Here is a 144179-nt window from a genome sequence, read left to right on the forward strand (position 1 = left end):
ATAGAGCATATATTGACAAGTCTCGCATGGCTCAGTGGTTTCGTCCTGGATTAGTGAATACATACATTCAGTGTTTTGGGTTCAAATCCAACTGGTGGTCTTTTTTTTTTTAATTAAACTTTTTCGTTTTAAATGTTTGTTATTATAACATGATGTTGAATTATAATATACCGGTATATTTTAATTTGTTGTTATTGGTTTCTAGATCTGCTGTATGAACACTATAAAAAAATTCTTTTCTTATTAGTAGTTTTTTAGGATATACACAATATAACTTCATTAAAATATGTTTGCATTAACATTTCCAACCAGTTATCGGTTTACCTCTCATTGCCAATTTTTGAAAGCTTTGTGAGTTTTTTGATAACCGGAATAGCCATGTACTTCGACTCTCAACATAATATATTTTTGTTGAAACCTGTACATAGCCTTTCGAGGTTATAGACATTTAAATCCCAATTGATTCGTGTCGAGGATTCCTGCAAACTTACAATCTTGTGCGCTCACTTTCTTTACTGTCTGCATATTTAGACATGTCATATTAGGACTTTTTATTCAACTTTGATTAAAACATCGTCAAATTATTTGAAGAGTACATTTATTGTTTTCAGAGTTTATCATATATGTTGAATTTTTTTTTTCATTTTTTGAACACTTAAATTATGGCATATTACTTTTTTTAATATTCATTCTTTTTAAGTGAACTTTTGATATTGTTCATTGCCACATTGTATATAATCAGAGGATATTTATCAAGAACCCACGATTTTAATTTCTACAAACCTACCCTCGATATTTAAGGCTAATTCATGTTTGCGTGTTATTTTTTTCAAAAGCTACTCTTTGTTGCCATAACGGACTTTTTTCAAGTAGATCTCAAGTACTACGTATTTTGTTTGATGCATCTCATATTCATTGCAACAACGTGTCTAAGAAAATTGACTTTCTAAACTATACCACTTATTCATAAAAAGACCTCACTATGTAAATGCAGGCTTTAGGAACATTTTTGATAATGTCTTCCTTATGAAAATCATTCATGATATCATTTTTATATAAAAATCGACGTCATCAAATAAATGTCAGTTTAAATTGGGATAGAATAGCGTTTTTGATTTGTTTTTGATATAGACTTAGGACGGGGGGGGGATGGGGGGGGGGGGGGAGGGGGTCCTGTAAATGTATGAAATTCTGACACCTATATATAATGATATATAGATTGTGATACTTTTTTATAACAAATACGACACCTGATACTGTATGATCTTTTAATTAAAAAAATATTCCGAATTAAATAATTATGATAAGATAAAGAATGCCACGTTGTGTTGCTATAAGAAGGTTTGCGATTGATAAAGTTCGAAGTATTACTTATATTTATAATTAAAATAACTAGCTATACATGTAATATGTACCAAAATCAAGCATACCATTTCAGTTATAACCTGACTCAACAAAAGCATAACGCAAATCTAGCATTGCATGAATATAAACAACGATGGGTAATGGAACCAATTTCTTCGATTCATTACACTTATTACAACGTTTTCCATCTAATAAATGTTTCGTTTTTTATTACCAATAATGTTGTAGTTTACATGTTTGTCATACAATTATCGTAATATATCGAAAAATAATGAAACTTTATTCATTGTGTTCTGGACAAATGGTAGCTCGCATTCGCCTGTTTATTGTGGTTTGGTTTTGCTTCTTGGGGAAAGGAGAGCAACTAGATTTTTCATAATAACTGAAAACTAACTTTCTAAAATAATTATCCTTCCATGACCCCTTTAAAGTTGTTCATTTTCATATCTGCAAAAATACCCCAATCAATCTGATAAGTGATCAAGGTCATTTATATTTTCGATTAGCACTTTTCATACGGCGAGTTCTTTACAATAGCACAAAGCGCAGAGAGATTTGACAACCACTTATAGAAGATTATGTTCCGTGAATTCAGAATTAAATTGTATTATATAAATGAAAGAAAAAGATCTACGTAACAAATTGCCGCATATGCATGTTCTACGCAAAATCAAAGTTATGATTCAAGAGGAGTACTATATTTGGAATTTCTTGTGGAAAGCACACAAGTATATTTGGTACATAAAGCCTTTTATTTTGTGATGCAATATTAGCCACGTGTAATAGATGTAGACGATTATCTAAAGAATTTGTTTAAAATGCCGACATTTTGAAATGTTTTCTAAACGTTAATCGACAGGTAAAACTTTCTTGTTCAATATGTGTAATGATATCGTATTATGTATATCAAGGCTAATTATCGTCGCTGCTCAGGCGCGTGAATAATTTCGAATGACATCTTTAAATTTTGATGCCACCAAGAATAAAATAACAATTGATATTTATTTGATAATCTAAAGTTAATATTATTTTCTATTTATTCTACAAAATGCTAGGAAGCCAGTCAATTGCAATTGTTTGTTGAAGACTTACAATTGTTATGTGAAATATTCAATAAAATTTAAATAATCAAAATTGTGAAAGGTTTTATAATATTTGAGTTCTTTATAAATGAGGTAAGTAGTATTACATAAGTGTTCCATACTTGTAATATTCAATGATATTTTCATTATCGTTATATGTGAATTTTGTTTGTAATGTTAAAATGAAAAACGTATAAATGTATTTTGATATTTTTTTACGTTTCCCAAGCATCACATACAATTAATATCAATAGATACATCACACTGTAGTTTTCACCGTTGTGATGTTTGGGGAATTGCTCGGCTGATTTGTGGCTATGTGAGATACTCACGTTCACAATACTAGAAGAATTATAAATCAAACTATGTAAAAGTTAATCAAAAGACGTTCGTTATGATGCGCCGCAAATTGGAAAGTAATTTCAAATCAAAAATATAATTTATAGTTCAGTTTCAATTGATAGATTTAAATTTTTAATGTAACATTATTATATACACTGTATATATTATCGGTATATTTTAGCTCTAATAAATACTATTTTCAAATTATAATAGTTTCATCTAATCTCCTTCAGTCTCCATGATCCTTATGTTACCCTGTGTACATGTACATTCAATTTGGTACCTAAAGTTTGTAAAAAAAAAAAATAGTAGGGTTAAAAAGAAGGGAAAAAGAAACACCAGTCAATCTTCGTGTCGCAGACCAAGAAAATGTGTGAAGCCTTCAAGTGAATTTTTGTGGTCTTCGAACGCGTGTTGTTTTAAAGCAAATGTAGCTGAACTAAATCTAGACCGCTTCAAATATACTTTAATTGATAATTGATTTATTTTTCTAAACAGATAATATTTTACAACTGAGAAGCCAATAAAAAGGTCACACTTTTCTGTAATCTGAAGGCTATGTGTAAAGGAACATCAATAATATATTTATTCATTCACATCTAAATTTTAAATCATTCAATGTGTTATCATTGAGTTTCAGTGCACGAATATCAGAGACGACACTTTCATATTGCATTTCGTAATAAGTTTAAAGCATATTTCTATAGCCAAATGTTATCCATGAAACTTTTATCTCGACAGAAAAACTAGTATATACTTTTGTTCGACAACAGTTAATAATATAATTTACAATTCGGATACAAACCAAATTACTTACTCCGAATCATAAATATTTCGAATTGTTGGAAATAATGAATATGCCTTATGTAATAAATAAATGTTTCTCTGCTGTTTATTTTTTTGTTTTTGTTTTTGTTTTTTTTTTTGGGGGGTGGGGGTGGATTAATTAATGAAATTATGCACTACTTTAAAAATCTGTGGTTATTTTTGTTCAAAATAACATAATTCGCACAAAGGTCAAAAGTACACATCATCCGTATACAGGTACAGTGGTTTTTAAAATAATATTTTGACAAGGTATTCATTAATTTTCTTTCTGAAATACACTCTAACAACTATATTAGATACAAAAAATCAAAATTATCTTTAAAGCAATCTCAGTAATTGATATGCATATTTAATTACCAATGTTTATATCAAAGCAAATCAAACACACCTATCAATGTATAAAACTGGGGTAGTGTTAATGCTTAATATGTCCGACTTCCTAAAATATATTTACATTGTAGTCGTATACATACATACTAGCCATACTTACAAGACGCATAAGATATATATTAAACATAAGTGCTATCTTCTGAGGGATTACACTTTTATCAAATGAGTTATAAATCAATATAAATCATATAATGTCCAATGAGTTATATTCAATAGCCATCGATTGCTTGGCGTCCGTCTATCTTTTTGCCTATCCTCAAATCGACAAACTGTAAACTTTGTCTACTTTAAACAAACTTGACACAAAGCATTCTAAACATGAGAATAATATATTTTTAAAAGAAGAATGAATCATTTGCAAAAACAACATGATTTAAAAACTTTTCAAATAATGTACATTGGTGTCCGAAATATAATTTTTAAGAACCAAGCACCAAAATCTGCTAATATTATCAAGAAGATTTCTTTGATAAATAAGCAGTTTTTATAGATAATAGATTTTAATATTGTTTATTAGAAGTAGATAGATTAAATTACAATTGTATGTCATCCAAACTAAAAATTATATCGAAAAAAAAATCCAAACTAAAGTTTTGTATTTTCCGTTAGATACGCTTAATGCTAAAAAAATTTTTAGTACAACGTATGGCTAGATGTAAAGATCAATATTATATTTAACATCTTAAACAGAAACAAAACTTCAAAAATTACAACGAAATGACGATTTTTATTCAATTATCAGTATTCCAATGCCATGTATACTATGTGTGTTTACATGTAAAACAAGTGCCCCACAAGCCTTGATTGTCACCGAAGTACCATAGCTTTTCAATCTCGTGGCAAACAATCCATTGTTTAAGGTTTTAAAGTCCAATCTCTCATCGGAAAATCCTCTTTACTGTCATCCTTGCTGTTATTATTTGATGTTAAAAAACATTTATTCATTCAAATTTAAGGAGGGGGTGATGGTCAAAAATCGGAGGAATCTTGGATTAACTATGTATTACTTTAGCTCACAGGGTCAACAATTGTAAACGTTTGGTGAAGAGATATCTGCTGACCTTTAGTGATGATTATTTTATAATATTAACAGTTTCATTTATAATGCACAGAACATGCATACAGCTAATTTCTAAAAGTATACAATGCAAAATAAATAAAAGTAGATTTCCGAAGAAAAAAAAACACATATTTAATTCAGTATTTCCGAGTGAGAATTTACCTTGTGGTTTTAATGATGTTAAATTTGTTTCGGACAAGAAACAACAAATACTCCAAGGAAAAAATACGTTTACCATAGGTCACACCCTCCCCCCTTTTTACAAAAAAACTCAACCCCCGTCACATAGGTAGAGATTTACACAATTTAAGAACATATCATTATAAACATAATAAAAGGGCAATTAGTTTATCTCCAACAACTGTGAAAGTACGAAAAATAAATCTTGTAAATCAACACATTTTTATTAGTGTGGCCACATTAAACCTATCCAAGGGTGCTAACGTCCTGTCCACTAAACAATTAATGTAGATATTTAGTTGAGGGTTTCATGGATGTTATTTAACCTACAATTAGTTTTTCTTCCGCATTTTGGGAGTAGAGGGAATTTTAAAAGATATTGCCTTTTTGCATACAAGGCCCCGCTCATGAGGTCCCAATGGCAAACGTTCTGGTTATAAATTGAACAATTTATATTTCTCTCATTCTAGAGATGCTTCAATCCAAAAATGATAACAATTGTCCTGTAGTTTTTAAGGCCTAAAAATTTAAAATTGTTAACGCACGAAGAATAACATGTACAACCACAAGTAGCAATAGGTTACCTAAGTGACATTAAATGATAAAGGTTTTAATGACCTAGAGCATAATTAAAACTAATCACTAAATAGACACTTTTATGGAAGATTCTGATATTAGCGTTTATTTTGCATATTTTTATCATAGCAATTATAGTCACGTGTAAACTTTAAACGTCAATCAATTACCCCACGAAGAATTGTTAATAAAATAAATCAAAAACAGACAAATTATGTCATAAATAATGTTGGTTTAACTGGCAAATCGTGGGGGCTGTCCAGAGACAATGTTTTCTGCATACGTCGGCGGGGGCATTGTCTGTGATGCAGGTGGCGGGGGTGGATACGGTTGTTGGTGACTATAGCTATATCCTGGATTTGGTGGCGCACTTGACTGCACTCCCCAGCCTTGTGGATGTTGTGGATGTGTATTATATGCCACTGAAAGTGGTAAAAATAATTGTACAGATAGTTTCAACTGATTTTTGTTTCTTTCATAATTTACACAACTTTATCAAATTAAATTTTGTACCAGGATATACTTGGTTTTTTTTTTTAAATCAAAAATTCAATTAGTCTTCTTTTGTAGAGTATTTGTAGTGGAATGGTGTGTTATTGTTGGATATAGATATAAATAAGTTTATCGAAGGTACTCTTCAAGAAAAAAATTCAAAATGAATGTAATGTAACAAGATAAATTTAAATGAAACTAATGAATCGAAAACGAAAGTTACTTGTTGATGACATTGTTGAAACACCGGCTGGTTGGATTACGGTTCCTGTTGTCTTCTTCTTGCAACAGACAATGCAGACGACAACAATAATGACGCACAAGAAAATAAGTCCAGCTATGCCTCCAACAACTGCACCAATGATTGTTCCAACGGGACTGTAATAGAAATCAGAATTACAGAAAGTAATTATAAATTTGGCATAGCAAAATAAAAATATAAAGCAAGAAATTTTATTCGTTTCTTCTTTTTCGCCTTTTGCATTTAGGCATTTTAACGCTTGTTCTATGTTGTTTAATTTTATTCATCTATTCATTTTTTGTTTTGATATACATTGCAGATTTAAAAACATTTCAAATATACACATGCAGACATTTTCCTACTTGTTTTAAAATTAAAGTTATTTGAATATCGGTCAGACTTGTTTTTCGAAAAAGAGTGCACATAGGTAGAGAAGAGGGTCCGTAAAATAAAATTTGAATTAATTGTAGATTTTTCTGATGTATTTGTTGTGAAGAACGAAACTTAAAAAAGAACTTTGATCGTCAACATGCTTTCCTTACAAATGATATCAGTAAAACTGATAGACTCACATTTCATAGTAATAGCTGTAGTAGTAGTAACAGTAGTACGAAGAAGAATAATGGTAGCAACTACTCCAAACAACACCTTGTAATACAAATAAAAGAAATGTGAAACAACAAGTATTTAATATGAACAAAATGTAACAAATTAAAATATTATGAAAAGGTGTTTGAAAATTCCACTGATTAGGAAATTTGTTCTAACTTACCCGGAAGAATTGTTGCCAATACACAACTTAAGATGAATGGAGATATCGCCATTTTGATCGAGAATGCACGAATGTAATAACGAAGCTTTGGTCTTATCTACCTAGCACTGTACCTTATGGGGTGATAAAATTGCGTTTTCAAATTTAAATCCCGAGTCAAAGCAAATTAAACGATGTATTTGTTCACCAGTAATATCTCAGATAGGATTTACAATAGGACCGTCCTATCAGTTTCAATGAAACGCCTTTCAGTTACTCTAAACAACATTTATCACATTTGTTTATATTGATAAGATTTTTTATTCTGTTTGGCTTTAATCTCTTTAGCAACGATTATAATAGAAAAACATTTGTGTTTTAAATTTGTTTCCTCCGAAAACTATATCTGATATAAAAAAAGTTTGTCAAGTAAAATTTGATTTGATGCTTTCAAAGATGTATCAATAATGATTAATTGAATATTTTAATAGATAAATAATAAATATGCTGCCAAATGTAAATGAGACGACTATAGAAAATGCAACGCATAAAAAATATATTTGAAGATTACGGAATATATTGCACTGATTTCCCTTTATATTATCATTTACATTTGGCAGCATATTTATTATTTATCTAAAAAAAAAAAGAAAGACGTGTTTTATACACAAGATTGTATTTAAAACGTGAAATATACATGTATGGTTCTTATAATGCGAATAACATTGAATAGGAACATAGGAATGGCCAGAATATTGATAAAATTGTAATCACATGTTGTATAATATTGTTTGCATACTACATGTGAAGCACATGTAAATTAAGAGAACTTAATGGTCATGTCCATTTTTAGACTCCGTTGATCTCCTTTAGAAGAACAAATTAAGATAGAAATATAGAAAATATCCAAATTTCACAGATTACCGTAAAAGCCTTATGAAAAGAAAATTTTATCAACGGCATATAGTAAAATATTGATGAATTCTTGATATCTTTAAATTAGAATAGTTATGCTTACTTTATTTTCCCTTGAAGATAACAATAAGGACAAGAGAATCAACTTAAAGAAACCAAATTGAATCAATGTCTGAAAGTCTACAATTGGCACATCGCAACGAAATAATAATGTTGAATCACACTCAAAGCAAGGTTGTTTGACCACTAGGAAAATTTTAAATTCTAACCACTAACCACTAAACACGTTCAACCTTACTTCAAAGAGGAAGTATATGAGATAGATTGTACCAAACAGTACCATCTTCGAAATGCTTCGTTTCAACAAGAAGGCCTGCGATGCAGGTGTTTGATTTCTTTAATGCTGGTGGTCTGATCCTTAAATCAAGAATATCCTTATATTCTCCGCGAACTTTCCGGAAAAAACTCGTCTTCTGCAGCTGGCCCTGGATAATGCTCTATATACGACATCAACATAGGCCTTCCGATTAAGCTATCGGTGCCAAGTTTAATTTGAAGAGGTATGTATACCACTTAGGTTCTACTAAATTAGTACACTTCTTTTTATTAAATTAATTCGTTAGTTGAATTAGTGTTTTCCATGTTGTTATCCATACATGTCCATATATTTCTGTTAAAAAAAAAAACCTTGCATAATTGTCATGATGTAGCTTTTAGCAAGTACCTTCTTCAAGTTTGATTCAATGTATTTGATCAGTTATTCTATCTTTATAGTATATGTTATGTTTTATCTATATCTATATTTAATAGCAACCGAGAAACATGTAACTAGCAGTTCAGATTGTTTTGGATATCTTAATTCGCATATAAGTTATTCATAAACATTTAACTTAAACATATGAAAAAAGCCTATTTAATCTCTAAACTTTTACTTGAACAACATGTACTTATTTAATGTTCATTCCCCCTGCTAGATGTGTCTATAGCTGACGTCTTTGGGAATTGGTAACATCAAAAGATTTATTTTTAATTTTGTATCATATAAAATTTGGTTCAATGCCTAGATATTTCAAATGTCATGTTAATTTTGTCATACCTTTTCGACAGAACAAATGTATCCAGATTTATACCTTTCTTTTCAACAGGAAAAATGTATCTATATTTATTTTCTTTTATTATAAATTAAAACGTACACTGTAAAAGCTATGGTATTGCTTTCTCATTGAAAGCAACCGTAATTATATACATTATACATTATTATTATTCAGCCAACTAGCACTGAAGTCATCTCATGTAGACTATCATGGTTGTTACTTAATTGATATAACATTTCTTTAGTAATTAGATTTTAAAATAGTAAATAAATGCAGGCCTATGTTGGAATCGGTTTTGACTTCTCGTTAACTTTGCAATTTCTAAAGGTTACCGTCCGTGATTTGTTTTGAACTAAGTCAGGGATTTGATATCAAACGGGGAGCTAAAAAGAGACAAATAATTTCAATTTCGTGATTAATTTATACTTTATTATAAGTTTATATCGTTGATTTTTGTTGGATTAATTTTCTTACTACAATACAACTAACTACATTTTCTTTTTGTTTCACTGCTTTGCAAGTTTCAGTACTTGTTCGTTCTGGTTATTTCAGAGGAAGGGACTACTTTACATGCATTTACAGCATGTGCACATATTGTACACATGTGTGTTGTTAGGGTTAAGCTATTTTAATTCCACGAACCGGTTTTCCAATTTTGTAAGCAAAAAAAAAATGAAAATAGAAAGAAAAAAGTCTGATTTAAATAAAGAAAAATTTGAAGTTCAAATGAACATTCAATAAAGCGATTATCGCTTCGTTTTATAAAATTTACATATTGTAATTGTTTTATGCGATTTGAGCCACGAATTAACGTACTTTTTTAAACGTTTAATACCTTGGGTATTGTTTGATATTTCTTATGTAAAAATGGTTATAACTCTTTTATAACTGTTTTCATGGATTAAAATCACTTTGTTTGCCAAAAAACATAAATACTTTAAGCACAGACCACTTAAAAGGCACTGAAGTTCTAAACATTGAGGTTTTGATACGCATACATGTACGCAAATTTAAACAAAATAGTTCCAGTATTGAACGTATTTAATAATCACAAATAGATGTTATGTTAAATGTGCATTGAATTAGAGGATTTTCAAAAAAATAAATCATTAGATTAATGTAAACATTTGATTTTACAGTGTCTTATCCGTTCTTATATAGGCGTTTTACACGATTATCCCCACATTTTCAGTAGGGTTTTTTCCTTATTATTATCTTTTTGTTATCATATTGTACACTCATACAAAAGCATCCAACTTTTGTCGGTTTGTTTAATATATAACATGTAAGTCAGAAGAAAAACAGCCAATTGTTTTATGCTTTAATTATGCATTTTTGGCACCCAGTTTGCGGACTCATTCAATATCCAATTGTCGGGATAAAATAAATGGTATTCGTAATACATAACTGGTCATCACTCAAAGATTTTGTTAAACGTAATTGGTTCGGTTTCCATTTAAAAGCAGAGCACAGACCCAAAGTGGCTCTATAAAATGAAAACCGATTAAGTTCTCAAACAAATAGCACTAAGCGAATGTTTGGAAACGCATGTTTAAACAATTTATTTTCAAATTAATGGGTTTTTTTTTCAAATAAACATATCTTTAGAACCAATTTTCAAAAGATCATCATATATGTTGATAAATATTGATGTTTATATTTGCTGTATCTTTTTCATTCCGATTTAGGAATTTAAAACGCGTTATTTGACTTCTTTTCTTTAAACGTCTCATCAATTTTCAGTCCGTAATGATATTCTGTGCACCTATGCAATACGTACATTTCTGTCGATAGAGAAGGTTTGAAACTCCGAAGCTTCCTGGCACTTCGTCCTTTGTTCACCCACTACGGCTTTGCTCTGTTTTGCTTTGCTTTTAAAACGGCATACAAACGTTTCATATACTTGTAAAGTATGGTCCCATATAAACGTAAAGAGACTTTCCTATCGGTTGGATGCTATAGATTTAAGATAACTTTTTTGAATTCACTTATTTCAGTGTAAAAATAAAGACTTACTTTTTACAAATGATTTTGCATTCCCTGATGTCATAATTATCCTTCGTTATGCATCAGACAAGAGGTCCATGGGCTACATTGTTCATCACATGCAAATGTACCTGATCAACATTGTCGTATGATATTATAAACTAGTTCTTAATATCTTATGTATTATACAATCTATGGCATGTCTAGATTTTATGCAAACATTATTAACATTAACCTCAAAGTCATTAAACTTAATTCCGTTCCTGCTTTATAATTCTAGTTTATTAATGTAAAATAAAACAATCAAACACAAACCAATATATGTAGAAGATCCATTTTCCATATTTACATATAAATTCATTCCAGGTAATAAACAAAAAAACCCTGAATTCTATTTTGAATAATAAAATGGCTTATAGTTCATTTATTGATGAATGTGAAAATGAACTAGCTTATGGTATTTTAACTTACAGTGATTCACTTTCCAGGTATATGATTATAGATTAACTTTTAAAATATATAACATTTCTTTATCATTTATCAAATGAGTTGATTTAAGCTTACCGGACATTTTTTATCACAAGTTGTCCAGCGTCCCTCTTTCTGTTTTTTCTCTAATCTACCATCTTTCAACATTTTATATACTCGAATCATTTTTATAAAACGTTATATATTTCAACCAAACATGAGATGAAGCATTTCAATGTAAATCAGATATTTATTTAAAAAATTATTAGTCAAAACATGTTCAAAAAGAGGATAAGATTTTAATTGACAAGTACTAGGCTTTAAATTGTTAATTAAAAGTAGGAAATTGATGATCAGGGGAAAAACATGCATGTATAATCAAATTTCTCAGAAAAAATGCTATTTAAAGTAAGATTTCTCAAATCTTGTTTTGTACTTTTTCTGTTTGATAAGATTTACACTCCCTTAAAATAGCATAAACAGTTTATGGAAAAAAAAAATATTCCGCAGAGAGACGATTTGTTCTTTAAAACAATTCTGTATTTTTCAGCACGCTGAAGAAATGTGATCATAGCAATGGTCAATTGTACTGGCAATATTAAGCTTCTAAGTTAAACGTCAATAAATCTCATAATATGACGGAAAAAATGAAAATCAAAAGAGACACATAACGTTTTGAAGGATAATGATTTAACTGGCAAATCGTGGAGGTTGTCCAGAAACCACGTTCTCGGCATACGTCGGCGGGGGCATCGGCTGTGACACAGGTGGTGGCGGTGGATAGGGTTGTTGATTACTATAGCTATATCCTGGATTAGGTGGAGCACTTGGCTGCACTCCCCAGCCTTGAGGATACTGAGGATACTGAGGATATGCATTATATGCCACTATAAGGGGAAAAAACCACTATAATAATTCAGACAGTTTATGGAGGCTAGATACTCATCAATATGAAATATACCTAAAATTGTAAGATATAATTGCTTTTGGCTAGAAAGTATCAGTTGAAAAAAAAATCCATACATCTCACTATTCAAATTTTGGTATTTTTCTATATTTCTATATAGAGTTCATTTACTATAGGAGATCAATGCAGTCTAAAAATGACCATAAAGTTCCATCGAACCTTTTTAATAAGACTAATACAATTAATGAACTCCCCACGTTAACCTTCAAAAAATTTGGGATGTGCATTACATGTGTATATGTCACAAAAAAAAGAAAGTCAGCTTCAATTCAAAACATTTTTCTTTCTTTGTGTACTTTACAAAATTGCAAACCTTTTATCAAACTGTATGTTGTACAAGGTTAAATTCGGTATTTTGGAAAATCGAATATTGAATAAGTTGATGTTTGAACCGAGTGTGTTTGAAACAGAACTGGAGTTCATACCACAAATGTGACTTACATTTAGGTAGTCTGTTTGTTGTGAAAGGAAATTGACTTAACGGCTACTCTGTGACAAGATGAATAACAGACAAGCATTAATGAAATTAAAAAAACACATGTAAATAAAAAAAACAGAAGCGAAAGTTACTTGTTGAGCTCATTGTTGAAACTCCGACTGGTTGGATTACGGTTCCTGTTGTCTTCTTCTTGCAACAGACAATGCAGACGACAGCAATAATGACGCACAAGACAATGAGACCAATGATGCCTCCCACCACAGCACCAATGATTGTTCCAATGGGTCTGAAGGAGAATCAGAGTTACATGTACAAATCTAACTTTCCATAGATGTAGATTGTGAAAATTAATCCTATCTTTTCCTTTATGCTTTTAATTACCATGCATGTCTGCTCCAGTAGGCTTTTACAGTTATCAATCTTTATCTATGTACACACTTCAGTTTACTTTCCAATATTGAATGTCACTTCAACATCTGTCCGCCATTTTTTTTATTACCATTATTTTGAACTTGTTCCCTACATACAGTTTATTTCAAAGAGATAAGTATCGCTGTTTGGTAATTATTTTTTTACAGTTCAAACTGCATGTTCGATTTCAGGACTAAACGTAATTAAAAAATAAAAAGACTTGGTTTCTAATGATATCGATAATCGTAACAAAATTGATCAACTTACACTTCATAATAATAGTAGTTACAGCCGTATGAATAATAGTTATAATAGTAGCAATATGATCTGCTCCAAACTGCACCTTCAAACAAGAAGTAAGAGAATTTTAAAGAAAAACGAAGTGAAATAGATTTAAAATCCAATATCAAAGAAACACGATCTAAAGGTGTTAATTACTGTTTATATTCCAACAAATGTGAGGTTTGATTCAACTTACCAGGAATAACGGATGCCAATATACTAGTTAGCATGAAGCTTTCCACTGCCATTTTAACCGAGAATATGCGAGTGCAATAACGAAAATGTCGTCTTATCTACCCGTTACCTTTATTTGGTAGGGCATTCAAAATACGTTTTCAGATTTAAGTATTGATTAAATTTTTCACAAGTTTACATGGGCTTTAATCTTGTCGATAGTAAATACAAAAAGGAAATTTAAGGTAAAACCGTGGAAGTGTTAGGTAAAAATTACATCATTGTTTGTTTGACTGAGAGCACCGAACATAGGATATTCCTCTCTTAGATTATGAAATCGGTTCCTTAAAAGTGAACGTACTCGAAAGGTTGTTATTCCTTGCATGTCATTTATTATAATTATAATATTTGAAAAAAAATGCATTTCCTATGCGATATGTTTCATTTTACATTTGAAAAGATAGTTATGATTTATATGGATGCAACATGTGATTTGTATTCAAGTATTCATATGTTTTTTTTGTTTTCCATGGCGTTTGGTTATCCTTTTATTTGGATGGGGATTGAAATAACTGAATATATAAAGTCTACAGAAACAGCTTAGAAAAATAATCGCTGAAACAATGTCTAAAAATTGACAATAATTCTACATGTACGTCGCCACAAAATAATAACGTTGAATCACATTCCACTGAGACATCTCTAACTAGTCCATGCACTCACAGCTTACTTCAAAGCGTGAGTATAGGAATTAGATTACTAATAATTTAACAGTTCAAACTTTAAAATGTCATTCACACCTTATATATTAAAGAAAGCCATCATTTATTTCCATGAGCATCAAAAGCAAATATATTAACACAATATGTAATTTTTTTCTTGTTAAATTAATGCAATCATCAAAGTCATGTAGACGTTAAAATTAAAGATAAAATATCAGATATATGCAGAAAGTTCCACTTTGGATTTCCCCTGAATGGCCTCTTTTGTTTCACCAAGAAGACCCGCGGTGTAGCTGTGTGATCTCTTAAGTGCCGGAGGTCGGATTCTGGATACAACAAGCTGCTTATATTTCCCACGAACCTTCCGAATAACTCTTCTTCTGCATCCGACTCTGGACAAAGCGGTGTATAAGGCTTCGACAGAAGCATTTCGATTGAGCTTTTGGCGCCAAGTTTGAAGACATTCGTAGATCACCTCGGTTCTACTAAACGGGTGGTTTGATTCGTGAGTTGAAATGATGCTTTCCACGTTGTCATCCAAACCAGATATTTCTATTTAAAACAAGATGCCAATTGGCCTTAACGGTCACCTGAGTAGCATATAACCCATACACAAATTTGTCGAGGAGTCTCATATATACATGCATTTAATTGATTAGGTTTGTTTCATACTGGAGTAGAAAAATTATAAATTTGTAATGACGACCACCTCCTTGCCTGAAATCTTTCAAAAAAGAACTGCGAAACCTAAGATTTTGGCGAAAAACTTAAAGATCTGGTCTACAAAATCATGAATTCAGTCTTTTTTTCAGGTGTGTGGGAGTAAAGAAGATAATTTTTTAACATTATATGCATTAACACCCATACATCCATTTTGGCCCTGCCATAGAGTCAAAACCCATACTCCAGGGGACATGAGAATTCCAGTAGAGGACTTTCTGGTAAACATAATTATAAGTCAGTATTTTATACAGATGTGTGAGAATAGAGAAGAACATTTTTAAACATTATATGCATTAACACTATTTTGCCATATTGCCCCCCTCCCCCATGTCCTGAACCCCTGACCCAGGGGCCATGAATTTCACAATTTTGGTAGAGGGCTTCATGGACATCATAACTATGCAACTAGTTTTTTCATCACATGTGTGGGAGTAGAGAAGAATTTTAGAAAATGTGGCTTTTTTGCATATTTGGCCCAACATGTGACGCCCCGGGGGTGGTAGAACCATGAATTTCACAATTTAGATTCCTCTTACCATAGATATGCCTCACGCCAAAAATGGTAACAATCAGCCTTGTAGTTTTAAAGAAGTTAAAAATGTAAATTGTTAACGCACGACGACGGACCAAAACGGATAGCAATAGGTCACCTGAGTAAAAAAGGTCACCTGCGTGAACTCAGGTGACCTAGAAAACTTCACTTACACAATGACGTTATTGTAGCTTATAGCAATTACTCACATTCAGTTTTGATTTTTTTTTTTTTTTTTTTTTTTTTTTTTGCTGTATAGATAAATATGTAATCCGGATGAATAACAAGGCATAATTAAGATTTTAAAAAAAAGGAAGCAATCTACTTACCAAATAGTACTTTAAAGAATAATATGTACTCTTCAAAAACTGATTGAGTCGCAATGAACAGTAGGAGTGACCTCCATTCATCGTCATGGAGACGTTCTGTAACAAAACAATATGTTAAGTGCCCCTTAAGGTGGAATATGCTACACCATAATTTGATTTTTTTTATCATTCGAGTATCTTTTCTGAAACATGATTCTGTTTTTCAAAGATGGATAATGCTTTTCAAAATGATTTATACGATTTTATAAAATATATTTTTTTTAATTCACTTTTTATTTATTTTTATTTTTATTTGTTTCTGTATTTTTATGAGAAAGTGGAAAAAAATTTGGATTTGATATATGCATGCTTTTAATATCTATAAAATCATGTCCAGTGTTGCCAATAACTTCGAATTTCGAAACGGCTGTAACTTGTCTGTGACATGTATAATTTCTTAAGTCTGTTTAAAGTATGTGGTTTGTTTTATCTAAATGTGTTTTAAGGATGTTGGATCAAATTGATTTTATTTTGTAATAATTCAGTACATTTTTTATGGTTTTACTGTGTTTACAAATGTAAGTTTCTGTTTGTTTGTTGTAACATCTTGGGGAGAAAAGATAATGTGCTTTTTTTACATATTTTTTATTTTATTTTTTTCCCTTTTTTGAGTAGGAGTTTGGAAAGAACAGGTAGAGTGGTGGGTCTTTGGGGTTGATATCGTTTGATTTTTAAGGGCATGCAAAATATCGGGTGGGGGGGGGGGGGTCGCGGGTCAGGTATCAATAACTAAAGGCGTTTTTTTCATGATTTATAAGTACATATAGTGGAACTTGTAGACATGTAAAAGAATTTTAATGTTGAAAAAAAGACCATTATTCTAGCTATAAATGAATACTTACCGAATGTACAACCAATGACACCAAAGTCTCTTTTCCTACAATGCATACAAGAGTTCATTCATAGCAAACCTTTGATATTGTATTGCATAAAGTGTTAAAAATAAGAAGATATCAGAAATATATTTTTCGAATCAAAATGTAAAAATATTTTATACACTGTCTTGAGCATGTGATGTTTTTTAAGATTAAAATATCAATTTAATTTGTGTAGAAAACATTTTAAACTTTGGACAACAACGAAAAATTGTGTAATAAATAGCATCGTTACAAATGGAAAAAAAAGAATTCAAAGCAGCATATTCCTAATCAAAGTCACTGATGTATCACTAAGCCTTTAAATTAGATACACATATATGGTCAGCAATTTTGAAATTTAATTTGTATGTGAACTTGGATTGTCAAGTGAACAAATCCTTATGGCTTCTTAAGCAGAAGAATTGATTAGTACCAACCAAGACCATATCTAAGTGAACATTCCAACTTTATTTCCTGAATTTATGTTTGAGAAAAATAATTCGTTTAGAAATATGATCATTTTGTGAGGTTATGCAATCATAATATTATGAGGTCAGGGAGTAATCATTATGACGTCAATATACTGGTAAAACCTTTTGACCCGTTCAAAAGTTTAGACAAAAATGAACGTGTTTAGCTCTTTTGTAGAATCATTTTTCTACTCAAAAATTACTTTGGTATGGTAATTGGAGACTTTGCGTAGTATATTATCAGGAGCAGAAAACCAACAACAGAGGCCGCCAAGGAAATAATGGGGGCCACCAGTAAAACGTACTTCTCCGGTCCACTATCTACAAAATATATAACAGATTCCAGCGTTATTTTTCCATGAAATGATCATTATATACAGTAAGATGGATGGATGGATGGGTGGATTGATCGTTTAATTGATCAGTCAATCTTCTGTAATCACACACCTTCGGTTTGATCAGAAGCAAAACATCATCTATAATGAATCTATGAATGAAAATGGTTTTATTAGGTATACATCATAATTTAAGGACCCCCATCCACCGCTCAGCATAGCAGCTAAATAGAATCGCAATCATTTCTGATTACCGAACGGCTTAATACTCGTGAATAACTGTATTTCTAGAGAAGAGCTGTTTTAACAAGACCTTGAACTTTCTTTTGGATGTAACTATTTAATTTGGTCAACAAAATAAGCTGTCAAATATTGATCTTCTTTCTTGTTTGCTCAGAGAAGATCATTAATATCCAAAGACGGTCAAATTCGGAGAATTTTTTCCTCCAAGATTTCCTCTGTTGTATGAAATGAACGCTGTTCTAACTGAAATAACCACTCCCGGATGAAGTCGGACAAATGTCATTGCGTTTCATGTAATTAATATTAATTAGTGGACATTTAATCATGATCGAGTAGACACCGTCTTCATCAAACGGAGTTTGTCACGTACAGTCAAAAGTCCAAGATCTTGTTAAAACGGCTCTATTAGACTAATACTCACCTTGTGTGAAGTTGAACAATCTCTTTTCCAGTTGGCAAAATAGAGACGATGTATTCCCGCATTCTGACTCGTTTGACTTTGTAATCTGAAAATCTATATTAAACAAATACCTTCACTGAATGTAATTCATTCACTCAACAAAATAGTTCTTGCATGCGAAAAATCGCTGCATATTCCTTTATCCGCTTAAGACATTTATCTAGATTAATAGCTATAGCCGCCCGTTCCTAGGGTTTTATAAAATTCCTTTACTTTTTTTTAAAATGTACAACGAAGAACAATACTATAACTTGTCACATCAGGCTTAAAATTGAAGTATTTCAGGGAACTTACTAGAATAGGTAAATATATTCGTAATAGAATCAATATGAAGGAGTAATTTTGTCAATTGATGGGACGAAAAATATTTTCATCTCAGCGTTATTCTGTATTTTAAAAGATGCACTAAAATATCCAATCTTGACTTTAGACAGGATGGCGACATACCATTTGGCATATTTTGTCTACGGTCAATTTCATCAGTAGTCATTTTATTATTTTAATCATAACCATGTTCGAGTGTTTATTCAATATATAATGCAAGAATTATTATCCATACCCTTTGAAGACTGAAGCGTGGTTTTATTTTGGAGGCAATGTCCTTCTGAACCATCGACAGACAAATTCTTAAAATAGTACCCATCTTTGCATCTACATTTTGTATTGGCGATCTTCGTACAGGGCGCTGACACAACTTGATATCGGTCTACGCATGTTGTCAAGCAAGCTGCACAATACTGCGCCTGGTTGTCTGTAGTTTGGTAGGTTCCAGTTGGACACTCTGCGCATGTCGCTGACGTCATGTTGGTGACGCAGTCATTGGTTTTGTATGTCCCAGGTCCACACATCATACATAGTAAACCAGTCGTTGACACGTACAAGGACGCCATTATTTGAGCTCAGGACCAATCCCTGGAAACCAAATTCAATACAAACTACATTTTTTCTTTTACCGAGTAGTTACTGATTTTATTTCACTACCTTAGACTCTACATGTTTCATGTCATAATAGTCATGCCAAATTTAGTCGTGCACATGATATAAATTTTCTTTAAATAGCATTTACAATTAAGCCGTATCAACATAATATGATTCCCCTATCTATAATATAATTACTAGATAACATAATATATTATAGTCATGCAGTTATTCATATTTATGCAAATAGAATTTGTTAATAAAAAAATATAGCTTTGTAAAACATTCATCACCAAAATTACCTTTTTTTATGATTATAGCCCAGAATGTTAATGACAAAAAGTACTCTGCTCTTTTTTTCTTTTTTCTTTTTTTTTCTTCTTTTTTTGTGGATAATGGCGTAATGATAATGTCGCAAATTGTCAAGTTATGAAGCTCATGTAGCAATAAATTTGGCTTTTTATGTCTTGCTTTATATACTAAGCAAAGTCTTAAAAGCTTCCCTCCGTAACATAGCATGAATAACCTAATCGAACGTCTATCATAGACTGATAGTGATTCATCTGTCAAATCGGTGGAAGACAAAAGAACGAAGTCTAAGGGCATCTGATTGCGGTAGATTATAATTACGTTATATAATTAATGAAGATAATTATGAAATTCATGGAAAGTCAAATGAATTTAGAAGTTGTTTAAAATACTCGTCAATATCATCTAATGATGTTCATACGTATACACATTATGTAATTTGTGGTATCTCATTGAACATAGATAACTGTCAGGCAAATGATGCGACATTAGTAATTGATTTTATTTTTCAGGTAGATTTAATTTTAAAATATTTAAATTTGAGATTATGAGCAAAATAGAATTTACCGATTTAAACAATAGTAAGTCATGTACGTTTTGCTAATTTTTTTTATAGAAATATGTACATGTATATGCCCTATTAAAGGTACAAGTATATGTAATATACATGTACGTTGAACATTGAACAAGCTTATGATGATTTACTCTTGATAAGTAACCACTTCTAGTTGATGAATTAAGATATCTACATGTATCTAATTGAATATAAAAGACACATACCTCAGCAAGCTTAATTAAGACCTCGCAGAATTTGCAGTTTCAACAGCGTAATGACTGGTGCGGTGAATCGAAAGGACTGGCAAATAAACTCAGATCCAAAGCGACCCAGCATTTACAATCGATTACAGATCACTACGTCGGTGTTTAAATATTGCATAAAGATGAAATATATTCCACAAGACGGTATGTTTTTATTGAGTTTAACAGAATATTTTTTTTTTGTAAGTTGTTTGAAAGTTTGTAATCTCTCTCTCTCTCTCTCTCTCTCTCTCTCTCTCTCTCTCTCTCTCTCTCTCTCTGTGCAGCTCTAAATTGTTCAAGATTCCAATTACAAATAAAGCTCGACGGAAAGGAAAAAGAAGTAACGATGAACCCAATTAACAAAAATAAATATCTATCATTTTGTCACCAACTCACAATTAATACAGGAATCATTTTTAGAGTATTATGAGATGATAAACATGGTCGAGAGTGGTCAAATCAGATAAAGCCCGGATGCATTTATGATATGATCACACCTGAAATTCTTGAGCATTAAATCAAAGGCAGTAGGTAAGATATTACATGGTTTCTATTTGACATAATGTGGTTTATACATCATGTATAAGCCACATTATTTCAAATAGAAACCATGTAACTAATATTAATACCGAGAAGCGATGGCCGACCGTCAACGCGTACGTACATTTGTACGCGCTATTTTATATTACATATTATGTGTTTCAATCTTAGGTAAAACTATTTATAAAAATTAGGGTAATTTATGAAATAACAATGAATTTATCAGTCATTATTAAAAAATTATTTTTAATGAAATATGTATTTCGATTATCATATGGCAAATTATCATTTCATACGGGCTTTTCCGAATTTTTTTTTTTTATGCATATTCCTGTATACATACACTTTTTCTGACAGATGCCGTTGGATACGGTTATTTAAAAAAATGAGAACTTCAACACCCGAATCCCCCCCCCTCCCCCTCCACCAAAAAAAAAAGTTATCGTGCTCCCGTAATTTTTCAGCTACCTTGTAATTTAAGATAATTTCCTGACAGCGTGTTATGACGACATGTACATGTACTTGGAGTGCCTGAAATTTAATTCGTTTGATATTCCTACTTTTGAATTAATCTGTCAGTGTGTCTTAGGAAAACAATTTCGGAAAGTATTGAATTCTTTATTATAAGCAACGTTCCTTAGTTAAGACTTAAAATCGGGTATTTTTAAACGTGTGCGGATAACCGACTCAAAACGACAAGAGTTATCTATATTGTTGAATGCAACGAAGCAGAACGAGTGTACTTTCATTTTACGGTACAGTCATGGCTTGCTCGTCAACTTGTTGCATGGGGTGTCGAAAGGAATTTAAATTGAAGAATTTTGGATTTACAGATGTTCATCCAGCTCGCTTTGTGCTATTTCAGGTAGATATTGATTTTTTTTCTCTCAAATTCATGCACACGGAAATGATTTAACCTTCGAAATTTCACGTGATTAGGCTAATTTAAGCTCTTCGTTATAGAAAGAATAAATAAATATGGTAGATGGGAGCGTTTTTATCATTAGATTTCGATACTAAATAAAATTGTCTTATTACAATACGTAAGTGCAATCATTTTATAGATATCAAGTGTCCTGATATTTGAACCTGGACTGGGTAAGGCCTAGAACTTATAGATTGCGTAACCATAATAGTTTGGTAACTGGGTGCACTACCAACACTCGTTGGGCGGATCTAATATTCACATTGAGTAGTATTCTTGTGATTCGTTGGTCAAATCAAAGTATTTCATCACCAAATAATTACAACTGTTCAAATGTTCAATAACTATAATTGTGACAATTAAAAGTTGAACATATACATGTTTTATAACATGCAACAGATGACTATATAGTTGATAAATCCCAAACCTGTCAAATATCAAATTTTAAAAATATTGAAAGGGTATACTGTATACAGTAATATTTATGGATAAAACATAAAATAGCACTGATTTGGTTGCAATTTATATGTTCAATAGTAAATAAAAAATGCCCTGAGGCCTGTTAAAAAAAATCGTGTGTTTTGGGTAACACTGATGAAAAAATTAGGTAGGTAGGGATTTTTTTTAATTTTATCATATTTTTTTTTTCTGCGTGAATCCTAAGAATGTTTGTTTGTGTTATATTTCAAAACGGATTTTTTGATAGAAATAATATAAAATTCACAATCGGATAAAAACAGACATCTAAAAATGGTAGGATTGGGGCATTTTGTAGGTTAGGTCGGGTTCCCCTAAACACAGAACTTTTTTTTTTTAGGCCTGACCTTATTATGCCCTCATCAGTCAATGTTAAACATAATCTGATACAGGATTGTTATATTATATACACATATACTTGTGGCAATTAAGTAACACATTTTACTTTATTTTAACAATGTATGGCATGACTCTACTCTATGGACCCCTATCCTCCCTCTAATTGTCACAAACCACAGTTTTGAGTCCACATGTTTGATCACATGGGCATCTATGCACTCTGCTCTATATGACATATATAAAAATAATACATATGTCATAGAGAGCAGAGTGGATAAGTTGCCCCTGTGGTTTGATATGAATCAGATGTGGTCACCGACGATCATCAGTCGATCATGGAGAGATTGGATGTGAATGTCTCCCTCTCTACCTCATTTCTCTCTCTCTCTCTCTCTCATTTGCTGAAATCATGAGTCCAGGCATCCCGACGTCTTAAACATTACAAAGAATACTGCCACCTCTCTTATAAAATGCACATCATATAAGTTGTAAGAAAAAGTCAAATTCTAATGCAGCAACTGTTGAAGAGATGACTAAGTACATGTAGCTAGTTCGTTTCTTAATTATAATGTATTGATTGTGCATGTACTGTATATCCGGTAATTTTCGTTTATTTCGCGATGTATTTTAAATCGCAAATTATTGAATACGCAGAAACTATATTCTGTATCATTTTCTATAAGACAGTTTTAAAAATCGCAAAAAAATGACTGCAAATTAAAAATGCTACACATTTTCCCCATTTTCGCGAAAATAACAGGATATACAGTATATAAATATGTACTTGCTCATGTGTGTCACAGTTACATAGATACATAAGGTGCTTAGGTAGCGTAGTGGACAGTGCACTTGCCTCTCACTGCATGGACCCTAGTTTGATCCCCGTGATCGACAGTGGTTGTATGTAATAGGGTATGGCAGTTGCTCGCTTTGACACGTGGGTTTTTCCTGGGCACTCCGGCTTCCTCCCACACCAATGACCCCCTCGGGCTAACATCCGTGCCAATGAAAGATATTGATATAAGTTGTATATCTTGTTTATCAATTGTTTTAAAATGAATAAAGTTCAGGGTTTTTTTGTTTTATCAGTTACATATATACTGTTATAACAGATGTCTATTAAGATAATGTGATTATATTAATTTTGTTATTTTATAGTGGCGCTTACCTCCAATCGTCTATGTCGTCTACAGAATGTTCTTGGCTGTATACGCAGACTTTTGGCTCATCTATACATCAGTAGAGTTTGCTGGATTTGGAACCGCAGATTCTGACATCATCATTGGAAACAACTCAACAGAAAATGGAACCAAAAACGGAACGGACGTCATGGTGATTTACCCATGGTACGCATACCTGACCAACTGGACCTATCTGATGCTGTGCCTGTACCTGACGTGGCACTTCTTCGTGACCGTGGCCTTCTTTCTACAGAATCCCATGCCGTTTAATAACCGCCCGGATCCAGACTGCCATCGAAAAATGTTCTCCGAGATTCGGTCGTCCTCTTTTTACACCGCCACTGAATACAGGGAAGTATCTTCGCTGGATCCTGTTCTCGGTAATGAAGTTTCGGTTCTTCCCTGGTATTTCAAGATGGTTTGGGTTCTGTTCAGCATTGCAAGCGTGGGATCGGTTTTAGTCACGTTGGTCTTTTTTATTTTTCTTTGGCCATTGTTTGACACTTCAAGCATTGGCATGATGAACCTTCAGCTCCATGGAATAAACTCAGTAATTATAGGAATAGAAGTCGTTCTCAGTGCTGTGCCTTGCAGACTCTACCATTTTGTCTATGCTTTACTCTATGGAATCACATATCTTATTTTCTCGGCCATCTTCTATGGAGCTGGAAACACTGAGCCCATCTACCCAGGAGTTCTAGATTGGAGAAGGCCAGGACAGACCACTCTATTTTGCCTGATTTTGGGCTTTATCGGTATGCCCATTCTTCAGTCATTCTTTTTCCTTGTCTACAAGATCAGAATGTTCATCTACAAAAAATTGGTTAATGACATTACTTTGGAGGGAAATGATGATGAACAGAGAAATAAGTTTTCTCAATACACAATGTGACTTAAACAATGATTAAATCAAAGACTGGACTGCTAAAAAAAAGGTCATTTGTACATCATTTTATTGAATTATACATTTCAATGGTATGCCAATAATTCAGATTTACTTGGGGGGGGGTTAAAAAAAAAATGTTATTTTTATTAACCATTAATATTATAAAAATGGAAATCTGTTGGCTATTTCGGTATAACTTGAATTCAGTAATTCTGGAAATGATTTGGAGTCTATAGCCATAAGATTTATTTTATATTGACTGAATTATTTAAAGCAGGGCTGAAATGATAATTTATAGAACAATATTTATTTATGGAATCAGGACCTAAAATAAATAGATTAATTATTTCAATATTTAAATTGAAGAACAGAAGACATATCATTCTTAAAATAATTTTTTTTTCAACTTGTTCAACTATCGTAGTTTTCATTCTATTATTTAAACAAAATGCCAAAATCATATCCATAATTACATTGATTATGCAACCAGTGTATTTCCTATACATCCTATGCAAACTGATTTGAACCTTTTCATAAAATGCAATTTTATAATTGGTTTTGTTGCAAAAGAGAGTGATCTCTAAGTGTTTCATTTTCTTTATGCAATGATCTTAAATAAAATTGTAACAGTGTGAAGGACCTCAAAGTTATTTTTCTCTTCCTTGTTATAAATAAGGGTAATAAAGTTATCATTGATTTCTAAATGACCTCAGTTTTTTATGCATTCACCTAAAGTTTATTTCACCTTTAGAAATATTGTCATTGAGTTTTTTCTTTCTTTGCTTGTTTTTTTTTCTACATGAATCTAAGTAGTCTTTTAATATGTTACAGCAACAATGCAGCAATTTGATGTTGAACACTACTAATTACAAAAAATGTCTGTACATAGTGAGCTGTTTCATATTTTGTTTAAAAATCATCCCAGTTTATTAATTCATTACAATACATTTGTAAAATTTGTTCTGCAATGATAATGAGGGCAAGTGGGTTGAAACCAAAAATGGCGTGATTTTTTAGCATGCATTTTTTGTATTTATGATAAATTTTATATATATTATATACTGCAAATCAACTTTTATTTGTGACAACTTTATTTTTGGATTTATTTTGGATAATCTAGTCTGCGATTATAAATGTTTGTGACGTAGCCTTATCCAGACTAGTACTGGTGTTGTTATATATGGCAAGATATATTAGCGCCATTGAGGCTTTTGCAAACCTCTTGAAAATTTCTCGTACGCAAATATAAGTTGGTTTACAGGAATGGTTACAAGTAAATATTTATGCATTTACAGTGTTAGACTTACATCAACACATGCATGTGTATATATAATATGTACTTAACCTCAGCATTTGTTCTGGCAGTAACATGATGTATTGTTATTGTTTATAACCTTATTGCATGTAGTTGTTAATATCAAGCTAGTCAGGGATGAATGTTTTAGTCATGTTCAATAGTCATGGTTATATATTTGATGTGTGCATATCTGATTAATATATACTGTGAAATCATAATTGTTCGTTGGGGGGGGGGGGGGGGGAGGGGGCAATGTTTGTTGCTTTTGTAGGTTTGTCAGTAACTCTTGCCAACAAATTCACATCCCCATGAAAAAACATGTATCTTTAAACAAGCATATTTTTGATATTTATTAATTACTTATTAATTTATTACTGATTACACTACAAACAAAATTACTTCCCGTGAACTAGGGAAATTTTTGCCCCCTCGAACATTGACCCCTATGAATGAAAATGATTCTATAGTATTCACATTGTGTTTTTTGTTGTTGTTTCTTTTTTGTATTTTTTTTTCATTGTACATTTGATAAATTTTAAGCATAATGACTTTCATTTTAATGAAAGATCTTGTAATAAACGTTATAGGAATAGCAAAGGTATTTTTGGTGCAGGTATATTATTATATGGCAGAAATATAAACTATTTAATGTAGTGTTGTTTCATGGTTTCCAAAATTGAGGGGAGGAGGATTTTTTTATAGTTGTGTGAAGTTTATTAATTTTTTCCTTTTTAATTAGACACATATTTAGCATTTGGTAACTCATGTGTGATTTACATTGATTCTCTCCATTTGAGGGAACTTGTACCCAAAACCAATGTTTGCGAAAATTTAGCTTATGCAGTAATCAATTTAGAGGCAAATGACTATGTTTGAAATTATATATTAAGTTGATCATTTTGTCATTCCATGGCTTATTCACTGTAAGATCATTTAAAGATAGTAAAAATGTCATTGCATGTTTTTAGATATATTTATAGATATTTGTTACAATATAATGAATGATATATATTACATGGTTTAGTATTATCTATATAATTATGTGCCTTCTTTTATACAAAGGGGGTTGAACTAGGTACAATTTAATGGGGTTTTTTTTATCTTTTTGAAATAGAATTTACATTATACATACTATCAACTTTGTTAAAAAAATATGTAGTTTTCACAAAATATCTACAATATACTATTTCTCTCAGGTTTGTTTTTCCCTGAAGCAAGTTTCATATAAATTATTCATGTTATTTTATCCATTTTTATATATTTTCTACTTAAAAAGTAAATTTGTAGGTACATGTTTTTGAATAGAATTTTAAAATATTCTAGTTGTATATTAGGTCATATCATCATTGTTTTGTTTGAGATTTTGTTTAGTTTACAAAAATAATCATAGCCGGAATTGTTATAAAAATAAAAATAAAATGACTAACATGTACCTGTACATAAGTATGTACATGTAAATTGTTTATAGAGCTGCATGTTTACCAGTAATTAGTAAGAAATAAAGTAGAAAATCTGTACCACCTCCTGAAGTACCTGTAAATGTTAAATAAAGAGACAAAATTACAAATTAAAGTGTTTTTTATCTAATGGTTTTGAATGAATTATCTTTCTTTGAATAATATTTTATTTTATGTAAAAAAAAAATACATGAAATTTTAACTGTCGGTGAATATAAACAGCGTTTTGTGATTTATAACGATAAAATTATAATTCGACATTAAGTAATACAAGAACATGTGTAAATTGATCATCAGACATGTACTTACAAAACAAATTGAGAAAAATAATTAAGCAAACATTTTCGTTAATGACTTTCTCGGAAAACGGTATCGCGGCTTATTTATATTTTACCCGAAGTTATTATGACGTCATAGTTACATGACGTCATAGTGAATGTTGCCTGTATATATATACCGACGTCACAATAGATTGTCTCAAATTGTGAATGACGATTAGAGAATCAGTAGCTAGTCTATCAGTCTGATTAAAAATGACTCGATTCCATTTCTCGAACCGCTTGACCAAGAAGCTGAAAAAGCCATCGTCAAAGAAGGGTAGTAAAGTCCCTAGTAATGTACCATCAACTTCTGCTGAGGCTGGTGGAACAGAAGAAGTGATGTCTAATATGGTTCTGAAGACGGTTGATTCGGACACCAAGAAGTCGTGCAGCAGTAGTAGCAGCTGTAGCAGCTTTGACGTGGCAAGTGATATCACACAGGGCAGTGTGGAAAGGATATTTCAGGTAAAATCATTCAATATTCTTTACATTATACATTACATTTATACAGAAAAAAACAGCATCCCATGAAAAATCGCATGCTCCTTCACAACGAATTCAAACGGTCCCCCAGTTCAGTATAACAATGCGTGCATTTATTTCATTATTTTCAGGAAGTGGATGGCCATCTTAGCGTCAGAGACACCCAGCAATACCAAGATGCCGTGGAGGCGTTCAGCGAAACGGAGCTGAACAAGAAGCTAGCCGAGGAGCTGGACTACCTACAGGAGCTGTTGGAGGACGAGAAAAAGGGCGAGATCCATACGGACACCAAGTGGGTGGACCCAGAGGCGGAGATCCCGTGGGAGCAGACCCACAGGCGCGTGCTCACCATGACCGTGGACACCCGTGAGTTGATACGTACATGTAACCTATTATATATTTAAGTTAATACTTTTCTTTATGAAACCAATTATGTGTTGAATATACATTTAAGTAAATGAGTCATCAAATTCTAACACTGTGCGATAAAAAAATTACATAAAGTTTTGATGAAATACACAGTCATTATTATTTTGTGTGGAATATTCATTGACCTAAAATGTATAGTAAAATACGGTTCTAAGAAATATGATTATAACGAAACTACGCGTGCAGAGAAATCAGATTCGAATATCATTACAATTTTTCTTCATAATGAGATAAACGTATCGCATTAAACGATTTACGTTTACAAAAAAATCCAAATCGCTTGTTTCTGGCGCTACCCTACAAAACGGTTAAATATATTTTCTTTAAAAATCATTTCTAATACTTTAAATTAATTTGTTATGTTTTTTTCCTCGTGTGCTAAGCTTATTGGTACATGTATTTTGGATTCATTTGATTTGCAGACAAACACAAACATGGTCAAAATGGTCACTTGCACCATCATCACAACCACGACCCCGTCCCCACAAACACCCAGGTCCCCGAGACCATGGCCACCAAACTCCCCAACCGCAAAGTCCCGCTCCACAAAGAATTCGCCTGTACTAACCTGGCTTGTACCGATCCGCACTGTTCTGACGTCATGTGTGGCGTCAAAGGATTGGATGTTGCAGACAAGCATAAGCATCATGTACCTGAACCTATCCCCGTCAACAACCAGGTGCCTAATAGCATGGCTACCAGGCTCCCCAACCGCAAAGTCCCTCTTCATAAAGAGTTCGCCTGTACTAACCTGGCGTGTGCTGATCCGCACTGCTCTGATGTCATGTGTGGTACCAAAGTGACGGAAATCAAGAGTCACAACTCCGACCCCGATTTGTATTCCTCCAGATATGCTATGGATACAGCTGTTGCCCACAGTAAGGACATGTTATAATTACATGTTCATATTCGCTTTCATATGGCTAATTAAACTATATCGCCATTTTACAAAATGTATATCAAAATAAACGTATATGCATTCACTGCACTATATATGGTAAAATAAAATGTTGTAATACATTCATATTTGATAAAGTAGAAATTATTGGGTATTGTATAATTCAGTAATGTATAATTAATGTTTTGCCTTATCAGTGGAGAAGACAGTGAAAAATGAAGCAGCGATTACCTCGCACGAGCACGAACACTACTATGGCAAACCCGTCCTGTTTGTCATGGACTCCAGGAACAAGTTCCATCCCCTCACTCGCCCACAGGAGGCCCACAAAGTCCTGGACGTCTGCAAAGAGTTTGAGCCCACCAAGTCACAGCAGCACGTGATCGACACGCTGCAAGGCAGCGAGGACGCCAACACCGCCGCCCACGATATCCTGACGGGCACATTCATCCGCAACTGTCAAGAGGAAAACCTGATGACCGATGTCAACATATACATCGGCGGCGAACTGTTCACCGCTCACAGAATTATGCTTGCGCAATATAGTTCGTACTTCCAGGAACTGTTCTGCATTTCGAAGCGGGAAAACAATTTGCCGTTCAACTTAAAGGTGAAAGGAATATCTGCGGATGCGTTTGAGGCGTTCTTGCATCTTGTGTACATCGGAGACTGCAACATAACATCAGATATCGTGATGGATCTGTACATGATCGCAAAACGATTCAGTGTCGATGAACTTCACAACAGATTGAACGATTATCTAAACTCTTTGAGCACCGATAATTGCCTCGATATCATGTTGCGGGGAGAAGCTCCCCCAGGTGAACCATTGTACGAAACGGCCCTTAAATTCTTGATCAGAGATTTCCAGAAAGCCGTGAAGAAAGCAGCGTTCTTGGAGCTCCGTCTTGACGTCTTGATCAAGATTTTATCCTCAGATTTCCTCAAGATTGATAAAGAGACTGAGGTGTTCGATGCCGCCCACGCCTGGATCAAACACGACATACCGAAGCGGGAGCAACACCTGTCACGTGTCATGGAGTGTGTTCGATTTGCTCTGATGGACCACTTGGAGCTCTTCGTCCTCTTCAGTGGAGTTGATCTCATTCAGAAAAATGCCTACTGTCGGGAGATGATGATGAAAGCAAATTGGTATGCCTAAAGATGAATGTTGGCAAAATATTGTTTCTTCTGTACATGTTTCAGGGCTATATTAATATGCGTTAAAGTTTGATTATAATAACTATTGTGTAAATTCTTGGGAATGTTTTTATTTTGTTATCTATTTTTTTTTAGGATTATCACGTCTCGTATGTTGCATTTTGCCGATCCGTTTGATCTTCCCTGCCCAATGAAACGAGACCCAAACCTTCTGAATCAGGTATAATATGATTTGAACATGTCCCCATGTAATAGAGAGAGAGAGGAGAGAGAGCGCAACACTGTTCGATGAGTTTTTTGTGATTTATTGATTATTCAATTTTAATTTAACAACATATTTTTTATTTGATATGTTACAGACACCAGATGAAGGACTAGATGATTCATTAAAAATCCAACCAAAGATTCCAAAAGAGGATAAACTGGTGCCGGGGGACCTGCTGGCGTTTGGAGGATTTTTCTCGGGATCGGACAAAACTAGGGCAGTCGAAGGAGGTATCTTAGTACATTGTTTTACCTTTCTTGTCATGTTTCAAAAAGTGATCTTTTCAATTTCTCTCATATTAAACCGTTTTGATCTATGCACTTTTTATCTATTCTAAAGATATAAACATATCCAATCATAAGATACTCTATATTGTATATATGATATAAACAATTGATATTGTAACAATTCTTTCACATTTACTTAAGGTGTATACCTTTTAAAATCTAAAGTTATTAAAGAACTGTTATGGTCTGTTTAGCGAAAAGCATCATGTGGTATCATGTCGACTCTCGGAACTGGAAAAAACTGACCGAACTTCCGGAAGCCCGCATCCATCACGCCTCGTGTGTCCTAAACGGCAAGATCTATATTACCGGTGAGTCCCTTGTAATTGTTATTTCGTGTATTATTTCTTAATATAAGAAAGATTTCTTTTGATTGGCACAAACACGTGTATGGTCCACAAAAAAGTACCCATTTGTCTAATAGGTAAGTATTGCATGGTCCAATAAGTGGTGTCAATACATGTACTGTTCACGAAATGACTAAACGAGTTTATTTTTGGTATTTTAGGGGGAAGCGACCCCAAATTCCACAAGGAATCCCCGAAAGCACTAGCAAGTTGTTTTTGCTTTGACCCCCATACTATGGAATGGACCAACATTGCCCCAATGAGGACCCCCAGACTGATGCACAGTTTGGTGGCCCTCAGTGGCCGCCTGTACGCCATTGGAGGTCAAGACATCAACGATAGGTAAATATCTATACTTAGCCTAAATCTATCAATTAAAAAAGTAATTATAGCTGTGATTTAGCAAATTGGAATACGGTGGCTCGGTTCTCGGTAAAGTTTTTCCATGAAAGACCAAGAGTAGACAAAGTAGATCCTTTAACTAAAATTGCGACGATTTTGTTTTGCAACATCAGGTTTATAAAAACTAGTACTTCTTTGCTTATTTTGTATACACTTTTTAAAGTAATGTATTGTTATATGATTATTATATATTAATGCCCTCTTCACTGTATTCCAGGCTCCTGAGTCGCGTTGAGTGTTACAACCCGGACACAAACAAGTGGATAGCTGTGGCCTCCATCAATGTCGCCCGCATTGCCTCTGCTGCGGCCGTAATGGACGGAAAGATATATCTGGCTGGTGGATACACGGCCGACATCAAAGTCAAATCAGGCACGCCCATCTCCTCCATTACGGAGTGTTATGACCCAGAGAATCAAAAGTAGGTTCTAATTAATATGCCATTGCTTAAAAGTAACCCTTAAGATTTTGTTTTTTAATTTTTGTTTTTATTGGAATTGTCAATAATATTTATTTATTGATTCAATTTTGGGTGTTCTTTCTTTATTCTGCTGTTGCTGTTTTTATTTCTTCATTTGTTTATTTTGTTTTGTTTTGTTTTGTTTTGATTTTTTTTTTTTTGGTGACTTACTAAAACTTTTCTCAAACATTCAATCGAACATTGTATTTGATAAGCAATTTTGATATTTTCGTTAAACATTACAGGTGGACCCGCCTGGGCGATATTCGCATCCCGCGGTGCCAAGCCTCCCTGGTGGCTGTGGGTGGGGATCTGTATCTGTGTGGTGGTGCCACACGGACCCACGGTACCGACTTCACCACCGCCACAAGCCTCCGGGACATCGATAAGTATAGCAAGGAGTTCGACATGTGGGAGAAGGTGGCAGAGTTAGACACCGAGAGACACGCCTGTGGTGCCGCGGCAGTCGGTAAGATACATACAGTGTATCTGGTCTGTTGACTTAATGTGTTACTGGTCAACTGAGAAAAATTCTAATTTTCTCTACTAAAACTTGAACAATATACAGATGCTGAGATGCATAATATATGATATGGAGCAAAAATAACTTGACCGAATGGGATTTAATAGAATTTGAATGAGAATTTAACTAGCTTAAATCTAAAATACTGGTCCCAGACCATCAATCAGTAGTTAAGGTCGAGTCCGGAAAGACGGTCAGATATATATTAATATATCAGAAGACATGATTCATATTCTAAAGTATACACATTGTAGGGGATGAAGTATCATCATCGTAAAGTTATATGTACATTTGATATATTTACAGGGAATAAGCTGTACATTTGTGGTGGTGCTTGCTCTGCTATGGGATACATGCTCCATTCTATGGAGGTATATGACGCTGCCGCCGGGAAATTCGACAGAACCGCTCCAGACTGTCCCCTCCCTGGCCGGTTCCTGAGTTTAATCGCTGTCCCGCCCTGCGCGGAGAACTAAATTACGGAAACGATTCATTGATCGAAATTATTTTGATATAAAAAGGAATATTTGGTAATCTTAATCTGTAGTTAAATTCTTTGCTAAGGGAGTTAATAATGTTATGGTTGTTAAATGTTTTACCTATATATTTTTCAGTAAACCACTACTGTTAAAAGCAATTATGGTTATACCCTTTTGCCTCTAAAGGAAATAAAATTAATGCAACAAAGAAAACGGCTTTATTCTGTGTTTGATTACTGTTACACAACATTTCTTTTAACCTTGGAGGAAGAAAGGCAAGAATTATTTGAAAGTTAAATTGACTGGACAGCTGGCAAAGGCTTAGTACATGAAATACTATCGCATGTATTCCAAAAGAGAGGGAAAAACCCGTAATTGAATAAAAGGCATGGAAATAGATGTAACGATAACATTATTGGCAAGTAATGTTGTAAATGGCGTGGTTATATTTGGAAGAAATGGAACTTCTGTTTTATTCATTTAATGAGGAAAAAATCCATAGTATTGATGGACTTGAAGTTCAAAAACTGTGAACTTGTTTTAACATTGTTCTGTTTTCAATGATTGTTTTACATATACCATCAAAAGCAATAATGCTATTAACTTTAATTTTAAGCATCCAAAACCGTAGCATTTAAAACACCTTATATACGTAACAAAGCCAAAGGAGATATAATGCGGAGAAAAAATATTGACAGAACTTTAAACTGACTTAGATCTATTTAAGAATTAAACATATGTGTGGCGATAAAAAGATTTCCAAATATATTGAAGGAATTCATTTGGTTAATGGTCTTGGCGATTATTTACAATACACAGGCATATGTTGTATTTACACAGTAGCCCTTTGAGAAAAGTCCCACAATAAAACGATGAAATCCTTTCACTTTTTTCTCCCCTATTCAAATATCTCGTTACTGGCTTTTCATATGTATGTAATTCAATTATCAGAGAATGGGCTGGCATAATGGATGATCGAAGTCCTGTATAATTGCAATGTCAAAAGGACACCGTGTGCGTAAAATTTAAATGTTCTCTAAAAATGAGTTTGGTTTAAAATGTTAAAGGCTGTTTTCGAAAGTGGTGAAGTAACGGTATTGAATTATCTTGAGTGCAGTCCGTCTTTTTTTCTGTCCCGGAACAAACCGCGATGGGATTACATATGAAAAAGAGGAGTTTTTGTTGCATTCAGCATTGTTGCTTAGTCACACAGCACAGGCGTTAAAAGGTATTTTACCCAGCAGAAGGGGAAAAAAGCGAAAGTGACAGGAATCCGACTTCATTCGCGTGGAATGAACAAAAAAATTAAGAGCGCGGACTTGAGTGCTTTACGTATAGTATATATTGTTTTCAATATTTGTGCTTCGTAAAGATCTTTCTTTATTGGCGTGCATATTTCATGAAAAACGTTCTACTTCGAACTTAAAAGTGGAAAATATTATTCAAAATTGAAGCAATTCCAAACTATACACAACTCATGAAAGAATGGCCCACTCAAGTTAAAGTAAATTAGGGCACGTTTTGTACATTGTATCCGATTCGGAGACGAAATGGTAATTAAATGCCAATTAATCGCCACCAAATATTAAGCGCATATGTGTTAATAACTACGGGTTGGACAAGAGTGTTTGCACAAACAAGACAAGAGATTACAATCTTGATTTTAATAAGATTGCAGACAAGTGCAATAGCGACGAAGCAGGATTAAAAGCCCGGCGTTTTTACAGAACTGCGCGGGGATTTAACTTGAGAAGATTCCTACGGTACTTATTTACCTTTGGTCGTCTCTATATCGACAATAGATACATTATACAGCGTTAAAAGACATACTTCGGGATTGCGAATTGACACGGCAATACTCAAAGATCTTCAAACGATTGCAGTATATTTTGGATTCAAGATAAGAAGGGTTGTATCATAGGCACTTGACTTTTCGGGATTTGATTTGACACTATATCTGCCGATATCATCTTAATTTTGATTGATATCGATAAACCGGGCTGAATTGTCCATCGGAATTTCCTGTGGTGTCTAAATTCGCAGTTGCTGGTGCAAAATGTAAGTTTTTGCATCGTTCCTCTTTGAGACCTCCCCTTATCAGGTCAGCCCAGATCGAAGTTATCTAATTACGGCCTGCGCAATGAGTCGAGACCTTTTTCTTCCCCACAATTTGTTTTACAACAGAAAACCAAGCCTGGCCCAGGCTTATTATACTGGGATTCGCAGCGCATTAAGGGACGACAATGAGGACGAACTCTCCGAAGATGGAGGAGACTACAAGATTCTGGGAGTGAAACAGGAACTGAAGCCAGCTAAACCGGAAGAGGTTAAGGAAGATATATCCTGTAAAGAAGAAGAGACGAATGCTGGAATGATACGGGAGTCCGCGACACGAAGCGGTCGTGGTTTTAGTCGGAGGTTAGATGTGGCGTCTCGGGTACAGAGTAGGGAGTCTCTGTATGCCCCATCTGTGTCCTCCCCGCGCCCGGACCAACAGTTTGATCCGCGCAGATCGCGAAGCCAGCCGACGCATTCAGCTACACAATGGCCAGTGACATTGGAACTCTCAGGTAAAAAAATTCACGATCAGAATGGGAGACATTCTTTGTCTGCTGCTCAAGACAACGAAACAAAGTCTGGCGAACGAGAGACAACGACAACTGATATTACCGAGATTGCTGGGAATGTGGAAAATGTGGACAAGACGGTCAGTGATTCACAGAAAGGAATCTTATCACATTTACCCCCTCTATCGCAATCCCTTGTCAGACAATCTGCCACGCCGTCCGCAAATGCGAAGAAAATGTCGTTTTCGCCTACATTCTACGCGGATTATGGACTTCGATGTGAGAAAACGGATACGTTTCCAGGATTACTTCATCGTAGAAAACGAGAAAAAAGTAATGTGGAAATCGTTAAACAGATAGAACAAAAAGCCAATCGGCATATTTACGCGTGCCAGGTGTTGAGCAATTCCAAGCGAGGAAGCAAAGCTGCACAGAGCGTCAACACCCTGAAACAGACGGTCGGGCCAAAACGGGCGTCTACGTCACAACTGCCAACAACGTTTGTAAGGCAACATTTACACCACGCTCCAGAGAGACAAGCAACATTTGTTGATGTATCGAAACGAGCACCATTCTCGCTTTTCATTCGAACACGAGAATCTCCCGATTTCTCGCGAGCTCCACGTCACAAAACGGCGCCTCTACCGGAAATCAACGGAAGGACACTTATCTTGGGATTTGACACAAAACATTAAAGAATACTCAAGGGATATTACGGCGAAATAAGTTCATTACCAAGTGCATTACTTATGGGATACTGATATTTCGTGATCACATGGGTGATAAATTTGTGCCAAGACAGCCTCACTGTGCGAATACATTGTGCAGAGCTCTTTACGTATACAAAGTATATTATCTTTATGCGTCCAATATTTTTATGCATATAATTATACCATGTTTGTAAAACTAAACTAAGGACTAGATTTTGTTAAATACGTCCAAGGGGCTTTGTGTTTGCAAATTGAATTTTTCCGTTTTTATTCAGTGGTGCAATGCATATATATGGCTGAGAATAGTGCCCATATGCATGATGTTCGGACAGAAAAGTAAATTACATGTTAAGAAAATGACGCCAAACAGAGATGACCTCCTGCAATGTTGCTTAAAATCAAGGCCTATGTTTACCAGGAATCTACAAAATGTATAATTTAGCCGAGATACGTGTTGATTTGGTTTTCCACCACCATTAACAAAGCTTTGTAAAATGTTTATGAACAGGTAAACCTACAGTGTATATATTAGGCAAAAACGTGCTTGTACAAAATCAGAAATTTAAATTGGTCAGCTGTGTGTTTAAATGATTACCATTCAGAAAACAGAATTAAAACTCTGCGGGTGTTTTAAATGCATTGATTACGATTTATTGAACAACGTGACTGAAAGGAGACAGATATGGTTTAACCCTAAGAACCGAAATTAGACGTATTTGTCTACACGAAACATTACTAAAGATTTATTTCATAATTCCCCTGAGGGGGAGATAAAAATCAATTTGTTCGATTTTTCATTTCAATGGTTCAAAAGCAGATGCATTGACATTTCATATTAAAGTTGTTAAATTTTCAATTTAATATTCTTATCGACTTTTATGTGATCTTTAACCCCTTAAAGTGGCACTTTCATGGTGCCTTTACATTTTCCCAAATCAAACCAAAAAATAAATCAGCCTCGATTAAACACCCTAACATTTCTAAAACTCTCAATAAAATATATTATCGTTCATTTAAAAAGCGTGTATTTTATATTTTTCTAATAAAATCTTGACAACAAGTTATTCAAAGAAAATCACGTTGGAAACAGCTGTAAATAATGATTTTAAGATCTAGAGAATTCAAACATATTTTGTGAGATAAGTACAGGTAATTCGTATACACTGTATATGAATTATAAATATTTAAGTCATAATTTATCAAAAAATCAATTTAAAGAAATATCGTATTCTTCGATCCCTTAAAATTTAGGTGCTTTTTTCCCCTTAAAAATCTGCGTCCCTAACTTGTGACGCTTAGTAAAACAAAGCACCGGCAACCACATAGCGACGAATTTACGAAAAGGTGTAACGATGTACAATGTAGAGGATGCTCAAAGCTGCAGAAAAAGCGTAGTATCAATTTCAGATGCATGAAAAATGTTCAAATCCTGTATCGGTTCGTATTTACATGTATATGCGTAATAGGTAATAGATATTTCCAAAAAAAAAGCTTTTAACAAGTTCATTTCACAAATATGTAAAGGGTCTTCACTTAAAGACCGTCTATGCAGTTTGAAAAAAATGGGTTTTTTTTTTATTCAAAAGAAAAATTATATCGCTTAACGGTGTGTATTTTGAGTGTACAAGATTCTAGTTCGATATGAACACAGGGTGTGTGGCATTATTACCATGCAAGGAAAAAAATTGAACAATTTGAGAAAGGACGATGCATGCAAATTAAGTTTTCAAATAATATCTTGGTCTGATTTAAAGTACTAAGCCTTGAATTGTTAACAAATTATGATAATGTAGCTAGCAATTCTTTTCTCTATTTCCTTCATCAAATGATAGATCCCATATGTACCCTTAAATCAGTGTGCAGTTAAATGTAAGTGTCTTGCACATATCGTTAATTTTTTTTTCAAAGGGTGGGGGTGGGGGGGGGGGGGTCTGGTTGAGGCCTATTTTCTGTAATTTGACCGTGTAAAGAGGCATTACTCTAGCATAACTAAGTTTTGTTTTGGAGGAGGGGGGGGGGGGGGTGGGGGGTATTGTGCAATGTCTATCTTTTGGTTTACACATACATTTGTAGCAACCATCTCTTGAACATTTAGGTGCATCACTATATGTATATATCTAACAAATACAATTTAATATAATTTCTTTATGTATCAGTGACTCTTTGCCACAATAATTTCCCTTTATTGTTAATGATTTTGACAATTTATTACAAATAATGATTTCTTTCCCTTAAAGTAAGCTTTCAAATTATTAAAGTACTGTAATACTCTGCTAATGCATTTAAGCCTATCTTTCATTGTATCTCTATTAATGACATCAATGCAATAATTTAAAGAAGAAGCAAGAATGAGATCTTGAGGCAATTTTTTAATCAACCTACAATGTACATGTACATGTATGTAACCTAGCTATAATATATAAATTCAAAAACAGGTAATCAAAATTTTACATCATTTCAACTTCACAAAAAAGGCTTACATACATTTATAGTTTCAAGCCCGCTGTTTCAAAATCGTCTGTACATTTTCATACATGTTATGTGCAAATTTACAAACTACATGACTGTATATTGTCAAATACTGATACACCAGTAGCATAAAATTCAATCATTTGCATAACATTAGCTGCCATCCATTGATACCTTTTTGAACATGTGCCAACAATGCAATCCGATTGTCTTGTTTAGCAATATTCCTGTGTGTTTTCAGTTGTAATCTCTTCCATCATCATCATCATCATCATCATCATCATCATCATGTGTCATCATCAGTGATGTAAAACATTTCCCATAATTCCCTCTACATCTAGGTGACCTCTGAACCTGTCTCCATGGTGGATGGTCTATCTACGTTACCATGGTTATTGTCTGTGTTTTCGGGTGTATTACTACTCTGCTGAGTCTCCTGAGAGCCTGCTAATACAAGGAAACCCAAGTAAAAAATATAAAGAGTAAATTAATTTTAAAATAAGCAAGAAAAATACAAAAAGGCTTGAGTGTATTTTGTCAAGAGGATCATTTTGCATGCATACCATAATACAAGTAATAATAAAAAATCAAACATATGAATTTTTCTTTTTAAAAATAGATTATAAATATACAGCATTGCTAAAAAATTTGATGATCAACATTTATTTTATTCATAAGTGTTATCAGATGTTATCTGATGTTACAAAGCTTCCCAGCCATAAAATGAAGTACTGTTTGTACATGTTAATGAGCAAAATAAACATGCACATAGAGCAGCATTTTTATGTACTACATCTACCTAATGGGAATTGACTTTTGGATATATAAACCTGTGCATGCAAAATATTTTTCTTTGCTCATTCTTTGTATTTTGGAGAGAGAGAGAGGGGGAGAGAGAAAGGACCAACCTGTTGATGTGTTTGGAATCTCTGATGTATAAGAACTAGTTGTGCTTCCTGTTTCCTTGGTTTCCTTGGGTGATATAAATGCTCGATTCAAATCTAATTTCTTGTCCAAGCATGTAATATACTCGAGTTTGGCACACTCTTTGCCTTTCCTCACGTCAGTTTTAATATCTAGAGGAAAAATAATTTTACATATATTTACATGTATATTCATTTAATTTTAATACAAAAAGTGATTTCAGCGTCTTTATAGAAAGATTAAAATACAATTCTTTAATGACAATTCTTTGAATATTGCAGATGCCTTACTAATGAGAGTTAATTATATGCCTAGGCCATTTAGTATCAAATTGTGAGAGGATAAAATCACAAGCACTGAACTCTTGTCATAATTTTATATAATGTATTATAGCTTTGTTTTACATGTCCTACAGTTGCTAGGTAGTTGTAAATTTATTTTCAAATCAAGAGAGATAACTCTTGAATGACTGTTTAAATTGACCAATACCCAATGGTACAACTGAATCCTCAGACACAGCCTTTTCTTTCTAATCTGTTTTTCTAGTCAATAATACAAAACTTTATTTCTCCAAACTTAGCATATTTCACTTGAAAAGAATTTATTTGGCATCTATTACATAATTCACAAGTACTGATGTAAGTCATTATTTTATCAAACAGTGTATTCGAGATTACAGTATATAATTAGCATACTTGTGAACTTGCTGACAATATTAGCCTACTTTGCAGGTACATGTATTGAATCTGTAACATAATGATCTTTATCATTCTAGTGGTCTTTATAATTAGGTGAACACATTGATTATGGGCGATACCATTGAAAAAAATGCAGACAGTTTACAGCTTTTGCTATTTCCTCCCCAGTAGCAAATCTATCTGATGTACATTGTAGATAATGTAGGGTGCGTGTGTCGAACCCCCCCCCCCCCCCCCCCCTCCCCCTTGATTCTGGAATTTTCTCTATATAATATACCTATTTCAATTATGTACAGCTCTAAAAACACTGTTTTATATAAATGTTTAGGCAGCCTTTCCCCTCCTTTTCGAAGAAATACTTCAACATCCTTTTCAAAGTGAAAATAATACCTCTATCCACTGGATCCCACACTGCACTTTCATGTAACACAGCTTTAAAATTGTAAATACTAGTAATCCTGACCAATGGATTTTATCATACAGTCTTATAAATCATCTCTGTTCACTTGTAAGTATGAATATTACATAAAACTAGTGCTGTTTTAAAGAATTGTTTGAAATCAAGAGGAAAAAAACATTTACCTTCAGATGATGGGTCTTTCTCCTCCATGATGATGTAGGTTCCTAGAGGTGCCACATATTTCCCTGAGAATGTGTAGCCATCTACTTGCAAGTAAGGGGTTTCTGTACCTATTCCCTGAGAAAATTTTAAATAAGTCCACAGTACAGTTAAATCCAAGCAAACCAAACTCTCACATTTCAATGAATCTGGTATACGCTGTTTTCAACAGAAAAATATTAATTTAGTGTAAAATATGAGATATTTATATTAGATATTAGATCTAATGTCAAAGACTGAGTTTGGTGGTGATATCGATGATTGGGTTTCTCAAGATTTGAAATCTATATACATTGCACAATGTATGTAAGCATATATAAGGCTTTGATTTCTTCTACAACAAAAAAATGCAATAGTTAATATACATGTACATGTACATAGTTTTGATCCAAGATGTCACTGAAAAGTCAGAAACATTAATAATAAGATGAGAAACATTAATAACAAGATCTTGATCTTAAACCAATGTAACTCAAGTAGTTGTGTTTTTTACAAACTGTACATTTTGCTGTCAAATATTATGCATACAGTCATTTAGTTTTTCTTTTGAACGAAACTTACTAAAACTTTGCAATTTCCCTCGGCTGTCTGCAGGAAGTCTGGCTCTAAAATGCCATGCAATTCAGCAATCAAAATTTCCTCCTGAAATATACAATATGTTATACATGAAGTACCGCATGCCATGGATTAAGAAAATTTATTGCTTTGGGAAAATACCATATGTACACAATGAACAAGAACTTTAACATTCTTTACAAAGAAATCTTAAAATCATTTTTAGACAAAAATTTGCTCCTGAAATATACATGTTATACATGTACATGTAGTATCACATGCCATGGATTAGAAAAATTTATTACTTGGGGAAAATACCATATGTACACAATGAACAAGAACTTCAACATTCTTTACAAAGAAATCTTAAAATCATTTTCTAGACAAAAAAGATCAATTAAGTGGAGCAATATATATTGACTGATTACTGATGACAAAACGTATGCAGGTACAGCAACAAAAATAAAACAGTTAACAAGTGAACGTTATCTAAACATGTTACAAGCATGGTATATCGACATTGTGTCCAAATATTACATTAAAAATACAAGGCATTGATAAAAGACAACGCACCTCTTCTTCCCATTCTTCCGACGAATCCATGCTGTTGCTCTACTTTCACTTTCCACGGGTTTTTTAAAATCAGTTTCCCGATCCCGATTCTTAAAATAGAGAAAATGAAAAAGTTAATTACAAAGCATTAGCAACCTCTTTTCAACATAACATTTTGTTCTAAGTTTTTTTTTCGGGTTTTATTTTTTTTTTTAATTTTATAAATGTCTATGGTGATACTCTCCCATATCAGATACAGACACATTTTAGTATGGATGTACATGTACATACATAATCTATAGGTTTCTCAAGAACTTTGATTCCACTATAAATGTAAATAAGAAAGTACCCACAATTAACCATACTGATTTTAACTAAAGTATAGTTATAAAAGCTTAAGATCCCATGGATTGACTGTACACGTATGCATACTCTTTTGTTATATCTGTACATGTACATTTAGAATGAAGGAATTAATCAATTATGGTATAAAGACTAAACGACCAGTCAAATGCAGAAATGGTTATTTCATATTGAAAATTCTTTTAAGGGTCACATGTATATCATAATTTTTTAATCAACTTTTTGATATAAAAAGTACTTTACCATTAAAATATCGACAAATATTTGTTTAATTTCGAACGTCAAATCACTGTCTTCCTCTAGAGACCAGTCGAGACTGTACATGTAAAAATGAATAAGCGTTCCTTTTTTACGATTGACGCTGTGCCTCTTGTATAATAGCAATCATGTAGCATATGAAATGCACATGTCCTGGAGTGTAATTTTTTTTCATTTAAAAAATAATACTTATACATGTACATGTATATACATGTAGATTCTAGGTTTTGTGAAAGTCCAAAATACTTTTCTATATAAAAATGTTGTGAATTGATGACCGCTTTATAAACTCAAAGAGCTCTGTTAATTCATTATAATAGTTTAGATTTATGAATCAGTTTGTCCTTTCTGAGTAGTTCCTGGGTACCCTTTTCTCGCTTTTTCTATAATTTATACGACACCTCTGATATTTTATCAACAATTGTTTACATATATATACATGCATGTATTATGTACCTTGTGTACCGTCACATTGATTGTGTGAGTGAAATAAACTGAATGAAATTGATTTTTCATGTTTTTGAATGCAATCAAAATATCTGTGAACACAACAATACACATGTATGTATAATAGTTATACATAATAAGTCATATCGTGCATGCCAACTACATGTAAAGTGTAAAGCATTGTCTCAGTATACTTTGTATCCTCAAAATATGTAAATGAAAATGTATATACATGTATACATGCACGCGACATTCCCTTTTATTATTTCATTTATATATTCAGTTTAATCTGTTAATATAGAACCATTTTAACAAGACCTTGGACTTTCGGTTGGCCGTAGCTATCTATTTCTTGCGTCAAAGCAAGTTGAAAATGACGCGGTTTCAAGCGAAATATGCACCGATTGCGTAGTCTTAGCTCAAAAGCCAGACAAATCTTGTTGCCTTCAAAGAGCAATGGCCGAGTGGCTGACAATTAATGAAATAGACAGGCCTACGTCACATTGCTGTTTGACACATCTACCCAAAGTCCAAGCTCTTGGTATTTAATGGTTCTATATACTGCATACCTATCTTAAAGAATAAGACGTCCTGGAATTATAGAAAGTGCAGCCAAAAAATGCATGTTCAATGAACAATCAATTGAAATCCATGCATTTATGCATTACAAAACGTCTTTCCTATCAATTATCGTTGAATTAGCGTTAAGGTCTTAAGATCAATTTACTTGATTACAATTACAAAAATTGAATTCTCATGCAGCGTCGGGGTGGGATTTAGATTTGAACATCAGATTTAAATGATTAAATTGAACGCTTGAAAAGTGAATAACTGGAAATGACAAAGGATTAAGTTTATTTGTTTGGGATTATATATGTGTGCAATAGTCATGAAAAACGAGATTTAATCGGCTTATAATTGCAAACTCGATTTGACCTTTCAATTTTTCGATTACCAAGTGCATTATGAATGTCTAGACCGAAACAGATTTTCATTTCCTACAAAGATATATATCTTTTAAAATGTCTAATTTGAAATACCGGTATATCGAGCAAAGAAACTGGATAAAATCAAATAACTGACCTTTTATATCATTGATGCTAAGTCGAATGTAAAATTTTGAAACATAATTTAAAAAGAAATAATTATATGTCATTTAGAGGACAATTCCATTCAAAAATTGATTTCATAATGTAGCCACTTATATATTACATATTTAGGGCAACGAGAATCACTTAATCGAAATCTATCAGCGATCGATCAGCGATGTTGGCGTTTAACTCAATAAGTTTTTAAATCAATCAATTATGAAGTCCATTTAGGTCCCACCAAATCCCCACTTTTACGAGGATGCTTAAATACACACAACTTTTGAACTTCCGAAGTGAATTGAATGGAGTGTTTGCATTTCGTACCCTTTTATCGTATATTTCAGCGTGTTAGCACTCTGATTAAATGAAATTGAATATATCGCGATCATGAAAGCGAATGTAAACTCAAGTTGGGGGAAAACTTACTTAAAATACTCCCCAGGTCCTGGTACAAAGAAAAATAAAATATTTGTTTGTGTTTGGCTATATATGCACTTAGAGAGTTTATCAAACAATTCATCTTTGGTTCTATGTAAAGTGAAAAGGAAAAAAAAAACCCTCTCTGGAAAAAAAAAAATCCAGCCAATGCCAATTTGACGAAGTAGATTGAATTTTGAAGTGAATTTTTAAAATCTGAAATTGAAAAACCTGTTTTTTGATTTTTCACCAGTGACATTATTGCGAGCCATAAATTCACCCGAGGCTTTGATCGTTATTGGTCGTTTGACTTTCGTTGGAAACAATTTTACTAGATACAAGCCTTTGCCGTGGCAAACCACATGCACGTTAAAGGCCTTTAATCGCCTTGTATAAACTTTCGCGAGCGCATTAGTTAAAACCAATTTTATATGTTTAAATTCCTCTGTTCTAACGTGGGACTCAAACTGTGATTGAAAATTATTCAATGGATCGTCGAGTGGTGTAACAGTTTCGAATATTTTCATTGTCCTGTTGTTAAAACTCTCGATCCTTTTTCTTTTCAATTTGCGGGTGAAATCTGGCGAAAAAATGTGAATTTCGTTGGACTGTCCCTCAATAATCGCGACCAAGGAGCTTCGCCCGTGATTAAGCGATTAAATACAGGGATTATCATAAAGTCAGGAGTGGGGATTTTAAACACAGATGACAACAGTATTCATGTTTATACCAAGATAGTGAACGAGATTTGGTGGAATTATGACCAAAAATTAATTATTTGAGGGGGAATAAATTCGCTGACGCATTACAGAGGAACGGCAGTTGTTTGTTTCAAAACGGTCAACAATTTTTTGGATGGAATTTAACAACATTCACAAGTTGGCCCTACAGAAACCCTGTCGGACGTTGAAACATCGGTGTAGATCGATTTTTAGGGGATAATTTTTTTTAAATCTAATAAGTGGAATTGAACCCGCATCAGTGAACGATGGGTATGGATAAATTAAAGTGGAACTTCCACAGTCTAGAGCAGCTTCACTATGCCGTAAACTCTACACTCCGATATGCCATGCAAAACGAGAGATGTAAGCGGTGGAGCAAGGTAGGATACAGAATTGTGATACATGTGTATCATGGACATAAATATGTAATACACATGTACATAGATATGTAATTTACTGGGCATAGACATGTAATATATTGAGCATTGATATGTAATACACCGTAATTACATGTAAATATGTGATATATCGAACAAATATGTAATATTTTTAACTTACATGTACAGGTGCAGACATGTATATCATATGCAATATTTTGGACATAAAATTGTATTTATGATATATTGGGCATTTATATTCAATATTTTGGACACAAATATGTAAAATATTGGACAAGGATGTGTTACATTTATCAAATCAAAGCTGAGAAATTGATTTTCACTTCTTGAAGTGCAATTAAATTGAATCGCACCCTATAAATTAAATTATTATATAACTCTTTGTGCTACAGACCCCACCCCACCCGTCTACTCACACCCCCCCCCCCCCCTAATATCTGCTATAAAGGTATTTGACTTCTAATGCTCAACACAGATTGGCTTAATCTTGGACATTAAAGAATTCCAATTTCATTCCTTTCCTTTTTTTATTACCGTCAGAAATGAAATGAAAATCAATTCTAATATTGTCAGCAAGCTTTACCCAACAATCACTTCAAGTTTATTGATAAAAAAATCTTCAGACAGAAATCAGAAAGGTTAAGAATTCTTTATGATAAAAAAAACCCAGATTGATAACGAAAATCCAAATCATGGCAAGCAATGTTTTCTACTTGAAGGTAGCTGTGAAGACCAAAATAATTCCCAATTTCGGTTTTAAACACTAATGTATCAATAGCAAGAAGTGTGTATATTACATAATTATGTAGGCAACTAATAATCTAACAGAAGTTTCTATTGCAGTTGATTTCATTGGTTTAATATTAATCTATTAATATTCTCGTCAAGTTTTTTCATCTTTTTGCTCCCTATGGATACCCCATTCTACATTTTTTTGAGAGCTTTAATACACGGTCGGTTAACATGTCAAAAGCAAGTTTAACATCTTGTTGACAATATTTGACAAGGTTTCATAAACTCAGGAAAACCCACGTTAGAGTGCATGATTTGTGTATTGTGTGTTTAATTACACACTGATTTCTCAACAAGTGCTTCTTTAAGCCAATTATACATAGAGACTTAGCTCTGCTCTTCTTCCATTTCCAAACGTCTCGAAGGTGAAAGTAATATGTCAATATAGACGGGCGATTAACAAAAAATCATTAGTTTACTATTGTGATCGAAATTGAAAGGCGTTTTCTTGTCAGACGTATTCCTTCAGAATATGATGCAAATAACAGTTTTTAATATCATTTTTTAATAATGACATTGATTTAGTTATATCATTCACGGAGAGAGAGAGAGAGAGAGAGAGAGAGAGAGAGAGAGAGAGAGAGAGAGAGAGAGAGAGAGAGAGAGAATCTTCTTTGTCTCATGCACGGCTTTAGTTTTCACATTACTCAGAATGGTGCATGTACATGTATCTATGGGTAAAAAACGTAGAGAAAGAATCTTAGAAAAATCTTGACTATGTACTGAAATCTACATACTTATAATTATAAGCTATTCCAAATAAGCTTAGTTGTTTGGTTAATTCACAGTTTATACTCTGTATCCATTTTCAGAAAAATCTAAGTTTACTCAAAGTTATCTGTCATAACAGATGTATTCCCCAGTTCAGACATTGTTTTCCATGCCCAAATGTTGTTCTATTCCGAACCGATTGACTTTTTAAAAGAAAAATTGATTCTTGGATATATCGCACAGCGAATCCATGTACAGATAATCTCAAAGATTACACAAGAAAGTCCCGTTTAGGGGGCCATATTGCACAAAACCTTTCACTGTTAATTAATCAAAGTTAGCATTATGTCCTGTTGGGAATCAACAAGTACATAATGGACGTCATGCCTTGGTAGCCTCGTATTAAGTAAAATCTCTATAGCGCTCTTAGATAACGAAGCTAAACGGACCAATTTTAGCACATACACGATAAAGATGTCGACTTGCTGATTTAAAACGTCAATTCAGGAAACTTTAAATTAATGATCACGGAAAACCACAGCACTTTAGATTCGTGTCCAAAAGCACATTTTTCTGCCATAAAGAGTAAACCCTGAGAGAGAGAGAGAGAGAGAGAGAGAGAGAGAGAGAGAGAGAGAGAGAGAGAGAGAGAGAGAGAGAGATTTGTGATATACATGCATGTATGTAGTCTAGCGATTTTCCTTTAAATGAGTAACGAAGCTATCGTCGTTTAATAATTATCGGTATAATTTTTAAGTGAATCCGTACAGTAGAATGTTAACTAGCTGTTCTCTGAAAGGACAAAATCATTCTTGTTAAATATTCATATGACCAACTTGTGAACATCGCAATTTTTAAAGTGGTTTAGTTGCTGTTTAAACATCTTTTATAGTCAATGTATATGTGTTAAAAACCACACCCCAAAACAATTTACATTTATGTATACCACGTCAAAAAAGCATTCAATTTGACAAACGAAAGGGTTTTAAAATTCATTTTTGTAAATACATGTATACATGTACTCTTTCAGCTGGGAACCATCGTTGTCAGATCATCCCACACACACTGAAAAAAATCTTCTTCATGATATCTTATTTACATTTCGGACCAACTATTACCGAGAAATAACGTGTACATGAGGATGAGTGAATACATGTGGCACTTGTTATACGTGTATAACATGATGACATAGTGACAATATAAGACGATTTGTGTATTTTCACCGTATCCCCATGTCCTTAACTGTGTGCTAGATTTTTAACTAATAGCATACTTATTCATGTATTTATACATAATATTGTACAGATGTATATCTTTTCTGTATCTTGATACAGATATTACATACATGTATCACTTGTTTTACCAACAACTCCTTGATACAAATACTCAATGACAAAAACCATAAATACATTATCACTATGTATGATGATACACGCACGTGTATTCACTATACGTAATACATGTATAACATGAACTCTGCATCATCAACACGTTATAGACAGCTGTGGATGATCCCCCCCCCCCCCCCCAAAAAAAAAAAATAAATAAAAAAAAATAAAATAAAAATCAACAAACACACACTGAGACGCATACTCGTATAAACCACAGCTAAATCATCTCTATGTACCATGATACGTGTACATGTATTCACTATTATATTTATTTACTTATATAACATGGACTCTGCATCATCAACAGGTGATAGAGACATACAACCTGCTGCTGTGGATGATTGACCTCAAGAACCTGCCCGACGACTACGAACCCCCGTCCATGTATAACATGCTGGTACAAACTCGTTTTACTCATTCATATGTAACTGGGTCTTCATTAATCAAAAGGCTGTACACTTTCAAGTGTACACATATACAAGACAAATACACGTTTTCTTTTTTTAAAAATACTTGCCACTTCATGTACATGTATATATGCATGACTTGTACAAGACAATGAAAGAAAAAAAAATCCATCTCCAAAATCGACAGAACCAAACAAAAAAACAACAACACATTTCTATATTTCGGATATATTTATATATATTTATCAGATTGACTCTGAATTATTTGAAAATGAAGATAATCTGAAAATCGATGAAATGAAAACAGAAATACATGTAAATGTTTAGTAGTTACATTATTTGTAATATAGATTAGTTACACGTGACTCATAACATAGACTTTACATCGTTACTTTGGTAAAAAAAAAAAAAAAAAGGCAACTTAAAATCAAATTTTATATTCATAATCAAACAAGTACAAAATGAAACGGATTTAGGGTAGGTCTACAACTTTAATTCACCTCCTTAGGCCTTGTAGAAAGTATTCAAAAGAGTTACAATGTTATATTTTTTAGCTCTATGAGACGTACTACCACGTGGGAGTCGCATACCAGCACGTGGGTGACCATAGGAAAGCTTCCGAGGCGTATACGAACGCCATCAACACTGTGTCAATTCCCAAGGTAATCCGAACGGCCTGGACCAACCCCCCCCCCCCCCCAAAAAAAAATATACATAAACTATATAATTCTATGTTATTGCTCTTGTTCGCCAAGAAAAACAGTTTTATATTAAATAGAAAAGTAACGACAATTTGTAGAATGTTTATTATAGACTTAAAGTTTATGATTCTTTAATACTCCTGATTACACGTGTATCTATAGGTACATGTACCTTAAAGTAGTTTGAAATTTAAGATATACAAAGACACACGTTAATACGATATACTCTTTCAGAATGGTTGTTTGGCTGGCTGCGTCATCAACTCCTGTCTGATGACGCCACTGTACGCCAGGAGGGCTTTTACTTATATACGACTAGGTAATGCAACTAATTCGTACCACAATCAATATCTTACGTTTCATTGAAATTTTATCTACATATTGTATGATAGAAATCGTAAGTTAACAGTAATGATCATTATTAACTATATATAAATATCATATTGAGAGAAAGTATTTGAACATTGTGTAAATTCAGTCACATATTGTTTTTATAGTCGGTACTCGCTTAAAAATGTTTTTCTTCGGTGTTTCATGATGAATTTAAAATTTGTCACGTTGAACTTAGTTTGCCAAGTTGTGTAAGCTGGTTTGTTTATATTGTTATACTATACACAAGTGACGTAACGTTTTATTTCAATTTTGTTTTTTATTTAACAAAATGATGACTTTCTTACTGACAAAGGGGTTGAAATGTACAGAAATGTGTGTATGTTGTTTTGATATGAATGTAAATATTTGTTTGGATATTTCAATATTGTAGGTGAAATAAAAAGTGCCTTAAAAGACGCCGAAAAAGCAGTCGTTCTAGACAGCAAAAATCCGGTAGGTTCAATCCTTTTCAAATGTTCATGATGTTGCTGAATTTGCATGATAAACAATTCTATGCAATGTTTGATTGATGTTTAAATCATCTAACATGTACAGTGTATATCTATTTCATTCATGCTTAATTGTTACATATAATATGATTCACTGTTATATCGATGCCACTTCCATAATATCAACAATTTGAAATATTTCAGGACGTTTATTGTATTCGCGCACTCACAAAGAGTTCTTCTGATAATGAAGGGGCGGTAAGTGTGTTTTGTGTATAAGATAATTTGAATATATGTAATGTGTGTCTACTTATTGAAAAAATATACATAAATAAGTATTACTTATTGAAGTCAAGTATTTATAACTTAACTTAATTTACATATAAAATTGATTTATTTTCATTTAACACGATTTCTAATTTATTGAAAATGATATATGACGATGTTTTCTCTATCAAAAGGCAATTAAGGATGTTGAGCTTGCACTGAAACTGAAGCAAGGGCACATGTGTTCATTGATGTTACGTTCGGCGCTAACTAAGCCCCTGGTAAGATCAGACTTACTATCTTTATTAGATTAGATTAGATTAATCCATTAACTATAGCAAAAGTGTAGAAAATATATATTTATACGTATACTAATTAGAATATTATAATTCTGTGAAAAAGTAAGTATCTATATTCCTCTTTTTATCAAGGTATAAACAATAATGTTAATTAGTTTCTTAGTTACAGTAATTTCAATGTGTTTTAGAGCAAATCCTATAAGAAATCGGTAATTGTACTTATTCTTTCTTTAGTAACATGTATATTAGATACATGTATACACACCAATGGATTGAATGCACAATTATGATTACCTGTGTATGTTTTATTTTGTTATAGGCACATGCAATATGAAATAGTATTATATCAATATACAAGCTTCTAACATTCTGTGACCATTGCTTTGTTTTCTTTTCAATTTGGATCAAAGGTCAATCAATTTTCGAGTTTGTTTGCTGTTGGCCTGAAGGTATATGGTGTAATACTACAGGTCTACGTTGTATGTCTTGTGTGTGCTGTGTAATACTAATATCAGAAATATTTTGGGCTACGTTGTCTGTATATAAACACCAGAGTATGTTGTGAATCAAATCGTCCTTGCAATATACATGTTCACACTTCATATGTTATATATTCAACCACTCTTATTTTAATATCATGAATATTTATATAATTTTACTTTAGTTATATAATTTTACTTTAATTACATGTACATCCCAAAATCTCAAGTTTATTGCAAAATATATGTCAAAGATAAAATTGTAATTATGGATGAAATGTAAATCAAAATTACGACGACGATGTACATGTACTTATTATACTATTCTTCAATTAATAATACAGAGACCTTTACAGTCACGTTGTGTCATCGATTCCTAAAATGCTTTTATCAACATTGCTAAAGATATCAATTCTAAAATTCAAAGAGAATGCGCATGCTTATCATTGTTAAATGTTGTATTAACTTCCTGTTCAGCACCATCTATACTCTAATAATAAATCAACGTCCAACCCATTTCATTACACTAATAAAGATAACTGATTATAAGCACTTACATATATATTCAATAGTGTTCTGCATTTTAAAGTTCATCTTTGAAGAAAAAAAGATTCTAGAGAGCAGATCAAATTGTTTCAAGCTCAAGACTTGACATAAAAAGAAGAGCTTGGTATAGAGTGACCAGTATTCAGTTAGGGAAGAAAGGAACATGTAGTGTAAAAAGGAGCTTCAGTAAATATGAATTTTTCTTAGGTTAGAGGTTCGCTAAATGTATTCATGTGTTTCATCAATATTTTGCATTGCTACATGTATTCATATCGGATATTAAAAATGTAAATTAATTGCTTTCTGTTGATATTTTGGAAAATTGTTTGATCAATAAATTTTACAAAGTGTTAACATTTAAGTAAAATACACTGTCCATGATAAATGATTTTAAAGTTTATTAATTACCTGGTAACCTATCCTGTAGGATTCTAACAGGAAATGTACAAACAAAACAGGTTTTAATTTAATTTTATATTCGAATGTTAATAAGCTATTATATAGAGAAAAGAATTTTTAAAAATCTACAATGGATTACTAAGCGACAAGTTTAAGATTTTGTTTTTCTCAATTTTGGCATTTTGTATTCAACTTGTTACACTTGTACATTTGACCTTGAAATCGTATTCAAACATGGTCGCAATTTTTTTTTATGCAGGCAGATTCGAATGCTGAGACAGAGAGCTGTGCAACGGTCACTAACTTTCGTCATCCGCGCATAATGGAATTCTATGATAAGTATGCAGTTTAAACAACAATTGTATCGCAACCCCCCCCCCCCCCAAAAAAAAAAGCCCATTTACGACTGTGCTGTCCTACAGTAACTCTAACTTAGGGGTGTTTTTTGTTTTATAAATACATGAAGGCAAGACCAGGTTTAAAATGGTACATCTACATGTATATAATGGTTCATTATATACAGTAGAAAACGCTTATAGCGTACATGCTTATAATGAATTAACGTGTATAGTGTTTTTAATTCTCCCCAGGGTTTTTAAACATATTGCGATATGAACAGATAAAATAAATGAGGTTTTTAACGAATTAAATTATTGCCCGTCTCCTCATTATATGCTTGTTTTACTATATAAGATTAATGATTATTAATAAAGCATTACTTTTAATCTTTTAGATATTTGTTCACCCTATGTGTACCCCACACGATAGTTCAGATAAATCTGACACCAGACAAACCCAACAAAAAACAACAAACAGGTACTGTCAGTTATTTTCATTACGAGAGTTTCTGGTAAAGAGCTTTTACCCTAACTTTTAATTTAAATGCAATTCACTGGCAAATTGCATTTCGTATTTTTATTCATTTTTCCGAGATAATGAAATATTGTATTGTTACATTGCATTAAATGCCCTGCGCGGATCCTTTTTTCCAGTTTTTACTATGTGAAGAAAATAAATTTGAAATTTCCCGGGGGAGGGGATCTCCTCCTCCCCCTAGATCTGCGCATGAAAGTTGTTTCATTCTGAACTTTCAAATTTAAACCTAGCTCTATTCAAACATTTTATTTACAAACTTAGAGGCACAAAAGGAAGGAACACACGGCAATCTGAAACAGAGACCTGCTTCCGCCCCGGACAGTATCTCGGTGGAACCGTTCAAGTGTGGAACCTCCTGTAAAGAATTTGATAAGATGGTTACAAGAAGGCGAAAGGATTATGGAGAGGCAATCCGGAAACATATAAGTCGACCAAAGACCGCAACGTCATTTTTCGGTTAGTATTAAAAAGTATACATACATGTAGGAATCTTATCCCACTTCTCTGCGACTTATGGATACTGAAGCCGAGTTCTTACTGAGTTTTAAGTACTAAATAAATGTAACTTAAATGTTGATATTAAAAAAAATCTTATTTTTAAGAACAATTACAACGTGAAAGGAGAAAGCAAGCAGACGTGCAGGAAATGGAAAGGCGACGGGCTGTTTCTGCAGGCGTGAAACGTCTTAATGAAATGGCACTAGTTTCCGGAACTGCGCACGCAGATTCACACGCAAAATTAAACAATCGAATACAATCGGCGCCCGTAATACGTCATATGAAAACAACATCCACAACGATACACATTTTAAACAACTCTAAACCTCCAAGGCCGGTCAAACCTCAAAGGGAAAGCGAAAATAAAGAGAACATTAGGAGTTCCTCTAATGTCAGTAGTGCAAAAGATTCCGAGTTACGCAGAAACAAGTCGGTGTCAATGAAAGAAAAAGACGAGAGAGTTCAAAGAATTCCCTCATCAACTAAATTTACCTTTCCAACACCTGTTAATTACTCTACACCGGTAAGTCATTGGTTGCCATTTTAAGTACATAATTTTCAAAACACACTTTTAACTAATAAAAAAAAATAGTCTATTTATTTACATCTATATCACCCCTGCGAATGTTATTGTCATTTAAATTTTAAATCACGTGGTTTTATTTGACCCTTTCAGTTTCGCAGTAAAAATCGTGCCTCGTGTTTATAGTCTATTTTAGAGAATCTAGGTACTTGTAGTCAAATATAAATTCTAGAGGTTTATTAATTTTAAACTTTATCTTCAATAATTGCTGGGTAAAATGTGTCCTAGAAATAAATGTGACAATGCAAAAATAGTTTTTTTTCTGCTGTTGCTACAACTAACATGCGTAGTAGACATCCCCCGGCCCCTAAGAATTAATTTTCGATCCGCGCCTGACCTAGTAATAACACTAATAGTGAAACAGACTGTACTATTTTATGCAAAATGTTCATTGAAAATGGCTCGATATACTAAGTTTTTATGCAAAACATTCACCCATTATTTTTTTTAAAAACATGGTATCGCACTCCACAAGCATCAAACACGGCTATAATTTTATTAAGCAACCAAACGTTTATATTATCAACCACTCTACATGTGGTTGAACACGAACTATAACTCTGTTTCGAGTATCGTCGTTTAATTTAAAAAACCGCTAGATGGTAATATAAGACATACATCATGTTTTAACATAAATCAAGGTAGAATATGATATGAAAATCGACCAGTACTTACGTATTTTGAGAATATTATCCGAACACTCATACTTCCGCTCGAAATTTCACAGGAACTGAACAAATCTCGGTGAAGTCTCGTGAACTTTCATTCGAGCACCTCTGGACTTATTACATACTTAGCAACGATAAAGAAAACATTCCGAACACATTCGCAGGGGTGTATATTGAATTTGATTTTAATCAGAACGAATATTTGTGAATACAATGTCAATTCACCTTAGGTCTTTCAACCACTGAACATCAAAGATGCACCTCGAATGTACTACAAGTAAGTCAGTCTGTTAGAGCTTAGACAATATGCCATTTACTCATTTCTAATCAAAATAAGAAACCATTCGAAGGCAAAACGTGTCAGAAATAAACAGTTTGCAAAAGAACTTGGTAATGTATAATTGAGAGTAATTTTTTTTTTTTAATCAATTATGGTTGAAATAAAAGGAGGAAAATCTCACATTGTGATTTTTGTAAGCATTAGCTACAGATAAAAATGCTTATAGCGAACAGGCTTAAAATGGAGTCTTTTTCATTCCCTCTCATCTTATGGCGTATCATATTAACTTTTCGGATATAACCAAATTTCAGTTATAACGAATCAAAAATCGAACGTCCCAGGTCATTCGCTTTAAGCGTGTTAAACTGTACGCTTACCTACATGTATTTTCATTATAGAATTCCGACTTACCATCTATTATTATTTTCCAGACCATGGAAGGGCGACAAACTCCCGGTCGCCGAGGTCAATCGACATGTACTCGCGCCATGTTGGAAGTAAAGCGTGCCACGTTATAGTGTCATGTGTATTACGTATTTTGTTAATTTATTTCTAATTATATGAAGTTGCAAATAAATACACCTAGCTCAGAAACAAAAGAATTTTGTCATTTATGTGCATCCCTCCCTCTCTCTCTCTCTCTCTCTCTCTCTCTCTCTCTCATTTTATATTATAAGCATAACAAAGGTGAGATTGCATATTCTCAAAAATTGACTTATCAAGGATTATTTGACGTAGCTGAAACAGGTGGTTCAAGTAATGGGTAATGGACGTCACAACACGTGTAATTGAACCGCCACCCATTGATTTTTTTTTTTATCATATTTTCTTCTCTTTTATTGAAGGGGGGGGGGGGGGTGATCATTCCTTACAATACGGTATCAATTTTCTTAAACTGAAAGTGTGATTTGCGTATAGAGGCTTATATGCGTATATTCACTTAAAGAACAAAAATCAACAAATTTAATAATATTTTACAGAGCATAATTGCACTTATTCGAGGTCAATTTATGGCCGCCTGCATAAGATAATAAATTATATCATACAGACGTAAAGATAAATTACATGTAGAAAGAAACAAACCAGTTCAATCCGGGTTTAAAAAGGAATACCTTTTTTTTTGGCTGACAATAACGCCGACTTACAAGTATCAATTTTGTTTCCCCAACAAAAAGGAAATTGAGAAGGGTTATTGATTGTACGGGAGGGCGGTTATTCATCGCTGTCATCAAAAGGCTCTATCGGGAACACAGCGGGGGGTGGATCTTTATACAGTCTATTCCCCTCCTCTCCGCAACAAGTGGTTCACAGAATATACCTTTATTAAAACGAGAAGTCTCATCATATGCACAATACTACCTGACCGTACATCGTCTCAAATACTGTTAAATATGCTGAGCATGAACACAGGCGCCATGACGTCATCTGTGTTAATTATCCTCCTGGGATTATCCTGTCAACTGGTGGATGCATCTTTGGAGAGCGAGATGAAGAAAATTCTGCCTATGGTTAGTAAACAACAAAGTTAATCAAGTTGAAAGAATTTAATTAAAACTATGATTATATCACAATTACACTTGTCATACAGTGAAATATGATGCATCAAAAATTTTGCATTTGAGTTAAACTGTAAATGAATTAGCAGGTGTTTTTTTTCGCGGGGTGTTTTTATAGTGAAGGATAAAATATACATATAGACAGTCTGCTATAATTATATTCATATTTACTTGTTGGTATACTTCCAATTTAGACCTTTTTACTTTCACACCATATATAATGAACAAGAGCTTAGTTTAGAGCCAAGCACATAAAATGACGCCTTATATAATCAACATGATATGTTTATGTATAATTTTGTACTTAATCTCCTTTAAGACGAGCTTACTTTTGGCATATAGTTCTAACATCCCAACTTTGTATATTTAGATTACAAGTGATTTGACTTTCAGTCCCAAGTCTCGACAGTTTTAAGGCTTTAAAAAAGGTTTTTTTCATTTCATTTCCTATAGTAAATGTTACAGCGCTTTTGAAGCTGAAGACAACTTAAAACAGACACCCCTATATGTACATGTAAAATTGAAAGAAAATCAGTTTAGATGTACATGTAGATGTTTCCTTTTTTAATCTCAAACTACAGTAATAGCTGTATCAATCATAATATGTTACTAACATGAACGAAAGACTAAAAATATTTACAAAATTTGCATATTTGCAATAAACCATACTAGTAAATGATTAAGGGCTTGGTTATACATGTAAACATACACCATTTTTAATAATTAAAAAAAAAATGATGTCCACTCTTGCCTCCGTGTATACCAGAGACTAACGCCAAAACATAAAGGGAAAGATGTTATTATGATATCGCTGTAATTAAATCTTTTTGTCTAAAAATCTAGCAATACGGCAGGCACGTAGCATCAGGGGGGGGGGGGGGGGGGGGCAGGGTGGCCTGCCCCCCCCCCCCCCACTTTTTCTCGCAGCAACTAATTTTTTAAAATTTACATATAAAAAGTTGAATTATCATGGAGTTGCCCCCCCCCCCCCTTATTTTGGAGGATATAAAAAATTAATATGAAAATAGGGAAATTAGAATTGAAATTGAAGTTATAATTTCCCCTCCCCTCCCCCCCCCCCCCCCCCCGGGAGGGATTTTGAAGGTTTTGGGAAAGGTCTTATTCCTTTTCTTTTTTTTTTGCTTGTCAAGATTTTTTGGAGGAGTCTGCCCCCCCCCCCCCCCCTCCCACTTTCAAAAACGATGCTACGTGCCTGTACGGAAATATTTCCAGAAACTAAATAAATGTTATTGTGAGGTGAGTTTCCTCTATTATATACCTCAGTGATTGTCAATTTCAGCTCGTGCTCCTATATATATACATAAACAGAAATATTATACCATACCTATACCATACCATAGAACCCGTGATATGATAGGAAACACGTATATAAAGGAAACAACTAATATTATATTATCAAATGATACGAAAAAAGCAAAAATCGTAAATAAACATAGTATGTAGCAAACTGTTAAAAAAATTACGAGAGAATATATATACACTGTTGTGTTCTGAATGCAACATAGTCATGTTTAAATGATACGACTCGTTAAAATTTTTACAATCATCGTTCATTCATTCTATTTCATAAAAAGTTTAAAATAACCTTGTATGCCCATTAATGGATTTAATGTTTAACAATAGTAAAGGAATTTTCAGTGACCCATTTATATAACGTACTCATTCCTCTTCTATTCTATACAAATTGAAAAGGAATTAATATCAAAAACGTTAAAAAAAAAAAAGGTTAGCTGTCAAAAGTTTTTCCTTGAAATCTCAATGACGCTGTATCGATTGATTCATCCTTTAGCACTTGAATGTGATATGAAGAAATAACATCCTTAAATGGCGTTTGTCAAAGGCAATTGCCGACTATTAATTTTATTATCTTCCAACACAATTGGTTTTGACAAAGTCAATATACCATATACATATCAACCAAGGACAGCTGTGCAATGCCGTTTTAATGTAAATATCTTAGTGTGGACGTAAAGAAATTCATTAATCACCATTGAATTAGATTGTCAATATCCAACAGAAAAAAAAGTGATGTATGTCCAGAAGTACCTTGTTTATACTCCATTGTTTTTGGATTAGCTCTATTTATACATATGTTGCTGAGATTGAGCGGTTTTGACTTAAGATAAATAAAGGCAATCATTTTTCGTAGCTACGGCGTTATTTGGTAAATAAAAGTTATATATGTTACGTGGGTATCTCGTGATGAACTATGCAATGGTCTGGATTCTTGGCTTTAGATGAGTTAAATTCACAATCCGTGAATATATATTGATGAACAGTCTTACTAATGCCATAGTTTATTGTCTTTTTGAATATTTTTTAATATTAAACCATCGATAGTCTTGAGGTACGGTAAAAAAAAGTTTTAAATATTTCAAATTTCCTTCCTTTCAATTTAATTTTACCCCCCCCCCCCCCCGGCCCTCTGATGCTACGTGCCTGCATGGAGATTCATTGTTTCAAGAAGTGACGGGTTATTATATTATTAGTTTTGATAATTAAAAGGGAGGTAACGCAAAACAGAATCACTATTTAACTTACTAGACGAATATATAACGTCGGTTAACTAAATTCAAAAATCATTACTGTAAATCATAGTGCTTTTTTAAAAAGGAAAAATCTAAACCTTATTTTGATTCTCGCTAATGCGAAGCGATAAAGTTCCAGTACATGGACGAAATGAACTGTTCCTTAAAGCAGCGTCTTCGATTGCAAAGGAATTAGTTGTATCTTCAGAGGCAAGCGTGAAAATCGGATAGTGATCCGATAAGAATTTCTTGCGCTTGCATTGCATTGTTCAACAGTAAATAGTTGAACCTGTTCTGTTTTCAAATATAGGAGTCGGCAAAACTTAGCAAAACCCAAAAATGTTCTGTGAATAATCACTGTTAAATATCAAATGAAAAGAAATAGCCAGCTATAAGTAGCAATATCCAGCCTAAGGTAAACTCAAGACGTGCAAATGAACGAAAATCAACAAAACGCAAATTTTTATGATACAAGCAAGTACACAATAGATCAGGCCATGCAATTTATATCGCCAAGATATGTTCTTCAAGTATCTATATGCCGTTTGCATTGTTTTCAGTGTACAGTCATAGACCGGTACATGGAGAACACACGTTGTTTCGACCCAGAAAACATGGAGGCCAATGAAGACAGGACGATGTTTGAAGAAGTGAGTACAATTAGACCTAATTTTCATAATCTTCCAACGAACAAATATTCTATCGAACTCTCTTCCGCTTTTACCGTGTTATTTAATTGGTTTAACTATTCAATTTATATATCTTTTGACGTCGCAAAATGGCAAACATTTAATTATGTAATTCTGTTCTGTAAAATATAGTTCATCGAACGCTTCTTAAATTTACATTTACTCAATAAATATAAATCAAATTAATATAATAATTTATATAAATCAATATAAATCAAATTCATAATTGTTAAAACCATTTAAACATTGTCAAACAGCAATGTTACGTAGGCCTTCCTATTTCATTGCCACACAGCCAAGGCTTTTCTAAATCAAAAGATTTCTGCTGCTTTTGAGTTTAGACTGTATATATTTCACTGAAAACCAGCGTCATTTTAACTTGTTTTGTTGCAAAAAAGATGCTTACTCCAAGGTCTTGTTAAAATGCTTCTAATTTAGATGCGTTCTTTTTGAATTGATAAGATTTTATGATACCAAATTGGTTTTTGTATAATACTGGTGTGACATCTCAAGTTAAAATTAACAGGAATGAATTGCACAGTTACCCAAATGCGTGTATGCCATAACCGGAGATTTTTATCTATCTATATACATGTATACGTCCTTTACATGAATGTAAAATATATTACATGTAACATTTTACATAGGAGTGTATATGCCCTGTCTATCGATCCTGCTTCGTGAAAATCATCGACCAAATCTCAGATGGCAACAGCATTGTTGACTTTGCGACGGCCGAGAAACGTTACATCTGCAAATCACAGAAGACCTTGGATGTAGAGCAGAAGAAAAAGAACGAAGCTTCTAACCACGCAGCTTCCGGTTAAATCAACAGTCCTCTGACTCTGCAAGTGCTGCAACCACATCATTGTTAAAAATAATTGAGAAATAAATATTCGTTACCTTCTTTTGTCTATTTTTATAGCTAAAAGAGTATAAACTGATTATAAATGAAATTCTATTCGTTTTGTTTTTTATATTATATTTTTATTGCATTTTAATCTCAAGAATAACAACTGATATGTAATAAAAAACTAAAAAAACTCATGATTCGAATTACTTGTGCACGATTATTAGAACACTTCATGAACACTGATAAAGAACAAACAAATTACCCTTAAGTTTTGTGTACAATTAGCAATGAAAATTTAAGAACACTATACGTATATTGGGTATAAAACATCTGCATATAAACAACCTTCTCCTCTCACACGACAGTACATGATTACAACTTCTACAAAGCCCGAGTATTCAACAATATTAAACACTTTATGTGTTCTTCATTTTGCATCATGTGTTTAATGATGATGATCCTCATGGTGGTGATGCATATCATGAAGGTCTTTATGACGACACACGATTACAGGTACGTCAGAGTGGTGTAATACGTAATCACTGACACTTCCCAGAAATGTCCGTCTGAGTTTCCCTGTACCACGTGACCCAGTAATGATGACGTCAGCGTTCACTTCCCGCGCGGCGTTAACTATGCCCTCGCCCGGTCGATTTGCATGGATGCTCTTCACAGAACCATTGATCTGAAATCAGGGATAGTTTAATTGATAATATGCTGAATCGGAGTTCAAACCAAGAATATTATTATATCTAAAACAATTAATATGTATAATAATGCAATGGTTCCAAGAAATGTAATAATTGTTAACTTCATTGAAGCTTATTACATGTAGTTTGACAGTTTGACACGTCAAGGATTACGATGGAAATTAACTTTGAAACGTGTGCAAAACCAACGAAAGCTATGCTAATGTAAACCAAATGGATTTGTCTTCTTAATCGAAAAACTCTTTAAGGATTTAGAATACATTTACTGCTTTCCGCGTGATATAACTAATCAATACGTGTATGAAATTTTAGCCCCACCTACCCTTATAATGCTCTTTCTTAGAAAAAAATATAAAATTGGTTTATCATTTTAAGAAAGAGAAAATACGGTTTTTTGTCATTCGTTGTTTAATTTAATGTCAGGTGCCCAACAGCGTAAATTTCTTACGTAAGATTGTTCGTAATATAACTGCATGTGCATTAATTTTGTTTATAAGAAATAAACAGGCTAGGTAAAAAATTTACCTGCTGATTAATGGAACTTAGACAAAACCGCACATAAACAAAAATCTGTTATGCAACGCGATGACAACGTAGCTGATAGTTTGTTAATATCAAAATACATGTATCAGATTTTGAACCTACATTATGTTCTCGTAGCAGGTCTGCAAAGTGTTCGAGTTTCTCCTTGATGTGCATTGCTTCTGTTTGCATCAGATCATTAATAGTACTTGAGTCAAACGAATACGGGGCTGAAAGTAGTAAAACAAAAAAGTAATTACATTAATGAATTAACCAGAATATTAGGATACTGAAAGAATACTATAGTCTGTCTCAAGTTATTGCTTCCATCACTTTTTGATGATTTTTAATAAAAATACACATACATGTGTAAGAAGTACAAATGAAATCGATGAAATGGAAAATATCCAACATATCTACATTAACACATTATCCTTTTTAACTCATAAAAGTTTACAGAAACGAAAAATAATTTCTTACGGAGATTTATAATGGGAAATGTTTACATCTTTTCTCCATTCGGAAGTACTCGGGACACCTCGCGTAATTTTTCAACGTTATCATCCGGGCTTATGAATGGCTGATGCAATGCAAATTCCCGTAGACTTTCTATTTTGTTATGTTTATTGAAACCTGGAGCGGCAGAGGGGGCGTTTCAAAACAGATAATGTGGACATTTTTCATATTAGTGGATGAACGTAGTTTGAGCACAAAGGTATTTATTATTATAGAAATATCAAGCGAAAAGTGGTGGAAGCAAAAACTCGGGACAGAGTATAGTAGATTACATTGGACTTGGTGTCTAATATTTTGATTTGAACGAACGATGCAGAAAAAAATATGAATAATTTCGTTTGTTTTATTTTCAAGTTAACAAAGGTCGAAAGAGAGAGAGAGAGAGAGAGAGAGAGAGAGAGAGAGAGAGAGAGAGAGAGGGGGGGGGGGGATTGTGGATGCTAAATATGGAGGGTGTGGCCAGTTTACGCACTGTAATACCACTGAGTGGTCTGTAGAACAGTGTGGAACTCCACTGAGTGGATCATGACCACGTGATCTGTTGGAAGATGCATGGATTTGCAGTACCCTGAAAAGAAAAACAATGTATGTGGTGAATAATAAATCATGAGATTCATACTCAGGCGTTCATTTAAATGAGCCCTGATGTACCAAATAGCTTATGATACTTGAAAAGTCGATGCATATATAACCTTTTTTTTGTCTATATAGAAGCATTTGTTTAAATATTTAAAGGATGATAGAATATTATGAAAATTAGTGTTAGTCAACAACTAAATTAGTAATAACCCTCAGAAGATGTAAACAGAGCAATGCTGTCATACAGAGTAATTACGGATTATGTCTGAAAAACAAAACGGAGGCAATAACATCAACAGCATTCCAAAATCGTCAACAAATGAAGGCCATGTCAGCGTTGTGACACGCTGACCATAAATTTTGACCATGTGTGCGTATGAGAGATGTGTTATCTTCCACTCATTTGATGTTACCTGATGTCCGCAAGCAGTGTTTGACTAGCGGCTTAAAGTAACTATCTAAAGATTATAAAGCCCAAATTGTTGCTCTGTTAATTATATATAAATGCACGTCCCCTCGTTCATTGCATATTCAGTACATGTATGAATTCAAAAATGTGTATTGATGGACATATGCGTTACATCTTTGACCCATTCAAGTCAGTTTCCTATTTGCAAGGTGCTTAATATTTTCCTGTTGATGCATGAATTATATCCCAGGACACATGAGGGTGCATAAACCTTAGTGAAGCTCCTTGACAGTGAAATTGAACCCCCCCCCCCCCAATCTTCGCTGGGTTAGGGTTTTTCGATCTTCTCCTCCAGCGTAACGACCTACTCCTCTAACTTTTTTTAAGTAGGAGAGGAGCAGATCAATAACTATCAGCGAACAATGATGCCCCCCCCCCCCATTGAATCATATAATATTGATAGGGTAATATAAACATTCTTAATCTGGCAAGAGAAATAAGAGGCACCATTCATGCATGATTGTAGAATTTTGATACCGGGTTTTTTAAATCAACATGATAGTTGCGATTAATGTCTACGAGCATTACCACCAAATGAAAGACGCAATGGAGAAAGTATGCATAACTCAAATACCACAGAACATGATCAATATCAAATCTTCAACACCCAGATAATGCATCTGTAGGTCACCGGACGTTGATATCTTGTATAGATAAAATTGCCTTCACATATATATGCCCTACTACTTTCACACATAGTACTTACATTCAAAAGCGTATTTAGAATGCTCACTGCCGTCAATAGCTATCAGAACTGTCCTAGTTTTAGCAGGGGTGGCTTCCGACATCTTGCCTCTATCGAAATATGTTTCGTTGTGATACGCTTAGTTTCTGCTGACCTACTTTCAGTGTTTACAAATGCGAGTGACTGACCAGCGCCGTTTAAAGCCAATGACGCGTTTTATCTCGATGTTTACTTGGGCGCTGTACACTCATCACAGTCAGCAGGTGGCAATAATAAAAACAGCGTCAATGAATGTGCATGTTTACACACACGTCGTGCACTTCAGCGCAAAATCTGATATTTACAAAGACAATCATATTTATCATAAGATATACAACAGAGCATTTGTCAATATTTTTTATCTTTTTTTAAAATTATTTTTTGATGATAATGATTTTGGTATATGATATTTTGTGGTTAAATTGTAACCATTTACCACCTTATTAATATTGTATACGTATATTGCAATAAAACTATCGATATAAAGTAAAAGACGGAGCTATATGCATATGGCTTAAAAACAAAAGAAAAGACGAGCGAAAATTATTTATAATAAATTAAAAAATAATAAAAAACTGAGAGGTTTTAAGAAAAAGCTAGGAAGAATACAAACTTTGAAATAAATACCCAGAATTAACTTACCTTCGATCACTAAATTAATAAAAACAAATATTTAACTGGCATGAAATAATTGATTTATATGAAATTATAATATTATGCTGCATGGATTTGATGCTTTCTTTTTTACAGTCCAAAAAAACATCATACAAGAATTCAATTCATATAATTCAACTGTTTCTTAAGATTGATTTATCGCTGAAAAGAGTAGGAATGAAAATGCATTATATATTGAATTGGAATTTCCAATAGGTATTAGCAATATGTGTAGTTACTTTGTGCACACGCAGTCTAATCCAAGATTGTGATGTTTTTAAAAATGTCTACATATGTTTGTTTACTAATTACTTATCAATATTTGTTAAACCTATGAATCGTACGGTTCTTGGTAATAAACATTACGACACAGTAATTAATCTGTTCATTGCCAACGGTGTACAGGAGTCCAATGGCAATTCTGTGAAATATCCATGTATTTTTTAATTGTTCCCGACCAAAGTCATCAAATCATATATACTATTTCAGTGAGAAATTTGAAAAAAACCCCACAAACTGCTTTTAATTTACAAGTACATGTATTTTTGATTTAATGTAGGAATAAAAGACATGTAAAATAAAAAAAAAAAAAGGAAATATTAAAAAAAAAAAGCCACATCAGCGAAATATTCTTTCAGAATTTTCAGCATTTTTTAATCGGCCATATTTGTTTGATTACAAATCAATACAGTCTATTTATAAAATTAGCCTATTGATACACTTGTTACACGTCATGACATTGAATAGAAAACAACATTAATGTACCCCTTCTAACATTGTATTTCTAACATTTCTTGATGATTTTACTAAGTACATTCGATATACATACCTTTACAACCAGTAAGACAACTCTGCTGTACGTATATGTTCGATAACTCAATAGATATTCGGAAATCGTTTATTGGTAGCATTATTGTAATATTAGGAATTATGGAAGAAAAAAAATTGACTTAGCCTGGTATTGTTTATTTGCTAACCATGGCCAATATTCATCATTACATCTGGCTTAGTGGTATCACTAAAATTAACATATCAATATATTATATTACATTATGAATAAAGTTAGGATTCTAACCGCTGTTGCACCGTTCAGAAACCAAATTGCAAAAATCTCACATTTCCATACATTCGCGTTTTATCTCAGCTAGACACATTTGTCATAACTTTTTCGAAATGCCCAAATACTATAAAAAAAAATCATTTTCATTTCGATACATATGAATTCATAGCAATATCTGAGTAATTTGTGGCTTGCTAACGTTCAATTACTGGCCTTTCGGTGATCGAGAATCGAGAATAATCTTTCTGTATTTGCTGTTTTCTTTTCTGGAGGTCGTTGACGGGCAAATGTTACACTCATTTGAATACTAAACAACTACCATCATGAAGACCCCCTGGTTAATTTGAAAATTGACTTGAATCATTAAAAACTGCATGCACATCACGATGATAAAATCCATGATATTACTCTGTACATAACAACAAGTAATGCACACTTTTATCTAGAAGGCAAAAGACAAACCAAATACATGTATTACAATTTAAACACATGTACTGTTTAAAAGTGCTATGTATATCATATCCACAACATTTTATAATTTTGCTTAATTATTCGATTTTTTATTACAAAAAATATAAAGGTCAGAGCTAATAAATTAGTTTAAAATATAGTTTATAAACAATGTGTGATGAATTCAGTGAAAAACACTTAATCTGATAAACTATACCAAATAAACGATTGATGCCCCCGGCCTAATTTTTTGACGATTTTATTTAACATTTCAATGTTAAAGCACTATGCACAAACCTGGGATTGCCAATAATGTATCCTAGCGGTTTACAGTAAAAATACATCATCACTCATAATCAACCTTCAAGCATTCATTTTTATGTTATTTTGCTTTTTACAAAGTGCTGTGCAACGGAGGCTTCCAGAAAAAAGCCAAATGTTGACGACGGTGCAATCTCTACAGCAAACCTGTCACGTTCAACACAGATAAGAGTATTGTAACGATCAAATCCTATTTTACTGACGGTAAACTTCTTTTTGGTTTAACATGGATAGCTACATGTACTCGTTGATATTTTTAAGCCTTGTGATTTTCACTAAAGGCAGTGAAACTCTGAACAGTCAGGACCGCTGCCATGGAGATGTGAATTCAAATGCAAAATTACAATTGGACATCGCAAAATTGTTAGATTTTTCGTCTAAATTAAGATCCGTGTCGGGGACTTTATACGGTGAACACTTGGCTTTGGTATCTTCTGCGGTGACCTCAGTAGGTGTACCTGGTAAGGCGCTTTATTTCTTTGACAAATTAGACAATAATCCATTCACATTTATTTTAACCTAAAATTTATGATATGATTTCTCATTATTTGAAATTCTGTAAAATATTGATTTACGTATTTGAAGCATCTGACAATTAATTTTAACAGTTTTTTTTCATATTTTTTGCTGTATATCACAAAGATGCATAGCGGATATTGTGGTTTTTTGTCAGTTTCAAAAGTACAAGCGGTATGTCGTGACCACCCATTACTGGTATTTCCTCATGCGGACGAATGTCAGCTGTATTACAACTGCTCCTTGACGTACTCCGATGTTCCTCCTCACTTAGAGCAGCACATGGTGGAATGTCCATATCCGAGTCTGTTCTCCACTAAGTCTTTGAGATGTGAGAACTTTACAGAGGTATGCTGTGGAATGAGAAAAGAGGTGAAGGATAAATGTAAGCATTTAACAATTTTTGACTTGTTGTTGTTGTTGTGATTCTATACACATCTCATTGCTTGTGCATGTTTATTTTTATGTATTAGTCACATCACAATGCATACTTATAGGCGAATATAGGATTCATTCGGGGAGCACCTCCACATGCGAATGGCAATATCCAAGCTGTAGCGGCAAAGAGGACGGTTATCATCAAGGTTACCAAGGCATCAATGCGTATTTCAACTGCTTTCAGGAGAGATTAATAAATACGGGCACGTGTGAAGACGATAGTTTGTGGAACATTTACAAGATACCGTATCATGGCCAATGCACCAATCCGTTCGAAGTTCCATTCCAAGATGGTGGATTCCTGTCAAGTTGCGAAGGAAAGGAAGACGGGAATTACCGATTTGAACATGATAGTTATTACAGACAACAAGGAGATTACTTTGGAGTCGGGAGACAATGTGATGCTTATTATCGTTGCCAAAGAGGCGTAGCGAGCGCTGTAAAATGTCCAAATGGAACCGTGTTCGAATCAGTAAGTAGAAGTTGTAAGCCTGGAAACCACTCCATTGAGTTAGGGTGTCAGCTTTATTGCAATCCAAATTTTAAGATGTGGAACGGTTTTCCAAATAATTTAGCAGAGTGTCCGTATCCAGAGCAGTTCTCTGACGTAACTCATCGATGTGAAAACTTTACAAAGGTCACGTGTGGATCGCGTCCACAAGTCAAAGACTATTGTGAGTACTTATTACATTTTATAATTTCTAATTGCATACATAGTATTTCGTTGTGTCGATCATATCGATCATTGACAAACAGTTTTTATATCAATTACTTTTCGAAAATACGTAATGCTGTAGTCATGCATATGCACCCTGATAACGTTACAAAACGTAAATGTAAGGAAAATTTATTAGTAAGTTGTATTTCATTTTCCACTATACCGGCTGTTATGGCTCTGTGTATTTTTAATGAGAAAACCTTTAAAGTCTTCTATCTTATTTTAAACTTTACATATATTTAACAAGGCAAGTACTGGGTTCAACTCTTCATGAATCGACATATGGGGAACTGTCAAGCTTATCACTTTAGCTGCGCAGGCTTACCTGACGGATTTAATGAACATCCGGTTAAGCGTCCTGGTCCTTTTTACATCATCTGTCTCCAAGAAAGAGTTATAGCTGAAGGAACCTGTCCGAGAGACACCGATTGGCAGGCGCAAATGTTTCCTTACAACGGCAAGTGTACACATCGATTCGCTATTCCAATTTCCTGGTTCAAAATTGGACTTCTTCCGGACTGTTCCGGAAAAGCTGACGGACATTATCAATATCCTACTAGACCTTGCGACGTCTACTACAAATGTGAAGGTGGGGTTGCAACCGCGGTGAAATGTCCACCTAATACAAACTTTGATACAGCCACTAGAGTCTGCAGTGTCAGTGCGTCTTGTTCTTCAGCACAATTATGATATCGATTATTTTGATTGCAATAAAACACGATGTAGAGTTTTAAGAGTCACCCATTCCACTTTTTCAAAAGCAAGGAAATGTTATCAAGATAGCATACTTTACAGGAGGAGTGTGGGTGATGGAGAGAGGTCCGAGGAATAATTGTGTTTTCCGGGGGGGGGGGGGTCGGTACCTATCTTCGATAAATTAATCCTGTGAATTTAAATAAATTTGAATTTTCATAGGGAGGGGCTTTTAGTGTTGTATAAAAACAATAAATTCACGATGACTTTGTAATATATATTTTTTTTAAAAATATTCACATAATTATGGTAAGCATATTACATGTAAAATAAAAAAAAATTAATGTTCAAGAAGACATTTAGTTTGATAAAACACATTTTATTATGTGACACTTAAAAGCACAACCAGTAAACTTAAGCTTATTATTGCAAAAGTGGTTAAAAAAAATGGAAACAAATAATATATAAATAAAGTGTGCAGCACATGCGTGCATTTCCACACATGTATATATTTATAAAAATTTTAAAAAATCAACAATATTGTAAATGAATTTCAAATAGCATAATAAAATGTTCATAACAAAACATTATCAAAATTTATTACATTACTTCTTATAAATGTTTAATTGTTTGATATACAATGTAATATCTATCAGGTATAACATTAACTTCATCCCTACAAAAACTACACTTTCTACTCTTTCATGCATCACTTGTCAAGCACAACAGTTCATTTATTAATATTATATGCAACAAGCTTAAGAAAATAATATGTTTAAGGAAAAGGAATTAACAGTTTTCAAGATAACATACAAATTAAAAGAGGGAAGAATGGTCCCAGGGATAAATGCACATCTCAGCACTTGATGTATCTCAAACATACAGCAAAGAAAATTTTCACTGGAGGGAATGTTTCTTAACAATATTAAGATTTAAGGAAAGTTAGCATAAGTTCTGTTTTTATCAAAAACTATGCAGCCATGCATTGAATGAAATGAAATTATATCAAAGGGAATTTCATATTTTCGCTGATTTACGTGTTGGTGCATTTGAGAAAGTTGACACTTGCAAATGTTAACAAATTATGGACAATGCATTTTAGGTCCCTTTATATTATTCATTTGACATAAAAATGATGAATTTTTATTCTACAGCAGCTGCTATGATGTCTGAATATACCATGGATAATTTAAGAACCTGTTTCACACTACAGACTTATTTCAAGGTACTTTGGAGTAATACATGTAAGAGTGATCCGGTGTTTGATGTACACTATAGAAAACATGAGAAAGCTGTCAATGTGACAGCAAACCGAATTTTCTTTTGTGTGAACAGTATCCATAATCCATTTGTCAACCCTGAATTGATAACACTACCTATTCAGAGAGATTGGGTACTCTATATGCAATATGCAATATTTTGCCAAAAAATAACTTTAAAAAGTTCAACGGTGGTATATTTTTTCAAAAATTAACAAAAAAAAAAAAATTATTACGCACATCTCTGATATAGGGGTATCCTATTTGCAATACTAAGCCAACAAAGAACTAAGTTCAACAGCTGGTAATTTTTTCTAAAATACTAACACGTCAAAATCCAAGTAATAAGCACATCTCCGATTTATACAATTGATCTCCAAAACAACAATCTCCTATCTTGAAAACTGTAGGAGAAGTTGTCCACGCAATCGGGGTACTCTGTTTGTAATTTTATTCCAAAAAATGACCAAGTTCAACAGGTGGAATTTGAAATGAAATTATCAAAAATCAAAATCTTAGTTATATGCACATCTCTGTACAATTGATCTACAAAACAACAACTACCTATCTTGAAAACAAAGGAAGAGGTATCCGTTAAACAAGGGATTTGGTAGCCACCCACCCACCTGCCATTTTCACCATTTCAACAACCAGATTTTTCCTTTGTAGAACCCTGTTAAAATATGAATCTTTTATGTACTCTTTGTGTCCTAAATTTTGTTTAAATGAAGTATTCTGAATGTTAGATTAAATCAGGTAAGATGGCTCACTACACCTTGATAAAGTTAATCAAATCAGCAGAAAATTTCTTGATAATGAAAGATAGCATAATGAATAAGAAGTGTACGAATAAAAAAGGCGAAAATATGCATTTTGGGATAAAAACAAAATGATTAAAAAATGATTCGGTAAACCAAGGCGGATTCACTTGAAAGTTGCCTTGATGTAGTGAATAAGGCCTATCTTAAAGTAATAAAAAAATTGAATGGCAAAGATTTTGGCAACACAAGTAAATAATTTATCAGCACTAATCCTTTGTTGAAAATACAAAATTCAAAATTACATTTCTTGTATTATATATACATGTATATAAAACACAGTTTTTCTATAGTGTACAGAGGATTTCTGTGCTTTTTACACCGGCAATCAAATCGATTACAATAAATTTTATATATTGCACGAATATGTTCTGTCACACACACGCACATTCTAGTGTATTCAGCAATCCTCTCAAACTACAAATGTAGTAGAGTCAGCTATATGGAATTCCTACTAGCTCTGGCTAGTGGGTTAACTTTAGCTCGATCGGTAGAGTGCTGGACTGGCGTGCCAGAGGACCTGGGTTCAAACTCCAACAGAGGCAACAAATGTCTCTGTTACACATGGATAAAGAACATACTCAGCTACAGACCCAAGATTTGTTAGTTTTTTATTATTTTGAAATTTCTGATGAGTTCTAATGTATCAAGGGCCGTAACTTTAATGAGCACTCGGTATGTAACAGAACCGCCTCATGTGCGATATGAGTTGTCGGCGTGATGGGATATTCTGTGTTCTTTTCACCACACTCTTTGCTCATATAACTTCAGAAAAGTTAACAGTGAATTCTCTCAATTCATTTTCATCTGGTACTGCTGGATGTTGATTATTAGCCTCCACGATTTTAAAATACAAACCGGTAGTATTCAGTATATAAAGATCATTTATTCTGATAGTTTTCTTCATATTCGGTAAAACCTCTTAGGTTGTGCATTACTCCAGGGGTCATTAATGTGCAGCAAAGTTTAAAATCAAAAACCCCCATGTTCATCAGTCAGTGGACTGATGCCTTTCTTATCTTTATTAACATTAGAATTCAGAAACACCCATCAGAAACTCCCCATTTATTAAAACACATGAGCTTTATTAGAGAAATGCAAAGACTGCATTGGGATGTTGCTTGGAGAACATATGACGAATCTTTCAGAAAGCTAAGGGGGTCTTTGGCTGTAGATTGACAAAAACCTATTGAAGAATTCAGAGGTAAATGTATTGCTATGTCCAACATTTGCAGTGAAAAATCTTACTAGTATTATTGACTTAGTTGGTTTGAACCCTGCTCTATACAAGGGTCGCAGCTTCAGGATAGGGGCAGACACTCATGCAGCACATTTGGGTTAATATTCTGAAAACTGCATTCAATAAATGGGAAGATGAAAATCTGATGCTATTCGCAGATACATACGTTTGTCAAGCTTTACATTTTAAATATGTATAGCAAATGCTATGTATATATACTTTTCTTGGAAGATTTTCACAGTTCAGAAGTTAACTGCTGTGTATTATAATTGTATTTGATATGCATTGTTTGTGTTTTTAATTCAATGTATAGATTAGTTGTATGTCAAAATTCAGTTCTCATCACAATTCCCTATCATCTGTCTTATATTGGACATTATTCAAAGTGTGATTCATGTATATCATTTATCTATACCATGTGCATGATGTGGTTACACATAACATAACACAGGTCAGAAGTAAACTGATGTGTTTACGTGCTGTATAGTGTTTTAACCATTGTTTCTGTTGTTTGATTTTGTCATTTGAGTAACATGTGCCTACTGGTTAATCTGAAAATGTCACATTACATATACATGTATCTGTCTTTAAAACTTGTTTGATAGTATAACAAACTTTTAACAAGTATATTAGGCAGCTGTTATATTAACACAGGGCAGAAGTCAACTGATGTGTTTATACTTGCAAGGTTAAAAATAAGATGTTCCTAGTGGTATTCAAATTTTTAACTGGTTTGGTTATAGATAATCTGTGCCTTCATGATATATTAATATTTATATCTCCATAAAAGGCAGGGGTTGGTCATTGCCATATGTGTTGTATGTACTGCCATCTTTCATATTGTTGACTACCATGATCTGACCAGTCCACTTTGTGTGGGGTCTTTTTGTGCAAACCTGCTGTTTGCTTTTGGTGGCTGTTTTTGTTGCATGTATATTTGGTACACGTTGATAATGTATACATCTCTGTTTAATATGGGGGAGGTCATTTGCTCACCTTTTATAACTTACATTCAATGTCTGGTAATTGGTATTACGACTGTTTGAAGACCTCCCCTCATTGCCTAATTTTTCTAATTAGCAAAAATAAATGGCAGTACATACACACAACCATGTTTTATATTTTTCTATCAATCCTAGACAGATCAACAATATTACATAATACAGCATTATTGTAAATAATAGCATTTATGTAAATTGTGATATGTTATTTTTATGCTAGTACCAATAATAGTAGTCTAGTCATAATATAATTGTAATTCTAATCTTTGAGTACTTTTAAGTATTTAGCTGATCTTCCTTTTTGTCTACATTAGCCAATCAGAGTGCGGCATTTAGACGCGCGATGTTTTGACTACGTCACTTTAACTATCAGCTGTCAACATGTTTGTAAATACCGCAGTCAACCAACCCTCCTTCCCCTTCATCACCTTTGTAGTTGGGGATTTATTTTGCAATGTATTACACATGTATGTTGCTGTTGATGTGTGAAATGCTGTTTTTGTTCAACAATATTTTTGTTGCATGTATATTTGGTACATGTTGATAATGTATACATCTTTGTTTAATATGGGGGAGGTCATTTGCTCACCTTTTATAACTTACATTCAATGTCTGGTAATTGGTATTACGACTGTTTGAAGACCTCCCCTTATTGCCTAATTTTTCTTATTAGCAAAAATAAATGGCAGTACATACACACAACCATGTTTTATATTTTTCTATCAATCCTAGACAGATCAACAATATTACATAAAGATCATTTATTCTGATAGTTTTCTTCATATTCGGTAATGATGTACAAAGAAAAACAAAACCTATTTTCAACAGTAGTAAAATAACAACAAATGTATCACCAATGTTTTAAACTGCATAATAAGGTAGGCCTATCTGATAATCATAATGTACATGTATATATGAATTTGTTATCATTATTCTTGTTTTTAATAAGAAACACCCAAGACCTCATGGAACATCTGTCAGGCATTTGCTCTCCCCACTTTATCTCACTAATCTTTCATATTATATGAAGTATTTCATAACTGAAATGCTAATTCACTGCAACTGAATTCATAATATATCGTTTTGTTAAGATATGTGATAAGATATTGTTAATATAAATGTTGGCTGTAAATTTAAAGCAAAACCTTGGTTGGATGATCCACATGAACAAAAAACATTCTTTTACATACAACTGTATAGCGAGTTTAAGGTAATATCTATTTATCAAGGTACAAGATGTCCTCGGTCGACGAGACACACTGTGCCTATCCTATCTAGCTCTAATGTAAGGTAGACCACATAGTGCTTGCCCTATACTGATTCGCTGAGAAGCAATACAAGGAAATGCAACCAAGTACTCGTAAAAGAAAATATTTTGATACTCATCCATCATACTTAGTAACGTTTCACCTTTTATCCTAATGTAGTATTAAATCATTATATATGTAGAATAAAGCATCCATGAAGACTAGTTATCGAAGGATATTCATTTTTAACTTATGATTCACTTTCTATAACATAACAGATATAAATGGACAAACGCGTTTTAGAAAGATAACGGCTAGATTTGAATGTACAAGTTATTTTGTTTTAGTGTAAAATGGAGGAAATAAAGTGACCAAGAATGAACGTCAACTTGTGAATTTGTTTACATGTATATCAAAAGAAATGAAGTACCCCTCTGACGCATATTGTCTTCAAACAACCATTCACATTTTCTATCTGTAAAGAAATGTATCTGTCATATGATTATTCACATCTGGTAGAAATTGGGAAATCATAATATTTGCACCAATAATGTCTTAAAGATAGATATTACATAGTGACTTTGAAATTATTCGTAGCTTGGTAAAAACTATAGTTTACCTAAAAATCATTTTCTTTAAACTATTTAATTCTAATCATGATTTGAATGAACTTTCCAAATGATTTATATTATAGAATATGCTACGTAAGTATGGAGATGAAGTATTGTTTTATTTAGAGGGGTGGGATGGGAGAAGACAAACTATAGTAGTGCTTTTCTTTTTATTCTATTAGTAAAAGGTTTCATTTTGTTTTTGATAAAAGTTTAAAAAAAATAGATGTTTATTTGGTAAAAAAAAATTCTAGTTAAATGCATTTATCTAATCTTACTAACTTGCCATTGTGTTATTTTGTATATTTTTTATATTTATGTACGATTGGAAGTGTGGGGGACAATAGATACATGTAGTGGATAGCTGATTCAATAACAATTACATGTAAGTGAAAAAGAAGATGTGGGAATAAGATGGCGCAAATGCCCATTCGGTTTAGTTGTGAAATACAATTTTGAATTTATTTTTTCTGATTTAAATCTTTTAAAATATATTATAATACAAGTTTGCAAAAGCACAATTTCTAACTATCATATTCAGTTTTTAATATATTTAACAAAAAATAAGAAAAACACATATTGCCAGAAATTCTGGTGGTATCTAACCCATAACATGAAAACCCTAGATATATAAGGTAAGCTTATGTCAGGTACTCCAACCACTGAGCCATTTCAGACACAACAAAGTAGGCTGTTTAAATATTATGTATGACTTTGGCCACGAATTTATGGCTTGTATTATTTTTTCAAAACGTTTAATTGTTGGGATACAAAATGATATTTTTAATGCATAATATGCTTTCTCTTTCTTTCATATTATAAGGAGTATTTAATAACTGAAATGCTAATACCCTTAATCTGAATTCATAATATATTGTTTTGTTAAGATATGTGTTACCATGTTGCTAATATAAATGTTAGCTGTAAATTTAAAGCAAAACCTTGGTTGAATGATCCGCATTAACAAATAACATTATTTTACAGAGAACTGTATGGCGAGTTTAAGGTAATATCTAGTTATCAAGGTACAAGATGTCCTCGGTCGACGAGACACGCTGTGCCTATCCTATCTAGCTCTAATGTAAGGTAGACCACATAGTGCTTGCCCTATACTGATTCGCCGAGAAGCAATACAAGGAAATGCAACCAAGTACTCGTAAAAGAAAATATTTTGATACTCATCCATCATACTTACTAACATTTCACCTTTTATCCTAATGTAGTATTAAATTATTATATATGTAGAATAAAGCATCCATGAAGACTAGTTATCGAAGGATATTCATTTTTTAACTTATGATTCACTTTTTATAATATAACCGATATATATGGACAAACGCGTTTTAGAAAGATAACGGCTAGATTTGAATGTACCAGTTATTTTGTTTTAGTGTAAAATGAAGAAAATAAAATGACCAAGAATGAACGTCAACTTGTGAATTTGTTTACATGTATATCAAAAGAAATGAAGTACCCCTCTGACGCATATTGTCTTCAAACAACCCTTTACATTTTCTATCTGTAAAGAAATGTATCTGTCATATCATTATTCAGATCTGGTAGAAATTGGGAAATCATAATATTTACACCAATAATGTCTTAAAGATAGATATTATATAATGATTTTGAAATTATTCGTAGCTTGGTACAAACTATAGTATACCTAAAAATCGTTTTATTTAAAACTTTTAATTCTAATCATGTTTTGAATGAACTTTCCAAATGATTTATATTATAGAATATGCTACGTAAGTATGGAGATGAAGTATTGTTTTATTTAGAGGGGTGGGATGGGAGTAGAAAAACTATAGTAGTGCTTTTCTTTTTATTCTATTAGTAAAAGGTTTCATTTTGTTTTTGATAAAAGTTTAAAAAAAATAGATGTTTATTTGGTAAAAAAAAATTCTAGTTAAATGCATTTATCTAATCTTACTAACTTGCCATTGTGTTATTTTGTATATTTTTTATATTTATGTACGATTGGAAGTGTGGGGGACAATAGATACATGTAGTGGATAGCTGATTCAATAACAATTACATGTAAGGGAAAAAGAAGATGTGGGAATAATATGGCGCAAATGCCCATTCGGTTTAGTTGTGAAATACAATTTTGAATTTATTTTTTCTGATTTAAATCTTTTAAAATATATTATAATACAAGTTTGCAAAAGCACAATTTCTAACTATCATATTCAGTTTTTAATATATTTAACAAAAAATAAGAAAAACACATATTGCCAGAAATTCTGGTGGTATCTAACCCATAACATGAAAACCCTAGATATATAAGGTAAGCTTATGTCAGGTACTCCAACCACTGAGCCATTTCAGACACAACAAAGTAGGGTGTTTAAATATTATGTATGACTTTGGCCACGAATTTATGGCTTGTATTATTTTTTCAAAACGTTTAATTGTTGGGATACAAAATGATATTTTTAATGCATAATATGCTTTCTCTTTCTTTCATATTATAAGGAGTTTAATAACTGAAATGCTTTTAATACACTGAATCTGAATTCATAATATATTGTTTTGTTAAGATATGTGTTACCATGTTGTTAATATGAATGTTGGCTGTAAATTTAAAGCAAAACCTTGGTTGAATTATCCACATTAACAAAAAACATTATTTTACATAGAAATGAATGGCGAGTTTAAGGTAATATCTATTTATCAAGGTACAAGATGTCCTCGGTCGACGAGACACGCTGTGCCTATCCTATCTAGCTCTAATGTAAGGTAGACCACCTAGTGCTTGCCCTATACTGATTCGCCGAGAAGGAATACAAGGAAATGCAACCAAGTACTCGTAAAAGAAGATATTTTGATACTCATCCATCATACTTAGTAACATTTCACCTTTTATCCTAATGTAGTATTAAATCATTATATATGTAGAATAAAGCATCCATGAAGACTGGTTATCGAAGGATATTCATTTTTAACTTATGATTCACTTTCTATAACATAACAGATATAAATGGACAAACGCGTTTTAGAAAGATAACGGCTAGATTTGAATGTACCAGTTATTTTGTTTTAGTGTAAAATGGAGAAAATAAAATGACCAAGAATGAACATCAACTTGTGAATTTGTTTACATGTATATCAAAAGAAATGAAGTGTCCGTCTACCGCATATTGTCTTCAAACAACCATTCACATTTTCTATCTGTAAAGATATGTATCTGTCATATAATTATTCAGATCTGGTAGAAATTGGGAAATCATAATATTTGCACCAATAATGTCTTAAAGATAGATATTACATAATGACTTTGAAATTATTCGTAGCTTGGTACAAACTAAAGTATACCAACAAATCATTTTATTTAAAACATTTAATTCTAATCATGATTTGTATGAACTTTCCAAATGATTTATATTATAGAATATGCTACGTAAGTATGGAGATGAAGTATTGGTTCATTTAGAGGGGTGGAGTGGGAGTAGAAAAACTATAGTAGTGCTTTTGTTTTTATTCTATTAGTAAAAGGTTTAATTTTTTTTTTTGATAAAAGTTTGAAAAAATAGATGTTTATTTGGTAAAAAAAAATTCTAGTTAAATGCATTTATCTAATCTTACTAACTTGACATTGTGTTATTTTTTATTTTTTATTTTATGTACGTTTGGAAATGTGGGGGACTATAGATACATGTAGTAGATAGCTGATTCAATTACAATTACATGTAAGGGAAAAAGAAGATGGGGGAATAAGATGGCGCAAATGCCCATTCGGTTTAGTTGTGAAATACAATTTTGAATTTATTTTTTCTGAATCAAATCTTTTCAAATATATTATAGTACAAGTTTGCAAAAGCACAATTTCTAACTGTCATATTCAGTTTTTAATATATTTAACAAAAAATAAGAAAAACACATATTGCCTGAAATTTTGGTGGTATCTAACCCATAACATAAAAACCCTAGATATATAAGGTTAGCTTATGTCAGGTACTCCAACCACTGAGCCATTTCAGACACAACAAAGTAGGCTGTTTAAATATTATGTATGACTTTGGCCACGAATTTACGGACTTGTATTATTTTTTCAAAACGTTTAGTTGTTATTTTTAATGCATAGTGGGTCATCTCTCCACGTTTTTGTTTATTGATATGGCCTTGTTTAACATTAGACCTTATTTTGACTATGAGAAAAATATGGAGCACAGATCCACTGTATAAAAGAAAATGCCTAGAAGTTCTAAAAATGTCAGTATTTGCAGGTTTTGATGCGTATACGCATGTTTGAGTCAACATATTCCAAGTATTGAACATATTTAAAGGTTAAAAATCAATAATATATTAAATATAATATATTGCTTTAAATGGTTTTTTAAAACAATATCAGATTTATTTATATTATTTTTTTAGTAGCTTGTCAGACCGTGTAAGGGCATTTTACACGCCTTATCCTTCCATCTTCTTGGTGAATTGCACTACATTTTCAATTACACCGAGATTTAATTTGATATTAATTACACTCAATTACCACCCCAAATAAAAATAACCCAATCACTGATTATGAAGTGATCACTATGGCCGAGCGTGATGATATTTCTCATGAAGTATTTTTGGCTTTATTTAAATAAATCACGCCCGACCATAAACCCGAGCGGGTATTTTGTTTTCCTATATTTATCTGCAGGTTACGATTGAATTCAAACAATACTGATTAATCAAACAATTAATTATCTAAATCTTACTGTTGAAAATCTTAACGTTAACCCTCAACAACCTCCAAAAATTACAAAATGAATACGAATAAATTTTGAATACAATTTTGTAAATGTTAAGTACGGTACACATGTATGGTTTATTCGTAGTTTCAAATATTTCCCTAGAGAGAGATGAGAGATTTAATGGATATTTTATTTCGATAGAGTGGATTTCCAAGGAGTATTCTGGTAACTCTCATATCTTGTTTTAATAAATTTCCAAGGGCAGTCCGGAACACCAGCCACCCCTCTAGATCCGCACATGTTAAGTGTACATTTAGTTCAAGCTGTAATAGAATATAGACTTCATTCAAACATGAACCTGTGTTTGCCTCGTACTAATTTTTTACAACCAGAATTGGAAAATGCATTCAAGTACTGAAAAAAAAATCCATTTTGATATTCATTAATCATACTAATATAAGTTATATTTAAACTACTATCATCGAGCAGAAAATATATTAACATGAATGGTTAATACAACTAAATGTGTACTAATCATACTAATATCAATTATATTTAACTCCTATCCTCGAGCAGAAAATACATTGATATGAATGGTGAATACAAGTAAATGTGGTTTAACCCTTTTATTACGGCATCACTACATCGTATATAAGTAGAAGTGATTATGAACATTAGTATAACGTTAGTAGATGACAAACGCGATGTTGTCGAATCACTTGTTTATGATTCTCCTCTCCATTTGTATTTTAAGTTTCATTTGCAAAACTGCTCATGGCGGTTGTAAGGATGATTGTGAATGTGAACAATCCAGCGAATGTGGTGAAAATGCCAATTGTATAGCGCAACGTTGTGTATGTGAGCCCGGGTTTTACGACTTCCCTCCCATGACTGAAGCTGTTTCGGACGGCTGTCTCGGTGAGTACACACAGAAAGTGGATATTGCCCATTCAGAATTTCAGAGTTCTTTCTTTTAAGAATGCAAAAATATGCTTAAATAAACTGATCATTTTTTTAAATGTTACGTTATATACATTTTTGTGAACAAAAATGAGATAAGTAAGAGTAATAGCTCTTTCTTTCTCTCTCTCTCTCTCTCTCTCTCTCTCTCTCTCTCTCTCTCTCTCTCTCTCTCTCTCTCTCTCTCAAAAATGAGTTTGGTGCAATTTTGACTGTGCAACTGTGAAATAGAGCACGGTGATGAAAACGATTTTTCACAAAAATTTTTTACCTTAAAAAAAAAAAACAATAAAAACTTTTTACCTTAAAAAAAACCAAACAACAAATACTTTGGGTTTTACAGTTCATACATGCAGTTCGAACTGAATATTCTAGGTGAGTGTGATCAGTTGGGAGTTACAAATCAGTGCGAGGGAATTACAGAGTGTACCCTATCACCACAGGGATTCGGAGTATGTACATGTCCTGCGGATACCTTTGGACCACCTCAATGTCTTGGTAACGTTTTTTCACTGAAGTTAGATATCTCGTGTTTTGCTGAAATACTAGAATGTATTTTTCCTTTTTACTATTTTAGATGACTGTGAATCGAATCTACAATGCAATTTACGTGGTAACTGCGAACAAGGCAAATGTGTGTGTTTTTCGGGATTTCAAGGGAAAAACTGTCAAGGTGAAATAAAATACTCCTGTTTCTGTCTCTATTATCAGTCTTAAATTGGTTTATGAGTTCATGGATTTATCTTTTAAAGAAGCTGATGAATTAAATTTAGTAATTAAAAAAACATTAATGGTGCTGATTCTCGTTAGTCTGAAATGCATCCAATTTAAAAATTTTAACACAGGATAAAAAGTACAATTTTATAAACGTATACGAAAACGCATTCAGACTTACAGATCAAACACAAATATCTTTTATTGTTTTGGATCGGGCAATGCACAGAAATATCCCAGTGAAATGTAATATAATACTGTATTAAAAACGACATCGCATATTCCAATGTTTATTTTCCATGTAATGATTCAGTATGCATTATTTTACAGAATCGCTAACTACTCCAGAAAGTGTAACAAAGAAACCTTTGAAAAAGTTACCCCTGTTAATTGGAGCTCTGACTCTTCCTCTCTTGCTTCTTGTACCTGCTGGTTTGGTTAGCGCCATAACGTCGGGCTAATAAATATAGAGGATCATTGCACGAGATATGTAATAGCATGTCTGCAGGAAATAAAAATGAACAAAAATACGTGGTTGTCTTTCATTCAATTTTTTTTTTGAATATTCACATGCATAAAGACATTTACAACAACAAAAACCTGAATATATAGTGTTGCTAATAAATAGACCAATATCAATTTTAGTTAATGCATATCTTTTTCTTTTGATGATCATTTTTTTTCATCACATAAGATGAAGAAAGCAAACCGAAGCAGAAAAAAATCGCAACAGTATACCCCCTTTCCATCAGAACAGGTTCTGACTGAAATATAATACATGTACATACCAGTTTTTATATATCAAAAACGATTCATTACAGGATTATGGTATGGCAAATCTAAATAAATTAGTTCTTACATCTAATATAAAATATTTATTATTGAAATAATACCAAATAGAGGTCTGAATAAAACTCATAGGGTCAAAGGTGAAATTTTGCTTTTGCACACCCTCCACCATAGTTAACTTTTTTTTAAATGTGGATACCTTGCAAAATTAGAAATTCTTTCAACAAATTAAATTTTGATTATATAACACAACTTTAAAGTTGATATCCTAGTGGGGTTTTTATTATTTTCCGGAATTGCCACGGTGTAAACAAAGTTGTAAAATGCAGGATTCCCCAAAATATAGATGTGTCTCAAATCCGTGGTAACCCTGTTTTCAAAGTCATAGGGTTTATACGCGATTTCGAAGCATTGTTAGTGTTCTAAGGGAGGATAAAAGTAAAGCTAATGACACGTTGTTACTTTGGATGTTTTTCCGTCTTATTATTATTTTCGGTATAAAAGGGGAAATAACTCGCTTTGCTGGATATTATCCTTGTTGGATTAATTAACAGCTCTACTCGTGGGAGCTTTCCAAATGTGGTTCGTCCTCTACGGTGGCTGTAATCCAAAATAGAAGAATTACTTTAAAATAATTTATACAAGTTTATTCGAAGAAGCGTCGCATGGAAGTGTAAGATATATTTATAAACACACAGTCACCAGTTACAAAATAATATTAAATGTATTAAATTTACGTAAAATGATACTTTAATAGTCAAATCTGGTGACTGTACAGAGGGTAAAACAATAATTATCAAAATTTTCTCTGCATATTAATTAAAATTACATGATCATAGTTTACTATAATAAGTGAAAATCATCTTAAATTCATAAAACGACAACCCGTCCAATATTAAATTGTAACTTTTTATCACACAAACTATTAACTAAATCAACTAAACTAAAATGCTTTATAATAGCTGACAGTCTCACAGTGTCTTTTCAATAATTCAATAGAGACAATTCGAACTACAAACATCTCGCTATCTAACCAATTTCCTTTCATATTTACTCGTTAAGCTCGAAGAAGTTAATAAATCTTACTCTGAAATAAGGGATTTAACAATGTTTGACGCAATCAATAAAGTGTTTAACTTACAATTTAACCCGAACATCGTAACACTTATCCCGATAGCCATGTAATATAAACAAACAACCTTTTTACCTCTTTTCATAAAAGAGCGCGGGAATAAATAAAAGCACCAAGTTCAAAATCTACTTTTCTTATGATCCGGATAAAAATAAATGTGATATAAAAATATGACTGGAGACTGTAGCTAAATATGTTATATAACAAAAATATTAAAATATACAATCTATAATCTATAAAGTACTGTACACTAAATGAGGTCATGTTGCACTGTACCTAATAGATGATGACTTTAATTTTAACTTTTAAAGACTTAACTAAAAGCTCAAATTTATAAACTTGATTGTAAAAAGTAAAAACTATTTATGCAAACATACATATATTATATAACAGGAATTATTATAATATCTTTTGCAATTGAAAATTTTATCAAGAGGCAATTAAAAATAAACTAAAGATAGACATACCTGTAATCCAAAATAGAAGAAATACTTTAAAATAATTTATAGAAGTTTATTCGAAGAAGCGTCGCATGGAAGTGACCGAGGGAGGTCAAATATCCAGCGATGACCCTACGCCTTTGGATTACAGGTTATTGACCAATCAAAACTTAGTATTAAAATTACGGAAATATCAAATGTGCGAAAATTGACCATTTTAGGACTAAGCCTTTCGATGACAAAACACGTGACTTTCAAAGCTAGTCATCTAATTGCTAAAATTCAACACAGCTGTACACTGCTGTGGGCTATCCCAAATTTACCTCAAAAAGAAGAAAATACAATAAAATTGCATAATTGATTAAGCCTCTATCGGACCAGGTCGGATATCAAAGGCTGATAAGTAAACAATTTACACATAATACAAAAGAACATCTATTAAGTGGACATGCCAGGGATTACTAAATTTACACCTTTTTACACTTTGTAAAAACAAAACTATTTACCAAATAAACAACATCATGTCCCACAGAATTTCAGTAATTTATTTAACATTTGACATTTGAATGAGTCAAAGAAAACTCAAAGATAAATTGGAAAAAGACAGTAAATGATTTAACTACTTAACAAAATTATATCTTTGCACATGCAGTAAAAAATTTCTGTTGAAAAAAAAATAATGAGTTGTATAATATTCATTTCTTAAATATATCTGTCTTTCCAAAAATTTATTTAAAAATTAAATTTGCTGTTATGACTACTAACAACAAATTTAATTTTTAAATAAATTTGTGGAAAGACAATAGTAAAGTCTATTCAGAGCCAGGTTACAAATCCAGGTTTGCCGTAGTGGGAGACTAATCTGTAAAATACATGACAGTTAATCAAAACATTATACACAGTAACCATCTGCGCATTGAAAATGAGAAACAAATCGTTGGAAAAAAGGGATAAGATAAGTTCATTGATAAAAGGCAAAATGAAATCAATTTGACATATGTCAATGCTATTCTAGAGGTAATTGTTGCTTTTCCTGCAGTATATGTTAAATATTTAAATTCATGGTACTAATATATACATGTAATTTATAGATGCCAAAAGTCGGTAAGATACGTCGCGTCCATCCTTGCTCTGATGAAAGGTCGTTTTCCTTGTGTTTTGCTTTGAACTAATGTACATACATGTACGTGTACATTTATCATAATCACTGTCCACCTCTGATCAATTCTGATCTACTTTGATGCTCAAACAGATCTTTTCTGATACTCATCTTTCATGCCAAGCTGCATTCAAAATTTTAATCTTCAAGTAGAAAAGATTCACCTAGAATAAGAACAAGCGAACAACAGATAGGAAACGTAATTATGATACGAACATTTCTCGGAAAGTAATAATTATTTTATTTTTACTTTACATGGTAGTTGATAATACATGACGTCAATATATGTACGATAGAATCATCCTGTGCCCTGCAATCAGCTCTTTTTTTTTTACAGTAACAAAAAAAATTTAATTTTGTGGGTCATGTCAATGAAGGTATCTGCTAGAAAAACAAAAATATATAACCATGTTAATGTCTTATGTAAAGATGAACAATGCACTTTTTTGGAGTCGATTTTAGTCAACTCTCCTATGCAGTTACTCTGGCAAAACGGAAGTTAAATCGTTGGACCTAAGCACAAATCATCACCGCTGACAAGATTTAGTACTTGAGAATAATAGTTAAATTCGATGTAATGTATTCACTGACAGAAGCATTGTTTTTCAAAAAAACTTTTAAATATGTAACATTGAAAGTTGTCAGATTTTAAATGGTACGAACTATTTAGATATTTTTGTAGTCCTATGTATTCCTACACAAGTAATTCGCTGTCACAGTCGTAACTACTCGGACATTTCCGCTGGCGAAAAATAACGTAATTATTCAAATTATATATATATATATATATATATATATATATATATATATATATATATATATATATATATATATATATATATATATATATATATAAGAACAGACATGACTGGTTAACTACATGTACGGCACCCTTATCAGACATAACGAGGTGCGTTGGATTGCCATATGTATGCCATATATATATGTTTTTGGGGTGACTCCAAACTTATCACAGGGTTGGAGAGCTTGGGAAATTAAAGTACATTAATGAATTACATGTACACTACCCATTGCTGTTTTAAACAAACATTTGTAGAGAGAAAACTAAGGATCAGTCCTTTGTGAAACAGAATACCTCTTACATCTAAATGTACTTTTTCATTCTTTTCCCGAAATTGATGTGAAAAACAGACCATTCAAAACAATCACGCCATTACATATGCATAGAGTTTTTCCATCTAGTACATGTAAGTCAAACAAACAAACTCGAATGTTTGAAAATTGAATGTAAACTATTGTTGATTAAATATGTGCACTGTCTTCAAGTAGGTCTTTCAACAAATAACCCAGCGAGATTATTTTAAAAATATTGATTTAGCCAAACAAATCGCGAAAATAATTGTTTTTATTTTCAGTTTACGAATACAAGTATACAGTTACTAGTTTAATGTCTATAAATTAACCATATACTCAAAAGCTGTCTGAAGTCCAGCGCGTACGTTTAAATAGAAATTATTTTACTCCCAGAAAAGTACGTGTAGAATCCACCATGGAGATATTTGGTAGGGGTATGCCAAATCTTTATCCACACTTTATTTCCCTTTTTGAGTTGGTAAAGAAGATGACCTGAGCTATTGATCCATTTGCTCTCCTGGGTGTCTATGCAAGTAAATGTGTGATTAACATTGTCTACGACAGCAGCAATGTACACTGTACTCCCAGTTTTCGTCAGGATTGACCACGCAAACGAATATACTCCGTCCTCAGGAGCAGTGAAGACTCCTGTTTTAGGATCGTAACCGTTTCCTTTGTTTAACTGAACATTTTCGAATTTCACTGCTGAGCCAACAGTAAGGTTTGTAAGGCTAGTTTTAGATTTGCATGAAAAGCAATAACGTTGTAAGCAGCAACACAGTCTGAAAGCCAAATTTATAATTAAATAGTTTGAAAATATTTTTTTTAGATACTTTATACAGGGTTATTTTCGCCAAGTGTATTTTTCGCCCTTATTCTACACTTGGAAACAGTATCGACCAATCTTTAATTCACCCAGGCACAGTTGTGTTTAAAAAGAATCAATTGAAGACATCTGAATTCGCCCGTTAACAACGAGGGCGAAAGGGGCTAAAATAAAACTGGGGCGAATATTTTCCTGTACATACAGTAATATAAATATCAATCGAAATAAAAAATATGAATATAAACATAAATAAAAAAGACAAAGTTTGTGGAACAAAAAGAATATATATCATTCTAGTTTAACGTCTACATACCTTGTTTTGGTTCCCAACCTATCGACCTGCATGCACTTCTATACCCAATAATATCGTCCATGAATTGGGATGGAGATGTCGCATGAACGTCGTGCATGAGCACATAAACGCAAAATGCGCATACTATGTAATTTAAAACGCCAAACATTTCTCTGCAATATCAACAATTATTTTGAATATTTAATATCTTTAGGGTTGTAGATACATTCAAACGTGGTTCACTATGCATATAGTTTACCTGTAGATTTGTGTAAATCGCAGTCTAATCTCCTCTGATATTGTCAAACGCCTTCTTATGCTACAATAATTTAAGGTTGAAGACAGAAAAACTTTGAACATCAATATTGTTAGTAAACGAAATTGTTTGGTATGCTAATAAACCTAATGAATAAGTTTGTATGGCTATGAATATTAGAAGTATTTAAAGTAGTTTTCAAGTTTTCTAATGTACAGATTTAATGTTTTATCTCTAAATTTCGTAAAACAAATAGAGGACGCCTGTATAGGTACGTCTATATCTATGAATGTTGATCGGTAGATTGTTTCATAATCAAAGGCAATGCCATGTTTTCTTAAAAAAACATTTATAGTCGTACAACTCTATTGATAATATAAAATAAACGAAAGAAAGAAAATCAGCCTCCAAGTTTACGATAAGTTAACGGTAAGGATTCAAATAATAGTCCCTACCTATCTGTCGATTGCTTCTTTGATTGCTGAAGGTGGTAAATGTTGGAAAATATATATGTATACCAAATATAAAAAACCGCTCTTTCTCATAGTTAACAAATCACCTTAGAGAATCATTACCATATTTTTTAACAAATGCTACACAAAAATGCATCACGCATAAAGAAGATGCATCAACCAATTTTTGTTTTTAACAAATGTTACACAAAATGGCATCACGAAAAAAAGAACATACATCACACGAAAACAATATTATTTGCATACTTTATCAAAACTGCATTGTTTTATAGTTCTCTCAGAAGTACTTTAAAGATATCTACGGTATTCATATTACAATGCCTCCCCTATTTCTAGTTTAAAATCATCATAATAAAAACGACTCTATATTTCTGATATCATGTCGACTATTCCTAGCTATTTATAACCAACATTTTGAAATCATCTATTTTGGATATGGATAACATTTAAAAACATGTAATATGTTCTTATTCTTTTGCGCATAAAAAAGACATTTCCCATTTGACTCTGCGAAAATCTACCAAAATGTTTAATATGCTCAATTTAGTGTTGTTTAAAACTGGTTGGTCGCAATTATATCATTTATATCAATTTTTGCGTTTCATTGAAAGATTAATCGATGATAACGATTATTGTACATATAATTTAAATAAAATAATGAAATCTGTACTGTTAAAAATAACGTGTATTTACAAGAACATTCTAAATATAAACAAAACAAAATGTATGTATTATTGTATAAAATCAATGTTTTACTACGTTTGTTTCAAAATATCAAACATGCAAACAATTTAATTAACTAATTGATCGGTTAATACATGTTAACGCAGATGGTGTTGTATTAATTTTTCTTTAAGCGACTTTCAGTAAATTGGTTGTTTTGTTCATATCTAGATCTGAAAATGAACATGTTAAAACTGCAAGATTTTTCATAGAATTCATATCTTTGGAAACATGAGAAAACTCTTAGCAATTCTTTAAATTTCAAGATTTTTCATAGAATTCTTTTCTTCGCGTGAAGAGCAGATAATTATCCCGATTTAGGTATCCAACTCCTTAGTGTTCTTGTACATGTATCAAGAATTTCTTTAGAAGTACATCATTGAAATCTGTAGCTAAGACATACTAGAAAAACACAAAGATAATAGGAGGTCAGTGTTTATCCCTCTAAGTTATGGCTGATTTAATTTGACCTATTTGCACTTAAAATGCGATTTCAACCGATTAGGATTTGTTGTCAGTATTTTTTATTTTGATTTTTTGATACTTTTTTCTTGAAATATCATTTTAATAATGTACAACGGTCACACTGAATAGAGGGATTACGGAAAAAAAATTACGAGATTGCATATTTTGTGTGTGACCTTTTTGCAATTAAAATAGAGAAATTCTTTAATAGTTACAATTTGATTTGAAACAAAAACATTTTGAATATCAAAAAAATTAATAAGATTAATCCAGTTTTGTCTAGATATATTTTCAGTATAATTTCAATTGACATAATAAAACATTGGGGTCGCTGATTTTAAATTTTAGATTTAAGGCTTCAAAAGTAAAAATCCCGCAAAATTTGGCTCTAAAAAAATCAGACATTTTCTATATATTTGCAGAAATTTATGCTAAACCTCTTTCATCCTCTCAAAATTTAGTTTTGTACAAGTTCTACAGGGCCTATAAAACATGTCACAAAATTTATCAATTGTTAAAAATGTGAATAATGAATAACTTATAATGAAAAGAAAAGTAAATTGAAAATTCTTTAAATTGCTTGTTTCTGTCATTTTCATCTAAAAAAAAAACTTCCTCACGAGAAAATAATTCCCCCCAAAACTTGTTGGTTTCTTAAATTTAAATGGATTTTCTTTATGAATGTTGTGTAATTATAGAATTATGAACTTTCTGTAAGGATTGAATTAATAAAATCATATTTTTTAAAAATACAATGAACATCTGCGCAATGAATTCAAAACGTGAGGAGTGAGATACCTTAACAAAATGAAATGAAGCAAAAGTTAAATGATTGTGGTACATGTAATTATCAAACTGAAATGGAATTTTCTTATTGTTCTTGGATTTGTTTTCAGTGATTTTAATTGAAGAATCCGTTTGAATGACAATGACTCTTAAATATTCAAATCATCATTTGGATGTACAGTGTTAAAGTAAAGTATCACGAACACACAATTAACACATCATGTAACATTCATAAAAATGTTTGCATTACACACGTGGTACATTACACACATTGATATCAATTTCAACTTGGGAAAATAAATTCAATATTAAATTCTCAGATCTTTTCACTTTAATCAATGCCAAGTGGTTTTCAGTATTAAGAGTCTTCACCTCAAACCGAAATTTGAAAAAAATATGGCGGAAATGGAACCATGGAAAAGGCATAAATGAGGGGAAAATTATTAAGCAATTTTATTCACGTATCATACACAACAGTTAGTTGAGTTTGATAATTTGATTTGAATAAGATATAGATGTTTCCTCCCTTATTTTTGAATTAAACAAAATGATTATAAAGGGATTATGTGAGAACCGAGAGCCTGTAATGTATTTAATATATATGATATATTTAATATGTAAGTGGTATATAAAACAAAATATGGTACACACATCATCACTCATAATTAGCCTGCAAGCACCTGCCTTTGATGATCAAAGGATGCCGCAGGCAAACTATTGTTGACAACAGTGCAATTTAAACACGAATCTGTCACCTTCATAACATATGAAAGTGGAGAAACGACTATATCCTTTAACGACATAATCTTTTCGGTTTAAAATAAACAGGTTCACAATGTTGTTCCTAAAAATTCTAATTTTCTTCAAAGACGGATCCTGTAGACAAAAATTAAAACAGTCCATATCGCTGTCATGGAAATGTAAGTACTAGGGTGGATCCAGAATCTGAAGTTAGAGGGGGCGCCAGTTTTAACCAAGGGTTCTGGGCAGTCCTGGTGGGGACCAAAGGGACATGTTTTAATTTTTCAGCGTTTGTAAATATAAGACCTGCAAGAATCAATCAAAACCATCTACATGTACCATGCAGAAATACAAAAAAACAGTTCTTTATACTTTTTCGTTACGAATGGCTGTAAATTAATCAGTTTAAAAAGTCAATTTCAATAAGACAATGTTCATGAAGTTGAGAAAAATATAACCATGCCAGCTTTTTTTGTATATTAAACATGAGTCGTTTTAAACACCACTTAGTATAATCAATTGACTGGTCACATTTGAACTCAAGAGGAGGGTCGCATATGAATCGCAAGTTGTTAATTTCTTTGTCAGAAGGAGTATGATTTAACTATATTTTGAGAACTTGAGAGGGGGCGCACGCCGGGTGCGCGCCCCTCTGAATCCGCCACTGAGTACAAATACAAGAATACAACTTGACATTGCAAAACTGCTAGATTTGTCTTCCTTTAAATCTTTTTTGGATACTTTATACAATAAACACGTGACTGTGGTTACTTCTCTAGTGACGTCCGTAGGTGTGCAGGGCTACGCGCTTAACTGTCTTTGACAAATGAAACTTACATTAGTCCATCAAGGCATACATGTATATTTTATACAAAATTAAAGCCTTGGTTAAATGATTTGTCTTAAAAGGTTTTGTTATCTATGAATGCGTTATCTTATGCAATAATCCATTGGCGGATCAAGAGAGGGGGGGGGGGGTCCGGGGGTCGGAACCCCCCTTTCTCTGGGACATATGAATTTTTTTGAAAACGTTTAGTGCCTATTTAAAGACAATTTTCCCATTTATAATAGAAATACTGTAATTATCTCAAAGAAATGTTTTTAAAATTGCTTATTTAAAGAATTTCGTACTGCGTCCCATAATTTTCTTCTTATGTGAACAAACCCTATCGATTTTTTTTATCGAAATAAAGTACATTGTACCCCCCTTCAGCATCCCGTGTTTACTACACCGAGTAAACATGTGGAAAATTAAAGAAAAAAAACATAATATTCAGCAGTATCGCTAAAATACACAGATTTATAATAACATATACACTGTATTTTCTACTCATCTCTTTTAAAACAAAATTATTATAGTTCATACAGTTTTGAACTGACAAGCCATCGAGTAAAACGACGTTCAAGTATGAGTACACGCATTTGCTTTCAAATTTATTGTATAGTTAATTAACTTAAGTATTTATAATAGATGAGTTTTACTTCGTTTCAAAGGAAAAATACAAAGAAAGTTACATGACCCGCTTACGCAGGTTATGCTATTTTTCTGGAATGCTGACTACCTTCATACCCACTTGAAACACAAAAGAAAGCCTTTTTTGTTTTGTTTCCAAAAGTCGGAAATTTTGTTACAAAAATACCGTATAAAGGGTTTACATGTAAACCATTATGAAAATGCCCAACTTTTCAAGACTTTTCTAAATATGATCGCATCTGTACTTGTGCCGAATGATGTAGCGCACCCGGCCATTACAGGGGTCACATCAAGTTCCCTGGGACGACAATTGCTTTTACCATTGTATTACACATGTACCATCTATTCAGCACATAAATTATCCCCATTTTTTTTGTCATATCCTATCATTTAGACCTTTATTTAAGAAGGCAATCGATAAAACTAAAAATCGATAAATAGTTCAGAATTTAAAAACATCAAAGACATAAAAAATTACCAAAATATCAATTTTTGTAATAGTTTGTCGTAATTAGTCTGATTTAGTTTTTGCTTCTTAGTGTTTCACTTTCTCATGCTGGAGACTTGGGTTTCTTGTGGCTAGATAGTATGCAAATCTTCCTTACCTAAACCAAATCGGCAAAACGCTCAATAATGCAGTGCACTCTGCTGTTGAAATAGATGTGAAATAGATAGTAATGAGATAAATGTTTATAAAATACAGATGTATACGCACGGAAAACGTTCAAAAAGTCCTTGCTTATTGACAAATGATGAATTTTGCACATCCCCCCCCCCTTTTTTCCAAATTGCTGGATCCGGCTCTGTATTCTATACTAAATAGTATCTTGCAAATTGAATACATTGTATTCAAATATCTCTAATGCGTTACAATATTACGCTGTTTTTTGTTAATTTTAAAAGAACAAGCAGTATGTCGTGACCACCCATTACATGTACTAGTATTGACCCACATCGGAACTAATGGCAACTGTATTACAACTGTTCCTGTACACCAGTGTTCCGCCTATTTCAGCACATGGTGGAATGTCTATATGCAAGTCGGTTCTCCACACTATCTTGGAATTTGAGCACTATACTGCTCTGAAATGAGAAAAAAACATGATGAAATGTCTATATGCAAAACTGTTGTCCACAATGTTTTGGAGATTCGAGCATTTTAATGCTGTGGAATAAGAAAAGAGCTAAATGATATGCCTGTTAATGTTATCTTGGTTCCTTTACATATTTTTTTGTATATTTATTAATGTATTAGTCACACAGTATTGTATTATTATAGGCGAATATCTTGTGAAACGTGAGAAAACTTGTAGCAATTATAGAAGTACATATGTATACTTTTTAAGTCACCTGAGTCACTCAGGTTAATAATTGCACTGCAATTGGTCTTCGTCCGCCGTCTTGCATCGTCCTTTGTGCGTTATCAATTTTACGGTTTCAACTTCTTGAAAAATACCTAACCAATTGTTACCATTTTTGGTGTGAATCATCTCTATGGTAAACGGATTGGAATTCAAGGCTCTACTACATGTACACCCGAGGCTTCATGATCAGAGCATAGTATGCAAAAAGGACCAAACGTTTAAAAAATCTTATTCTCTACTCCCACAGATGTGGGGAAAAATTAAATGCATGGTTATGGTGTCCATAATTTGTGATATGCTTGGCCTCTGAATTAGGTAGAGGGGGCAATATGGTCATGCAGTAAAAATGTATTTAATCTAGAAAAATCGTCATCTCTACTTTAACTGCATGATTTTAATAATATTCTATACTTAAATAATATAATTCATGGTCCCTGGTTCTGGGGTTTAACCCCTAGGATGGGGAAAATATGGACATGCAGTGAAAATATATTAAAAAGCTTCCTCGCTACTCCTGTATATATCTAAAAAGATAAATGCCTGATTCTGCTGTCCATGAATCAATCTACCAAAATTGTGAAATTCATGGTTCATGGGTCAGGAGATCAGGAACTAGGGTGGAGCCAATATGGCCACATAGTGAAAATGCATATTTTAGTAAATAAATATATTCTTCTATACTACCGTGCAGGGAAATATTCGCCCTTGTTATATTTCGCCCCTTTCGCCCTCGTTGTCAACGGGCGAATTCAAAACTAGGCGAAACACGATGTCTCAAACTTAACACACATTTATGTCTGAGCGATTTCAAGACGGGGCGAAATTGTTTGCAAGAGTAGAAGCCGAAAATTACCCGGGGCGAAAATTATCCTGTACAGTACTTCCTTCGTGGGACATAAGGCCATACATTGTTATTATGTTTATGTTGTCCTGATGTTAAACTGTAAAATGCCACGCGGCAGAAGTTTAGGCTTTTCATCGATTTTGAGATTTTCAAGGTGGTAAAGTTTAACATTAGATGCCAAAAAATTGAAAGCAACGTAAAATAAGGTTGTTTCATGATGTATAGATAGTCGACAAGTAAAATCATGATGCATGCACCATCATTTTTTATTAATCATCTATATTTGTAAAGGATTGAACGAAAGAAATCATTCTAAAATCATTATTGGCCAAAATTTGTTTCATCAAAAAAAAAATTCTTTATGTATATAATCTTTAATTTATCAAAATACCCGATACCATTCTTCATCACATTGCAAATTATACGTATCGACCATATAGAGTTGAACATTTTTTTGCGGCATTTACTTTCTTTAAAAGCTTTAATTTTCATTTTGCTAAGTCATATTAGTAACGCTGCCCTTCAGGAAAAAATAGAAAACATCAATGTAGATTTCACCAATATTTTAATAACAACACAGATACAGATCGTCAAAGCATAAGCAAATCGTCGGGTCAGACACTGATTCCTTCTTTTAATCTACAATAAAAAGTAGTGCGAAATTTAAAAAAAATTAGGAATAAATGTGTACATTGCAGTCATTCAACTCCAACATTATATGTTCAACTTCTCATCGTCTTACTTAACTAGTTTAGTTATTTTATTGATATTTTGTTTAATTAGAATATATAATAATAGTTTACTAATTACCTCTTCAAAATTTACCATTCTCCATCACCTCATTCATTAATATCTATTCTTATGCGTGTTCCCTTTCAGTTTGTAATCCTTCTTTTGTGTCATATTTCCGTAAAGGCCTTTATAGGAATCTAAATGACCTGTTGGATACTGTCTGGTGTCATGATCAGGATATACGCTACCAATATGCGTTATAGGATATTTGCTATCTTTCTTTGGGTAAGTGTCATACCTTTGTTCTGTATTGTATTTGTAAGCATTTTGGTAAGTGTCATACTTTTGATCTGTAGTGTATTTGTAATCTTTGTATGGATAAGTATCATACTTTTCACCTGTTCTGTATTTGTTATCCTTATAATCTTGGTAAGTATCATACTTATGACTAATGCTGTCTTTGTAACCCTTATTATGATAAGTATCAAACTTGTGCTTTTTGTGCTGAACACCAGGATACTTCTCAGGAATTCCTTTTCCTGTATAAGTCGGATGGATGTGGTTGTGTCTCCCTCTTGGGCTCAATGGTCCTACGTCCAATAAACCCCAACCAATGCCAGCTGAATGGTCAGAAATAGACCCTGAGAAAAGACCCCCAGTAAGTAAACGGTAACGTGGATGACTAACAACGTCATCGAAGTCTCCGGCGAGATCCATCGGTCGATTTTTTCCTGTTACGTCAGAAACAGGAAGTCCGAATTCGAAGTGTGAGTCGGTGTCGCCTCGTCTATTACGACGAAAGTTAGGTCTGATCTGCTTTTTGTTATACTTATCGTGAGGATAGTCCGATTGAGATGCTTTATAGTGTCCATCTGGATATTTATCAATTGGATATTTGTCAGTATTGGGGTTACCGTGATTGCTCATGTAGAAGTTTTCATTTGGATACTTCGCATTAGGGTAATATTCACCTTGTTTGCGGTTTGGATATTTGTCATTCAAATGTTCTTTAGGGTAGGTTTCTTTATATTTTCCATCATAGTATTTATCTTCTGTTTGGTAATCATGTGGTCTTTCGTCATGAAGAGGGTGAGCGTTAATACCAATGTATTTTCCATTTGGGTAATTATCATTTGAGTAAAGATCAGTTGGATGCTTATCGCCTTTATAATCCTTTGGAAATTTGTCGCGCAGGTATCCATTTGAATAGGTTTCTTTGTATTTCTGACCAGCATTTATATCACCTGAGTATTCTGTAGGGTACTTGTTGTGGGGAGGGTCATGGTGATAATCTTTCGGATGTTTGTCGTGATAGTATCCAGGTTGATAAATAGTATCTTGAGAATATTTATCATCTGTCGGATATTTGTCAAGCTCTTTGTACGTTCCTTCCGGATAATTGCTTGGATATTTGTCTTTGTAATACCCGTCCGGATACTTGTTGCTATGTTTGGTTGGTTGATATTTATAGTCGACCTTCTTCTTCTGAAATTTGTTGTAATGGACATTATGAAGATTAGCAACACGTTGCCGAGCCCTCAACGCCCCTTTTCCCATGTTCTGGTTGTGCATAAGTGGGTATCCAAATTGTTGATTTCGGTTGGCATAATGAGATTGATAATAGCTCAACAGATTGCGATAAAAATGTGCGTATGTGTTTCCTACAACTCCCGGGGCAAATTGTGCGAGTCCAGTTGCAACACGTGAGGCTCCAGGTGCTAGTTGTGCGAGTCCTCGTGCAACTTGTGCAACACCAGGTGCAACTTGTTCGACTCCAGGAATCATGTGAACATAACCATGCACAGGAGATACTCGTCCGAATGTAGAAACCTAGATTGAAAAAAAATATTTATATTTATATGATAACACCCCTTTTTGAATATAATGTAATGATATATACATGATTTATTTTCAACGTCTTTGCTTTGGATTTTGCCGTTAGATGAGCAGACAAATCATCAAAAGGCACGTTTATGAAGATTTAATTATACTTCTGCAACTGACGGCAGCTATTATAGCTACGACGTTAAAAAATAAGTCATAGAATGCTTAAATTACATATTCTTTTCGGATTAAATAAAATCATTTTTAGTGAACGTTGTAAAAAGGTTGCATATAACAGTGAAGTAGAACAGGAACATCCAGATAAAGTTGTTTCACATCCGGATTCAACCAATATTTTTAAGACTGTATAGAAGTTTGATGAAAATGTTTACAAAATTTTCATTGTAAGTCATACTTTTGAGATAAATATGAAATCACATACTGTTATTAAATAAGATATGAACAACTCTTGAATTAATTCTGTTAAATAAAGTAGTGAAAATTTTGCATTTTAATAGGTTTTTTAGTCGAACCTATGAACAAAGATACTTTTATTTGGCTTATTATAATAAATGTATTTAATTATTATTATGTTTTTAAACGATTTTTATCACTCCATTTGGTGCACGCCAACTTCCTAGAAGTTCTATGATAATTGAGTTCGAAGTCTTTCAATGATTGGTTGTCTTATTTTTCTATTATTTTGATAATTGTAGAAATGTTCATTTTTATTCCAATTTTATAATCCTTTAAAAAAATTATTGTTTCTTCTTCTATTAAGATTTCGTCAATTCTGCTTATAAAACTGTTAACTATATCCAAAGATTGGTAGCAAAACTTTCCTTACTTTATATCTGTTACCAAATAATCTTTGAAATAAAAGTTTCTGGTATCAATGAATTTTTGATCTAATTTTCTGAAGAAAAAAGAACTAGAAAAGAAATGTTTCCCATAGCTATGCATTTTAAAATCTAATTTATCCAAAAAAAAAAAATCACGTGAAATAAGACTGCAGATAAATGATATGAGATGTTTGACTTACCGGTAGTAGAATGCCCACAATCACCAGAAGAGGGAACATCTTTGTGATCGGCCACCGATGGTTGAAGGTTCTGAGGAAGACCGTCGTTCTTTTATACTGAAGTCCAGAATAAAAAGATTGACAACTGTGTGGTAATATGACAAATTCAGTTAATTATTTGCTAGACTTTTATGTGCTATTAATTTTGGTTTATTTTTTTTTCCTATTTTTTAATTTTTTGTTTTGTTTTGTTTTAACAATTAGATGATAAGCTTTAAATATTGCATACAAATCTGCATGACTGACATAATTACAGTGTTTAATGTATCAATAATCAGCGTACGCGCATCTTTTAACCACAATGAACCGCAACGAACCACAATGAAACACAATAATACCACAATGAACCACAACTATCTTTATTAGGGTGATCAATATTATTTACTCTTGAGTAAGACTAACCATTTATTTCCTTAATTTATATTTTCTAACTGGGGGGGGGGGTGCTAAAGTTATAGCTTTGATTAATATATGTTTTGAATGTCAAATATCTTATATATTTGAATTTAATCATTTCTGTTTTTGGTTGTTTTCATGTTTATTGTTATCAAATTAATGTTCATGCGTGATGTATAGATTTTTTCCCTATGTCCTGTATAAACGATTAAAGTTTATGTTGAAACAAACTAATTCTTATTTTATGTTTATGAAAATTACACACAAATAAAAATTTACCTAGAATATGAATTAGGCGTTAATTGTTTCGTCAACCAAACCAAAAGGAAAATGAATTACGTAACACCGATTTATTATTCTCGTAATAATTATTTTGACAGTACAAAAGGTTATTAAGTGTTATTTGTGGAAAATGTAATAATTCTATTTTCAATATTATCCAAAAAAATGTTAACACTCTTCCTAACTTTATTTGAAATGTGTGGATAAAATCAATATATTTTACTGTTATTTATAACAAACAAGAGAAATTAGTTTACGTCATATAAGAAAAAGAACCTTATCAATTTTGCTACTCAAAATTGTATGTGCGCAGATTGCACTGTTTATTTCTAAGTTCATTTTATGATAAACAATTTCTATCAAACACAAATTCATTTTAATATATTAAGCATATAACTGAATATAATAGCTTTTAATCATTTTGAAAGTAGGAATCGTTATATTGTTAATGCAGGGAAAGAATATCTTTATTACAAGCTTTTTTCTTTGGAACTTGTTAAATTTGGTGTCAGATATATTTAAAAGAATAAGAAAACTATAAAGTTCAGAAGTATAAAGACAAGAATTAAAAATGCCCATATTATGTAATTTTTGATTGATAAGAGTTTTTTGTAAATTGGTTTGATGTTAACAATGACACGTACCATTTTATTCAATTATTTAGCACTCTTAATAAGGTGTTGACAATATCGATATTCAGTGTATCATTCTAATGGGAATGTATGAAATGTTTCACGTAAGACAATTCTCTTAACCACAATGAAACATATTGATACCACAAGTAACTGATATTGTGTAGTAAATCGATTCACCTTGTAATTATTATCTTAATGATATCTTGAAAATAAAATAACAACGTATTGTAAGATGTGTATTCTCGGATCTTAAATGACAAAATTTCAAGTACTTATCTAACTATTTCATAAACTTCTTAATGTCTCTCAGAGAGAGAGAGAGAGAGAGAGAGAGAGAGAGAGAGAGAGAGAGAGAGAGAGACTTTCTTTATGCTACCCTATTTCGCTAAAAGATATATATTCCTTCTCATCTCCAGTTAAGTATACATATAATACATATGTGGAGGCTTTATCAAACATGTTGTTTTTAACAGACCGCGTATACATGAGAGCTACCTTTGGTGATCGAATGTACACTTACAACAATACAAAGGGGTGTCATAAATAATGTGAAGGAATTTTAAACTTCCATTCAATCAACATCTGTGAAGCAAACAGAAAGTGCGTTTATGAACAGTAACATTTGTCATATTTTCAATGTTGATTTTTGTTTAATTTTAAAAGCAACCAGTCAAAAAAGTTAAACTAAGTTAAAAGTAACAATAGGAAGACGTGTTTTATTAAATCATTTTTTTAAACTTACGCGAAGTGATAATATTTATTTTCGTTAATCGATCCTGATTTTACTCTTATACTAATAAAATCGGGGCTACAAGGTTGTGACCAAGTATTGAGAAAATTTTAAAAAGTACAATTAAGATAACAATTAAGATGCCATGGTAACATTGACAATTACTCCCTTCTGGTTTTTGTGGATAAATTTAAATGAGACTTTTTTTAGAGTCCACCGTTGTATTTCACACCTAAGCACACGGATTTTATTCAAATAAGGCAAAACAAAATATAAATCAGAAATGTAAAATTATCTTATCAGTTAATCAAACACTTCCAAATGTCATGTGAAGTGACTGATGGCTATTGGTATCATTGCGGTTTTCTGCGGTTTCGTGTGGTTAAAAGACGTATACATGGCTTTTAAATATCAAACGCTGTATTAATTCAAGTTACGCAGAGTTATATGCAATATTGAACGCTTATCATTTGAATATTACATTGTAACTCCCCCCCCCCCCAAAAAAAAAGACAAATTGTAAAAAAGTAAACCAAAATTAAGAGCATATAATGATTTGACGATTCCTTAACTGCATTTGTCAAAGTACCACACGGCTGTCAAACTTTTTAAGTCGGGCTTCAGTATAAAAGGACGACGGTCTTCCTCAGAACCTTCAACCATCGGTGGCCGATCACAAGGATGTTCCCTCTTCTGGTGATTGTGGGCATTCTGCTACCGGTAAGTCAAACATCTCATTTTATTTATCTGCAGTCTTAATTCACCTGATTTTTTTTCTTTGAAAAATTAGATTTTAAAACTCATAGCTATGGGAAACATTTGTTTCAAAGGTCGTTTTTTAACAAATGTTAATCAAGTTCGAATTTGCTCCTTATTATTGAATATTGTTAACAGTTTCAGAAATTGAAAGTTAACAAAATCAAACTTTAAAGAAAATATCTATTAACAATTCTAAAGGTATTATAATATTTGAATAAGGTTAAACAATTCCACAGTTATTGATTAAACATAGTATGTGCAAAATTTTATAAATGCAGCAGTATTCATTTGAAATGTTTGAGTTTAATATTTTCGGTTTCGTGATATAATCTCTGTTCTTTTGATATATTGTTAAATGAACTATTAAACTAAGCATGTAAAACAGACTTTCATTCTCCATTTAAATTCCACCCTTTCAGAATAATAATAAAAAAACCCACACACGCACCAATCGTTTGAAGACTGAATAGAAGTTCTAGGCAATTAGAGTGTTCTGCCCCTTGATATATAGAAAATCCATCGTGCATGTAAGTGTAAGTTTCGAACATTCTTGTATCATAACAAGACAAATAAGGTACGAATAGAAATTTTGACACATTTTGTTGTCTTAAAAGAAAGGAAAAAGATTTTTCCATTGCATCTTCATTATTCTAAAACATCTTTCTAAAAAGGATATGTCTTTTTTTTAAACTTTGTGTTTTGAAAACAAACGCATACTAGAAGCCGTGGTATTTGAAATGGGTTTCAAAATTTTGCATTCCTTTATTTTTCCTAAAACGTTCGGCTGAAATGCCGATTATAGCGCAATCTAATCACTACATTATTAAAAAAGAATTCATTTCAAGAGTTGTTTCTATTTTGAATTATATTAGTGTATGATTTCATGTAATAGATCAACGACATATTTTCTACTTTTAAACTAAATCTTTTATCAAACTTATATACAGTCTATAATATCGATTGAAACCTGATGTGGAGCAATCTTTTAATTTCTCGCTGTTGTTATTTTATATTTTGTTTGCAATATGCAACAATTTTTAAACGTTTACTAAAATAGTCTAGTTTATCCGAAAAGATCTTCGCAATAATAGTTGCCCGTTACTTGCAAGAGTGTAATTAAACTACAATAAATGCGGTGACGTGCACTTTGATAATTTATCTGTTCAATTAATGGCAAAGTATATGAATGTTGATTACCCAGAGTTTAAATTGTCTAAGTCGGATTGTTATAAAGTTTAATGCCATAGGTAAATTTTGTTCTAAACGCCAAAATGATTTGATCTATGAAATAAATCATTATTGACATTACATTCGAAAGTTTTACTACATTTTAACATTTTGCAATAAGGCTAATACAAAAATATAATTATTACAAAACAGAGGAAATTCTGACAAAATTTTTAAGATGTATTTTTTCCTTCTTAAACATTTTGGGCAGTGCTACTATTAAATAGGTTGAGGTTTAATTTCTTGTCATTACAATGTTGCATATTTTTGTTGGTTTTATCTCACTTATTCTTTAAAAAATCGTATGGCACGCAATTAAAAAATTGACAAATTGAAATATACATAAAAACCATCAAGAACACTCACTGAATATATTTTTTATCTCGGTTTCTACAGTCGGACGAGTAATTCCTGTGAATGGTAATGTTCATAGAATACCTGGAGTCGCACAAGTTACACCTGGAGTCGCACAGGCTGCCCAAGAAGTTGTGGGAAACTCATACTCCAATTATTATCGCATGCTAATGAGCTATTATCAATCTCTTTATGCCAATCGAAATCAGCAAAATGTAAACCCTATTTTGAACAACCAAAACCTGGCGATAGGAGCATGGAGGAATCGACAACAAGTTACCAATCCTTATTACATGCATGTCGATTTCAACATATCTCAGAATAAGAAAGACAACTCTAAATATCCAACAACGAAGACCAGCGATAAGGATACAGCCGGGCATTACAAAGACAAATATCCAAGCGCCTATCCGGAAGGAACGTACAAAGAGCTTGAGAAATACCCGGCAGATGATAAATATCCTCATTATCATCAAACTGGATACCATCACAACCAACATCCGAAGAATTATTATCATGATCCTCATCACAGCAAGTATCCTACAGACTACCCAGGCGACATATATTCTGATCAAAAACACAAAGAAACCTATGCAAATGGATATCTGCATGACAATTATCAAAAGGATTATAAAGGCGATAAGTATTCATATGATCATTACCCTAATAATAGATATCCAAACGAAAAATACATTGGCATTCACGCTTATCCTCATCATGATAAAAACCCGCTTGATTATTATACAGCTTATAAATATCCTGGTGAAAAACATAAAGAAACCTACCCTATTGGACATTTGCATGACAAATATCAAAACGGTAAAAAAGGTGAATATTACCCTAATGAGAAGTATCCAAAGGACAACTACATGTACATGGATATTCAAGCTGTTGGTCATCCGCTTCACAGTTCACGAGCTGGAGGTCTTTTTTCGGAGCATATTCATGACCATTCAGTTGGCATTGATGGAAATTTCTTGGGCGTAGGACCATTCAGAGGAAGAGGAAAGCACGAATACATTCATACGACTTTTACAGGAAAAGTTGTGCTAACTGGTGTAAAGTATCCTGGTCTCCAGCATAAAAAGAACAAGTATGATACTTATCATACTAAGGATTACAAATACAGCACCGGTCAAAGCAACATGGATGACCCATACCGTAATAAGGATTACAAAGACAGCACTGATCATATGTATAATACTTACCAAGATTATAAAGACAACAAACTCAGCGCAGATAATAAATATAATACATACCCAGATTATAAGGAAAACACATACAGCATAGGTCAAAGATATGATACTTACTCAAACAAAGATTACAAACACGCTGCAGGTCAAAAGTATGACACATACCTAAAAGGTTAAAAATACACTACAGAACAAAAGTATGACACATATCATAAGAAGGATTACAAACACAGCACTGGTCAACAGCATGATACATACCCCGATTATAAGCATCACAAATACGGCATAGGTCTGAAGTATGATACTTACCAAAACAAAGACTATAAACACACTACAGGTCAAAAGTATGACACATACCCAAAGGGTTACAAATACACCACGGGTCAAAAGTATCACACTAACAAAGAGAAAGACTACAAATACCCCAAGACGCATGTTGGGAGCGTATTTCCTGATCACGGCACCATGGATTATCCAACTGGTCGTTACGGTTTCTATAAAGGCCTTTCCGGAGATATGATACACAAGAAGGATTACAAAGTTAAAGGGGACACATATACAAAAGTGAAGAGCAAGACGACTTATTGATGAAACCAGGTGATGGGGAATGATCAATTTTCATTGAGGTAATTAGTTAATTATGCTCACAAAAAAAATCAATAAAATAACTGAACCTGTTAAGTAAAAGGTTATGCATTTCAGTATATATGTGTTCGAATTGAATGACTTTACTGTTAACCGTGTAAGTTTTTTAATATTTTGAAGGATATTTTATTGTAGGTATGGACGGTGGAGTCAATCTCTAATCCAAAAATTTGCAAATCCTTAAACGATCTGTGTTGTTATTAAAGTATTGGTGAACATTTTAGGAATGTTTTCTATTTTCCTGAAGTTTATTGAGTTGAATTGTAAATTCATTTTGGTAATTAAAGATTTCAGTAAATGCTAGCAAAAATGTTCAAAAGTAGAACTCTTTATTGATGATGCGTATTATCTGCTATGTGAAGTTTCTAAAGATAAAAAAGACAAAACACAGATTGTTGTGGAAAATTAAATGTCAACAGATCAATATTTTACTTTTTTTCAAATGCAAAAGATATTATCTTCACATGATATAATCTTGAATTGTGTTCAACGGCTTTTTTCTGTATAAATATATTACGCCCTTTCAAACTTTATAAATGATTAAAAGATATGTTTAAAAATAAGAAAAAATAAATTCAAAGATATGTTTGAGTAACAAAAATAAATTCTTTTCATTATTCATCCGGACTTTAGTCGTTTGATCAACGTTCAAAATTTCAAAACAATCTACTATTTTGTGCAATCCGTCAAATTGGAATAAACAATTGTATTTTCCATTCAATATATTTTCTTGTGAAGTTATCTCGCCTAACGAACAGTACCGGTACCTTAACTGTTTGGCAAACCTAGTGACCTAATTGCGTGGGAAAACATAAAGTTCAGTGATTAACTATTTAGATTCAGTATAAGTTTCCGGATAAGTCTGTTAGTGTATATCATGATTTCAAAATGATTTCTTTTATTAAATCCTTTACAATTATAGATGATGGATGAAAAATTGCACCAGACTTAAAAGTTGAGTAATCAACGTATACTAAATGCAACCTGATAAAAAAGTATAAAGTACAAAAATATTTGCAACACATTGTTTAAAAAATCGGGGCTACTAAATAAATGTAAGTGCTATTAATAACGGTATAAATGCCAGGTCAAATCATCGATACAAACATTCATCCTTATACTTTACTTATCTTAAATTACATATTTGTAGGTAAAAATCACGTGCATTTTGTTAAATCATCTTAGATAATATCATGTAGCGCTAGGGCTATTATATTCTTGTAATCCAAATCCTTGTCTGTCCATATGTAGTGAAATACTAAAAAATGGCTACAAAATCAAACCAGTTTTAAAAGAATGATTTTAAATGAATGTCATTAATGTATCATAGTGGTAATTGTCGACTTTCTATAAATTCTGAAACAAGTTCATTTTACGTTTGAAATTGTTTAAACTGTGTATAAACATCACAATTCATACAAAGTAGTCGACGCCTTTATTTAAATACTTGTAAACATTTATGTCTGAAGATACATGTAGCACTAAAATTCAGAAAGGATTTGCATGTACTATAACATTAAACGATTCGTAGATCGAACAAATTGAAGTGACTTTTTCTAAAACAAGCTGTGGTTGTGGTTCAGCGGCTAATATTACAATTGCGACGCCTGATGCTACGCAGGCACGTAGCATCGTTTTTGAAAGTGGGGGGGCCAGACCCATCCAAAAAAACTTGACAAGCAAAAAAAGGGAAATTTAAAGTTTTACAAAAATCTTCAAAATCCTAATCCGTGGGGGGGGGGGGGGGGGGGGGGGGGGGGAGACTCAACTATGCTCGAAAAAAAAAATTTCCCTACCAAAATTTTTTTCCCCTCCAAATCATGAAATTCCTAATCCGTGGGGGGGGGGGGGGGGGGGGGGGTAACTTCAATTTGACTACTCATTTCCTAATTTTCATACCAATTTTTTAGTAACTTCCAAAAAAGTGGGGGGGGGGGGCCAACTCCATGATAATTCATTTTTTTATATGTAAATTTTAAAAAATTTGTTGCTGCGAGAAAAAGTGGGGGGGCCAGGCCCCCCCTGGCCCCCCCTGATGCTACGTGCCTGCTACGTGTATAAAATATTCCTTTAACAGTCGACATCTCCAACAGCTAGAGATAAATCACAACTTAATAATGGAATTGTGTCATTTTAGGCGTCACAAATGCACACCAGCCCTAAAACTTAAGGAAACAACAAATCTCTTCACACTCAACCGACGCTACAACTAACGATACAAACTTTTTATCATTAAGTGTTGCAGTCGCACCCTATAATGTGACATAATAGCTAGCGCAGCTCGCGAGCGCACAGCGCCGGCGCAAAGCGAGCTCTACCGACAAGGCGGGTGTGAATAGAAAATTCGGACTAGTTGCACATTCATTCAACGGATTTTTTTGGCGTCAGTAAATCGGACCAGTAATGCATTGTTTTAATCGTCCCAGTAGTTCCCTGTAATCACGGCAATTTTTATCACTTCACACTCTCATAAAAACCAGCAAGACAATAAAAACAATAACAATGTATACGACATAAAATCAATGTTACCTCAAAAGTTCACCTCAGTACACTCAATCAAAAATAATTGAGTGACGTCACAAAGGTTTACACATTGATCAGATAGATTTATTTGGGGTCAGTAAATTTTGACTCGCATAGTACCAATGGTTTCCAACCTCACGTTCTCGCGAGAATCAAAGTAAAACTTTTGAGAAGCATATAAGATGATCAATTTTAAGAACATCATGCTTTTTAAGTAAATAAAACAGTATACTTCGCGTACTTTTATTTCTCCGGGGAGTTTTGAAGAGTCGGACGACACTTAACTAACGTGAACTTTGACGTCACAATAAGGGGAAATTACTCCAACTGAAGTAATTGTAAATCTGCTAAAATCCTCTAAAAATCTTGCAAAGCTTAAGAATGAGGACATTTCTTCAGATATAGGAAACAGTTGAAACTTGCACTCATTTGGATGAATGCTAAAAATTATTTTATTCACTATAATTACAGTAACGCTTATTTCCAGGAACGTACACGTAGCATCGTTTTTTTCAAGGGGGTGGGTGGGTGGATGGCAGTCTCATCCAAGAAATCCTTACAAGCAAAAAGGAAAAATAAAGATTATTCACAAAATCATAAAAATTCTAATCCTTCAACTCTTCAGCAGTTAAATGGTTTCTTTATTTTCACTTCCATTTATTATATGTTCCAAATCCCAAGGGGGGGAGTGGGGGGGGGGGGGGCAACTCCATTTTCTTTGTATAATATGATAAACACATTCTTATTAAAGCGTAAATTAAAAATAAAATTAAAGTTAATTTTTTTTTTTTAAAGTGGAGAGGGCAACTCCATGATAAGTCGATTTTCTATGTGTAAACTGAAAAAAAATTTATTTTCTTTTAACATGGGGGGGGGGGGGGGGCTCAATGATAAGTCATTTTTTTTAATGCAAGTTTAAGAAAAAATGTCTACTGCAAAAAAGGGGATGAACTGGCGTACGTTACAATCACTTAAAAAGAGGAGATAGAGTGCAATAAACGTTTATATTAAAATCTTTATTATTCAACAACATTGCCACCGTATCTGCGGTTGAACTATTGTTCGGCTTATAAATAAATAAATAACAAACCTTATAAACTATGAATAATGTTAACTAGATGCTGACTTTAGACAGTAATACCCGCACCAAGTGTTGCCCCTAAATAACATTGTTTTGTACCAGTTTAATTAAAAATGAAGGCCACATGCAAGCTCCGGTAATACATTTAAAAATTATAGTTTTCATAACTAAAGGATGAGATCCCTTCCCATATGATAATATGAGCAGCACTTTATGTGCAATTTGGGGTTGAACTGTTAGCAGTGAATTTTCAGTTAATCATTAATCTTAACATTTCATGTCATAGAAAGTATAATGGTCTATATAATTATTACAAACAAAATAAAAAATTGAATTATGCCCCCTCCCCATGGCTGTTGCCGGTTTTAGATTTGCTTCTGTGTGCCTACATGTACATCATCGTGTGCACAGATTTAGAGAAGGGGTGGGGGGTCCAACCCCCCCCCCCCCCCCCCCCCCGCCCCAAATGAAAATTCATTTATATCAATAGTAAAATTACCAAAAATACACCTTGGACCCCAACGCTGTTACAGACATGTAAACGCTTTAACCCACTGCGCTTGAATGTTAGGTAACATTATTTTGGGCGTAAATATTTAATTAATATTTTACATCCTTTATTGTTTATCTCAATAGGAATTTTACCTAATAAAATAGTGCAAGTGGATTTGAAGAATAGGTCATAAAAATACATGCATGTTATAAATAACTGATCTTTGTCTGAAGTTACGTACACAACACAGGTCTGCAGGGTTCATTAGCGGGTACTAGTTTTACCCAGCTCTTCGGTTAGATGGCCGGTTCACGTGTATACATACATGTATGTGTTTTCCATATGCAGAAAAGGATTAGTTTAGATCAGCTAAAGGAATTCATTATTGTGTTTTAATTGGATTATCATTATGATGTTGACCAATATAGGTAAGCATAATACATGAAGTAGCAGTAGCACAATATAATGAGATGCCAACATACATAAGTTCTACTTTCACTTTCTAAATGTGATCTCCCTTTGACAGCATACTGTATCATCATCTTTTGATATTTAAATAAGCTTATCATCGCAACCTATCCTACCGCATTTGTAAAGTCTCTGTCATTTTAATTGCAAAAGTTATTTTTTTCATTTAAATGTCAGACTTGCACTATTGAGTTGACCCCATATTGACCCTGTATAAATAATTTCGTATTAAATTTGTGTATTACATGTAAATAAGTGTAGACACTTATCATTTTATATGAGTTATAATAGGAAGGAAGGAGTATTTCTTTCTTAATGTATTATAATGCATCAAATACAATATACCCTTAGGGTAGGTCATGACCTTATGGGTCTGTTCCGACACCACGAAACAGGAAAATACAAAATATCTTGTAATGTCATTATGATGCATCATATGGTGTAAAGTACATTAATGACCCCCAGGTGTTGTCTTTAACACACACCCCCGCCTTTATGAAATAGGGAATGATGATACACTGTATATTTTGTTAACTTCTGAGATCTGAGATCCTCATCCCTAAACCATATAATTTATTCTTGCTCTTTGTGTCATTGCGCGTAAAATTGTATATAGATTATGCCCCCTTGGAGACACTCTGACATTCTAGAACTAGAAATAATAAAGTATTTTATCTTATTCATATGTAGTGTTTGATCCATGTGGGTAATTCCTAGCCTAATGATGACACGGCTTTGTTTAGGAGACTTTACAATTGCCCCAAAAAGGCGAATACACATTTGTTTATAAATCTTAAAAATTGATTTAAGCAATTTCCAAAATGTTAATGTGCATCAGGAGAGAAAAAGCAATCAAGAAATGATTTAAAATTTGCTACTGTACACATGTAAGAATGTATTAAGAAGACTGAATCTTTAGAACCAGGTTAGATGGGGGGGGGGTGTGAATGTGGAGTATAAACATTTATAATTTGAAACATTTATTGTTATTAATTTTAACTTGTTAATGAATACTAGTTATTGATCCCAAGGTAGAAATATGACCTCTGATCATATCTGAATAGATCATTTGTCAATTATGCAAGGTGTAATGTTATTTTTGTAAGAAAAACATTTTTTTCCAGTTTATAAAAGTTTTTAGACACCCAAATTTTATTTTGATTTTCATAGACCATTCGACAATAAAAGGGGGGGGGGGGAGAGAGAACAGTTTATATTTGAGTTTGTTAGGGGGTGGGGGTTCCAAGTCATATATATATTTGACAATTTTTTAATGTCATTTAAAATAAGACTAAGCCATACTACAGTCATGAACATGAATAGTATAGAACAAAACACAAACTAATACATGTATATATATAGGAAGTATTACAAAACATAGATGACTGATCTATATCTGGGTTCTTAAATTGAATCATATATTATGTACATATTATATTATTGTTTCTTTGTTCAAGACATTTCAGATGGTATGTATACAGGTCATGATCCCAAGTGCTTTTCCTGAAATTAACAAATATCATAAAAACCATTGAGATCCCCACCTTAATCCAAAGATATTATTCCTCCTTAGGTCATGGCGCATCAGATCATTATAGCATGTAAGTCATGACCCTAAGGGGTCATCCTGACCCCCTAAAAATCAGAAATTGTCAATTATCTTAAAATAAATTATTGATGTTTGATGATACTATCTCTATTTAATCTCTATTATAAGTCTCCCGAAAGAAATTTAGAGACTTATTGTTTTTGTACGGTTCTTATTACATGTATTATTATTCTTCGTCTTCTTCTTTTTCTTCTTTCCCGCTCTGAACTTGTTTCTCGGAGATGGCTGAACAAAATTATACAAAACTCTAGGATATATGATAGGCCTGCATATCTAGTTGTGCACCCTGGTTTGATTTTCCTCATTTGAGGTTAAACAACCATTTTTCGGGGGGGGGGGGTGTCTAACATTGAACCTTGTAGGAAGAATCGTAGACTCTTGATAACATGAAAACGGACAAAGATAATAATATAGGGGTTTCATAATTATATATCGACTGTTACTGGCAATATATAGGGTTTATTAGATCTGACCCCTGGGGTTATCCCCACCCCCCAGGAATTTGAAATTACCATATATTTAAGAAACTGTTATAATCATGACCCCTAAACCATATATATATATATATATATATATATATATATATATATATATATATATATATATATATTCATGTTTCTGATGTCAAGGGGCATCAAATATTATGTAGGTCATGGGCCCTGTGGGTGGTTCTGACCCCCTCAAACAGCAAGTCCCTTAATATCTTCAAAACAATTGAGATCCCCACCCTTAAACCATATATATTCTTGTGTCAAGGGACATCAAACAGTATGTAGGTCATGGGCCCCGTAGGTGGTCATGACCCTCCTCGAACAGGAAGTGCATGAATATCTCGAACACTGTTGAGATCCCCACCCCTTAACCATATATATTCTTGATCCTTAAAGGGCATCAAAAGGTATGTAGGTAATGGGCCTCAGGGTTAAATTTAATTTTTCAAAACTGTAATGCACATCTATGGATCAGTTCCTATCATATCCCAAGATATGATGTGTCTATCCATTAAATCATAAAAGGAGTTCTAGTATCTATGTTTTTTGAAGTGATAAACGTCAATTTTCTGCTACTTTTTGACTCCCTTGGTGAAATTTAAATTTTTAAAACCTTACTGCACATCTATAGAACAGTCCCTATCATATCCCAAGATATGATATGTCTATCCATAAAATCGTAAGAGGAGCTCTTGGATCTATGTTTTTTTTTCAGTGATGAACGTCAAATTTCTGCTACTATTTGACTCCCTGTATGAAATATAACTTTTTAAAACAAAACTGCACATCTACAGGACAGCCCCAAGTATATCTTAAGAGATGACATAGCTACTCCAAAAGTTGTAAGAGGAGTTCTGGGAACCATACCTTTTTTGCCAAAAAACGTCATTTTTTGTTGCCCACTGATACCCTAAATAAAAAAAAAATTCTGGAACCTGATCACACTTCAATATGACACCCCCAATCATATTCTATAAGATCATTTGACTACTGCCAAAAAAATTGACGTTTTTGAAACCAGTTTTTTTGTTTAAAAAACGTCATTTTTCAGCCATTTAATGACCCCCAGGATAAAATTGAAAATTCCGAAACCTTATTGCATCTATAGGATACCCTTAAACATATTCCAAGAGATGATTTGTCTGCTGTTGAAAATGTAGGAGGAGTTCGAGGAAGAAGGTTTTTTGTGAAAAAAACGTCATTTTTTACCAATTATTTGACCCCCAGGACTAACAGATAATTTTTAAAACATTTTTACAGAACAACATGACACCCAAATCAAACTCCAAGAGTTGAGTTTGCTGGTTTATAAGATGTAAGAGCAGTTTGAGAAATTAAACGTGACAGACGGACGGACGGACGGACGGAACAGGGTAACAATAATATACCCGAACTTTCTTTAGAAAGTGCGGGTATAATTAACTGAAAAAATAGGTATGTTTTATTTTACTTTGCAATCAAATTTACGTTCAACTTGTTAACTTTATTCTTATTGATTTATCATAATTCATTATTTGATCACATGCTGCGTTCGCCCCAACGGTCGCACCGTAAAACATATTACTTTCATAATAACATATTCATTTTCATAAATTTAATCACTATTAGTAAAGAAGATGAGGGAATAAGATTGTGCAACTGTCCATTGTGTTTAGTCGTAAAATACAATTTTGAATTCATTTTTTCCCAATTAAATCTATTCAAATATATTATAATACAAGTTTGCAAAAGCACAATTTCTAACTATATTCAGTTTTTAGTATTTAAAAACAAGAAAAACAAAAAAAAAAATTCGCCAAAAATTTTGGTGGTATCGAACCCATAACATAAAAACCCTAGATATTTTAGGTTTGCATACGTCAGGTACTCTAACCACTGAGCCATTTCAAACACAACCAAGTAAGCTGTTTAAATGTGATGTGTGACTTTGGCCACGAATTTACGGACTTGTATTATTTTATACAAACCGTTGAATTGTTGGGATACAAAATGATATTTTTAATGCATAGTGGTTCATCTATCCACTTTTTTGTTGATGGATATTGGCTTATTTTTCATTAGACCTTATTTAGACTATGAGAAAAATATGGAGCACAGACCCACTCTGTAAAAGAAAATGCCTTGAAGTTCTAAAACATGACAGTATTTGCTAGTTTTGATACGTATACGCTTGGGTTAACATATTCCAAGAATTGAAAATATCAATAGTTTAAAAATCAATATTATGTTAAATATATATTGTTTTAAATGATTTTTTAAAACAATATCAAATTTACTGATATTTTATTTTTTTAAGTAGCTTGTCCGACCGTGCATGGGCATTTTAAATATAAAGTGTAAAATTACATATCCAGACAGGAATTTACAAATGGAAGTAGAACTTTTTTTTTGGTCTCCAACAAAAAGTAAGGGCTTTTCGACATCCCCTTTACCTTTTTTTAATTTGAAATGTTAGGAAAAATCATATTTTTCCCAAATAGTGTAACCTTTTCCTAAATAAGTCATGCAATGCAAAGATAACTCCAGAATTGTATAAGTAGATATATTTTTGATTTCATTAAGACTATTTATAAAAAAAAAGTAATTACTTATTTCTCGGACCCAAGAGTAAGTATGCTAAAAATATTGGTCTATATACGTTATTAAAGCAAAGCAGGATAACTCTTATTATGTGTATCATTATATAGATGGAATATTTACGGGCCGCCGGAAGGCGGTCCGTGATTTGATATACATTTAAATATTGTTACTGCGTTTCTACGGGATAGTTCTTTTTTTAATAGAATTAATATTATGCTTATTTTTACGAATTAAAAGTAAATTTGCATGTAGAAATATGTGTTATGCCTTTTAAAAATATCACATATTTTTTGTTTTACTCATAAATGAAAAATATGTCATACATATTAGATTGTCGTGTTTGGCGTGTTTTATCAAGACTATAATCTATTCGGAAAAATTCAGTGTTCTTCATTCTTTTCAAAACAATTTATTGGGATCAGTATGCGGGACATACAAAAAACCTGAAATACTAAGGAGCTGAATGTCATTTAATTTTATATAACTGATATATTTGAATGTCTATGTGTCGTGTCAAATAATCCGACTTAACTCGATATGAGTTAAGGCATGTTATGGAAATGAATAGATTAACCATTTCACTAATACATACAGTCGCACCTGCTGTTACGGCCACCTGTAATCAGCGGCCACTCACTAAAACCAGGTGCGTCTGTACATCGAAAGAACTCCTCAATATGAGGTTCTCGTAACCTTTCGCACGGTCCCTTTTGGGTACCTTATATTACACATGCGCAGTAGTGTATCGACCTTTCTCAGCTTCAACCTGGAAAAAATTCAATGCATTGTTTATCACGACTGACTTAATCGCTCGATTTATCATCGGTGGATAGTAATCGGGTAATCTTGTGTAATTCAATCAATTGTTCAAGTTGCGGTACGTATTCACTTCCATTTATTTTTTAAGGGGTTTTAAAACTTTGCAATACAAGATAATTGTCTTATTTCGTCTGCTTCTCTCTTTAAGGCGGCCATGATTGTTACATTAGATAGTCATTACGATGTAGGTTTATTTCAAGTCAAATTGCGGGCCATCAACGGCTATAACTTGGTTAATAAAAAGTTTAGTCATCATCATTAAAATATAATATTCCATTGTAAATTTTAATTTAAAATAATTTAAAATATTCAAATTCAAGTAGGCATTAAAGGGACTACAAAGCTAGTGCTGGCCTAGGACTACGCTAGCATATAGTTTATACTATATAGTATCATATAGCATAAATACGTAACGTTAACAGGTACAATAACTTTATTGTTTAGTTACGGTATAACCTTATAGCCATATTATATCGTTTATGATACATTTATTTTCATTGATATTTCTTTATAACTTTGTATCTACTTCAAAATAGTAAGTTACTCAGTTTTGTTAACTTCCTAGAAAATGTTGAGGTCTAAAAGAAAGAGCAGGTCACCCTACTCCAGGCGAAATGCACATCCGGCTCTCAGGGCCCTCGATCCGGCAACCACAGCCACCCAAACCCAAGCAGGCCCACGCAGGCAGCGGTCCAGTTTGTGTCCACTCAACCTCAAAATCAAGAGCTACCAGTCGATGATCCTACAACCAGTGAACACACTGCAGTACCACTACCTACCATAGCGCCATCAATCCCTCTGGCAACTTCAGGTGAAAACCCTTTAATAAGCATTTCTGATGAGCTTGGGGTTCATGTCCCTCAAACCATCAAAGACAAAATATGGTCAAAACAATACATTGATCTGTCAAAAATCATCAATTCAGAAACAGTTGATACATCCGTTCAGGATTCGCACACATTTTCCATAGTTGAGTGTCATTTAGTTATTGAACCAAAAACTAAAACAAACAAAATTACATCAATTAACAGCTGGCTTGATGCGTTTTTGATTTTCTCAAGTATATACCTGGCTAGACACCCATCAGACATACAGGATATCTTGAAATATATTCACACAATACGTTTAGGATATAGCGGTAATATAAATGGCAATTGGATTAAATAAGACAGGCAGTTCCGTCTCAAAATGTCAAAAAACACATCAATTTCATTTGGATCTATCGATGTTATGGTTATGTATATGCAGGCTCAAGTTCAACAAGCTCCACAACAGTCAAAATCTTCACTCAAATGTTTTGATTATAACTTTAAAGGTTCCTGTCCCAAACCCCAGTGTTCATTCCAGCATATATGCATGCATTGCAATAAATCACACCCACGCATGCATTGTTGGTCTTATCAGTCGGCCCAGACCCAAGTCATCAGATCCCTTCATCCTAATCCAGCACACCAAAATTTCGCCCCGCAAAATAACATCAATTTTCGTCCCTTACGCCCAAGACAGTATCAGCCACCAAGACCAAGATTTCATGCACCTAGGTTCAACTCCAATTAAGATCTCCGTTTTAGAGCAATACCTCGCTACATATCCAGATATATAGAATGCTCAATTTTTATTAAATTGTTTCAAATCCGGCTTTTACTTGAATTACATAGGCCCAAGAGTCTACTTACAATCCAAAAATATGAAGTCCGCGAGTGAACATGCTGATCAACTTTTGGCTATCATTGAGAAAGAAATTACGTTAGGAAGGATGTCAGACCCCTTTTCCCAACCCCCGTTCCCCAACATTAGGTGTAACCCTGTTGGGGTCCTGCCCAAGAAAGATGGAGGCTACAGGTTAATTTCAAATTTGTCAGCGCCCATTGGCAATAGCGTCAACGAGCATATTGATCCATTTCTGTGCTCAGTGTCTTACGCTCTTTTGATCAGGCCATTTCTATGATCCAAGAGAATGGCAAAGGGGCATTGCTTTGTAAAATGGATTTGTCTAGCGCATTCAGACTTTTACCTATTCACCCTTCAGATTTTCCACTGTTAGGAATATGTTTTCAAGAAAAATACTATTTTGATAGATGCATGCCCTATAGTTGTTCCATAGCTTGTTCATCTTTTGAAAAATTGTCATTTTTTCATTGGCTCATAGCACAAAAGTCTCAAAATTATAATATCATCCATTATCTTGATGATTTTTTGTTTGTTGGCGAGCAAAATACATCACAATGTTCAAAGCTTGCTGAAATGTTCAAGTTAACTTATGAGCAGCGAGTTGGGCGTCCCAATAAACGACAAAAAAACTGAGGGCCCATGCACTCGTCTATCTTTCTTAGGACTAGGTATTGATACCATAGATAAGGTCATTTTCATTCCTGACAATAAGGTTGCTGAACTTAGGTCCAAGCTTTCATCAATTACTTCTTCTAAAAAAGTCACCCTGAAAGAAATGGAATCACTTTGTGGTTCGCTTAACTTTTTCGCCAAAGCCATCCCTGGTAGCAGGGCTTTTAACCGCAGGTTTTATAACACAGCAATTGGTATTAGGAAACATTACCACCTGATCAAGGTCACACGAGCAGTTAAAGAGGATGCTAGGATCTGGCTCACATTTCTTGACCAATACAATGGACGATCACCATTCCCAGAACTATACTGGTCTTATAATGAAACCCTAAACCTTTTTACCGATAGTTGTGGTTCCTACGGTGGAGGTGCGATTTTCCAGAATCACTGGGTTGACATATCCTGGCCAGAGTCTTGGGGTCCAGATATAAGAAGAGATATTACATTTTTAGAATTAGTGCCTATTCTTGTAGCCATCTGGATTTGGGCAGATCAATTTACAGCTAAGAAATTGCTAATAAACACTGACAACATAGCTCTGGTCGATATATTGAATGCCAAGTCTAGTAAGTCTCAACGTGTCATGTCTCTTGTAATACCATTGGTATTATTATGTATGAAAAATAACATTCAGATTAAAACTAGGCATATCCCAGGTTACCAAAATTCCATTGCAGATTCAATTTCTCGATTTCAGTGGGAAAGATTCAGATCCCTGGCTCCGCAGGCAGACAAGACTCCAGCCCGTTTACCTTCGGAATTGTTGTCCCTCTTAGACCCCATGTAGAATGTTTACTTGAAGCAGCAATATCCAAAAATACTGCGTCAACGTATCAACAAGGCATAAATTCCTTTGAAACTTTTTGTACCAAACACAATTTTATCTTTTGTTGGCCTCCACCACTGGACCACATAATCAACTACATCGCATACCTGCATGCAATAAAGTGTCCTATTCAACAACGATATGTTATTTGAGCGGTATTAGTTACAAGCTTCAGTAAGAGGGTCAAATTGACAACACTAAAACTTTCATAGTTAAAAAAATGTTAGAAGGTTTCCATCGGTTAAATCCAGCGAAGGATGTACGGTCCCAAATTTCCCTATCTTGTCTCAATAAATTAGTTTCTATACTACCTACGGTGTGCACAAGCTTGTATGAAGCTGTTATGTTTTCAGCAGCCTTTCATTTGGCATTTTTCGCATTATTGCGCATTAGCGAATTCACTTTCACTAGCGACGACGCACCAGCCTTATTATTTCACGACGTGACCATTAATGAAACACACATTGGTCTGTATATTAAAGGTTCAAAAACAGACCAATACAATAGGGGTACTAAGCTACAGATTGAAATAAATTCTCAAACCAAGTCTTTATTCAAGCACATGCGTGAATTTTTGGCAGTTAGACCACAAATACAAGACTTAGTCCTATTTTTCTGCCATTTTAACCCCACACCTCTTACTAAATATCAATTCACATCAGTACTACATAAGTCTGTCAAATTTATTGGCCTTGACACAACAACTTTCAAATCCCACTCATTTAGAATAGGTGAAGCTACACATTTGTACTTACAAGGGCATTCGGAGGAGGACATTAAGTCAAAAGGCAGATGGAAATCTAACGCGTTTTGTTCATATATCAGATTGTAAAGCATAATGTTATGTGTGTTCATAACAGCCTCGTATTATTATTCAGTACTAAGTTTTCAGGTCCCAACACCACGGTCTGGATCATTGGTTCGTCAATTATCGAACATGCATCCCATCACGCTGTCCAACAATTTGGAAACCCACACCTAGACCTACAGAAACATAATATCACAGTATTTTGGCATGGAAAGAGTGGTATGGTCTGGGAGGATGTAGAGCCTACAATTACAAATACCATTGAACAAAGACGCCACCCAGATTGGGTAATTTTACATTGCGGGGGCAATAGTATTGGGACTATGCCTTTGCTAAGACTGCAAAAATTCATGAAATTAACCGTTGTTAACCTACAAACAATTCTGCCGAATACAGCTCCATACCACATCCGATGGAAGCGTTAATTTTTTGTTAAAACCCCAATACTTAAAATGTTTATTTTGTCCCGTTATTGCAAGCAACAAGTTGGAAATCGATTCCTACCTACAGTGTTCAATAAGTATGCACAAAATCGGAACGGTATATCATTTTGAAGTAGCTTGTAAATATCAACGCAATGACAGGAGCGTACCCGATGACAACGATACCTTGAATAGCGTTCAATAAGCGAGATAATAATCGTTCATTCTAGGTGCACCATGATCAACATGGTTTTAAAGACAGTCTGTCTTACGCTGATGTGCTTGCCAAGCATCTATTCTCAGTCATTATATGAAAATGATTTTCAGCAATATAGTGCCTTTAACAAAGAAAGCAGAGACAGTTCTGTACAAATTTTACTCGAAGAGAAATGGACTGATCTGAATATTAAGATATTGGAATTGCAATATTGCAATGACAGGAAAAATTCAAGTTTAGAAGTCTACAAAAGTTTTCTGAGGACATACAATAAAAGAATTGTTCCAAATGGTAGGTTTTAAGCATATTTTTATGTACTACACATCGTGTTGAAGTCTTACCGAACATCTTGTGCACATGAATTTTATTATAACTGAAATCAAATATAATAATTTATAATAATCTTTTCTAATATACAAACAGTTTATAAAGAGAATGCGAAGTTCTTATTGCTAAATAAACGTGTCATATAAATAGCTTTTAGAAGGAGGTTGTTTAATCAGGGTTTGAGTTGTTATTTTCGGTTTGTTGAAAAGTTACTAGTAAGTTCAACGTCACCAGAAAAAATTGTTCTAAACACAAATAGTATTTATGAAAATGACTTATAATTGACATAACATTAGATAATTTTTTTATATTTTGGAATTAGGCTAATGCAAAAAATTAGGAAATCTGAACAAATTTTTCAGATTTTATTTTCTGCTTAAACATTATTCGCAGAACTATATTCTTAAAAGTTAAAATTTAATTTGTTAGTCAATAAATTTTTGCACATTTTCTGTTGATTTATTTCACTATTTATTGATGCTATGGCATAAATGCACGCAATGCTAAAATTAATGTTTTACACAACAAAAACAAAACCTAAACAATACAGAAGCATGTAGTAAATGAAATCTTGAAAATAATTGCATGTGTGTAATGCAGACGAAACGATTGATGAAATATGCACCCGACATCCGGATTTGATCGTGGGAAGTGTCAAAGATTGCCACAGATATTACAACTGCTCTGGAGAAGATACTGAACTTGGCAAATTTTGGTCATCCAAGCATAAGCACGAGTGTTATTATCCATTTTTGTTTTCTGAGGGAACCATGCAGTGTGAAAACTACACCAATGTGAAGTGCAGGGCAAGATTTGAGCCTACTTGGGAATGTAAGTTGTTACATGTATATTTGAAAACAATATTGTAAACGTATTATATTTGGCGTGTACCACATTTAGGGGATGTTGATTTTTAAGGCGTTAGCGTGATATTGAATTAGCGTATTTCATTTGCTGTAAACATTTTTGTGACCCACGTCTTTATTTCATTTTTCTGTGTTTTCTTTATCATTTACTAATCAGTCAGAAGGTAACGAGGGAATTAATGTAAAAAAAAAAGGCATAGTTAAATATATCGCACTGATTAAAGGGGCATGATCACGATTTGAGTTGAAATTTATTTAATGTTCGTTCTTCATGCTCAATTAATGTACATACATGTTTAAGGGGGCATGGTCACGATTTTGGTCAAATTTTATTTTCCTGTTTTTATTATTTACAATGCTTTTTGAATGCATTTCTAATGATCAAGTGAAATTTGGGTGTCCGTTGATGAGTTTTAAGCGAGATACAGGGCTCACAATTCTTCGTCATGTAAACAAGGCTCGTGCCCTGTTTTTGTTTACATAGGTTCAATATACCAGTAGAAAATCGTTTTCAAGATGATTTGTCAAAATTCTTATTCATTTTAAACATAAATAAACAGTTCCTAACCATTAATACATTCATTTTACGTCTAAATCTGGAATTTTCACTTCAACATTCAAAATGTAAACAAAAGCTTTGTTTACATAACGAGGAATTGTAAGCTCTGTAACTCGCTCATAACTCAACAAATGTCACTCAAATTTGGGTTGCCTATTAAAAATACCTTACTGAAGCATTATAAACATTAAAATCGAAAAAATAATTTTTGACAAAAATCGTGACCATGTCCCTTTAAAAGCCCTGTCACACAAATTGCTAGTTGCGTACCAACAGCGAGTTCATGGTGTTGTAACATTCGCGGAATCGCCGTAGCATCGCATGAAAAAAAAAATTCACGGCGTGTAACTGCGCTCCCGCAGAGTTTTTCTTGGCGACTGACTGCGATCTCGCTAAATAACTGTCAAGCGTTCATGGCGTGCTAAGAGTTTTTATCTCACGTTCTTGGCGAGCTCAGTGCTCAAGCTGCGTGCAAAAGACGTTTCTTACTTAAGAGAAAATAATTTTATTTGTTCAATTGTACGAAAAACAGACAAACATTTTGAATTTTATTACTGGTAAACAATTATGATAAAAACATTGACTTTGTTTGTTTAAATATATAAATATTTGTGACAATACACAAATCTTAGCCATTAGAGAACACGGAAGGGCTTGTAACACCAGACAAAAAAAATGGCAAAAGATGCAGCAACTGTTACATGTACATCTCTTTTAGGTCGCTATGTTAGCTCAGCAAAATAAAAAATAACCTAATCAAGCGCTGTGGATGCGCAGTAGGAGCGTGTTAGAGACGCTGTAACATCCTAAATGACTCCGCGAGTCTCTGTGCAAGCGTAATAATAATTCACAAAAGTAAGAAACTACCTTTTGCTAAAAGGGCCCAACTTGAGTAAATAATTGTCTCATGTATGACACTTGGTATTTGGACAGATCAAACATATTAGATAACAAAGAAGTTAATGACATCAAAGAAAAAAGAAAGACATTTCAAACTTTCAAAATCTTTGATTTAGAAATAAATAAAATGAAAAGCACAACATCTAATTACAGACAATTTTACACAGTTTGCTAAATGAAAGAAAGTTAAGAGTTTTAATTTGAAATATTGAAATAAACCCTTCACACGTGACCGAATGAAAATATGCAAAAATATGTAAACAGTAGAAATATGACTGTGACACTTGTCAATTTTTTGTCTACAGTTGATAAATATATTAGTAGAAGTCTCAATCTGTTTTTTTCTCATTTTGCTACAAGTAGTTAATTATGAATGCAAATAAACGATTTCTGGTTTTTGTCTATTTCTGGTTTGTTTTAAACATGGTATTTTCCATTCAACACTGACCAAAACATTGTGTGAGGTTCTTTACATAACAGAATTGTGACCTTTGTATCTAGATAATTTTTCGAGTTTGACACTCAAATTCTTCTTGACCATTAGGTATACAATATTGCAGCATTGCATACCTGAAACCTGAAAAAATAAAATTTGAGATTGTTTAACTCAAATCGTGACAATACCTCTTTTAAACAAGCGTTCATGCACAGATATTTTTTAAAAGGTTACTTTAAGGACTTTTTCATGTTGTCTATTGCTTGTTTTGTCTTTGCTTCAAATATTGATCAGTATATTTTTCAAAGCTGATTAAAATATAGAGTATCTAAAAAGCGTATTCGTTATTCCTTAACACACTGTAGAACTTTCTCACATAATCTGTTCGTCAAATATTGTAGGCCGATACTTTCGATTAATATGCAAAGTTGGACCTTGCAAGCCTTGTGAAACCGTGTACCCATCATGTGAATTCAAACCAGATGGCATATGGCCATCACCTGATAACCCATATCATCCCGATTACATCAAATGTGAACAAGGCCGAAGAATCGAAAAAGGCAGATGTCCAATCGACGCAGAATGGGCAACTGTATCTTTGCCCTATAAAGGACGATGTGTTCCTCTATTTGCAGTTCCTAAAGAGTACAACCCTAATGGAGAATTGCCATCATGCACAGGGAAAGAAGACGGGAATTATCCATATTTAGTAGGTTACTGTGCTGGTTACTACAAGTGTGAAGGCGGCGTGGCTACTGCTGTGAAATGCCCGAAGGGTACCATGTATGATGCAGTTAGAAAAATATGTATGGTTGGAGGAAAGTGCATTTTGTGATGAAATGAGGGATTTTGTTAAACACACACACTATTTAAATGACGATTTTAATTCAATTATATTTATAAGTAAGATTTATTACTTTCCTATAAATCGTTAAAACAACTACTGACTTATAACAAAATAGTCACCAATGTTTTTTATCTTTTAATCTTACACAACGTAACACAAATTTTGGATATCTTTTTTCCTAAAATCAGGGATTTGTACATGTAATAAACATTAATTTTGATGTTGAACATACTGTGGAATTCTTTTTATTCGTGGGGGCTAATGTTTGTAGGCAGCCAAAATTTTCCTGGTTCGTGGGGACGTGGATTTGTCTGTAGCAAGTTCGGGATAATCGTAATAAGTATTAAACAAATGCTTGTATATACATTGGTGGGGATGTAAATTCGTGGCAAGGGTTATTCACGAAACAACAAACATTGGTCCCCCACGAACAATGTTGATTCCACAGTAGTCGTTATTGAATTATACATTTTTTATGCGCTTACTTAACATATTGTTTTCCTATTATCTCGAACATATTGTCACTGTAGATGCATGTACTAATAACCACAAATTTAAGCTCAACTGAACCGAAGGTTTAGATGAGGTTTTCTGATCACATGCTACTCGTCTGTCTGTCCATTCTCCTGTAAACTTTTCACAATTTTGTATTCTTCTCCATAATAACTGGACCATGTTTAATACAATGCACCCTTATGGGAAGGATATTTATTGAAACCTGGACCTCGGGAAGTTCGAAGTTCACCATAGAAATATGCAGGAGAAAATGTTAGAAAATATTATTATTAAAGATCAGAATGCTGCATTCTGCGATAATGCTACATGTATACAAGAATCCTCACATCTTCATATCCTTATAGCAAGGTCAGTAACAAGCTATGGTCTTTTACAATCATTTGCTGTTAACTATTTGTTTAAGCCTATGGTCATTATGTTGCTTTTTGTCATTTTTTTGTTTTCCGATTATGTTACATTTTATATGTTGAGCCTACGGTAATACGGTTGGTCAATTGATGCATCTCAGAACTTGGGATATGTTGTCTAAATAAAAGGTTCTTTGACCTTTTTATATATTATTTTTTTATTCTATTTTTATATCATATATTGTGTTAATGTATAATCAAATCTTTGAATTAAAGGAAATGTTTTAAATTTTAAAATATTTTTAAAAAGCATCATATCTTAAAATAATGAAAGATAGAAGAACTGTTGTTCAAATATGCAATGTGGCACATGGATCTTTTTGAGTGGCTTACAGGCAATGTTGATTAGACATTATCCGATATAGATTTACTCTGTGTATCTCCTCCTAGTGGTGGGGATTTTGAGTTTATTATGCATGTTTACATATTAATTGCACATTAAAGCTACATTTTTTAACACATCATCATAAAACAATTAAGGTGTATTAACCGATGAGGCGTGCATATGATTTGCAAATAATGTATAATACGCAGTGTTTGTACAACTAAGAGACATGACTGCTAACTCTTAATTACTAAAAAGGTTATTTTAATTGGTTTAAATTAAAGTTCAATATCGTTACGGTAAGTTAGAATTCCTTTCCACCCCTTTTCCAACGTAAAAAGTGTTAGATTCTTGCCAACAAATAATATAAATTGTTTAAACCGTCATTGTTATTGCAATTATAATTTAAAATACGTATAAACAAGGAAATGCAGATCTATTTGATTTAAAGGCTTTTGATATCAAAATAGTATTACCAAGGTTTGACACATCGTAAATACTCATCTGTAAATCTTAATATATTTAAATATATTTGAACATCTCCAAGATACAACGCAATCTCTAGACTTATTCAATACTTGCTTGATTTACGGCAGTACATTTAAAAGACACGATATGGCGAGCAGGTATACCAAACAATTTAATTTTTTAACAATCAGCACTAAGGTGCATATATATTACGAATGTGCCTACCATATCCATTGTATGTTATCAACTCTAGCAGGATCATGTTACTAAGGATTTTTATCACACTCTGTATACAATTTGCGATCTCAAATTACGTAAATTCGCAGTCGTTGTATCGAAAAAATAGTCAACAGCACAATGATTTAAATAGAGATAGCTATAACCTATTCCTACAGTCATCATTTGAAGATATAGAAGATTTGCTAAAAGGAGCAACGGTTCGGTTCAGAGAATGCAAAAGCACGGAATTGTCTGTCTCCGATTCTTATAACCAATTGTTGATAATGGACAGTAAAGGCATTTTCCCGATCGGTAGGTTTTTAATCGATTGTTCTATGAATTATTTTTATCTGTATTGTAATGTAGTATGGCTTGTAATGCAGAATATATGTTTAAAATGTTCATCAGCGCATCGTACATGTAAAAGTATTTTCAAAGTAAATGTAAGTTGTCGTTTTAAGACTTGTTGTCGAGCTACGGACCTTACATGTTAATCTGGATAGCTTTTGTGATATTTTTATATACATACTATATTTATAACGAAATTATATTTTTTTGAGCAATGTTTAATAATTTTTCATATATATATATATATATATATATATATATATATATATATATATATATATATATATATATATATATATATATATATATATATATATATATATTAATATTCAGATTACACAATCGATGGCATATGTGAAAAAAACCCACGGTTAATCTTCAAGAGTGACACTGATTGTCATAGATACTATGATTGCTCTGAGGAAGATACTCAGCTCAGTTCTTATCGATCTTATAACATGTGGCCGGCAAAACATAAGCATGAATGCCATTTTCCTTTTATGTTTTCGGAAGATACTCTGCAGTGTGAAAATTACACTAAAGTGTCATGTGGAAGGAGATATAAGCCGACCTGGGAATGTAAGTCTTTTCGTAAAAAGGTTTATAGTACAATGTATGTTTTTAATTTGGTAATAATACTTTGCAAGAGGTCTATTACAATGTACTATGAACATACTGTCAAAAATTGTATTCTAATTGTAAATGTTATCTAATAATTTGATATTCGATTTTCGTTTTAGGTAGGTATTTTCGATTGCAATGTAAATTTTCAAGTTGCATACCATGCGATTATAGATATCCGAAATGTGAAGACAAAGATGATGGAATTTTTATGGCAACCGGGAAAGATATCGATTTTACGAGGAAATACATGGTTTGCAAAGACAAACGAAGGATTAGTACAGACTTTTGCCCTTATGCGGAACATTTGTGGGGTGGACCGACATATTTATACAAAGGAAAATGTTCACATCTCTATGAGATCCCCACTGACTTTAATGAGAATGGACGGCTTCCGTCATGTAAAGGAAAGTTAAATGGAAATTACCAATTTCCAGACCGGCCTTGCGATGCTTATTACCGATGTTTAGATGGCATTGCTTCTCCTTTATTGTGTCCATATGGTTCCGTATTTGACGTTAAGATGAAAAACTGTTTAAGAAGAGGAAATTGTACCTTTTCATGATATCTATGAAAATGAAAAAAAAAAAAACATTGATCATTCTTTCCTGTTGTATTCTGTTTTCTTTCATATTACTATAAATCATTTTTTTTTCAGATTAATATTTTCATTAAAGTGTGTTACAAAAAGTCTTCATTAAAATCCTTATAAAATCGTTAAAATACTTATAATGATTATAGTGTGTAGTGAAATTTATCACTAAAGACAATTTTATTTTTAATACAAACAACAGCCTTTAAGCTGACGTAATTCATAAATACCCACTATTTCCCTTTAATATCCGACTACCGCCATGATATTAGTTGTCGATTTCTATTGTTCAGCTCATCGCTACGCCCCCTTACATAAGGCCGAGAGCATTATTCATGCTTCACCGCATCAATGCATTTTATTCATCCGAACACGTTACACCTGACAAAAAGATACGTAGAAACGCGTTTTAAACAAAAAATGACAGCTATTGCGCTGGTAAGGAATATTCAACGAAAGACGAAGCAAAACAAACTGAAATCCAAGCTCACATATTTCAAAACCTTTCGATCATTGTAAAACATTTTCCTGTGGCATACTGCGCACATGCGCAAATCGCACACTGTGACAGCAGCATGGTACTTTGGAAAACGGAGCGTTTTGTGGAAACTGATAAAACGGCAACGCACTTTGAAAAAATTACACACTTTGAATTTTTTTTTCAAAGTGCGTTAGATTTGGGGCAAAATCAACGCACTTTGAAAAGTACTTTCAAAGTGCGTTAAATTTGGGACCAAGTTTAACCACTTTGAAGACAATTTTCAAAGTTCGTTAGGAAGGTACATTAACGATTTTTAGTATCGAGACACTTAACGCACGTTGAAAAAAATATGTATAAAAATCACAAATTCTGGATTTGAATTCCTAATTCGTTGATAGTATGATGATTTGTTAACACTGAATAATGAATCTTATTTACCGTCTTTAAAAACAGGGATAAGCGTAGGGGTGGGGGTAACCAAAAATACAGGTCAATTACCAGTACATCATTTGATTTATTACAGGAAGAAGGTTCCCTACCCCTAACTCAGCAACTTAGAGTTAGATGTATAAAATCGGAAAAAGAAATACGCTTTGTTGTAAATTAAGCACAGTGATATTGAAAACAAAAACCGCGCTGGTTAAACAATAGTTTCTCTAATGGTATGTTTAAGGATCTATAAGTGTTTCAACATAAACCCTCTTTTCAACTTCCAATCAAATAAATCGCTTCATTAAAAAACCTGTACATTGACAAACATTAAATTATTAAAAACTTAAAGATAAGCAATAGGATGTGTGTGTGTGTTTTTCACTCGCATTGATTTTCTAAAAGATGATGTTGTTTTTGATAATCATAACTCAAGTATCCTTTTTTCATATCATGTTTGTTTATAAGTATAAAAAATTTAATCCAGTTGAAATATGTTATACATTATCAATAAAAAGAATTAAATCATTTTCGCTTCTGGCACAGCACAATGTACCAGATAACTAATAGGTTTGCTGCATGCACAAAAAAGGAAAATGCAGTTGCTAAGCGATGCAGTTTATGTCATATTTGGATTATTCAAATCCCCCGAGCTGTTCTTTATATAAACTACGTAATCTTTTGAGAAAACAAACAAAATTAAAATCGGGAAACTGTTTTTCAAGCTAGCTGGGAATGCATAGGATTTTTTTCTAACATTGATTTGTTGTATCTAAAATTATATATTTATAGATTTAAAAATATTTCTTTTTCAAAGGCGTTAATATCGACGATATCAACACACTTTGAAAAGAAACAAATGTTTTCAAAGTGCATTAGCTTGGTCCAAAATTAAACACACTTTGAAAAAATTATTCAGTAATTGTCCAAAGTGCGCGCATGCATGCGTTGTAACAAACGGTGCTAGGTTTTGACTTTCTTGGATTGACTATCGCCTATCTACTGTGTTGTACGTGGTGCGGCCGGTTAATATGCTCTCAGTATGAACGACACGCGTGTTTGATGTGTATATGAAGTAAGGCAACACCGTGTAAGATAGAGTGGATACCTTGGAAATTCTTTCTTACAAATATATTTCTACAATGTGTACTTCTATCATTTAGAAGTCGTGTTACCCGAATTCCTCGATCAGAAAGCAACCGACCATATCATAACTTTCTCGACCGGAATATATACCCCAGTGGCAGTTGATGAGCGATCTAAACTAATATGGCGACTGAATTTTAGTCCATGATGCTGAATCATCAGACGAAATTTCAGGCTGTAAACCCATACTACATGTATATGACGACTAGTGTTACAATCGTTTGAAAATAGCTTGATTAAGTATACGCTCAACTACTGTTAGTATTGCCTCTCATCCTTATTTATTTCTAAATGCCTTAGTTGTCCATTACCAAGCCAAATTTCAGTTATCACGATATATCATCACATGCTGCTGCAATTAAAATTGCTCAACATGAGTTGTGCAGTATGCCGTAATTTGCAACATGGCAGGGTTTCTCGGGTCTCTGATGGGAACTGTTCCCAGCTGGGCCTGCTTAGAGCTTGGGAATAGATGGTCAACTGCTCCCAGAGGCTACCTATCCTGGGCATAAACCTGCTTTAAACAAAACTCTATTTTCCCATTTTCCATATATCAAATTTGAGTTGAATGTGTACAACAGTTCTTGAGATAATGATCGGAAAGTGAATGATGACGGAAGGACGGAATGACGGAACGGGATATCACTATGTACTCCGGCCATTCATGGCGGGGCATAAAAAATAATATAATAAACCGTACATTACCAGCATCAATGCAAACCACATTCGAAGTTTCCAAAAAGTAACTCTACTGAAATAAAGAAAGTTCCTTAGAAATACATGTACCATGAATATTTTGTGCGTCCAATCAACGATATATGTTTTGTTGGGAGAGAATCTTTTAGGAAGATTAGAGAATTCTTAAGATGCATAATTAGCTAATCTCCCTTTTCATTAATCAAATTCTCCGTCATTATATTTCATACTCCATATTGGCTGTTTTATTAAAAGTATATATATTACATGTCAATCGATTTTCAATAAAACAAAATTATTTGTGATATGCCTTACAGTCTACCACATTGTACGCTTGATTTTTCTGGAAACTCAACTACATGTACAAGTGGTGCAAACACGACATTTTGGCACTGGCATATTTATCTAGCACACTGTTTCTATCAGGTTTCGAAAATTCATTACATGTATATATTCATATGCAAATATGTAAATGTTACATGCTCAGATGTAAAGTTTGAGAAAAAAGGATTTGTTTAAATTTTAAGTTTTTAGATAAATGTTAGGTATGACAATAATACTCAAAAAGAAGAAAAACTTATCCATAGCTGCTACAAAATGTAATTCGGGAACAGAAAAATCCATTTTTTTTGGGGGGGGGGGGGGGGGGTGATATAAACTAAAAGAGCTGCGACGGTAAGATTCGAGTACTAGAATTTATATGGAGCAAAGTTCACAAAGGCATCAAGTGTAGCTGGAACTTTTTTCGTGCACCATGTCATGTTATTATAATAGTTTATTGTTTGATTTAATTTATTACATAATACAATTTATTGTGAAATATGTTGTGCGTAATTCATTTTTTACGAATCAAAAGTTGAAATGGGTGATATTAACATATTTGTTTTATCGTTGGAAGATCTCTAAATAATTTTATATTGAAACAGTACTGGTTTTAGAAAGTGAACTGCTCTTCTATCCACCATGCCATTATGACCAAGCCCAAATCAATTTTATATTCGTATTTATTACATTTATTTATTGATGCCATAAAAATGCAGAGTAAACACTACAACTACTTTTTGCAGAATAGGGTTTGATAATGTAACGACCTTTAAAATATTATCACTATCATTTACTTAATGATGCTATAAAGATAAATAATTTTGATGTTCAACTGTCTAATAATGTCAAACTGCATTTATTATGGGTATTTCACATTTCAACTGTAAACAGAAAAAAATCAGCACTTATACATGGACCGGAAAACAAACTACACATTTAAATATTTGAAATGAGCCAAGAGGCCAATAGGCCTTAACGGTCACCTGGATACCATAGCTTTTACAAAAACTTGTTTTATTCCTGAGTAGAAAAATTATAATATTGTAATGATGACCATCTCCATGCCTGAAATCTTTTAAAAAGGACAATGAAACCTACCATTTTAATCTAGCGGACACCTTAAAGATCATATTAATATAGTGCATGACCTGATATTGAAATGGGCAAGCCTCTGATTGAAAATAATTTTCCCATATTTGTCAACTTTCAAGATATTTTTATGTGTATATGTTTTCATAGATAAACTAAAAGAAGGTGGGTAGCATTCATGCTTTATTCAAAAGCAGGGTGTGTCCAGACTGAAGTAACCCGAAGGCTCATTATTTCAAAGGTTTAGTACTTCGAAGGTTTATCGATCCGAAGGTCGGAAGGTCCACCAGTCCAAAGGTTCATTAGTCCAAAGGCCCGCTAATCCGAAGATTAATTAGTTTGAAATTTGATGTAGTAAATGTTGTTAAAATTGAAAAAAATTAAATGGGTCAGGTTTTATCATTTTTCACCTTAAACAGTACTTGGAGATTAAGAACACAAAACACTACGAAACGAGAGTACCACAATATAAACTGTTATCTTTTATACGCCTGGTATATATTTTTATAAACATTGATGTATAATAACTTGTTTCTAATATTCAGATTTCTGCGGCTTTAATTTTACTTTTGTTGCCCATAAACGCATATTGAAACCAAACTTAATGGACGTATTCAATCTTCGTGTTAACTTTTATTTATCTTCCGCAAAAGAAAGGAGGTATGGGTTGATGTTTTTGCCCTTTAACAATCGCTTAGAAAAAAATTAAAGAGGAATCAGGTTTTTTTTATTTTGAAAAAAAAAATCGCTGTAAAATTTAAGATATCCGGATATGCACGAACAAAATGACATACAGACGAACAAACGGACAGCGTTGAATTACTAAACAATTACTATTCATTTACATAAGTCATTCATCCCCTTAAGCATTTCTTCCAAAGAACATTTCTATTAGTGTTTTTAATAGGGACTAAATGGTATGAAATTATGATACATAGACCTTTCATATAAAATTATATCATTAGATCATCATTTAGCTACGTGATGAAATAAGAACATGTACGTAATTCATAAATGACATTATCATATGAACAAAAATACCAAATTCATTGTACTAAAACTGCTCGTCATTTGCTGTTTCTGCATGCATAAGACAACAATTTTTGTAAGCACACGCTTTTTATAAAAAAAAAAATATATATAGTACTGAAACTGATTGGATGACGTGGGATATTTTAGTGGATTATGGAAATAAAACAATCCTGAACAGGTCTGCCGATAAAGATGTGTTTTTGCGACAACAATACTATGTAAAGAAAAATTAAATCATACATTTATGACTATTTTTTTTACGGTAATTATATTTAAAAAAAACGAAAGAAAAAAAAAGTTTTAAGTACGACTTCCGGTTCGTCAAAGTAAACATTTCAAATCAACAACTTGATATTTTGTTGGCTCTAAGCCCTGTAAAGGTAAGAAACGATCGTTTTTTAAAAATGAGGAATTGAAAGGATGTCCAGAGTGAAATTTGAAGCAAGCAGGAAGTTAAGTTCACCGTAATGTAATCGAAAGAAACAGCCGTCTGGGCCGAATTTCAGGCTATATTTAACAAACTACTTAGATAAGAACAGGTTTAAAATTCAGAAGAGACTTTGACGAATATCATCAACATGATTAACCGGGCATTCATCTAATATAAATCACTGAAGATACGTTACTTTTTTTAAATATTGGGTTAACATTACGACATGTTAACTCGAATTTTTTCATAGAGCAGACTATATAAATTTTAGCAGATCTTACGTACGTTTCATTTTCAATATGAAACTCAAATTTGCTTACACTGTCAAAATGAGTAATGTACATGTCACTGGATGAATAGAACTTATGAAACTATATTACTATTAATAGTTTATCAGTTTATGGTGTGCTTTCGTCATAATGGGAGGAATGGTGCAACCACGTAAATGCACCCATTCCCTATGGATACACACAGGGCGTGCATGGGGATAGGAATAAATAAGATGCAATGTTTGCTTGTTTTCGAAAATGCTTACCTATAACTATAGGCAGACGAATTGGGTGTACTTCCAGATTAAAATTTTTCCACATTTACATGTAAGCATGATTAAAAAATTATGTGACCTTATAAAATACATGGTTGAATAATTTCACTGCATAAAAGATTACATTTCAAGAGAAATGCATCAAAATATGTAATCAATTTACAGAAGCTGCATACTAAACGAAGACGTACGAGGCGAAATGTGTGTACAAATATTTTATCAATAAGATCTTTTAATCACCTGATAATAGCAGAATTAGGCTGGGGCACAACATTATGAATTTAAAGGTTCTTTTAAATAGTCCTTTTAAAAACTCTGCTTTTTTATATTCAAACAAATTACGGCAATGACAATGCTGAAATTAAATATTGATTTTATGTTTTGCGCTTTTAAAAAACATCGTTCTGTTATATCTTCAAATTATTGACAGTCTACAACTCAACTGAAACGAAAGAGTCGGTCTTATTTTTGGCTAAAATGAACAGGCAAATAAAATTACGTCAGTTTGTAACAGCAGCTTGTCTTAATTTGGTGCTTTGGACTGGTATTTATTCACAAAAACTATATGAGACTGATTATCAGCAGTACAACATCCTCAACAGAGAGAGTAAGGAAGTTTTTGTTAATCACTTACTTGATGAGGCGGAGGCTCTTCTTAAGGAAAAGACGTCTAATTTGCACGATTGTGTTGACAAACAAGATGCGTACAACAATTTACTAATGTTGTACAGTCGAGAGCAATTTCCTAATGGTAAGAATTCAATTTTTGCAATTTTATGTGATTATAGCTACATGTATATATTTAAAGGCACTTGGACACGATTTTAGATTTTCTTTTTCTTTTTTTTTATGTATAAAATGGTGTACTTGGTCATTTTGAATGATTGATCAAAATTTGAATGTTGAAAGTCAAGTAATAAGAGAGATACAGAGGTAAGAAATCATTGATATGTAAACAAAGCTCGAGTCTTATATTTGTTTACAAATAATGTAAAGTATGGAATTACCATCTCATTGACCAAATGACTTGTGGCAAACACGGTAATCTGATTTAATGTGTTCATAGATAATATGATCAACATCTGATTGAGACTTATACCAATAAAACACATATGTAAACCATAACAAAGCTCGAGCTTTGTTTACAAAACAAAAGATTTTCAAACTCTGTATCTTGCTTATAACTTAATATTTGACTTTCAAATTTTGCCAAAGCATTAACAGTACCTATACCAACCATTCTAAACATTAAAATTGGAAATTTTGAGCTCAAATCGTGTCCAAGTCCCTTTAACTGTAAGGTTGAAGGTTTATAGTCCTGGTCGCAAATGGTATTGCACTGCAGAAATCCATAAATAAAACCTTAACAATAACTTTGCGATTCATACATTTCAGCATCAGCAAAGTTGCAAAGTTAGAGCGCTAATGCTATTTCATCCAAATAATTGGCCCTGAATGTGTAAGAAACACAACATTTTGTTAACCCTGGGTTGAGAATGTGAACAAATGGAGGATGTTTATTTGCCTATACATGTATGTAGTGTTTTTAGCGACAGACAATAAGCCAGAAAACGACATACATAAAAGACGTTTTTATAACGATAAAAAGAACCTTAAAAATACAAAAACGTGCGTTCGAAATCCACAAGACTTAGTGTTATTAGGGAGGTGAAAGATACAATTGATACAACTAACACTATTGCGTTTTTTCTTTGTTTCTTTGTGTGTGCTATCTTAACACAAACGTGTGTAATACCCCCACCATGTCTGCACACACAAGCATAAACTCAGACATGCAGGCAAACTATCAATTTTAAGGTCACCCGAGTGATTCAGGTGACCTATTGCAATTTGTCTTCGTCTGTCGTCGTGCGTTGCGCATAAAGAATTTTACATTTTTACCTTTTTGAAAACTACAAAGCAAAGCGTTACCAATTTTGGTGTGAAGAGAAATCTAAATTGTGAAATTCATGACTCTACCACCACTGGGGCGCATCTGACGGGGCAAAATATGCAAAAAAAGCTAAGTTTTCAAAAATTTACTGAGCTCCCACACATATGAGGAAAAACTGAATGCAGAGTTATGATGTCAATTAAGTCTTCGACTTAAATTCCTGACCCCTGGGGAGGGTTTTAAGCCAATTTAGCCATAGAATGAAAATTATTAAATCTTATAAATCTCCCTCTTTACTTCCACACAAGTTGGAAAAAACTGAGTGCAGGGTTATGATGTCCACAAACTCCTCTACCAATATTGAAAATATCATGGTCCTTTAGTCAGGGGCACAGGCCGTAGGAAGGTAGCAATTTGGTCATGTTGTGCTTAAAAATATTCTTCTCTACCCTCAGCATCTGCAAAAAAGACATTATTATTATGTTAAACAGGAAATTCGCTTATAGATAGGGCGGAGCAAAAATGGATGCATAGTATAAAAACATATATGCAGTTATAAGACTGGAAAATCTGTCTACTTCGCCCGTTTAGTATTGCCTCCTCGTAAAAGGGTGACAATAAAAATAACAACGAAAAAAACATAAGTACATATTCGCATAAACATTATTATACAGAAGACAAATGTAATCAGCTGTTTAAGAAAATGTAGCAGATCCATATTTTACACTATGCCAAAATTCGAAAAACTGTGAATATGGAAATTTTACACTGTAAAATCGTAAGTTGCACATTTGTCTAGCACACTATATTAGATGAAACATTTTCAGAGAACGTTATATTGTCAAAACGATAGGTCTTACATATATTACAAAATATAGAATACCAAGCCATGTTTTATACCATCCTATACTAATTTACAGCACGTGTTTTTAAAGAAAAGGAATTTATGCAAGAAATATTGTGCAAAATAGATATGAAAATTTTTACACATAGCATCTGTAGTACTGCTAACGATAAGCATATAAACTAAACCTACTCTTTTGCTCACGAAGGATTGGAGGACAAAAATCACAATGTATAAACACTGCGGCAACATTGCACTATATTCCAAATAAGAAAACTAATATCGGAAGGTATACAAAATAGACAAATTCCGGAATAACAATTCCGCCATAACATATATTCTGTATTCATAGTTCATAAAAACTATCCTCTGTACTCCCAAACACCTCTAAGGAAAACTGAATTCATGATTTTGTTGACCAATAAGCCCTCTAACAAATTTACAAAATATCATGCTCCCCGAGGTAGGGGTTCTGACTCTAGGGCGGGGCTGAAATAGTCATATAGTGTTAATGCATTTAAGGTTAAAACATCTTCTTTACTTCTGCTGATAATGAATAAAAACTGACGACATATAGAGAAAAAAGAATAAAGCCATCTATCAACATTTTAAATTTCAAGTTTCCAGATGTAGGGATTTGAATTTGAATAGTGTATAGGGAGGAGCTCTTAATGCAGGGTGTGGCCAAAATTGTCGTTAAATATTAATGTATATAAGATGTTTTAAAACGTCTGCTGACAAAGAATAAAATTTATACTGACCGCATATTTAAAAAAAAACATTAAGCTGCCATCTCTAATTATATTTTATGTCACCTACATATAATTATATAAGACAAGTGTTATGGTTCAGAAGGGGTGCATGTTGGATATATTTGTCTTAATATTTTATTCTGCTTAGGAGTTTCAAAGAAGAAAATGAAGTATTCCACATATTTAGAATAGAGAAAGAATGAAGCCGTTTATTAAACTTAAAATATTGTGAAAGCATTTGTATAGATTTTAGGGAAGAGGATTATAACAGAATAGAACTAGTTTCCTTTGCTGTAATTTCACAATGGAGTTATATTTCTTTGCTTGTTTATATATAGTAATTAGTCATTAAATATAATGTAATTAAGAAGTTGTATGATCAAAACAGGTATGCAAATATTTATATTATTTGAAAAAACCCAGTTTTTATTCTTTAAAAAAAAAACCAAGTAGGCTTATTAATAGTAAAAGAATAACTAATATACTTGTAACTTTGTTTTAGTGGAAAAATTCAATTGTAGCAGAGTCTTGCACTTTTTTGTGCACTCTATCATTATCTTTGAGTGTATTGCTTAAATTATAGGTATAATAGTTCTTTTTTTTAAATTTCAGTCAGGGAGGTGGCCGTCATTACAATGTTATATTTTTCTACTCCAGAATGACACATATATGAGACTCCTCGACAAGTGTATGGGCTATGGTACACGGGTACATGTAACTATTAACTTAAAGGCGGCCTATTGGCCTCTTGTTTTTTAACATTTCTAATAGTTGTCCAATTTTTTTTTAAAACAGATACAACGATAGATGGAATATGCGCTCGGCATCCAAGTTTGATAATAAAGAGTAATACAGAGTGTCATAGATATTACAACTGTTCTGGAGAGGACACCGATCTAAGCTGGTGGATATATTACAGGTTGTGGCCTTCAAAGTTTAAGCACGAATGCCATTATCCATTTATGTTTTCTGAAGAAACTATGCAATGTGAAAACTATACTGAAGTGGACTGCTCAAAGAGATATGAACCTACCTGGGAATGTAAGTAGCTATCAAATTTACAAAGAAAGATTTATTTGTTTTACAGACATCTTTGGCATGCATACATGTACTACACTGTACCATCCCGATACACATACTTTTATAAATAATGTATTGATTAATGTTGCAGCTGAGTGGAAGATGATAACAATTATTAATAACAGTGAATGGGTATTTAGGACGTCATATCTCTAAATCTTTTTCTTTAAATTTCACTAAATGTTTTATCACTGCCCCCAATGAGAATTTCAGTTGTCATATCAAAAGTATTTGTCCGATGGTTAGCTCACCCTATACTTTCTGCCATGGTGAAAATTAGTCAAACCGCGTTCCTGGGCATCCCTTGTGTAAAGTATATCATTACAATCCAAACTAAAATAGCATCAATTTGTTCCATTTTATTATTAACCAAAGATGTCCCATTTAAGGTATGAAAAGCTGCCTGTAATGCATGGTGTTTTCGCGATGATGTTAATCATAATCAAACTGCGTTCTGGTTATTCCGTTCTGGAAAGGTCTATTTAATTCTCTCGTCAGAGGCTTTAATCTATCAAATCTAAAATTACGCATTCAAGAAACGAATTGCCTTATTTTATTTATTCGGCATTTGTCAAATTTTAACATCTCTGTATAATTCAAATAATTATTATTATATCATAATAAATTATAATAAATTTATTCACTGTTTACCTAATCATTCAATATTATTTAAATGCAAGGATATTTTTTAATGATAACTCCCACTGACTTGGATCCGCCAAAGCATCTCCACCACCTTACTCTCATTTTTGCTATTTCGAGCTGGTTTATCGAAAACAAAAGTAGGTTTTTAAATCATTTTACAATAATTACTTATCCGGTAAAATAAAACAATAATATTAGCTTACGTACATCATACGTCACGTGTGGAAATTCCAAAGGTGTGAGTTACGATGGTACAGGCATTGTTTTAGTTTGTTGGCAAAAAGTCTTAATTACATGTAATAGGTATAGATATGATTCTATGTGAGAGATCATGTAAACAATTTTTAAATTAGCATTTTTTGTGTAGGTCGATATTTTCGGTTGACTTGCAAACTTACACGTTGCAAACCCTGCGAACAAGAATATATATCATGTGAAGACAGAGAAGATGGTCTACATTCTTCGCCTGACCAACCGTTACATTATCCAAAGTATATAACATGTGACAACGGAAGAAGGATAGATGAAGGCCGCTGTCCAACCGATGCTGTGTGGGGAGTCCAGTCTTTCCCTTATAATGGAACGTGTGTGCAGTTATTTGCAGTGCCAAAAGACTTTAACCCTTATGGAGGACTCCCATCATGCAATGGGACAGTAGATGGAGATTACCAGTTCCCGGCAGGTTACTGTCTTGGCTACTACAAATGTGAAGGCGGCGTGGCTACGGCTGTAAAATGTCCTAATAATACTATTTTTGATACTGCTAGAAAAAGATGTGAAGTGGGAGGTAATTGTATTAGGCCTACCTGATCAACAGTTATGTGAGAAGAATCTCCAAAGGCCTACATGCATTAGATTGCTAACTCTATGTACATGCTTGCAACATTTCAAATTTATATTAAAAAAAATTGAAGATATCCATAGTTCCAAATCATAAGTCAAGATTTATTTGTGTAATGCTAAACAAATTGTATGTAAATGGGTTGATCCAAATGTAATGTCATGCAATGCACCACAGTATTATATAAAATCAAAAATTTCAAAAATGCAGAATCCTTATCCCCCTTATAAAATTGAAAATTTCATTTGGTTTCGTCGAATGATTTAAAAGTCGTTAACGCTAAATACTTAATGCACAAGTTATATTGTCGCGTCATAAGTTAAAGTTTAAGGTCAGTGACGGTGTAATTTCAAAATTAATTGCACAGGTTTTTTTTAAACGGATTAAAACATTACAATACTTAAAAATATCCTAGTTTTATTTTTTTTTTGCTAGTTATCGAACATTTTCGAATATCATAATTGATTTTGATTATTTACGCGGTGCTCATAAAAGTCGTAAATGCGATAAGATATGCGATTTAATTTTGTTTTCACGTGTACTAACTGCAAGAATAGGTACTAAAATTGAAATAAATTACTAAAAATTAAGTAGGCTGAACAGGATGTCTTTAAAGTGTTTCTAATGTTTTTTTAAACATTGTCCTCGCTTATAAGTACAGTAAAAAGTCGAAAGACGCTCAGGCGGAAAGGTAAGGCTAACATTGTACGTCATTGACAAAATGGGTGCTATAAAGTTTTTTTCATGACCTTTTGTAGCTTTTTGTAGAGCCCAAAGTTAACTTATCGATTGCAAATTTTAAAAAATCAATATATTACTCATTCATCCACACAAATAGTAAAACAAGTGTTTCTTTTAAAGGAATGATCGGCATTAAATATCATTGGTCAGCTCTGTTTATATAATATACGCTACATGCAGTAAACTATATATAGCACCGTGTTATTGATTTCCAAAATGGCAAGGCATGAATGAGCTTTACTTTTAGTAGGAGAATTATACTTCCGACTAATATTCTTACGCATATGTGAAAAAAACGTGATTTGAATCACTAGTATGTATATAACTCTATAAATGTTTTATTTTCAGGATAAACAGATACGATTACCGCTTTAGTAATCTAATTAAAACCATAACATCTAATTAAAGATTTGAATAAGGTTGTCATTGCATAGTACATAAAATAGTGCAAGGCGCAATGCGTGCGCAAATAGTTAAATTTGCCGGATGCCTCATATGGACACAACTGTGATCGACCGAAGCCGATCACAAAAACTACACTAGAGTGAATAAAGAACAAGATAACAATACGTCAAGAATCAAGAAAAAACTTCGCAGGTGCGCAGGGGGTATCCTTACCTAACGTTCTGTATAACATATGTTATATTGCATTGTTCTTGTTTACGGCGGGTTTCGAATACGATAATCTTATTACGTGTGAAACATACATGTAACTTTTGTATGGACCCCCTTGTAGTTAGAAATTTTATAAATAAAATTGTACCTTGCGTAGCTTTAATTCATTTGTTTTGCTACAAACAAGTACTTCAGAATTACTTTAATTTTGTTTAAGCTACACAATAATATAAGAAGGTTTATTTCTGTGTGTTTGTGTATATGTACGCACGAACGTGATTTTGTGCGCGTGCGTTTGAGATAAAGGTGAAATGTACATGAAAATTTATCCTTTTAATAATGAGGCTTAAAAAATCAAATGATATACAAACCAAACACATATTTTTTTTATATAGAAACTATTAGAGTCTATCATATATCTGTTGCAAGAAGTTTTTAAAAACAGGTATATGTTGCTTCACAGTAAGAAATATTTAATGAAAATTAATCATAATTATTATCAAAACATGCAGAAGTGTGAAATAAAAAATATATATGTTTAGGTAAAAGTAAATTTTACTCATATTCTCAACGTTTTTGTTAACAAAAAGCACATGTAGAATAATCTGATTTTTTATTTGGAAAAGGAATGGGAAAAATACAATCGGAGCATAATAATGTACATGTTAATGAAATTATTGAACAGAATACCTTAAGTACTTTAATTTATAAAACTTACTGTGATATTTTGTATTTAATTTTACCCTTGTTTTACATACATGAATGTGTATAAGGGATGGTGAATAACTATATTTTAAAAAACAACAACAACAACACTGTGTACAGGAAACATTCCAGCAGAATAAACAAATAAAAGAGTCGTATATAACATAAACAGAAAACCATGACTGTAAGTGTGTGTGTGTGTGTGTGTGTATATATATATATATATATATATATATATATATATATATATTCATCAAAAGATTTGAATACTGTTGTTTGGGTGATTGATAAGTCAATTTTACTTACTGACGGCGCAGTGATGGGTAACTCAATTTTACTTACTGACGGCGCAGTGATGGGTAACTCAATTTTACTTACTGACGGCGCTGTGATGGATAACTCAATTTAACTTACTGACGGCGCAGTGATGGATAACTCAATTTTACTTACTGACGGCGCAGTAAAATCGAAATCATTTAGCGACATCAATTGCATCATGATAAATAGTTAAAGAAAATGTACGCACTGAATTTCAATTACATTTACATTGTGTTCATAATCTATCCTATTTTTAACAATAATCTAGACATCCATTTTTGCCTTAACTTACAGTTGTAATTGTATGCCCAGTTGCTTTATTGCATTAAGGAAAAAATATGTTTCTGTAATTGATTGCCGTCGTTAATTCTCTATCAAGTTTTCAATTACAGTCCTCTTTCTTCCTATCCTGGATAGTCTTTAATATATACATGTAGAAATCAATCAGTCGTCTGTTTATAAATGTCCATAACACCTAAAAATTAACCCTTTTCATTGTTTTAAAAGCCATGATTTAAAACATATCGCTGTGCAGTTTATCTTGCTTTTCAATGCATTTTCCCCAACTCAAGAATGGTATGCAGCATTTCCACGTCTCCTGACCACGTTTTTAGATGACAAATACAGTGAGCTTTTGTATTACAATACTGACTATCGTCCGTCCGTGCGTCAATCGGGTGACAGTACACGTTAAACATTTCAAACTTCTGAAGAACTCTTGGGTGCAATGGGTGTAGCTTTTTTCTACGGACCCGCAGGTTTTAAGTTCGAATATTGCAGGGATTTTAGTTTTCATGGATAGCGGTAAAATTTTTGAAATTGATTTTTTCCCCAAAATTGTTTTTGTTTTTGTTTGGTCATCTTCAAGTCGAACGCATTCAAGAAATACACACCTTTAAGTAATTCAGAAGTTAAGTCCTTTATGCAGAATTTTTCCCAAAGGTGTAGAGGACCCTTACATGTAATACATTCCGTAATACACGCATAAAATGAATTCGGTAGGTTTTTTTCTTCTGAAGACTAATTATAAACACGATAATATATCAGAACATAATGTAATAATCGGTATACTATTTGGCATTGGTGTTTTTAACAAATATGTATTATCATATTATCAAATTAAATAACAGTTACCCAGAAATTAATGGACAATTATGCTGTCGTGTTAGGATTTGGCATGATTTAAAACATATGTATTCTGTTTTCAATGAGAATTCTGTTTATTAGCAAGAACTAAAGTATGTATAAATTGTTCTTTTCAAAATAATGTTTTATTTGCAATCATAATGCTTAGACATAGTGTTACGACAACTTTAAAATACTGTTGAATTTTAAACAGAATTGTGTGTCTCATGTTACACTAAAACATTGTAATGATTTATATCGTCTAAAATATATATCGAAGATTTAATATTCTTTTATAAGAAGATGTTTATAAAGAAGAATAAAACATTACGGCCCTGTTTAATGTATTATGCAACTTGTCAAGGTCCACCGCGATCATAAAATTAACATTTTTTTTTCTAAACCTAACCGTGTTTAACAAAGCGTGATGTTTTGAGGGTATTTATTAATTCTGATGAAATACACAGTGGATGTTTACGTTCAACAGACGCAATGTTGCATTGTTTTATCTTGGCAAGTTTGTATCAACTTTACACTTGTCAAATACTGTACCAGCCTTTGGTAGCCAACAACGCCATTTTAGACAAGGGAACAGAATCAGAACTGCATTTGGTATTAAACAA

General features: G+C 32.9%; 12 protein-coding genes, 4 long non-coding RNA genes and 1 other non-coding gene across 20 annotated transcripts in view; 9 read left to right on the forward strand and 8 right to left on the reverse strand.

Annotated features, from left to right (window-relative positions):
- Positions 1-4521: 4521 nt before the first annotated feature.
- LOC105344462 (cysteine and tyrosine-rich protein 1) lies at positions 4522-7472 on the reverse strand. Its single transcript, XM_034450695.2, has 4 exons — positions 7329-7472; positions 7129-7204; positions 6539-6693; positions 4522-6245 (listed from the first exon to the last, which is right to left on the reverse strand). Exons 1-4 carry the CDS (start codon positions 7378-7380, stop codon positions 6058-6060), a joined length of 471 nt encoding a protein of 156 aa, XP_034306586.2. The 5' UTR covers positions 7381-7472; the 3' UTR covers positions 4522-6057.
- Positions 7473-12169: 4697 nt separating this feature from the next.
- On the reverse strand, positions 12170-13972 carry LOC136269560 (uncharacterized). Its single transcript, XR_010712999.1, has 3 exons — positions 13855-13972; positions 13308-13462; positions 12170-12657 (listed from the first exon to the last, which is right to left on the reverse strand). It is a non-coding gene; the product is annotated as an uncharacterized lncRNA (long non-coding RNA).
- An 885-nt stretch (positions 13973-14857) lies between these two features.
- LOC136275147 (uncharacterized) lies at positions 14858-16484 on the reverse strand. Its single transcript, XR_010713673.1, has 2 exons — positions 16350-16484; positions 14858-15317 (listed from the first exon to the last, which is right to left on the reverse strand). It is a non-coding gene; the product is annotated as an uncharacterized lncRNA (long non-coding RNA).
- Positions 16485-17771: 1287 nt separating this feature from the next.
- On the reverse strand, positions 17772-19693 carry LOC105344488 (uncharacterized). The gene is made up of 3 exons (XR_010713674.1): positions 19313-19693; positions 18715-18807; positions 17772-18036 (listed from the first exon to the last, which is right to left on the reverse strand). It is a non-coding gene; the product is annotated as an uncharacterized protein (transcript).
- A 2349-nt stretch (positions 19694-22042) lies between these two features.
- Positions 22043-27001, forward strand: LOC105344464 (protein rolling stone). Its single transcript, XM_066081685.1, has 2 exons — positions 22043-22186; positions 24221-27001. Exons 1-2 carry the CDS (start codon positions 22085-22087, stop codon positions 25133-25135), a joined length of 1017 nt encoding a protein of 338 aa, XP_065937757.1. The 5' UTR covers positions 22043-22084; the 3' UTR covers positions 25136-27001.
- A 1355-nt stretch (positions 27002-28356) lies between these two features.
- On the forward strand, positions 28357-33992 carry LOC105344465 (actin-binding protein IPP). Its single transcript, XM_011452247.4, has 11 exons — positions 28357-28668; positions 28818-29052; positions 29538-29993; positions 30211-31165; positions 31310-31394; positions 31534-31669; positions 31921-32037; positions 32235-32415; positions 32693-32896; positions 33181-33404; positions 33765-33992. Exons 1-11 carry the CDS (start codon positions 28417-28419, stop codon positions 33932-33934), a joined length of 3015 nt encoding a protein of 1004 aa, XP_011450549.3. The 5' UTR covers positions 28357-28416; the 3' UTR covers positions 33935-33992.
- Positions 33993-39877: 5885 nt separating this feature from the next.
- On the reverse strand, positions 39878-43139 carry LOC105344466 (general transcription factor 3C polypeptide 6). 2 transcript variants are annotated; one of them, XM_066081687.1, is made up of 5 exons: positions 43053-43139; positions 42486-42566; positions 41888-42002; positions 40592-40759; positions 39878-40127 (listed from the first exon to the last, which is right to left on the reverse strand). In XM_066081687.1, exons 1-5 carry the CDS (start codon positions 43080-43082, stop codon positions 40021-40023), a joined length of 501 nt encoding a protein of 166 aa, XP_065937759.1. In that variant the 5' UTR covers positions 43083-43139; the 3' UTR covers positions 39878-40020. The 2 variants fall into 2 exon arrangements, with proteins under 2 accessions (XP_065937759.1, XP_065937758.1); XM_066081686.1 differs by having other exon boundaries at positions 39879-40130.
- Positions 43140-45713: 2574 nt separating this feature from the next.
- On the forward strand, positions 45714-57054 carry LOC105344467 (uncharacterized). 3 transcript variants are annotated; one of them, XM_011452250.4, is made up of 14 exons: positions 45714-46709; positions 49929-50018; positions 50583-50690; positions 50964-51048; positions 51493-51554; positions 51755-51808; positions 52012-52098; positions 52305-52325; positions 53800-53879; positions 54274-54356; positions 54678-54872; positions 55019-55437; positions 56396-56442; positions 56877-57054. In XM_011452250.4, the coding sequence occupies exons 1-14, from the start codon at positions 46596-46598 to the stop codon at positions 56944-56946; spliced, it is 1515 nt and encodes a 504-aa protein (XP_011450552.3). In that variant the 5' UTR covers positions 45714-46595; the 3' UTR covers positions 56947-57054. The 3 variants fall into 3 exon arrangements, with proteins under 3 accessions (XP_011450552.3, XP_019929331.3, XP_011450553.3); XM_020073772.3 differs by lacking the exon at positions 52305-52325 and adding an exon at positions 52527-52565 and having other exon boundaries at positions 45716-46709; positions 56877-57053; XM_011452251.4 differs by lacking the exon at positions 52305-52325 and having other exon boundaries at positions 45716-46709; positions 56877-57053.
- A 610-nt stretch (positions 57055-57664) lies between these two features.
- On the forward strand, positions 57665-62146 carry LOC105344468 (uncharacterized). Its single transcript, XM_011452252.4, has 3 exons — positions 57665-57953; positions 61111-61200; positions 61887-62146. Exons 1-3 carry the CDS (start codon positions 57837-57839, stop codon positions 62064-62066), a joined length of 387 nt encoding a protein of 128 aa, XP_011450554.3. The 5' UTR covers positions 57665-57836; the 3' UTR covers positions 62067-62146.
- A 280-nt stretch (positions 62147-62426) lies between these two features.
- On the reverse strand, positions 62427-65819 carry LOC105344469 (universal stress protein YxiE). The gene is made up of 4 exons (XM_011452253.4): positions 65595-65819; positions 64313-64408; positions 63448-63554; positions 62427-62777 (listed from the first exon to the last, which is right to left on the reverse strand). The coding sequence occupies exons 1-4, from the start codon at positions 65674-65676 to the stop codon at positions 62538-62540; spliced, it is 525 nt and encodes a 174-aa protein (XP_011450555.1). The 5' UTR covers positions 65677-65819; the 3' UTR covers positions 62427-62537.
- Positions 65820-68163: 2344 nt separating this feature from the next.
- Positions 68164-70497, forward strand: LOC105344470 (uncharacterized). The gene is made up of 5 exons (XM_066081689.1): positions 68164-68273; positions 68359-68558; positions 68771-68998; positions 69111-69725; positions 70017-70497. The coding sequence occupies exons 3-5, from the start codon at positions 68896-68898 to the stop codon at positions 70457-70459; spliced, it is 1161 nt and encodes a 386-aa protein (XP_065937761.1). The 5' UTR covers positions 68164-68273; positions 68359-68558; positions 68771-68895; the 3' UTR covers positions 70460-70497.
- Positions 70498-81916: 11419 nt separating this feature from the next.
- LOC105344473 (multiple epidermal growth factor-like domains protein 10) lies at positions 81917-83550 on the forward strand. Its single transcript, XM_066083475.1, has 4 exons — positions 81917-82241; positions 82659-82781; positions 82861-82956; positions 83328-83550. Exons 1-4 carry the CDS (start codon positions 82016-82018, stop codon positions 83456-83458), a joined length of 576 nt encoding a protein of 191 aa, XP_065939547.1. The 5' UTR covers positions 81917-82015; the 3' UTR covers positions 83459-83550.
- A 4318-nt stretch (positions 83551-87868) lies between these two features.
- Positions 87869-89164, reverse strand: LOC136275169 (uncharacterized). Its single transcript, XR_010713696.1, has 3 exons — positions 88990-89164; positions 88752-88903; positions 87869-88394 (listed from the first exon to the last, which is right to left on the reverse strand). It is a non-coding gene; the product is annotated as an uncharacterized lncRNA (long non-coding RNA).
- A 7240-nt stretch (positions 89165-96404) lies between these two features.
- LOC117682694 (uncharacterized) lies at positions 96405-96856 on the reverse strand. Its single transcript, XR_010713675.1, has 2 exons — positions 96667-96856; positions 96405-96495 (listed from the first exon to the last, which is right to left on the reverse strand). It is a non-coding gene; the product is annotated as an uncharacterized lncRNA (long non-coding RNA).
- A 7184-nt stretch (positions 96857-104040) lies between these two features.
- On the forward strand, positions 104041-105657 carry LOC136275027 (uncharacterized). Its single transcript, XM_066083279.1, has 2 exons — positions 104041-105037; positions 105260-105657. The coding sequence occupies exons 1-2, from the start codon at positions 104041-104043 to the stop codon at positions 105655-105657; spliced, it is 1395 nt and encodes a 464-aa protein (XP_065939351.1).
- A 28774-nt stretch (positions 105658-134431) lies between these two features.
- LOC117682240 (uncharacterized) lies at positions 134432-141169 on the forward strand. Its single transcript, XM_034449439.2, has 3 exons — positions 134432-134747; positions 138282-138527; positions 139579-141169. The coding sequence occupies exons 1-3, from the start codon at positions 134474-134476 to the stop codon at positions 140019-140021; spliced, it is 963 nt and encodes a 320-aa protein (XP_034305330.2). The 5' UTR covers positions 134432-134473; the 3' UTR covers positions 140022-141169.
- Positions 141170-143834: 2665 nt separating this feature from the next.
- Positions 143835-144179, forward strand: part of LOC117682360 (uncharacterized) — a 2884-nt gene continuing 2539 nt past the window's right edge. The window contains exon 1 of the mRNA XM_034449706.2: positions 143835-144179. This exon is cut by the window's right edge and continues 131 nt beyond it. Coding sequence (XP_034305597.2) covers positions 144049-144179 — 131 coding nt within the window. The 5' untranslated portion in view covers positions 143835-144048.

Source organism: Magallana gigas, chromosome 4, assembly GCF_963853765.1.
Source record: "Magallana gigas chromosome 4, xbMagGiga1.1, whole genome shotgun sequence".
In the NCBI taxonomy this organism is placed as follows: domain Eukaryota; kingdom Metazoa; phylum Mollusca; class Bivalvia; order Ostreida; family Ostreidae; genus Magallana; species Magallana gigas.

Excerpts from the sequence above, each read along its gene's own strand:
- LOC105344469 (XM_011452253.4), bottom strand. The coding sequence starts at position 65,676 with ATGTCGGAAGCCACCCCTGCTAAAACTAGGACAGTTCTGATAGCTATT. Across the intron at positions 64,409-65,594 it reads TTCTAAATACGCTTTTGAAT|GGTACTGCAAATCCATGCAT; the intron begins GTAAGTACTATG and ends TTTTCTTTTCAG. Across the intron at positions 63,555-64,312 it reads GACCACTCAGTGGTATTACA|CCCCGTATTCGTTTGACTCA; the intron begins GTGCGTAAACTG and ends TACTACTTTCAG.
- LOC105344466 (XM_066081686.1), bottom strand. The coding sequence starts at position 43,082 with ATGGATTCGTCGGAAGAATGGGAAGAAGAG. Across the intron at positions 42,003-42,485 it reads AGGGAAATTGCAAAGTTTTA|GGAATAGGTACAGAAACCCC; the intron begins GTAAGTTTCGTT and ends AAATTTTCTCAG. Across the intron at positions 40,131-40,591 it reads GATTCCAAACACATCAACAG|CAGGCTCTCAGGAGACTCAG; the intron begins GTTGGTCCTTTC and ends TCCTTGTATTAG.
- LOC105344468 (XM_011452252.4), top strand. The coding sequence starts at position 57,837 with ATGCTGAGCATGAACACAGGCGCCATGACGTCATCTGTGTTAATTATC. Across the intron at positions 57,954-61,110 it reads TGAAGAAAATTCTGCCTATG|TGTACAGTCATAGACCGGTA; the intron begins GTTAGTAAACAA and ends CATTGTTTTCAG. Across the intron at positions 61,201-61,886 it reads ACAGGACGATGTTTGAAGAA|GAGTGTATATGCCCTGTCTA; the intron begins GTGAGTACAATT and ends CATTTTACATAG.
- LOC105344467 (XM_020073772.3), top strand. The coding sequence starts at position 46,596 with ATGGGTATGGATAAATTAAAGTGGAACTTCCACAGTCTAGAGCAGCTT. Across the intron at positions 51,809-52,011 it reads CTTCTGATAATGAAGGGGCG|GCAATTAAGGATGTTGAGCT; the intron begins GTAAGTGTGTTT and ends CTCTATCAAAAG. Across the intron at positions 54,357-54,677 it reads CAACAAAAAACAACAAACAG|AGGCACAAAAGGAAGGAACA; the intron begins GTACTGTCAGTT and ends TTACAAACTTAG.
- LOC105344465 (XM_011452247.4), top strand. The coding sequence starts at position 28,417 with ATGACTCGATTCCATTTCTCGAACCGCTTGACCAAGAAGCTGAAAAAG. Across the intron at positions 29,053-29,537 it reads CACCATGACCGTGGACACCC|ACAAACACAAACATGGTCAA; the intron begins GTGAGTTGATAC and ends TTTGATTTGCAG. Across the intron at positions 31,166-31,309 it reads ATGATGATGAAAGCAAATTG|GATTATCACGTCTCGTATGT; the intron begins GTATGCCTAAAG and ends ATTTTTTTTTAG.
- LOC105344462 (XM_034450695.2), bottom strand. The coding sequence starts at position 7,380 with ATGGCGATATCTCCATTCATCTTAAGTTGTGTATTGGCAACAATTCTT. Across the intron at positions 6,694-7,128 it reads TACAGCTATTACTATGAAAT|TCCCGTTGGAACAATCATTG; the intron begins GTGAGTCTATCA and ends TTTCTATTACAG. Across the intron at positions 6,246-6,538 it reads TTCAACAATGTCATCAACAA|TGGCATATAATACACATCCA; the intron begins GTAACTTTCGTT and ends TACCACTTTCAG.
- LOC105344464 (XM_066081685.1), top strand. The coding sequence starts at position 22,085 with ATGGCTTGCTCGTCAACTTGTTGCATGGGGTGTCGAAAGGAATTTAAA. Across the intron at positions 22,187-24,220 it reads CTCGCTTTGTGCTATTTCAG|TGGCGCTTACCTCCAATCGT; the intron begins GTAGATATTGAT and ends GTTATTTTATAG.
- LOC117682240 (XM_034449439.2), top strand. The coding sequence starts at position 134,474 with ATGAACAGGCAAATAAAATTACGTCAGTTTGTAACAGCAGCTTGTCTT. Across the intron at positions 134,748-138,281 it reads TCGAGAGCAATTTCCTAATG|ATACAACGATAGATGGAATA; the intron begins GTAAGAATTCAA and ends TTTTTAAAACAG. Across the intron at positions 138,528-139,578 it reads ATATGAACCTACCTGGGAAT|GTCGATATTTTCGGTTGACT; the intron begins GTAAGTAGCTAT and ends TTTTTTGTGTAG.
- LOC105344470 (XM_066081689.1), top strand. The coding sequence starts at position 68,896 with ATGGTGGAATGTCCATATCCGAGTCTGTTCTCCACTAAGTCTTTGAGA. Across the intron at positions 68,999-69,110 it reads AAAAGAGGTGAAGGATAAAT|GCGAATATAGGATTCATTCG; the intron begins GTAAGCATTTAA and ends GCATACTTATAG. Across the intron at positions 69,726-70,016 it reads TCCACAAGTCAAAGACTATT|GCAAGTACTGGGTTCAACTC; the intron begins GTGAGTACTTAT and ends ATATTTAACAAG.
- LOC136275027 (XM_066083279.1), top strand. The coding sequence starts at position 104,041 with ATGCTAATGAGCTATTATCAATCTCTTTATGCCAATCGAAATCAGCAA. Across the intron at positions 105,038-105,259 it reads CAACATGGATGACCCATACC|AACAAAAGTATGACACATAT; the intron begins GTAATAAGGATT and ends AATACACTACAG.
- LOC105344473 (XM_066083475.1), top strand. The coding sequence starts at position 82,016 with ATGACAAACGCGATGTTGTCGAATCACTTGTTTATGATTCTCCTCTCC. Across the intron at positions 82,242-82,658 it reads TGTTTCGGACGGCTGTCTCG|GTGAGTGTGATCAGTTGGGA; the intron begins GTGAGTACACAC and ends TGAATATTCTAG. Across the intron at positions 82,782-82,860 it reads TGGACCACCTCAATGTCTTG|ATGACTGTGAATCGAATCTA; the intron begins GTAACGTTTTTT and ends TTACTATTTTAG.